Raw genomic sequence first — 144,179 nt, forward strand, 5'->3', positions numbered from 1 at the left:
GGGAATTACATGTGCCAACATGTATGAATCTCAGAGAAACAATGTTGAGTGAAAGAAGCAAATCACAGGAGCTTATATACAGACAAACAGTTAGATTCCATTTATTTAGAGGTTCAAAAACAGGAAAAACTAAACAATATGTTGTTTAGGAATGCATTTAGTTAGTAAAACTGTAGAGAAAAACAGGGCAATGATTACTCCAAATTTCAGGATAGTAGTTACATCTGATGGGGGAGAGACTGGGGAAGAAGGGAAATCGTGATCACAGAGAGACACACAGAGGACTTTAAGATACTGGAAGTAAATATTCAATTTTTTAAACCTGGGTACTGAATACATAGATATTCATTCCTTAAAATTATTTTTTAAATTACATATATATGTTTTATACATTCTTCTGTGTATATTTCATCATTTTAGAAAAGGAAAAATATCAGTGCCCAGAACTGAACACACAATTCTAGCTAACCCATCATACTAGAAGACAGTCACCTCTCTCGTTTGAAATACTTTGCCTCTGTTTTTTTTGAACCAAGATGTTCATTTGTACCTGCTAAATTTTCTTTTATTCTATGTGGCCATTCTTTTCACTTGTCCTTCCAACCAGTCAAGCGCTCTCCAGAGCCAGATCATCTTCCAGGAGAACTGGTAAACAAAGTTTCTGAGCTAGCCAGGCTGAGGTCCAAATTGCAGCAGGCAGCTACAGCAGCTCTTCTGAAAGCCCACCTTAAAGCAGCTTTCTTAACCTGCATGCGTTCTGCCCTGCTTTTCCTGAGATCATCTGTTTATAGCCTCAGCCTAAAATCTTCCTTATGAGAAACGTTAGCGAATGTCTTATCAAGGAAGACAATGCCTCACATTAAATCATGTTGATAAGTTGACGGGAGAGAACATTCTCACCCAAGAAGATTGTTATTTCCTGAAGGGATAAAACCCCACTAGGGAAAACACCTGTGCTACTTATAGGTAGGGCTGGTCTACCAAAGCTGATAACATAGTTCTGACCAGAGGAGGAAGGCAGAGTACATTTATTCATTCCTGAAAGCTTTGTGAGTAGGTGTGCATCTTTCACATCTTAAAGATTCACAGTCCCTGAGCTGGACAGAGGTGCCAACCCTGAAGAATCTCTCCAGAATCCAAGTTGCTGAATCTTCCCTGCTGCCTACAGAGGCTACAAACCACCATTTGACAATGGGAAACTGGGTGGATAACCATTGGTTCTCAGTTTTGTTACTGGTAAGTGGTTTCACTTTCTAATAATTACTCTTAGAGTAAGGAGACATTATGCTTGTTAATATTTGTGACGTTACTTGAAAGGGAAAGATCCCATGCCACTATTGAGCTCATCAAGGCCAGTTATCAGCTGAAAGGTCCAACTCTAGGATTACATATATATGTTTTATATACTTTTCTGTGTATGATATATTTCAGCATTTTAGAAAAGGAAAAAAGTCCAACTCCAGAAATTGATTGGTAAAGAGACAAAAATATAAACCACAAATATTTGGAATTTCAGTCTGTTTTCATTTTTTGTCTTCTCTTTTTCTCTTCCATTTCACTTCTAACTAGTGCCATGGAGCATTCATTTCTCTCCATTCTTCTTATATTGCTCACATCAAGAAATAATAAAATTGAATATTTGAGATAGAAGTGATCTTAGAGATTATGGTCCAGTGCTGTCCACTAGAAATATAATGTAACATCACATATGTAATTTTAAAATTGTCTAATACCTAGACAATTGAAAAAGGTAAGAAATAGGTGAAATTAATGTCCAGTAATATATCTTATTTAACCCAATATATCAAAAAGTTATCCTTTCAACCTGTAATCAATATGAAAATATTAATGAGATAATTTATATTCTTTTATTTTTACTAAGTCTTTGAAATCTGATGTGTATTTTATACTTACAGAACATCTCAATTAAAACTAGGTATATTTCATGTGCTTAGTAGCCACATGTGCTTAGTGGCTACAGCTTTGTGTAGTGCAGAACCAAACCAACTCTTTGATTTTATAAGAGAAAATAAGACCTAGACGTCACACAGTGAATTGATTGCAGAGCCATCACTCAAATCTAGCTCCCCAAGGTTCAAGCCAGAATGCCTTTACCACACCACATATGCACAATCCCCTTCTAATGCACTCTCTAACTGAACTCTAGTTTCAGTTATGCTATTAATTGAGTGACCTTGATCAAATTATTTATCCTCTCTAGCCTTCAGGTCACCTGTGTGTGTATGTGTGTGGGGAGGGGATTAATGAAAACTAGATTAGATATAAGTGTGTTTCTAGCTCTAAAATCCTCTGCATTTTTTATCCCTCTCTTAGGTTTTGCTTGGAGAGTTCATCACCCCTGGTGGTGATGATGATGTAACTAGCTTTGATTTTTCACCTTGCACCAATCCCACTGGCAGGCTCAGACTTCTTGTTATCTCTGACATACACTCCTTTGAACTATTTTTTTAATGAAAAATAAATTACCCCCAAAATATTTTTACTCTTCCTGCCAGGTCTTCTATTCTTTCTTTTCCATTCATAGTGGAGGAAATTATAGTCAAGGTGGGGAATGGAATTCCTTACTCTCAGATGTCACTGTATTTCATCATTCATCTTACCTAGAGTTGATGATGAGCTGACACAGAGGTCTTTGTCTATGTCCCTCTCAGATTCTGAAATATTTCTACTCTCTCTAAATAAGCTTCTCTCCTTTGTCTTCTGAACTCTTGAAGTATCTGTGGCTTTCACCTCTTTTTTTCCATTAAGGTCAAATGATCTCTGGAAAACACACAACTCTGGAAAGGGTGTGTGGACAAAGAATGCAGGAAGAAATTGATTGGTAAAGCCAGTCTGGTGATGACACAGGCAGAATTTATTGAGCTTCTACTATGCACCAAGAACTGTATTAATCACTTCACATACATTATTTCATGTAAGCCTCACAGCATTTCTGTGGGGTAGATATAGTTATTGTCCTCATTTTATAGGTGAAGAAATTAAGGTTCAGAAAAGTTAAATCACAGATCTAAGATTACAGAGCTAGAAAGTGTTGGAGCTAGAATTTGAGCCCAAGGAGTTTGACTCCAATATCACACTTCGAATCACTATGTTATGATGCCAGGGTTGTGTGAGTGGTCCAGATCTAGGGAATCTGAATGGGCCATGTTCTAGGCTAAAGGCCCTCTACCTGTGGGGCTGAGATGGTTCTGGACCATCCTGGGGCCATGGATATATATCAGAGGCATCCCAGTGCCCTAGAGTCCTGATCAATTACAGACTAGCAACTTCAAGCTTGGGCTAAAGCCCACCTGGTTGTTCTCCAAGGCAATGAATGGTAGGTTCCAAATTTCCCTCTTTGCCAATGTAGAGACAGATCTTGGGACAGACAAAAGAAGTCTTAAGAGCTCAAATGAGTCCAAAGCAATGATAGGTTAGTTTGAAAAAAGAATCACAATCTAAAAACAGGGAAGTGTATGTCAGGAAAGTGTATTAAAGAGGCAGGCCCATCTGGAATGGTTTAGTCCCTTCAGATGGGTATTGTCACAGATGTTAAATTTATTTTCTATTTCTTTAGAAATCCATTTATTCACGTATTGCCACCTTTTAGGTGCAATAGTTTGAACACTCCAATCCAGAAGTTGGCAAATGTTTTCTGTAAAGAGCTAGGTAGTACATATTTTGGGCTTTGCAGTCCATATGTTCTATGTCACAACTACTCAACACTTCCATTGAATCACAAAAGCATTTATAAACAATACAGAAATAAGTAGGTGTGGCTAAGTTCCAATACCACTGTATTTATAGATACTGAAATTTGAATTTCATATAATTTTCACGTGTCATGAAATATATTCTTCTTTTGATTTTTTCCAGCCATTTAAAAATGTGAAAACAACAAAATATAAAAACCATTCTTAGCTTGTAGGCTGTACAAAACGGGTGGTGAGATAGATTTGGTCTATGAGCCTTGATTTGCTGACCCTGGTCATTAGCATCTAATGCATGTCTTGAAGTCCTAACTGACTCTGAGAGTAAGTTGACTCATTTAAAATGAAAACAGATATGGGAATTCCCTGGTGGTCCAGTGATTAGGACTCTGCCCTTCCACTGCAGGGGACAAGGGTTCTATCCCTGATCGGGGAACTAAGATCCCACATGCTGCGTGGCACACCCACCACCCCCAAAATGAAAACAGATAAACACAAAATAACCAAATGGTAACACTATTTTCTACCCCTTATCTACTCTTTCCCTTACCCCAATTTCACTTTATCCCTTGCTTAATTTTTCTTCCTCTAGGCTGCTTGGTTGGGGCTGAATGTTTTCCTGTTTGTGCATGCCTTCCTGTCATTTGAGAAGGCAACAAGTACTACTACACAAGACAAATCCTGGGGGTGAGTATCACAGTTGTGATGTGGGGAATCTCTGTTTTTTCTTATCTCTGACGCTGGCTTCTTTGAGACCCAATGCCCTCATTTCTCCTAGAGTTAGAGTTGCCAGAAAAAAAGTACAGGATGCCCAGGTAAATTTGAATTCCAGAAAAATAACAAATATTTTGGGGGGTATAAGTTATTCTACATATTGCATGAGACAGGGGCATATTAGAAAATTATTCATTTTTTAAAAATCTGAAGTTCAAATTTGGCTGGGCATCTGTATTTTTGTTCATTAAATCTGACAGCCCTATCCAGGGCACACTCCCCAGACCCAATAATGAAAATACACAGTAAAGAAATATTGAGCAATTTTCAAACTGGTTTCCACAGAAATTCAGGTATCCCTACAGGGTGTGAGGGGAAGGCTAACTGGGCAGTGTCTCTACTTCAACCAAAGCAGCCTTTATCTGTCTTATGGATTCCTGCTTATGATTTTAAGAAAGAGTTTGGTTGAAAACAAATAAACGAACAAGTTAAAAACCACCGCTGTGGACTGATCTCACAGAAAAATACCTATCAAGCAAGAAGGATACTTGGGGTGGGGGGTTTTGTGAAGTGGGTGGTGTTGCCCAATTCAAGGCCTGTATAAAAGGTGGGGTCAGGTCAGAGTAACAGGTTGGAGAAGGCTGGGGAAGGAGCAGATCAAGGACAGAAGAAGAAGGGTGGGGGTGGGTATGGCACGTTGGTGTATGGAGATTCCTTAAAAGCTAAAAATAGAGCTACCATACGACCCAGCAATCCCACTACTGGGCATATACCCTGAGAAAACCATAATTCAAAAAGACATGTACCACAATGTTCATTGCAGCTCTGTTTACAATAGCCAGGACATGGAAGCAACCTAGGTGTCCATCAACAGATGAATGGATAAAGAAGATGTGGCACATATACAATGGAATATTACTCAGCCATAAAAAAGAATGAAATAATGCCATTTGCAGCAACATGGATGGACCTACAGATTATCATACTAAGTGAAGTAAGTCAGAAAAAGAAAGGCAAATACTGCATGCTAACACATATATATGGAATCTAAAAAAAAGGGTTCTGAAGAACCTAGGGGCAGGATAGGAATAAAGACACAGATGTAGAGAATTGACTTGAGGACATGGGGAGGGGGAAGGGTAAGCTGGAACAAAGTGAGAGAGTGGCATGGACATATATACACTACCAAATGTAAAATAGATAGCTAGTGGGAAGCAGCCGCATAGCACAGGGAGATCAGCTGGGTGCTTTGTGACCACCTAGAGGGGTGGGTTAGGGAATGTGGGAGGGAGATGCAAGAGGGAGTAGATATGGGGTATATATATACGTATAGCTGATTCACTTTGTTATAAAGCAGAAACTAACACAATATTGTAAAGCAATTATACTCCAATAAAGATGTGTTATAAAAAAAAGAATTCATCCCATACAGATAGCCTCCACAGAATATGGAGCTGTGAAATTGTAGTCCTATGTTCTTCAATTCACTTGTCAATTTTAGCTTTAAGGAACCTCTGTGACTCAAATAAGCAAGCAGTGGGAACCAATGTGGAAATGCAGGATCTTTGAGATGAGCAGAGAAAAGTTACTCAGAAATAGAACAGGCCGTCTCTACCAAAACAGTTGGAGTGTGACTCAGCAGAGGGAGAAAACACAGGTCACGTGGAAGAGTCAGAAATGGAAAACAGTAGGGCAGCTCATGTTCACTGCACTGCCTGACATTGTAAGCCATTATGGATGGTAGGCACATCTTGACCTGGCTTATTAAACCAATGTCACGTTGTCCCGGGTTTAGGTTGTATGGAAAAATAATTTTTGTGCCGAAAAGATAATTAGAAAAAGGCCAAGAAATTTTTAACTCTATCTCATATTCTTTTAGCAAGTCACTGACAGGCACATATGTAAGGCTGACCAGTCAGCTGAAGTGAACAAAAATTGCCTGGCTGCTGCCACCACCTTCACTGTTGCTGTGAAATTGTCACACTCCATTGTCTGCAATCCCAAGGAGCTGACTCAGAGACCAGTTGTACAGCTGAGGAGAGAAGTCGGAATTAGCTACCACAGAGTTGAACATATACTGTCTAGCCTATACCTAATCAAGCCTATTTCTGGGCTCAATACTTCTCTGAAGCACTGATTCCTTGTCTCCTTTTCTAGCAGCTTCTACTGTTGGATCAGATTGATTTTGATGTATGCTGCCTGGCCACCCAAGGAAATCAGTTTGAAATTTTGTTCTTAGAAGTTCTCCCTTCTCAAATCTCTACCTAAGTTTAAAAGTTTTGCTCTGAGGGGTTCATTCGTTTTGCCTGTTTTATTTAATTATTAAAGAGATCTTAAATATAAATGGTTAATTTTTTATTGTTTTTATTACATGATTATTATTTTATTACATGATTATTACATGCTTATAATTGCAACATTAGAAAATATACAAAAGAAGAAAAATAGTTACCGTCTGTAATTATAACTCAAAATATCTAAGCTTTATTTAAAGTGCAAATAAAATATATATGATCTTCAAGATTGTTTTACGAGTGACAAACTAAAATCATAATTGAGTGTATTAAGCAAAAACCCTTGTAAAGTATTACATTCATAGAATTTATTTGTTAACATTAAGTCTTGTTCTCTTTCATATTGATAAATATATAGTCAAACATTTCCAAACCACTGTCATGAGGATTTCTCAATTCAATGTTAAGTTCAGCAAATTTTCTGTCATTTGTGAACAGAGATTTTGGACTGATTGTCCAGGTCTCGGGCTGGGCCCATGCTCACCTGCAAGATGAGGAGATGAAGCAGCTAATGGTTTCTTCTCTCCTCTGTTCTAGTCCGCATTGGCCTGGGCCCAAGCCTCTGCTTGCAGCTAGCATTTTAACAGCATGCTGATCCTGCTTCCTGTGTGTCGAAATTTGCTGTCCTTCCTGAGAGGCACCTGCTCACTGAGTCCCAGCCAGTTGTAGGTCAACTTTCACATTAAAGACAAGAGACTCTTGACATCTCAGTAGGACAGCTCAACACCAAGCCCCTAGGAATGGAAGCCAGAGGTCTCCTTTGGTAACCAAGGGGGTGAGCAAGAGTGGGTGTGTATTGGCACACTCTATGTAAGACATGTTGGTTATGGGTTAGCGAATTTCATAAAGCTGCCTGGATACACCCGATCTTGATTATTTTACATTTGTCGCTTTGTAGGTGCACCCTGGGAAAGCAACTGGATCACAACCTCACCTTCCACAAGCTGGTGGCATATATAATCTGCCTACACACAGGTAACTGGGGCAAACGATGAAACTGCAGGCTCCTGGACATTCAGAATCTAGTTTCATACATCCACGCATATAAACATTCAAAATATATTTATTGAACACTTGGTACTATTTGCCAGGCACTATTCTAAACCTGCTTTCAATGGAATTTACATTCTATTCCTTTGGGGACAGAGTGAGTATAAAAAAGATCTTGATTCTCTCTGTAATCATTATTGGGCACCTTCTGTGGACTCACCATTCTGCTTGGCACTATATATAGGATCCTCCTCTTCTAGTGGGGCATGCCTGCCATGATGTTTCTGAGACAACTCTCACATTCCTTTCCATCTTTTCATTTAGCTATTCACATCACCACACATCTGTTTAACTTTGAACGATATAGCAGAAGCCGACAGGCCACAGATGGATCCCTTGCTTCCATTCTCTCCAACCTATCTCATCAGGAGAAAGATTCTTGGCTAAATCCCATCGAGTCCTCAAACACGGTGAGTTGACTCAAGGGCAAAGCATCTGGAATCTGGTCATGAGCAGGAAAGGCATGGTGTCCCTGGTGGACATTGTGTCAGGCTGAAATTTCTACTTTCATAGACAATGGAGTATGTGACATTCACCCACATTGCTGGTGTCACTGGAGTGATTATCACAATAGTTCTGGTTCTCATGGTGACTTTAGCTATGGAATTTATCTGGAGGAGTTATTCTGAGGTCTTCTGGTATACACACCATATTTTTATCATGTACTTCATTGGCTTAGGGATTCATGGCCTTGGGTAAGGTCCTCAAACTCCCATTTTCATGCCCCAGTTCCTGACCTTGTGTAATTCTTTGCCACATATTGTCTTTTTGTCTGTCTCAGTGGACTTGTCCAGGATCAAACAGAAAAGAACATGGATGAGAATCATCCTCACAAGTGTGCAGAGTTTTCTGAGAAGTGGAATGATCCTGACTCCCACTGCAAGCCTCCCCAATTTGAAGGGCTCCCCGCTGAGGTAAGACCAGGACAAGGATAGTAGATTCTTGTTAGGAGCTGTTATTGGTATTATTCTTATTATTACTCTTCTTATGATAACCATTATTAGCTCAGCCTGGTGCTGGCTTCTATGGAGGACATATGCTATACGTTATTCATCTTCTGACTGAAGGCTTGTACCCTTTGACCAGCATCTCCCCATTTCCCCCACCTTCCAGCCCCTTACTACTTTCTGTTTCTGAGTTCAACTTTTTTTCTTTTTTTAAAAATTGAAGTATAATTGACTTACAATATTATATTGGTTTCAAGTGTACAACAGAGTGATTTGGTATTTTTATATATTACAAAATGATCACCATAATACATTACCATCTGTCACCATACAAATTTATTAAAATATTATTGACTATATTCCCCATGCTGTACATTACAACCCTTTGACTTATTTTATAACTGAAAGTTTGTACCTTTTAATCTCTCTCACCTATTTCACTCATTGCCCCCCTCCATCTCCCCTCTGACACCACCAGTCTCTTCTCTGTATCTACGAGTCTCTTTCTGTTTTGTTATGTTTATTCATTGTTTTGTTTTTTAGATTCCACATGTAAGTGAAATCGTAAGGTATTTGTCTTTTTCTGACTTATTGCACTTCGCATAATACCCTCAGGATCTGTCCATGTTGTTGCAAATGGCAAGATTTCATTCTATTTTATGGCTGAGTAATATTCTATTATGTATGTACATATATAATATTCCATTATATATATATATGTCACATTTTCTTTATCCATTCATCTATCAATGGACACTTGGTTGCTTCCATATCTTGGTTATTGTAAATAATGATGCAATGGACATAGGGATGCATATATCTTTTCAAATTAGTGTTTTTGTTTACTTTGGAAAAATACAGTTGACACTTGAACAACTCAGGGGTTAGGAGTGACAATCCTGGGAAGACAAACATCTGTGTATAACTTTACAGCTGGCCTTTGTATCCACGTTTTGGCATCAGCAGACTCAACGAACCACAGATCTTGTAGTATTATAGTATGTATTTATTGAAAAACTCTGCATATAAATGGACATGTGCAGTTCAAACTCGTGTTGTTCAAGGGTCAGCTGTACCCAGAAGTGGAATTGCTAGCTCCTATGATAGTTCTATTTTTAATTTTTTGAGGAACTGCCATACTGTTTTACATAATGGCTGCACCAATTTACACTCCCTCCAACAGTGCACAGGATTCCCTTTTCTCCACATTCTCACCAACACTTATTTGTTGTCTTTTTTATAATAGCCATTCTGAAAAGTGTAAGGTGATATCTCATTTTGGTTTTGATTTGCATTTCTCTGATGATTTAGTGATATTGTGCATCATTTCATGTGTCTGCTGGCCATCTGTATGTCTTTTTTTGAAAAATGTCTATTCAGGTCCTCTGTCCATTTTTTAATTGGGTTGTTTGTTTGATGTTGAGTTATATGAGTTCTTTGTATATTTTGGATATTAACCCTTTATTGGATATATCATTTGCAAATATCTTCTCCCATTCAGTAGGCTGTCTTTTCGTTTTGTTGATAGTTCCCTTCATTGTGCAAAAGCTTCTTATTTGATATAGTCCTATTAGTTTATTTTTGCTTTTGTTTCCCTTGCCTGAGGAGACATATCAAAAAAATATTGCTAAGACTGATGTCAAAGAGCATACTGCCTGTTTTCTACTAGGAATTTTATGGTTTCAGGTCTTACATTGAAGTCTTTAATTCATTTCGAGTTTATTTTTATTTATAGTGTAAGAGAGTAGTCCAATTTGATTCTTTTCCCTGTAGCTGTCTGGTTTTCCCAACACCATTTATTGGAGAGGCTATCTTTTCCCCATTGTATGATCTTGCCTCCTCTGTCATAGATTAATTGACCATCTAAGCGTGGGTATATTTCTGGGCTCTCTATTATGCTCCATTGACCTATGTGTCTGCTTTCATGCCAGTATCATACTTTTTTTTTTTTTTTTTTTTTTTTTGGGAGTGCCTGCCTGCGGCTGCCGGGCCTCCCCTTTCCCAGGCGGGTCAGGACGCAGGCAGAGCTCGCGCTTGCTGAGAGAAAAGGAAAGGCCAGCTTTTCATTAATATTATCTTCCCTGAAAATCTTTCTTTTCTTTTTTCTTTTTTGCTGGCCTCCTGGAGGCTGGAATTCCATTCGTGTAGTAAGGCTCTGTTGGCGGAAAGGCGCACTTGGACCTGAGACCGAGAAGGGTGTGCAGCGAGGCTGGGGGTGCGGGCGCGGGCGGGAGGCGTCACGTTAAATGCTAGGTTCCTGGGGGCGGCTGTGTCCGGACTCCTGGTGTCCCTTCCATGCACCTCCCGCGGGGAGGACGCGGCTCACTGGAAGCGGAATCCCGCGCTGCCCTCGCTTCCCGAACCTGGCTACACCAAGGGCTCTCCGCCTAGGCTTTCAAGTAACCGATGAACTTGGCCGAGAGCAGGAAGGATGAGGATCCCCTGCCTCCTCTCGCCGGATTCTAGATGGTCGGGGACGGGCAGGGACTGTCTCCCCTGGTGTAACATTTCCCATCTCCCCAAACAGTAGCTATACGTTTAAAATAAGTAAGTATCATACTTTTTTGATTACTGTAGCTTTATAGTGTAGTTTGAAACCTGGGAGCTCTAGCTTTGTTCTTCTTTCTCAAGACTGTTTTGGTTGTCCAGGGTCTTTTGTGTTTCCATACATATTTTAGAATTACTTTTTCTAGTTCTGCAAAAAATACCGTTAGTATTTTGGTAGGGATTTTGATTACTGTAGCTTTGTAGTGTAGTTTGAAACCTGGGAGCTCTAGCTTTGTTCTTCTTTTTCAAGACTGTTTTGGTTATCCAGGGTCTTTTGTGTTTCCATACATATTTTAGAACTATTTGTTCTAGTTCTGCAAAAAATGCCATTAGTATTTTGGTAGGGATTGCATTGAATCTGTAGATTGCCTTGGGTAGTATGGTCTTTTTAGCAATAATAATTCTTCCAATCCATAAGCACAGTATATCTTCCCATGTATCGTGTCCTCTTGAATTTCTTTCATCAATGTCTTATAGTTTTCTAAGTATAGGTTTTTATACCTCTTTGTTTAGATTTATTCCTAGGTGTTTTATTCTTTTTGATGCCATTGTAAATGGGATTGTTTCTTCATTTCTCTCTCTGATAGTTCATTTTTAGTGTATGGAAACACAACAGATTTCTGTATATTAATTTCATACCCTGAAACTTTACTCAATTAATTTATTAGCTCTAATAGTTTTTTGGTGGTGTCTTTAGAGTTTTCTATGTATATTATTATGTCATCTACAAACAGTGACAGCTTTACTTCTTTCTTTTCAATTTGGATACCTTTTATTTATTTCTCTTGTCTGCTGTGGCTAACAATTCCAATACTATGTTGAATAAAAGTGGCGAGAGTGGGCATCCTCATCTTGTTCCCGATCTTAGAGAAAATACTTTAAGGCTTTCACCAGTGAGTATGATGCTGGCTGTAGATTTGTCATATATGGCATTTATTTTGTTGAGGCATGTTCCCTCTATACACATTTTGTTAAGAGTTTTTATCATAAATGGATGTTGAATTTTATCAAAAGCTTTTTTGCATCTATTGAGATAATCATATAATTTTTATTCTTCAATTTGTTAATGTGGTGTATCACATTGATTGATTTGCAGATATTGAACCATTCTTGCATCCCTGGGATGAGTCCCACTTGACCATGGTGTATGATCCTTTTAATGTGTTGTTGGATTCTGTTTGCTAGTATTTTGTTGAAGATTTTTGCATCTATGTTTATCAGTGATATTGGCCTGTAGCTTTCTGTTTTTGTGGTGCCTTGTTTTGGTATTAGGGTGATGCTGGCCTTACAGAATGCATTCAGAATTGTTCCTTCTTCTGTGATTTTTTGGAATAATTTGAGAAGGGTAGGTGCTAACTCTTCTTCAGGTGTTTAGTAGAATTCACCTATGAAGCCATCTGGTCCTAGACTTTTGTTTGTTTTGAGGTTTCTTTTTTATTACTGATTCAATTTCATTACTGGTAATCAGTCTGTTCATATTTTCTATTTCTTCCTCATTCAGTCCTGGGAGATTGTATGTTTCTAGGAATTTATCCATTTCTTCTAGATTGTCCATTTTATTAGCATATAATAATTTTTTGTAGTAATCTCTTATGATCTTTTATATTTCTATGGTGTCAGTTGTAACTTTTCTTCTTTCATTTCTGATTTCATTTACTTAGGCCCACTCTTTTTTTCTTGATGGGTGTGGTTAAAGGTTTATCAGTTTTGTTTATCTGTTCAAAGAACCAGCTCTCAGTTTCATTGATTTTTCTTCAGTCTCTATTTCATTTGTTTCCACTCTGATCTTTACTGGTGCTAAGCTCGTTTAGCTTTTGCATGACTGTAAAACTCTTTATCTCTTCTTCAAATCTGAATGATAGCCTTGTCAGGTAGAGTATTCTTGGTTGTAGGTTTTTTTCATTTCATCACTTTGAATATATAGTGCCACTTCCTTCTGGCCTGCAAAGTTTTTGCTGAAAAGTTAGCTGCTAGTTTTATGGAAGTTCCCTTGTACATAACTAGTTCCTTTCCTCTTTTAAGATTCTCTCTTTATCTTTAATTTTGTCATGTTAATTATAATGTGTCTTGGTGTGGACGTCTTTGAGTTCATGTTGTTTGGGACTCTCTGTGCCTCCTGGACCTGGATGTCTGCTTCCTTCCCCAGGTTAGGGAAGTTTTCAGCTATTATTTCTTCAGATAACTTCTCTGCCCCTTTCTCTCTCTCTCCTTCTCTGAGACCCCTATATTGCAAATGTTAGCATGCTTGATGTGGCCCCAGAAGTCTCTTAAGCTCTCCTCATTTTTTTATTCTTATAGGCTTTTTAATATACATACATATTCAGACATATGTATCTAGTTTTTTGTTGTTTTTAATAATGGAACAATTCTGTAGTACTTGTTTGATTCCTGATTTTCAAGAAAACCATATATCTTGAGCATCTTTTCAGGTCAATATAGACTTATATCATTTTTTTCTCCTCATTTTTTAAAATTCTTTTTTCTGTTTAGCTTCAGTGATTTCCATTACTCTGTCTTCCAGTGTGCTGATCTGTTCCTCTGTATCATCTAATCTACTGTTGATTCCTTCTGGTGTATTTTTTATTTCAATTATTTTATTTCAGCTCTCTTTGGTTCTACTTTATATTTTCTAACTCTTTGTTAAAACTTCTCAGTGTTCATTTTTTATTTTCCTGAGTGTGTTGAGCATCTTTGTGATCATTACCTTGAACTCTTTATCAGGTAGATTACTTATCTCCACTTTGCCTAGTTCTTCTGGGGTTTTGTCTTGTTCATTTGTCTGGAAGATATTCCTCTGTCTCCCCATTTTGCCTAATTGTCTGTTTATTTCTATGTATTAGATAGGTCAGTTACATTTCCCGATCTTGGAGAAGTGGCCTTATGTAGGAGACATCCTATGGGGCCCAGTAGCACACTCCCCTCTGATCACCAGAGCTATATGCTGTATGGGTGCCACCAATGTGAGCTGCATGGGCTCTTCTGTTGTGATGAGGCTGACTACTATGGGCATACTGGTAAGCATGACTGGCCTCTGGCCACATTGGCTGCCAGGCCCTGCCTCTTGTAGTGGCTGCCAACCTGCTGGGTGGCTGGGTCCCTGTGTGGCTGCCTTCATAGTCTGGGGGTCCTAGGGCTGGTGCCAGCTTGCTGTTGGGTGGGACCATGTCCCAGTGTGACTGTCTTTGCAGCTGGGGGGACTCCAATGCCAGCCCACTGGTGGGTGGGTAAGCTCCCAGCACTAATAGGCTAGAGGGAGGACTCCAAAATGGCACTTGCCGACACCAGTGTTCTAGTGGTAGAACGAGCTCCCCCAAATGGTTGCCACCCGTATCTATATCCCACAGGTTGGGCTCCAATGACCTCCTGCCTCTCCAGGAGGCTCTCCAAGATCAGCAGGTGGTCTGACCCAGGCTCCTTTCAAACGACTGTTTCTGCCCTGGGTCCTAGAGCATGTGAGATTTTGTATACACCCTTTAAGAGTGGAGACTCTATTTCTCACAGCCCTCTGGGCCTCCCAAAAGTAAGCCCCAGTGGCCTTCAAAGTCAAAATTTCAGGGGCTCGTGCAAAACCCCAGGCTGGGGAGCCCAATGTGGGCCTCAGATCCCTCCCTTCTTGAGGAGAACCTCTGCAATTGTAATCATCCTCCCGTTTGTGGGTCACCCACCTGGGCGTATGGGTCTTGACTATAACACAACTCCACCCCTCTTAGCCATCTCGTTTTGGTTCTTTATATTTTTAGTTGTGGAAAATGTTTTCTGCTGGTCTTCAGGTCATTCTCATAGATAGTTGCTCTGTAAATATTTGTAATGTTTGTGTGCATGTGGGAGGAGGCAAGCTCAGGGTTTTCCTACTCCACCATCTTGGCCACAGCCTGCTGCCTTGTGATTTCATAAAATACCAACAAGAAGCCTCTGAAGGAAGGTCCTCTCCTCAGCTCCTGGATGGGGAACCTGAGGCTTGGGGAGCTTAGTACCCTATTTTGCCATGTCATTGGCAGAGGCCACACGGGAAGCCCCCTCAATATATTTTTTAAACCATTCTTGAAGTTGGCTTTCTTTGGTATTGTAAGAACATGCCTGGAAATTATTGTTAGATAGTGGATGATCAATAAACTGGATTCCAGGGAACTTAAGGTGTGCCTCAAGGTAAGTACCATGGATATTACGCTTTACCTTTGCTTGTTCATAAAATATGTTAGATTGAGGAAGAAATGGAAGGGAAAGGTTGATTTGTGGTGTCTTAAAGTGCTCTGAGGATGATTAAAGTCTTTAAATCATATGCAGAATTAAGAGCAATAGCTCTGTCCTCATGTTGAAAGAGAAAAATATTTTTTGAAAACCCCCTGTGACTTCCTTGGTGGTGCAGTGGTTAAGAATCCACTTGCCAATGCAGGGGACACGGGTTCAAGCCCTGGTCCGGGAAGATCCCACATGCCACAGAGCAACTAAGCCCATGCACCACAACTACTGAGCCCACGTGCCACAACTACTGATGCCCGCGTGCCTAGAGCCCGTGTTCTGCAACAAGAGGAGCCACCACAATGAAAAGCCCACACACCACAACTAAGAGTAGCCCCCGCTTGCTGCAACTAGAGAAAGCCCACGCACAGCAATGAAGACCCAACACAGCCAAAGATTAATTAATTTTTAAAAAAATAAAGAAAGAAAGAAAGAAGGAAAGAAAGAAAGAAGGAAAGAAAAAGAAAGAAAGAAAAAGAAAGAAAGAAAGAAAGAAAAAGAAAGAAAGAAAGAAAGAAAGAAAGAAAGAAAGAAAGAAAGAAAGAAAGAAAATCCCCTAAAGTTGACATTTCAAATCAGTTGGGGAAAAAAGATACATTATTCAATACTTTTCTTTACAATAATAGGATAGACATCTAGGAAAAAAAGCTGTCTCTTTATTCCACACTTTACAGTAAAATATGGTCAAGGATGCATGTATCAAGGATTTAAATGTTGAAAAAAATGAAAGAAATCATAAAAGCACCCTAAGACCACATGGGAATTTTTTTTCTAATACTAGAGTGTTAGTAAAAATATTCTAAATAATATTTTTAAAAAGCTCAAAGCCTCGGGCTTCCCTGGTGGCGCAGTGGTTAAGAGTCCGCCTGCCGATGCAGGGGACACGGGTTCGTGCCCCAGTCCGGGAAGATCCCACATGCCGCAGAGCAGCTGGGCCCATGAGCCGTGGCCGCTGAGCATGCGCGTCCGGAGCCTGTGCTCCGCAATGGGAGAGGCCACGTCAGTGAGAGGCCCGCATACCCGAAAAAAAAAAAAAAAAAGCTCGAAGCCAGAAAAGGAAAGAAAATACATATTTTTATTCAAATTTATTTATTCTCTCCCTCTCTCTCTCCATTCATCCATACATATATATTTTTTTATGGCAAAAAAATCCATCATAAATAAAGACAGGTAACAAATTACTGAGTAGGAAAAGTATTTACAGTTCACAGACCATGAATTAATTTCCTAATATACAAATATAGAAATCAATAAGAAAAAGCCTAACAACCTGATTTAAAAAAAATATGTAGAAGATATGAACACAGTGATCACTGTAATAAACCTAACAGATTAGCAAAGATCAAAGAGTTTGCTCATGTGCTGTGTTGGTAATGCTCTCAAGCATTGCTGGTGAGCATCTAAAATATGCTTGCAAATGTGTTAAATTACATGTATTAGGTTATTCATTGTAGCATTGCTTGGTAGAACAAAAGATTGGAAATAAGTGCCCATCAATAGGGGACTAGTTAAATTACGGGACTTTCCTACAATGGCATACTCTGTAACCATTGAAAATAAAAAGGTAGCTTTCTAGATATGCATATGGGCCAGTCTCTAAGATGTTAAATGAAAAAAAGTCAGGGCAGTATGTATGCTCTGCTACCATTTGTACTTACTGTAATATTATCATTTAAATGCATATTCTCCAAAAGGATTCACAAAATAATAATATTGACTGCCTTGGAGAGCTGAGGGGAGCCGTGGAAGGGAGATTTACTTTTTATTGTATACCCTTTTGTACTTTTGAATTTTGTGACATATACGTGTATTACCTATTTTAAAAATAATTTTTAAAGGACATACCTGATATATGTTAATAGCGCATTTCATTTCTAAAGTCAGTGGAACTTGTAGGCTATGACCGGACACCTTTTATATTATTTGACCAGTAAGAGGTCCTTAAAGACAAGAAGTTATAACGCTTGACTAGTCCCTTACTAGCTAAGGCAGTTAATCCCCTGTCTTACCTTGCACATCAGCTTCTATCCCTTTCCCATCTATTACCTGAGATAAAGGTATAGTTGGCCTATTCAGAGGTATACCTAGAACTCAGGGGTTGCTTTGAATAGTCATGTAATACCACAAGGGAGAGAATACCGGTTTTGCCATTTGTTTGAATGTATTGGTTTGTTTCTTCCAGAAACACACACAAAAATACTCTCTCCACATTCTCCCCATTTAAAAATTATAAAAATAATACATGCTTATTGTAGAAAGTTTGGAAAACACAGAAAAATATTTAGAAGAAAATTAAAATTTCGCAGAATTTTATCACCTAGAAGTAATAACTTTTTTCCTTTAGTCTATATCATGGATCCTTTCCTATATTGTCAAGTATTCTACTGAAACTTTTTTTTTTTTTTTGCTGCACCACACAGCATGAGGGATCTTCAATCCCGACCAGTGACTGAATCCATGGCCCCTGCATTGGGCATGTGGAGTCCTAACCACTGGACAACCATGGAAGTCCCTGAAGAATTTGTTTTAAAAATGCCATATGTTATACCATTTTGTCATTTTTTTCTACATGATCATTTTTAATGACCTTGAAGGTATTATGCTAAGTGAAATACGTCAGACAGAAAAAGACAAATACTGTATGATCTCACTTATATATGGACTCTAAAAAAAAAAAAAAAGCTCATAGATACAGAGAACAGATTGGTGGTTACCAGAAGTAGGGGTTGGGGTGTAGGTGAAATGGGTGAAGGTAGTGAAAAGGTACAAACTTCCAGTTATAAAATGTCCTGAGGATCTAATGTACAGCATGGGGACTATAATTAATAATACTCTACTGCATATTTGAAAGGTGCCAACAAAGTAGATCTTAAAATTTCTCATCACAAGAAAAAAAATTTTTTTGTAACCATGCATGGCGAGAAAGGTTAACTAGAATTATTGTGGTGATCATTTTGCAATATATACAAATACTGAATCATTATGTTGTACACCTGAAAATAATATGTTATATGTCAATTATATCTCAATACAAAAAAATTTATAAAAATTAGAAAAGACAGTTTGGTATTAGCCAAAAAAAAGTCTGTATGATATGCCACTTTTTTTCTTTTTTAATAAAATTATTTATTTATGGCTGCGTTGGGTCTTTGTTGCTGCACGTGGGCTTTCTCTAGTGGCGTCGAGTAGCAGCTACTTTTCGTTGCGGTGCACAGGCTTCTCACTGCTGTGGCTTCTCTTGCTGCAGAGCACAGGCTCTAGGCGCGTGGGCTTCCGTAGTTGTGGCACACGGGGTCAGTAGTTGTGGCTCGCGGGCTCTAGAGCGCAGGCTGAGTAGTTGTGGTGCATGGGCTTAGTTGCTCCATGGCATGTGGGATGGTCCCAGATCAGGGCTCGAACCCGTGTCCCCTGCACTGGCAGGTGGATTCTTAGCCACTGTGCCACCAGAGGAGTCCGATATGCCATTTTTGTAATTTTCTTCTTAGTAAATAAGGGGTCATGACCATACTCATATACTTTGTGCACACCTTAATTATTATTTTATGCTCCATTTCCTAGAAGTAAAATTCCTGTGTCAAAGAGAAGGAATGCTTTCAAGGCTGTTGAGATGTTTTGCCAAGTTGCTCTCTGGGAAGATGCTACTTATTTGTACTTCTCCCAGGTGCACATGTGAATGTGTCTATTTCCCTGCATCCCACTTAATGGTGGGCATTATTGTTTGAAACTGCTTTCCAATTTGAGATGCTAAAATGCTATTTTGTTTTAATATTCATTTTCTCTGATTACTTTCAAAGCTAACATTTTTTTCCCACGTTGGTGATTAGCCACTTTATTTTTTTTTAGTTTATTTTTGGCCACACCCCACAGCATGCGGAACTTCCCCGACAGGGATCAAACCCGTGCCCCCTGCACTGGAAGCATGGAGTCCAAACCACTGGACCACCAGGGAAGTCCTAGCCACTTCTTAAATATATTTTTTTCATGTCTTCTGAATTCAGCTGGGGATTTTTTTCCAAATAAGAAGTAGCATCAAATTGTATTATACCCACTCTCTGATTTACTGGCCCCGTCTCTGCCCCTTTCCTCCCCAGAGATACCCAAGAAAGTATCTTGCCTGAAACAGCATAAGAAACCTCATTCCACACAGTTCCAATGTATTGTGATTGAGCAGTTGGGCAAAAAAGAACATGACTTAGCACTGCTAGGAAATACATTTTTAGTAGCTCCCGTGCATATAGAAGCAAACTGCTGCCTTTGAGAAGATCTCAGGGATAGAGAGACTGCTTTAAAAAAAAGTAGACAAGATAAAAAGTGTTTTACTATGTTAGATGTTTTGAGCACCTGAAAAAAGAGGTGATGGATAAATACCAAGTTTTATATATTACTGTTACCAATAGTGTCAGCCACACACTTTCCCTTTTTTTGTTTTGTTTTTAATCATCTGCTGCTATTTCACATCTACTTTCTCTGTTGGTTTTTCAGATTGGACAAGTTGTCCTGGAAGATAGTCTTAGATTCTTAAAATTAAACTTTAAATATAATTTAAGAATATATATAATTACCATGTATTTTATTTCTGTGCTTTTCTCTTGCTTCCTGGTGAGACCTGTAAAATTTCAGGAAATGATCTGTTTTATGAGTAACAGATTAGCAAACAAAACCATTGTGGATTACTCCTTTCCATTTCCGTCTTCAAGCTTTGGTGAAATTAGCGGCTTAATAATGATACACGTCAGAGAACTCAGTAAATATTTATTGAAGGAATGAACTGCTACACAAACAAATCGTAAAGAGATTAATGTGTAACCTCACCTTTTATTGTCTCTGTGTGCAGTCTTGGAAGTGGATCCTTACACCAGTCATTATTTACATCTTTGAAAGGATCCTCTGATTTTATCACTCCCAGCAGAAGGTTGTGATGACCAAGGTAAAGAATATGCACTTTCTTCTTGCTCTGCTAAGAGTTGTGTTCTTCCTGATTATAGAAATAGATTGCCACATTGTCACCTTGACAGGAATAAAAGAGAATTTGAGGGCAATATATTTGAGTTCCTCCAGAGCTGGACAGAGCTGGAAAGAGAGGTTTGGCAGAAATCATCAGCATGGGTCTATGTCAGAAGCTGCAAACAGGCAGTCTGCGCCGTATCTAGCCCACGGACATATTTTGTTTGTCACACACCCTGATTGTTCAGAAAGTCAAATTGGTTGCTAACATTTAGAAATCTGGATGGAGGCTTTCACATTTAAAAACATGGCATTTCTTGTTGCTTTTCCAGCCTACCCAGTTACAGCACAGGGAATTTATATTCAATATCTTGCAATAACCTATAATGGAATATAATCTGAAAGTAATAACTGAATCACTATGCTGTACACCTGAAACTAACACAATATTGTAAATCAACCATGCTTCAATTTTTAAAAGTGGCATTTCTGGCTTCTCTTGAAGAATCAGGCAACCTGATAATGCTGAGTCTGGGCTACGTAGTGCGACCATTGTCTGGACTTGGTAACTGCTGCCCCCTTTAGAAAAGACTTGTGTTCGCAATTTACGGCCATCACCAGCTCTCCAGCTTTACTTATTTACCTTATCTGCCTGCTCCTGTCGCCATTTGAATTTGCCTCCTTTGGCCTCTGTGCTTTATTCATAGGATGGGTCATGTACCCATCCAAAGTTTTGGAATTGCAGATGCACAAGCATGGCTTCAGCATGGAAGTGGGACAGTATATTTTTGTTAATTGCCCCTGAATCTCTTACCTGGAGTGGCATCCCTTTACCCTGACCTCTGCTCCAGAGGAAGACTTCTTTTCCATTCATATCTGAGCAGTGGGGGACTGGACAGAAAATCTCATAAGGGCTTTTGAACAACAGAATTCACCAGTTCCCAGCTAGGTCCTTAAGAGCAGCAAAGACCCAGACCAGAAAGCAGACAAGCAGAAAAGAGAAAGCAATTCCTCACCGAAACTTAAGTCTGGTACAATGGAGTATGATTAAAATAAACAGGTAGCAATCAGCTGTGGAACAGCTCTGCCTCTGGGGGTATTTTTGAGGTTGTGGGTGGAGGTGAGACTTCACTTGCCCTTTGTTTTTTGCCTTCTGCCAGGATCAAGGTGGATGGTCCCTTTGGCACTGTCAGTGAGGATGTCTTCCAGTATGAAGTGGCTGTGTTGGTCGGAGCAGGAATTGGGGTCACCCCCTTTGCTTCCATCTTGAAATCCATCTCGTACAAATTCTGGAATGCAGATGACAACCTCAAAACACAAACGGTATGCTCCCGAATACCACTTTTCATCTGGTCTGGGCCTGATAGGTCCATTGCTTTCATGGGCTAAGCTCTTTAAAACTGGTAAGAGAGTAACCCCTCCCTGGAGTTATGAGAGTGAGTGATCACTTCTCCCTGCCAAGGCATCCGCTTCTACAGACTTACCATAAGAACTGGGTCTTCATTTTCAATTGGAGTTTACAATCACTTTGAACTAAAGCTGACGTTGGAGTTCTCTTTCCATAATGGAAGTTGTTAGGACTCTGGACATTAATGCCACCTGAGGTCTGCTGTACTGTAGAGGTGATTTTTTCAGGTCACTCTTAGACTGGATCAACAAATATAGTGCATACGTACATAATCATGTCACCATAGTGCACATTGTAAAGGGCACTTAATAAGGCTATATTCTCTTTTGCTGATTCCAGATCTATTTCTACTGGATCTACAGGGAGACAGGTGTGTTTGCTTGGTTCAATGACCTATTGGTTTCCCTGGAACAGGAGATGGAGGAATTAGACAAAGTGGGTTTCCTAAACTACGGTCTCTTCCTCACCGGATGTGACTGCAACTTTGTGAGTTCAAACAACAGACTAATTCCCAAGATGCAAGATGAATGTCAGACAAAATATAATGCATGCTGATTAGAACTAATCATTTCTTATGATTTCCTACCTGTTCTCACCTTCACAGCCAAGTTTAAAAGTGGCTGAAGGAAGAGGCAGCTATCAGGACCTGCTTTTTCTAACTTCCTATTTCTCTGACTCCAGGCTGGTCATGCGGCATTAAGCTTTGACAAGGCCACTGATAACCTGACAGGTCTGAAACAGAAAACCTCCTTTGGGACAATGAGTTTTCTACAATAGCTACCACCCACCCCAAGTAAGTGTATTCTCCTCTAGTTACAGAATTGATTTTGCAGAACTGATTGATTTTGCAGATTTAGGTTTAGGAAAAGTATTACAGCATGTTGAACACCCTTGGGAAAGATCTCTGGGGCCAAAACTATTTGCACCAATCTTAGATTCTTGCTTAAAAGTGAGGAAATTTCCTGTGGCGTTTCAGCGAAATAAGGGTCTTGATCTTGTAATTGATGAGAAGACATTGTTGTCCCCGCATGCATTCAAATAGTGAGGCAAAGAGACTCAGTTCTGGTTGTATTACCAAACAAAATAGAGAACAGGAACAATTCAAATGCACTGTTTTGGGCTAAAGCAATTCTAAGAAAAAAGAACAAAGCTGGAGGCATAACCCTCCCAGACTTTAGATAATACTACAAAGCTGCGGTAATCAAAACAGCTTGGTACTGGCACAAAAGCAGATATATAGATCAATTGAACAGAATAGAGAGCCCAGAAATAAACCCACACACTTACAGCCAATTAATCTTCAATAAAGTAAGCAAGAATATACAATGGAGATAAGACAGTCTTTTCAGCAAGTGGTGTTGGGAAAGCTGGACAGCCTCATGTAAATCAATAAAGTCAGAACACTCCCTCACACTATACACAAAAATAAACTCAAAATGGCTTAAAGACTTAAATATAAGACATGACACCATAAAACTAGAAGAGAACCTAGGCAAAACATTCTCAGACATAAACTGTAGTAATATTTTCTTAGATCAGTCTCCCAAGGCAAAAGAAATAAAAGCAAAAATAAACAAATGGGACCTAATCAAACTTAAAAGCTTTTGCACAGTAAAGGAAACCATAAACAAAATGAAAAGACAACCTACAGACTGGGAGAAAATATTTGCAAGCAATGCAGCTGACGAGGGCTTACTTTTCAAAATATACAGAGAGCTCATACCACTCAATATAAAAAAAAAACCCTATCAAAAAATGGGCAGAAGACCTAAACAGACATTTCTCCAGAGAAGACATACAGATGGCCACCAGGCACATGAAAAGATGTTCAACATCACTAATTGTTAGAGACATGCATATCAAAACTACAATGAAGTTTCACCTCACACCAGTCAGAATGGCCATCATCAAAAAGTCTACAAGTAGTACATGCTGGAGAGGGTGTGGAGAAAAGGGACCCCTCCTACAGTGTTGGTGGGAATGTCAATTGGTGCAGCCACTATGGAAAACAGTATGGAGGTTTCTTTAAAAAACTAAAAATAGAGTTACCATATGATCCAGCAATCCCACTCCTGGGCACATATCCAGAGAAAACTCTAATTCGAAAATATACATGCACCCTAACGTTCATAGCAGCATTATTTACATGGAAGCAACCTAAATGTCCATTGACAGATGAATAGATAAAGAGGATGTCACACACACACACACACACACACACACACACACACACACACACACACACAAATGGAATACTACTCAGGGACTTCCCTGGTGGTCCAGTGGTTAGGAATCCACCTTCCAATGCAGGGGACGTGGGTTCAATCCCTGGTTGCGGAACTGGGATCCCACATGCCGCGGGGCAACTAAGCCCGCGTGCTGAAACTACTGAGCACGTGGGCCACAACCTGAGCATGGCAATGAGGAGCCCCCACGCGCCGCAGTGGAGGATCCCGCAAGCCACAACGAAGATCCCGCATGCCGCAACCAAGACCTGACACAGCCAAAAAATAAATAATAAAATAAATAAGTAAAAAATAATAAATTTCTTTCAAAAAAAAAGGAATACCACTCAGATAATGTCATTTGCAGCAACATGGATGGACCTAGAGATTATCGTACTAAGTGAAGTAAGTCAGACAAAGACAAATATTATATAATATCACTTATATGTGGAATCTAAAAAAATGGTACAAATGAACTTATTTACAAAACAGAAACGGAGTCACAGACATAGAAAACAAACTTATGGTTACCAAAGGGGGAAGGGGAGGGGGAGGGATAAATTGGGAGTATTGAATTAACAGATACACACCACTATATATAAAACAGATAACAAGGATTGTACCATATACCACAGGGAAGTAATAACCTATAATGGAAAAGAATCTGAAGCTGTACACCTGAAACTAACACAATATTATAAAAGTCAACTACAATTACATTTTAAAAAATGCATTGTTTTGGGCCTTAATGACCTCTACTTAAAGTAACAAGGGTTTGGAGTGTATTAACTAGTTAACTGATGACCTGACCTCAGTTTTCTGAGGGGTTCTGAGACATGCTAGAGCATGAAAATCAGCCATAAAATCAGCCATTCCAATGGGAAGATTAAGCTGATCATATTAGATAAATCCTGGGAACAAGTTGGCAGGTGAAGATCAGTTCAATTCCACAAACATTATTGGTTACCTTCTATAGGGTACAGCACACACTATTCTAAAAGATTTGGAGGTTGAAAGAAAAACAGGATATGGTTCTTGCCTTCAAGGAGCACACATTTTAACAAGAGATGCATATAATCAACTCAAGCAGAATGATGCACTCCATGAAGCAGGTACATACATGGACATGGAGGAAAAGTCTATGCCCATATGGGGTGATCAGGAAAGGCTTCAGAAAGGCAGTGGAGAGAACACTTAGTGACTCAGATTCAGATGATCCTGGGTCCTACTGCTAGTTCTGACACTTTCTAGTTCTGGGACCTTGAGCTACAAAGCCCTCTGATCTTCAGATTCCTCATATGTAACATGTGTGTTTATATTAGTAAGCACCTGCTCTACTCACTTGCAGGACTGTCGTGAATAATAAGCAAGACAATATATAAAAAATGTTCTGTAAACTGTAAAACAGCATATAAACAAAAGAGATTATGTTAATTATTGTGTCGGGTTGATCATAGTTGAAGTTGTATTAAGGAATGCATACAATATGTGGGAAGGGAGAAAGATGAGCCAGGGAAGAAGTAGGAGAATGTGTAGAAGCAGTATCACAGAAGCCAAGGGAGGAAACATTAGAGGAGTATTGTCAACAGGGTTGGAGGAGTGGCAGGGTCCAGGAAATGCTTATTTAGTTTAAGGATGATCTAAGCATATTTATAGACAGATCAGGAGCCAGTAGATAGGAATAAAATAAACATACAAAAGGGGAGACAGGGCTAGGATGCCCATAATAAAAGGGCAATAACAAGGGTTGGTGAGGAAATGGGGAAATTGTAGGCAAGTTCCTCCCACGTTGCTTATGGGAATGTGAAAAAGTGCAGCACTTTAGGAAAACTCTGGCATTTCCTCAAAATGTTAAACATAGAGTCACCACATGACCCAGCAATTTCACTCCTAAGTACATACCCAAGAGAAATGAAAACATGTCCACACAAAAACTTGTATGTATGTAAAATAGCCAAAAAGTGGTAACAACCCAAGTGTCCATCAACAGATGAATGGATAAACAAAACGTGGTATATTCACACAAAGGAATATTATTCAGCCGTAAAAAGGAATGAAGTATATTACATGCTACAACATGGAGGAACCTTGAAAACAGTATGCTAAGTGCAAGAAACCAGACACAAAAGGCCACATATTGTATGATTCCATTTATATGAAATGTTCAGAATAGGCAAATCTAGAGACAGAAAGTATACTTGATTGTCTAGGCCAGGGAGTGGGGGCAGTTGGGAGGAAATGGGGAGTGGCTGCTAATGTGTATGGGCTTCCTTTTTGGGAAGATGGAAATGTTCTCGGATTAGATAGTGGTGATGGTTGTACAACTTTGCGGTTATACTAAAAAGCACTACCTGCACACTCTAAAAATGTGAATGTTAAGTCATGTGAATTATGTCTCAAGTAAAAAAGAGGGGAGAGGAAGGTATGAGGAAGGAAGGACAGGGTGAGACCCAGAGAGCCTAGTTAGAAAGATTATCCTTGGCAATAAGAATCACCACCTCTTCAGTGTGAGAAAACACTGGATGGATTTAATGGCAGCTAACATATGCACTTGCTATGTGCCAGGCATTTTTCTAATTGCTTTACATATGTTATTTTTGTTTAAACCTTCAAACAACCCTGTGAGGTGGATACTATTTTTATCCCATTTTACAGGGAGGAATATTGAAACACAGAGAAGTTAAGAAACTTGCCTAAAGTCACACAGCTGGGACAAAGGTCAGAACAGGGATTGGAACCTAGACAGCCTGGCTCGAGTCTAGTACTTCATCAGTGCACTGCACTCCATCTCCTGAGTGTCTGTGCTCAATAGAATTGGCAAGGCTGAGTGCTGAGAGGGTTAAGGGTTGGGAGCATATTTGGGGCTTGCAAGCAGAAAAGGTGAGAAGACGAACATGAAGAACATGAAAAAGTCAATAACTGAATTTTTATGTAAGGTTGTTGGGAGTAGTAGAGGCCTAGCAGAGGCAGAAACCATTCCCACAAACACTGTCAGCAGCCTTTGCTGCATTCTAACTCTGGCTACCATTCTATTCTTGCAGGTCGGCGGTGGGAGTCTTCCTATGTGGTCCTCAGACTTTGGCAAAGAGCCCGCGCAAATGCTGTCATCAGTACTCCAGCCTGGATCCTAGGAAGGTTCAATTCTACTTCAACAATGAAAATTTCTGAAATATAAGAATAAGGATGGTAATCTGCATTTAGCTTCTGTATCTTCAACAATTTACTTGGTCTGGTCAGGTTTGGGCAGCCACTTAAGGACAATAACATGTTTCTTTCAAGCCTTGACTCCCTAGTATTCTTTTTTGATTGGACTCAACTTCGTCATCACTGAGCTTCATGGACCTAAGAACTTCAGGAGTCACAATAATTGCAAAGCCCGTGGATCCTTTCTTGGAAAAACAACTGTAAATCCTTCTGGAATGCCATGATTGAAGCAAGCCTTGATAGGAGACGTGGTTGACAGTTACACAATTTAACCCCAGGTGATTTTGTTGATTCCAAGTGTTACTGTCTCCTGGACTGTGGGCCACATTTTCCTCTCCCTCCCACCTGCAAAGAAGATTTCTAAGTAGGGTGATTTTTTAAAATAAAAATTTATTGAAGAATGACAAAACATAATAATAAGCATAAATAGTAAAACAACGAACATAGAATTACCAAGAACCCAATCCCTATATAACACTATGTACATTCTTACTGTTAAACATGGTCTTATCCAGTGTGAACAGCAATTTATGCTTTACTTATTTTTGCTTGTCAAAAAATGAAGGATTTTCTTCTTTGCTTAATGAATAAATCTTTTGTTACTTTACCTAGGCTCTCCATTTGGGAAAGAAAATCTGGGAAGTATGCTAATCATAATTGAAATTGTATTATAATTCAAAGTCAGTTATGTTGTCATTAGCTTGCATTGTTCTGTTGGAAATAATTGTGAAAACTTGAACTCCATCTTAGGATGATTATTTAGTCAACAAGGACTCTTTATTGCCATTTTTATCAAGGGGGTTTATTAATGTCTAGTCTTAAAGATAATTTAAAATTTTGACAACACATTTTTTGGCTCGTACGTACCTATTCATTAAGGAATCATTCACCTAATGACATCAGCAAAATGCCTTTTCTTTCTCCTATAGAAATGCTTTTTATTTCTTCCATCCTCCTGGCTCTGGGATGTCAGCAGTCACACTGAAACAGTAGAAGGAAAGAAGATCGGGGCCCTTAAAAGAGGAAAAGTAATCCACATTTCGTTGTGCCCAAAGACAATTCAAAATCACTGGATTTACAAGGATGTTTTTACTGAATCAACATTATAGCACCTATTTCTCTACCATTAAGTGAGCAAAAATGAATAAATGATTGTTTCTAATTATCCAGAAACCTACATGACTTGAAAGATTAGTAAAACCAATTTTTTCAGTCACTAGCTTGAACAAAATAAACATAGGTCATGAACTCATGGTAGCTAATTGTGTTTCATTTATTAACTGGACATTAGGAAAAAATACTAATGGATGTTTCCATGGGAATAGATTGGGATACCCCTGCTGTTACCAATTTCCCGGATTTCAGCTAATTTAAATTTAATAAGGCTTTAGGAACATGCACAGTGGAACCTTGATGATATGGTTCCTACTAGACAACTGCTGACCAAATTATAATTTGATCTTCAGTGAGGTTGATTTGGAATCTTAGTGTTCTTGAAACTTATAATGAGTTCCTAAGGAGAAAGGCTGTACTATTGGTCTTAATGTCTAAATGTACTGACACTTCAAGATATGACTGCTGCTAAAATCAACATATCAAGGCCTAGAATGTTCATGGAAGTAGGCAGAAAAGGTAATGATAATAAGTCCTACACATAATCAACATCTAAGCCTGAACTGGGGATGAGCAAGATACCCAGAAAGCTCCTCAGCTGTTTTGAGCAAGTTTTTCTCCCTAGGTTGTAATATCAAGTATCTTATTCAGCAAATTTTTGTTGCAGTAAATGTTTACATATCAGAGTAGAAAATCCCTCAATTTTAATGTCTCTCATAAAGTTGATTATCTTTGCATTCTTTTGCTTCACAGGTAAGCAATATGCTATTACATTCTCTAAGCCTATGGCAGGCTTTTAATTCACTTGACCATAATCCTAACCCAGAGGCTAGGACTCTGAGAACATAAATAGGCTCAGGAGTAGTTCCAGTGGAACTTTACTAATTATTAAGGCACCTCTTAACCTCTTGAGGTTGGCCTGATGGAGAGAAATCATGTTTCTCCTTAATGCCACTATGAGAGAGAGAATACTAGGCTGGAAGAGCAATAGGTTAGAGCCAGTGGCACTGATTATGTTCACACCTATTTGAAAGGAAGCAGGCAGGCGCAGGCCTAATGGGCAATCTGACAGCTTATGCTCTACATTTGGTCCTCTTAAAATAAATGAGAAAAATGTAAAAGTTTTAGAGTTTCTGTGTTTTAGTTTCCCAGAATAAATTTGGTTACTGGGTAGGGCTGTAGGTTAGTAATTATTTAGAAGGCAGGATGAAATGTATTTTGTTTGTTTGATTTCTGTTCAGTGTTTATTTCACCTTGAACATGTGAAAAATTAGTGGCTTTCTTAACTTTTAAGGTTGACTACCCAGACTGAAGAGTTTTAAAACAGACAAGAAAATGTCAACAGTCTCTTGTGTTGTTGACACACTCAAACCAGTGATCATACATCATTTTTGTCTTAACTCTAAACTATGCATGTGAAGAGACTTGGTACTGACCAAAAAATACATTTTGATATTTGGATTTTTCTAAACTAAATACACTGCTCTCCTAGGTAGGCTCTTTGCATCGTTGGCCTTCTGACCATTTTACAGCTCTAAGCACATGCTATTGTCTCCCAGTAGACTCAGAAGTTCTAGCAAGCTCTCAAAGGGCAAATATTATTCCTGTTGGAAGCAAACTAAGCAAAAACTAAGTTCCAGAAAACACTGTTTCTGAGAAATTCTCAAATATCATTAAGAAGAATAAATGGTTAACTTAAAAGGAAAAACAGAGCTATGGCAACATAATATTAAAGTACAATACTGCAGTAAGGGTAGAAAACACATGTAAGGTTTCACCCTTGGTGTTCAGCCTTTTAAAAGCAAAAAGGTCATGTATATCGATTTGCAGTATACTAAAATTGTGTTCAAAGTTTATTTCAAGTCACAGAAAACATACAAACTAAGACAACAGAATGAACTGATTTTGTTCTGAGAGAAGGTGATGGGAGTCCTCCACCTGGCACCAATCTGAGTCATTCAAGGGTTAGGATGCAGTATCCATCTTTTTGCAACATTTCAACAAAGTCATGGAATTAACTTCCAGATTTGTTGCCAGGTAGTTTTGAAAACCTGTAAGGAAAAGTAGGGAGAAAGCCATCAGAAGTGGAGACAAAGTTCTCTTCCCCAAACATCAGGAAAAAAAAATTTAAAGGTGGGGGAGGGAGGCTACACATATGAGCAAATCACCAGGGACAGATCCCTAAGGTGTCTGCCTCTTGCTTCCCCAAAGTAATCATCCCTTACAGTAGAGTTTCTCAACCTCAACACTACTGACATTTAGGGCCAGAGAACTCTTTGTTATTGGGGGATATCCTGTGCATTACAGGATGTTTAGCAGTATCTCGGGTCTCCACCCACTGAAAGCCAGTAGCACACCATACCCCCTAAAGCTGTGATAACCAGAAATGTCTCCAGACATTTCCAAATGTCGTGTAGGGGGCAAAACTGCCTCTGGTTGAGAACCACTGACCTGATGGTAATGGTACATAAGCCTGTCAGTGACAGCAGAGCTGGATCACAATGAGCAAGGTATAGGATGGAGGGAGAGCCAACATCTCAGCTACAGTATGCACAAATACCAGCAAATACACATTAAAACCTTCCCTGCATAGAACTACATACACAGAACTGCACAGAACTACGTGTGCGTACACACACACACACACACACACACATATTAATGCAGGTTTAGTAAAAATGGTAAAAGGTGAATAAGGTCTGTAGTCTAGTTAACGGTAAGGTACCAAAGTCAATTTCTTCCTTTTGCACTATAAACCAAAAAGGTATGTGTACAACAGCTTCCCAAGATGTTATCATTGCGGGAAGCTAGGGGAAGGGTACACGAGGCTCTTTGTCGTACTTTCCCAACTTCCTGTGAATTTTTAATTATTTCAAAATAAAAGATAAAACAAAAAACCTTGCCCTGTGGTTTATGTGCAAGGCTTTAAAATGAGATATCTTACAAGCAAGAATACACAATGAAAGAACTTTCAGAAACATTTTTACCTCTACTATCCCAAAACATAATTTCCTCACATTGTAGGGGATGCCTTCTCTGGCATAAATAAATTAGAAAAAGTAAAAGAGAGGAATAATTTTTTTTATATATCTATTCCTCTGAATATAACAGGTCTATACTTTTATAGGTCTATAATAGTCTATACTTTTACTGAAGAAAATAGAATGCCTTGGGTATCTGGACTAAAAGTGCTGGTCATACTGAAAGTCTACTCCATCCATCTACGACAGCTTCCCATTAAAGTTCAGTCATTTAAAGTCTAGATACAGATATAATGCGTATTTCCAGTTTGGATGTTTTAACAACATTACAAATATGGATTAAAATATAATATATTTAGTAAAGACTGCTAGTTAGTGTAAATGAGTTCACTGTCATATGATAATACATGGATGGGAATTATAATAAAGATGGAATAAAAAGCAGAAATTCAAAATGTGATATTCCAACTGATATTGGGACAATGTACATTTTAAACTGTTCTTAGAAAGCAGAATTGTTTATGAAATACAAGATGTTGGGGAAAAATTCTTTAAAAAGAAACACCAATACATGTAATCAAGTTAGGTCACATAACTATGTTCCTTTTTACCTGACTGATGAGCAAGAAAAATAAGGGCAGCAGTGTACAGCAACCTCTAAAATGTACAGGGACTGATGGCGATGGTGGACATTCACTACCTTAAATTATGTGCTGTAATAGTTTAGCCTCAAAGTATTCAATGTAAAATAAATACTGGAAACTGAATGCTTATACGTTTTATTGAAATGGTTTGTATTTTCTTCATTTTGATGGGGAAATATTTTATTTTATTTATGCTATTTTATTTTGGAATAAAATAACAACTGATTCTGGAGGAATATACGATCAAACTATATTTAGGGGTTATATCTAGGGAATGAGATTGAGAGGGCAGAGATTTTACCCTGAACTTTCTACATTTCTGTATTTGATTAATTTGGTTAAATTGATCATATGTCACTTTTGTCATTAGGAAAGAAAGGTTAAGTTAGATTACAATCCATTCAATAACTGAACAAATGCCTATTGCCTTCCCCTGTCATGATAGGGACTGAGCTACTGAAGCGTGAAGGGTCTAGCCAAGAGGAGTGAAGGCCTTGGAGAGTCTTGTTGGTTAAGCTTGAAAGTATATATCCCAAATGCACGAGAAGCTTGTCTGACTCAGGCAGGGTAAGTCTGCTCACCTTTTAAGGTGCTCCAGTAGATTTCTGTATTTGTTCCTTTAAGATCAGGATACTCTGCCTCTGCTCAGGAGGCAGCATGGCGATCTGGTCTGCAGTTAGTTGAAGAACCTGCATGATCAAAGCAGCCTGTGCAGAGGAAACAAAGGTAGTGAGTTTTAATGATGGCAGCTAAAAAAACACCACCAGCTTCTGTGCAAAAAGGAAGGATAGAGGAAGGATAGTTCACACACAAAAAACAGCAGGCCAAGAAAAATAAAAACCAAATCAAACCAAAGAAAAAACCAAAACCACCTGGTGAGAAAAGGCACAATGAAAAACACAAGCACAGGGGCTTCCCTGGTGGCGCAGTGGCTGGGAGTCTGCCTGCCGATGCAGGGGACGTGGGTTGGTGGCCCGGTCCGGGGGCATCCTGCACGCCGTGGAGCGGCTGGGCCCGTGAGCCGTGGCCGCTGGGCCTGCGCGTCCGGGGCCTGTGTGCTCCGTGACGGGAGAGGCCGCGGCAGTGGGAGGCCCGCGTATCGCAAAAAAAAAAAAAAAGAAAGAAAGAAAAACACAAGTACAATGCCTAAGATCAGAAGACTCAAAACAGACACCTTCATGAACCCCAAATTCTTACAGACTAAGGTGACACCTGTGAGCCCTGGGAAGTCTACAGTTTTTAATCCTGCTTTAAAAGCTTCTCCTGGGACTTCCCTGGTGGCACAGTGGTTAAGAATCCGCCTGCCAATGCAGGGACCATGGGTTTGAGCCCTGGTCCAGGAAGATCCCACATGCTGCAGAGCAACTAAGCCCATGCGCCACAACTACTGAGTCTGTGCTCTAGAGCCCGTGAGCCACAACTACTGAGCCTGCGTGCCACAACTACTGAAGCCCACGCACCTAGAGCCCGTGCTCCGCAACAAGAGAAGCCACTGCTAATGAGAAGCCCGCACACTGCAATGAAGAGTAGCCCTCGCTCGCGCAACTAGAGAAAGCCCGCGCACAGCAACGAAGTCCCAATGCAGCCAAAAATAAAATAAATTTTAAAAAAAGTTCCTCCTTTTCACAAGTTTTAGCCTTTCCATCAGATATGAGTTCCCTACAATGGTCAAATATAGAAACAGAAAGATATGCTCATGGGGAATCTGCTATTGTTTTTAGGGATAAGGTAAAAAAGGGAGGAAGAAAGGGATTTGGATTTCTAGGTCAATCAGGGCTGCACACAAAAAATCTACTGGCAGATGAGTTGAAATGTAAGATAAGCTGCCATTCACATACATCCATTTAAGAATTTTAGGACCAAGCCCACAGATTTTCAGGTGACAAGATCATGAAGAGTTCTAAGAGTAAAAACACCACTTCTAAAGGGACTCTGAAGACCCAGGACCTCCACATGGTGACTGTGATAAGAGGACTCCAAAAGACTCGTGCATATGGAGGCAGCTGGACAGCATTACTTACCTTCTCATGGTCCTGCGGAGTGACTTGGTTCTGGCCAGGACTAAAGCCACCAGGCTGGCCTCCACCCTGAATGCTCGCTCCTTGCATGCCCGCTCCCTGCATGACTGGGACCTATGTGCACAGAGAGAGATGAGGAGAGATTTTCGGTACTTCTCATTTAGGTAACCAGAAGCCAGTAATAACAGCAATGGGAAAAAATATCTGATTGTGGATATGAGTTAAAAAAGCAAATTAGGGCTTCCGTGGTGGCGCAGTGGTTGAGAGTCCGCCTGCCGATGCAGGGGACACGGGTTCGTGCCCCGGTCCGGGAAGATCCCACATGCCGTGGAGCGGCTGGGCCCGTGAGCCATGGCCGCTGTGCCTGCACGTCTGGAGCCTGTGCTCCGCAACGGGAGAGGCCACAACAGTGAGAGGCCCACGTACCACCAAAAAAAAAAAAAAAAAAAAAGCAAATTAATGACTCTGAAGATCATTTCCTACTCTTAACATCAGCAGAAGGCAGGGTTTAGCCAGAGATAACTAGCAAGTTGACAAATTTCTTACAATAGCTCCAGCATCATCAACAAGTATCACACGGCACAAGTGGATACCATCGAATCAAGCAAAATTCAGCCACATAAGCACAGGGGAAACTGGGAGCATTCTAGAAACTAGCACTCAGTGGAAACAGAAACGAAAGCCGACAGATTCTAGAATAACGTATATTGGTCCACTGGGGAAGCTACATTCACAGGGATACCGCCTACCTCTAGTTCAATCAGACACAGGCCCTATCCCACAAGTAAGGCAGAGATGATCATAATGGCAGAGGCAGAAAGGAGATGGGAAGGCCTCCAGGGAAAGGACTACTATTAGCCCAACATTTGCTTTTTATAACTTTCCTCAGAGAATATGCAGCAGTTGCTTTCTGTTAAATACAGACCAAGAAACACGACTGACCTGAGTTAACAAAGTGCAGTTATATCATGCTTACTGGTACTTAAGATCTTTGATGGGTTCAATGTTTTGGAAGACAACCAGAACACAAGGAAAAGGCCTCAGAGCACCTAGAATAACTGTTAAAAGGTCCCTATGCTGGATTTATGTTCACACTCAGGCATTCACCCAGAGCTTAGGTGGTACTCTTATTAAATACAAATTGTTAACAAACATGTTACCTGCTTCCCCAGCAGATGAGAAGCAGCAAAGCATGAAAGAAATGTGGATAAACCATTAGGAGCAGATATCATGACAGCAATGTGAAGAGCCAGGTGACAACCTGACAGTGAAGGATACCAGAAACCAAAACAGAAGATGCTATGCTTTCTATTATAGCCTATACAATAATGGGTACATTTAATGATGACCTTGAGTAATCAAAAATGATCAAAATAATTTTTTGTATCCTGTTTAAGAAGAGAAGGAAGCATAGTATACTTTATAAATGATTTTTCATTAAAATAGTTTAAAAACTTGGTTGAATAATTCTATTATCTGGAACATTCATTTGGATGCATTAACTAATTTCCCAAAGACACCAGAGCCATGAAGCATTAGTACAGCTTTGTACAGATTGCTAGAATATTATCACTTTCTGTTCTTTATCAATACTGAATCCGGAGACCAGTCTGAACCTTAATGAGCTGTTACAGACCTGAAAACTCTATGAGAACAAACTTTTTGAAGCTTCAGTAAATACTAATTTGAGGTACTATAATGTGATCTAACCATTTAATAATGGCCATTTAAAGTTTCCAGAAGAGCCTGTTCTAGGCTCTCAAGTAATAATACAGCTGACCACATAACCAGGTTTGCTAAGACAGTCCCGGTTTAAGCTTCTGCCCCACAGTAATTACTAACAGCACTCTCAAATGTGTCCCTGTTTGGATAGTAAGTTATATAATCACCCTAGTAATAAGCCTTTTACCAACAAGTTTCCAACTAGGTGGACTGAAGTTAATTTTAAAATTTGTTTTAAAATTATGAGTTAAGGACATATTGTTAGGTTAAAAAACAAGGTGCAGAACAGTGAAAGGAGGAAAAAGTAAGAAAACATGTATATTCATATTTTCAAAAATAAGAATATATATTCTTATTTGCTAGAAAGATACATTATAATAAAAGTGATTATCTATAGGAGATGGGGGTCACAAGGGAGACAGGTACGAGGAGGAAGTGAGGTTCTTACTGTATATCTTTTGTACGAGTGAATGTATTTTAGATATTTATTTATACGTAAACATATTAAACAATTTTTTAAAAGTTTGAATATAAAGTTTTTATTTTCTCTACCTCAGATCTAATTGGCTTTATAGAATCTACTAATGAAAACTATAATAAACGTAATATTAGAGTAATGAGTTCGAGTACTAGCAGATAAAGGAACAAGAAATTACTGATAAATGGTCTTCCAACCATTATTTTCGACATCTTTCTCCAAAGAATTATTGACAGAACTATATAAGGACATCACGTAGTTATTTATCTCCCCACTAGAATATAAGCTCCATGGAGGCAGGACTTCGTTTTGTTCACACTGCTATATCCCCAGTACCTATAGCTCTGTCTGGTACATAGTAGGTGCTCAATAAATATTTGTTGAATGACTGACTGAAAGCATAAAACCCATTTTTATTATGAGGCTACTGACCATAGAGGGTATGATAAAAATCAAAGCCCACAAACACATTTTTTAAAAGTGAAACTTGAAAAACAATAGAAAACAGTTTTTTTCTACACATATCAGAAAGCAACATATTCATATTTCATATTAGAGAGGAGGGATAGACATACATATACAACGTGCAGATAACAAGACAGAGTAGCATAGCGGAAAAAATAGTGGGTTCTATTCCTTGCTCTGCCACTTTTTAGTTGTGTGAATTTGGATAAGTCACCTGAATTCTTGGGTCTCAGTTTCCAAACCTATAAAATGAGAGAACTGGGTGACTGACATGTTCCATTCCAGCTCTGACAATACAGTTCTCTCTCTTGTGCATACACACACACACAAGGGGAAGTAAGGCACAGAAGCATATGGAAGAGAGAAGAGATAAAGAAGTACATAGAGGAAGGAGGAAGTCACATTGAGGAAAAATGAGGGTGGAAGGGCTAGAGTGAAACGAAGGTGTTAGCGGAAAAACAAAACAAAACAGACCAAACTCAGAGGAAAGATACACATGTACTACCTCCCCACAACCAACTGGAGGGTAAAAAGGATGGAGATAAGAACACATAGACAATCATAGACCACCATTACACATAGCTGGAGAAAGCCAAATAAAGAGAAAGAAAAGATAAGAATTTAGTTGCACAGCTTTTAAGACAAGCATTAGTAAATCGCCTTTCAACTCCACTGTTCACTTTAGGCTATGTGATGAAAGTAAATTAAAATAGATTTCTGCAAACCTAAGATCAGCTAAATGACCACTAATAGCTCTTCATATGCTCTAATGCAATGGTTCTTAGGGTTATACATTAGAATCATTTGGGGGAGATTTTTCAAATTATCCATGCCTAGATTCTAATCAGGGATTCTGCTCTGAATGGAATTTGAAATTGTGGGACAAGGTTACACTTTTGGACTATAATCCTGGTAGTCAGAAAACCACCACACTAAGGAACACAGAAACTAAAGGAAGGGAGATTCTAATCTTCCCCAAAAAGCTGAGAAAACAACCCAAATCAGAAAGCAGTAATAATCAGCCTCAATAATCAATTCCTGAATAGATCAAGATTTCACATACAAGTGAGAAGTGAGTGTTACATATACCTGTCTGGATCCCTGGGGGCCAACTGTCCCCATGTTAATTGGACTGGGACCCTGGATTCCACTAGGTATAGGGCCTCTAGGGCCTGGGACTGGGCCCCTTGTATCCATGCTTCTGGCATCCATTCCTCTGACTTCCATTGCACGGGCCTCCATTGCACGGGCCTCCATCGCACGAGCCTCCATTGCACGGGCCTCCATTGCACGGGCTTCCAATCCTCTAGCATCTAATCCTCTTGCCTCCATGGCTCGTGCCTCCATCCCTCGTGCATCTATGCCTCGGGGATCTCTTCCACCTATAAAAAGTTGCAAGAAAACCATTGGGTAGCTACCCACCTTTACTGCAATAATAACCAACAATCAAATAAACATTCTGTATCCCAGATTGGAGCCTAAGACAGCACGTTCAACATGAGCCCACAACTACCAGTCAGCCTTGTGACGTGGTTTCCCCTCACCTCTGCCATCCAGTGGTGGACCCCTCTGATCTAGCATGGGTCCTCTTGGCTCTGCCATTAGAGGTCTGGGCTCAGCTAATGGCCCTCCTCGTATCTCATGTGGGGGTGGGCCACGGCTGTCATGGCCAGGGACATGGTGCATGGGCGGACCCTGATGGGGTGGTCCCAGGTAACCTCTAGAGATGGAGAAAAAAATGTTATATTTTAAAACAGAACAAAACAATAAGAAAAAAGTGTCAACCAGAAGATCAGTAAAATTAGATAAAGAGCTGATGTAAACATCAGTCTACAAATGCTAAGAGAATAACACAAAACAGGTCAAATGAAAGCTATCGAGATGTAAATCCATGTATTCTAGAATTTTGTATTTGGTCAGGGCACTCAAACTAAGGAGGAATGAATGGATATCCATTATATATAATGAATATGCAGTAGGGTGCTTAAGAACATGGGTTACTGTATTGGTTCAAATCTAGGCTCTATCATTTATTAGCTGTGTGATCTTGGGCACATTTGCTTAACTTTTATAAGCCTCAGTTTCTTCATCTGTAACATGGGACTGATATTAGTATCAATCTCACAGGGCTGTTGTGTGGATTTAGTGAGATGATCTCTGTAAAGTACTCAGAGCAGATTGAGAGGCATAATCCCCACTAATACCAATTATTATTATTACTGCTATTATTAGTATTACTACTAACAATAAGCAATATAAGTTTTTCCTGTTTAGATATGTGTGCTAGAATTTCCAATTTCTGAGGATGGAGTAGCAATGGTTAGTTCAAAATGACATACTCAACTACATAGTTCTGCCCAGGAAGTACTTCATCTTGGACAGTGGCCATGAATATTTAATTATCTTTTGAAGTAAGCAAACAGGCGCAACTGGTATGAAAAGACTTTGTTCTCAAAGCAAGGGGAAATTCTGATTCCTTCAATCTTTTCCTTCTGTGTCAGTGCTTACCTAGGCTCTACCTCTCCAGTTACAGAAAGTAAAGTGCCTCCGCGTGGGTCATTTGGAGCGTCTCCCAACAGACCTCGAGGAGTTGGGACATTGGCAGGCAAGGGCCCACGCTGCATAGCTGCTCTGGGGTCTTGCATTGGCACTGACAAGGAAACAAACGGGGAGATACTGCTGTGAAGGACATGTAAGGCAAGAAGAAATGACTCTATATACCACTGACAACATAGTTCAGACCCCTTAGAGTGGGTGAAACCTCACCACAACAGACTTCTCTTGCAGCTCAAGAACAGAAGCAGGGTGTAGGCAGAATCTGTTCCATGTCAGAGGTATGGATGGAATTATGTAAAGAACAAACTGGAGAGCAACCTGCCAAGGCCTAGCACTGCAACCTGAAGAAACTTAGGCTCCTGGTTTTGCTTATAATCAGTCTTAGTTCAAGGACCAGAGTCACAAAAGAGAGGAAGGGCCTTGGCATGTGTGAACACTGCCATGGCTCTGCAAGAACCTGCTGTTTCCTTACAGACTGCTATTCCATCCAAGCCTCCTGACACCAGTAGGGAAGGAGTACAACCTCAGACAGATGCCCATATCATCCATGTTCTCTGCCCTGTGTGAAGAGGTCAATCTTAGGCTTGTGGCCCCAAAAGGAAAAAATGAAAAAACAAAAACCCAAAACACTACCCTTTTGGGTTCCGAACGTGAGGATGACTGCCAAGCAGCCCTTGACCTCTCAACGTCCCACCCTGAACACCACAAGCAAAAGGAAACCCGCAGATACAATGGGTACCTTGAACTCGCTCAATTGATGCAGGCCCGGTGGGTCCCACGGGCGAGTGCTGTAGGGTTCCTAGGTGAGCAGTAAGTTCAAAAGGAGAAAGAACAGACACTTAAAATAGCTTGCACACACACGCAGAGGCACACAGACACTGGAGGTTTACACATATAAGTTAAAGAGCCAAGAGTTCATTAGCTTGCCCTGGGCTACAAAATCTTCCTAAACTATGAGCTTCTTTGGGATCTGAAACTGTTCTGCTTTGATGAGATTGCTTCCTAAGGTAAAACCTGTGGGCCACTGATTTTATTTGGGCAGGAATAACCAGCCACTTTCAATTTACACCTCTCCTACTGGGATTCCCCTTAAATCTTATAATAGTATGAAAAAGAGAAACAAAATATAAAAAGGATGCTTCTGAAACTCCAGTTAGGCAAAGAAGGTAAACATATTTTCATAAGCAAAAAATGAAAGAAATTGTACTGAATCTGGAAGGCAAGATTTATTCTGGAAAAGCCCATTAACAGAAGTGGCACAGTATTATTTTTGTCATAATTTAAAGCACAAAAATTTCTGCTATCGAATGGGGAAATGCAGTGAATGAACTTTAGACAAAGAAAGAGAATATTACTCCTCAAGAAGTACTCTGCCACTGTAAGTTTTTGATCAACAAACATCATGACATCAGCAAATAAAGACTAATAAGATGACAAGGGTGCCAACACTAAACAAAGGTGGCAGAAGGCAAGAAGAAGTCTCTTCTTAAACATCTCATTGTCTCTTTTCAACACTACAAATGTGTAAAAGAAGCATGGATTGCAGGAAAAGAATGACAAACTGGGTACAAATGAAAGATTCTTGCTTCCTCTGCTGGGTACTAAAGGAAAAGTATAAAAGAAAGGTCGCATTTTGTCTCTTCATGAAGACATCCTTGAAATACCTTCAAAACTCAAGTCATTTCCCTTTGTTAACTTTTGACCAGAAAGGTGAAGATAACTGTATCAAGGAAGATGTCTTGTGGAAGTGTGTATTAAACAAAGTTTGATTTATTGATGGCTGGGGGAGAGGTAGAGGTATGACTGAAACTTCTAATTCCTTCACACTACTGCAAAAATACTTTGGGGCACATACAAGATCTACTGATAGCAGCCGAGGGGGGTGGGGCACAACAGCATAACAGCATGGTCTGCTCAGATGAGGTATCTGGACAAAGAGCTTGTTCCACTGTTAATTGCCTGACAATATTATTAGCTCAGTCACTTTAGCAGCCAATATCAGTATACAAACCATAGACAAGGAGTACAGTGCATAGGCCTATATCTTAGTATTTTGCTTTAAAAAAAAAATGGGTTTTGGGGAATTCCCTGGTGGTCCAGTGGTTAGGACTCAGCACTTTCACTGCCGTGGCCCAGGTTCAATCCCTGGTTGGGGAACTAAGATCCTGCAAGCCACATGGTGTGGCCCAAAAAAATAAATTAAAAAAAATTTTAATGGGTTTTACTTATAGATCATATGCTAATAAGAAGTAACTTAAGCTTCCCTACACTTGTCCAAAGCAGTTCTTTCTCATCACAAGGACACAATGAATAAGAACAGAAGACATTGGAAGGAAACAGAAGCAGTGTGATTGACAGAAAGAGGATAGATTTCAGAGTCAGAGACTTTGGAATCTTAGCTCTGCCACTTATTAGCTGGAAAAGAAGACGGATGCACCAAGCCTAGGCCACATTACTCAGATACCAGCATTTACTTACCATGTCCCCTTGAGGAAGTAACTCAGAACTCTGAGCTTCCAGCTCTTCACCTGAAAACTGAGGTGCTGCCACCTAACTCACAAGGTTGTTTATGACAATTAAAGTGCATGGCCTATAGGATGCGCTCAGTTTTATCGTTAGTTCCTTCAGTTTTCTCACTCTCTCTCTTCCTGATGTTGGTTTCAACCGAATCACTGCATTTTCTTTTCTTCAAACTCCAGTAACATAGAGAAATAACGTGGACATTTTGGAGCGGCTGCCGCTGTGGTATCCAGTGTTACTGCTACAGTATAACATACACTTACCAAGCAGGCTTCACAGACCTGTGACCCCCTCCCAGTTTTCTCTGGGGTTTAAATTTAGTCTTCCACATACCCAGTCACGTATTACATGGTCATAATTACAATTCCTTACTCAGATCCCCATAGAGGGAGTGAGAACATGTAAGTAGAGGCATTAAACTATCAGGAAAAGGCAACATAAATTAAATAGAAACAAAGGATCCATTTGCTTCATCATCAATTCCTGTAGAGCTGGGCTCTGAATCACTAGATAGAAGTCGAGACAGTGCTACCCAACAGAATTTTCTGCAATGATGGAAGTGTTCTATATCTGCAATATCCAGTATGGTATCCACTAGCCACATGCGGCTACTGAGCACTCAGAATGTGGCTACTGTGAATAAGGAACTGAGTTTTACATTTTACCTAATTTCAATTTAATTAATTTAATATTTGAATAGCCACATGTGGTTAGTGGCTGCCATATCAGATAGTGCAGATATAGAACATTTCCATGTCTAGTCCACATTAATCGGACATTAATATTTATTTACCTTGTCCCCGCTCCATAGACACTGGTCCACTTCCTGGCATTCCAACCTGGGCCTGCATTCCTCCTAGAAGATAAAGGGCAGAAAAAAAAAAAAACAGAATAGGACAGTAGGGAAAAATCTGGACAGTGGCTGAGTTAACAAATTTCCTTTCTGCCCCACAAGCAGAAACCTATAAAGGAAGACCATAACTACCACTAAACAATGCAGTTATATAGAAGATGGAGTTTGTTACTGTACTTTAGCCTTTGGTGACAGAAAAGTGAGTTAAAGAAGAATTCATAACCTCACTGGTTACCAAAACCTTGGCAGGGAGTTCTGTAATACAGAACAACGGCACTTACCCACGTACCTCCTCCCACAGGAGGCACTACTGTTCCCAGCGTACTTTGTAAATGGGTGGGTATACTGTTGCAGTTGTGACAAAGATTTGTGGGGGCACGCCTGTCATTTTATGAGAAGCCAACAGGATACTAGATGTCCTGCAACGTATGAGACAGTTCCGCAAAATCAAGGATCACCCTGTCTTGCAAAACTTTCAAACGTCTTGCTAAACATTCACACAAATGAAAACCTTTTTATAGTCATCTGAACTTAAATCTTGTCTGTTTTATTTGTAAACAAAGCACTTCTTTGCCCAGTTTTTTTTTTTTTTCTTTCTTTCTTTTTGCGGTATGCGGGCCTCTCACTGTCGTGGCCTCTCCCGTTGCGGAGCACAGGCTCCGGATGCGCAGGCCCAGCGGCCATGGCTCACGGGCCCAGCCGCTCCGCGGCATATGGGATCCTCCCAGACCGGGGCACGAACCCGTATCCCCTGCATCGGCAGGCGGACTCTCAACCACTGCGCCACCAGGGAGGCCCCTTTGCCCAGTTTTTACACACACAAACACACACACATATTGAATTTTCCAAGAATGCAATTACTGAGTAAATTATGTGTATTGTATCTTGTTTTGTGTTGTAGTTGTTCAGGCAGGGACGAAAATGAGTCCAACACACGAGATGTATGCATTAAAGCACAGTGGTAGAGGGCTGCTGCTCGCTCAGGCAAAACAGCAAAGCCCTCAGTCCACTATAGCGTATTTATTTAAGTTTTATCCAAAACAAAAAGGTTCTTTTTAGCACAGGCTGTGTCGTCCTTGAACATCTAAGCAATGCATCTCCTTACTTTCTTATGTTCCCGATTATACCAAGGACATGTGTGGTCAGTGCCCAGAGCAATCAGTACTGCTTGCAGTCCTGAAACATTCTCATGCACCCAGCTTGTTAGGTGAGCCGACTCTTGGGTCACGTCTTTTCCCATGTCCTCAGTTACCCTGCTACAGTTTTGTTAAGAACTTTACCAAGAGTTTTCATTTTCACCATTCAGAAAATCACATCATCAATGTCAACAGTCCTTGTGGTATCTGAATTGCCAAAACAACATACCTGGGTCTGTCTTTTACTTTTATAGTATTGGTGCAAGCATCTAACTGCTATTTATTGTTTTCTAGTGTAGTTGTGCTTGAATACTTGCGTATTTATAATATTATTTTACTATAAATTAATTTCCTTTTACTTCTCCTTTATATTACAGTTAGGGTAACTATACTGATTTTTTTTGGAAGCCATGTTAAGTATGCTATGTCACCTGTGCATTTCATTTCGGTATAGTAAAGGGTCACTGCAAGATATGTTACAAAAAGGAGCCACTGGGTCTAATAGTGTTGAGAATGACAGGTCTACTCTAACCAGCAGGGCTATGATTGCTATACAAAGACTAAACATGTACCATATGTCCTTGTCTGGTCCTTCCCACGTAGCAATAATTCTGTTTTCCTCAAAGGAACAATACATGCTGCGAGTAGGGAGAAAAGACAAACTGAACTGTTTGCAGTTCATTAATACTCACCTAAAATATCCAAGTACAATACATGTCACATTCTCATATCCCATTTAACATGCCAGGCACCAAAGAGCCATGAATTAAGAACCTGAGTCTGTGCTAGCCCTACCAATGCTACTAGGTAATTGTCATTTTGAACAACTGATTTGATAAAATTAACATACCCTCAGGCTTCCTCATCTGTAAAGTGAACGAGTTTATCTGAACATTGTTTTCTCAGAATGTGGTTCTCCAGACCAGCAGCGTCAGCATCACCACAGACTTGTCAGAACTGCAAAGCTCAGAGCCCTACCTCAGACCTGCTGAAATGGAAAGTCTGGGCGTGGAGACCAGCAATTTGTGTTTTAATAAGCCCTTCAGGTGATGTTAATGCACACTAACATTTGAGGTCTAAATGATTTCAAAGCTCTCTTCTAGCCATAACATTCTATGATTTATTCAGACCACTCATCAAAACAATACAAAAATTTAGAATCTGAGGAAAGCAATGGCAGAAGGCAATATGGGTAATTTATCATACTACACTATCATATAATGGCACTTTTATCTATATTGACTAGCTTCCCAGAAGTGGAACTGGTGGATCAAAGTGTATATGAATTTTTAATGTGAGACTACTTTCTTAAAAGGCTTAAAAAGTTCAGATTTCCACCAGCAATGTATACTACCACTCTCCCCACCAAAATTAAGTGTCATCTCTGAAACTTTTGCTAGTATGATGGGTTTAAGTAAAGTGAAATCTCGTTATTTAATTTGAAATCCCCTGAATATAAATGAATGTTTTTGTTGCCACTTGGATTTGCTCTTCTATGATGTGCTCTTCTATGAAGTGCCTACTCATTTTCTTTGCCTACTTTTATACTAGTTTGTTCCCCCTTCTCATCAACTGCCAAAGAGCTTCATACAGGGTATCTCAAAAATTGTAGTGAAGTTTTAAGTTTCAATAACTTCAGAACTATAAATGCTATAAATGCATAAAAAATATCACTTGAAAATTCAATTATTTAAATTCCTTTTACACTTACTTTCAACTTTTATATTTATTAATTCCCTCTTCTTGGTACCTCGGTTTTTTTAAAAATTATTTTTCTAATACTTTAGAACTAGCAGAGTTCCTTTATTCTTTAATAAGGCACTTAAGGGTATTCATTTTCATTTAAGTACTGCTTTCACTATTTCCTGCACTTTTTTGTATGAAGTGTACTACTTTTTGTTGTCTTTTAGATAATTTATAAATTTCTTTTTATTTCCTCTTTAATTCAGGGATTACCAAGAATATGTTCCTTAACTTTACAAGTAAAGGTTTTTTCCAGTCACCTTTTAATTATTTATTTCTAACTTTATTGGCTTATAATCAGAGAATGCAGCCTGTAAAATCTCTTTTTTTTTTTTTTTTTCTGTACGCGGGCCTCTCACTGTTGTGGCCTCTCCCATTGCGGAGCGCAGGCTCTGGACGCGCAGGCTCAGCGGCCATGGCTCACAGGCCTAGCCGCTCCGCGGCATGTGGGGTCTTCCCAGACTGGAGCACGAACCTGTGTCCCCTGCATTGGCAGGCAGACTCTTAACCACTGCGCCACCAGGGAAGCCCAAAATCTCTACATTTTAAAATTTGTTTTTATTTTATGGCTAAGCACATGGTCATTTTTTAATGGGGGGGGGAGTATATTCTCCAATCAAAAGATATAAGACTCCCTTTCCATATTAAATCAAACTTATTGATTCCATTATTTTATTTCTCAACATCCTTACTTATTTTTTGTCTACAGATGACAGTGATCCACACTGTATGTTAACAGTTCATGACTGTTAACTACAGAAATGGAGAGTAGACACTTTTATAGCAACTTGACATTGCTGTGACATCCAAGTGCATGACGTGTACTTGTCTCACTGAACAGGGTATAGACCAGTTTGGGTGTTTTTCAACTCATGTAATGAGCTGCATATGTCATGGGTTGCACACTTGTCATGTGTAGTAGGACCACATTACAACTTGTGGTATTTTAAGGTAAGCTAGGTACCTATAACACAAAAAAATGTATAAAACACAGAATCTATTTCTTTCAATGAAAGATAATTGAAGTTTAATGGTAACTCTATAGGATAAGTGAAAATCGTGAGTTTGTTGAAATTTATTTGAAAATCCCTTCTCCCATTCCCTGTCAACTTAGCTCTTTAAACCTATTTCTCTATAAACCAGAACAATTTAAGGCCAAATTATTGCCTATCAGTTGTGTTGTAGTCAATCTAACCCAGATTAGATAAATTAACAAGAAGTGAGTTTGTTGTGTAAAAAACTTTAAATACTGATACACATCATATGTTCATACTGGTGTTTTATATGGGGAATCACCTATTTCACCCATAACTTTTAAAGTTATGATTGTTAAATGACGAAAAGCTACAAGCGTAATATTAATTCCTATATACACAATTTTAGTGAACATACTAGTTTTTAGAATTCTTTTTTCCTTTTGTTGTTTGGTCTAATTATATTTCATGAAATCCAATGTTATGTTTGTTACATATAATAACAAATGTAACCAGGCATTTTGCTTCTGGTTTTTTTTCTGCATGTACTTTTTAACCTAATCTGACAGTCTGGCTTTTAGTGGGAGAATTCAGTCCATTCACATTTAGCAGAATAATGACTATATGAGATTTTATTCCTTCTATCTTAACTCTATGTTTATTATTACTTACTTCACAATGTCATTTCCTTTTCTCTATATTTGCTGGCTTGGTCTAGTTTCCATTCATTCTATTTTTCCCCTTGTTAACTTGGAATTTTACTGTACTTTTTCAATTTACTGTTCTTTCCTCTGCTCTCATAATCAGACATATAGGATGTGTATATAAGAAATCAACTACTTCTTCCACCTAGGATATATACTGCCTAGCTATACATTAGTTTAATATCAAGATCTCGTTGCCACATAATAATTTGGTTACACTATGCCATTTGCTATAACAAAACTCTAGCAAAATACCAAAATGGTGAAAATTCTAAACAAAAACTTACCTCCAGGAGCTAAGGAACCAGGCCCAGGTCCTGTTACAGTGGCTGGTATCTGCCCTGGTGCTGCAACTCCAGCCTGCAGAGAAGCTTGCATCAGAGGAGGTGCGCCATTGACATGCATTCCACTCTGACCAAGAGAAAAACCAGAGTATGTATATGCCCCTGTGAAGACTCAACACACAAAGTCTATGACCTAAAAGAACTCTTCAAATTGACACCCCCAAATGTTCTACCAAATACCCTTTTCTGACAGCACGTCTCATGCAGCATTAGATTTATAACACACTTTGAACAGAAGCTGCAATACATGCAATGAGCCTGGTTACACAGAACACGATTACGACAGACCATATTATAAAAGCAGAGATTGACAAGTCTTATCTGTGTGGTGAGGCCATATATAGCACCTATTTGTTGACTTAGAGACGAGGGCCTGGCAGTAAAAGTTTTTTTAAAAAGTGTCTTGAACGCAAGAAGAAATGAGGACTCTAAAAAAAAAAAAAAAAAAAAAGAAACCAGAACTGCTGGTAGTCTACATTTTTTCTTTGACCAATCTTTTCTCATCACTGTCCTCAGAAATAATTCTAGTTGGGAGGGGGATGTAAAATTTTTCTAATGCTACATTAAAGCTCCTGGAGGAAAAGGGAATGTTATGTTTTCATTTGTGTATTCCCAAAAGAACTGAGCAGTCCCTTGGAATAGAAAAATAAAAACTAAGATATATATAAATATTTTAAAAATCACATATCTTCTCAGAGAACACAAACAAAACTCTAGAATAGAAAATAGGAAACTGTATAGCGAAGTGGTTAAGAGAAAACAGGTTATGATGTCAGACAGAACCAGGTTCAGATCCTGGATTTGCCACTTAGATTGTTATTTTTGGAGCAGTTAACCTCTCTGGACCTTTATTTATTTCCTTTCTATTTCTGAAAAAGTATTTATTGAATCAGAGCAGGGGATGGTAAACTATGACCCATGGGCCAAATCTGGCTCACTGCTTGGTTTCATAAATAGTTTCACTGGAACACAATCATGCACATTGGTTTATGTACTGTCTGTGGTTCATTTCACACTCCAATGGCAGAGTTGAGTAGTTAAGACAAATTCCACGGCCTGCAAAGCCAAAAAATATTTACTATTTGGCCATTTAGAAGATGTTTGCTGACCCTCACCATAACTTTTTTATGAGCCGTCCAAATTGCTTACCTCTGCCCATCTAACGGGTGAAAAATGATAGCTTATTGTACTTCATTCACATTTATCTTATTTTGAGGTTGAATACTTTTCATACATTTAATATATATTTGTATTTCCATTCTTATGAACTGTTCATGTCCATTGCATAGTTTTCTACTGGGTTATTGGTAATTTTCTTACTAATTTATAGGAGGTGTTTTTTAATATAAAAAATTTCAGACATATAAGTTGTATAGAGAATAAAATAACCACACAGCTTAGGAAACAAATCACATATATAATTGAAATCTCCTGTATGGTCTTCCCCATTGCATCCTGTATCCCCTTCTTAGACAACCACTTAAGAATTCTTATAGATGTTTCGAAATTTTATGTAAACCATTACATACTAAACGTATTCTTTGCAACTCACTCAACATGTTCTTGGGATATATACAGACACATACATCCTGTATTTTGGAAATATTTCCACATTCACTTATTTTCACTTCTGTATGGCATTATGCTTTTGAGTTACCTGTGTTGACACCATGTATCCTAGTTCATCTTAACTGCTATATGAAACTACATTTTTGAAAGTCATTCACGGTGACACATGTAGTTCAACTGTTGTAGAGTATTTCATTGGATAAATATACCACATTTTCACCATTCTTCCATTGCTGTACATTTAGGATGTTTCCAATTTTTCACTATTAAAATGTGGCAATAAACATTCTTGAATATGACTAACGGCCCTTAGGTAATCAGCCTGCTGTCCATCACGTGTGTGGCAAATACTTTTTCCCAACTTGTCATTTGTCTTTGGTGTTTATTTCTTTTTCTCTGTTCAGAAATTTTTCAGTTTTCAAATATACCAATTTTTCATGGCTTCAGGGTTTTGTGTCACACTTGGAAAATAAGCTTTACTTTTTTATCAGTAAGAATGGAGATAAGAAGAGCACTGACCTCATACAACCGCTCTAAGTATTAAACGAGATAATGCATATGGAATAACAAAGTGCCAACCACAGTGCCACACATGCACATACACACAAAATCAGCTTTAAAAAAAGGGCATAAAGGAAGGATCTCTGTTTTACAAACTTGGCACTAAATCTGTATTCATTCAGATGTCATGTACTCTGCAACCCTGTTAACTGCTTTTATGCCTGGAAACTGAAATTATCATCTCTGGCTGCTCACCATTCTTCTTCCACTATATCCTCCTAAACTGAAAATGACATTTTCAAGGCAGTTAAAAAATGTTAAGGGATAAAGTCTTACCAAAGACTGGGCCTGAGGGGCCTGAGGATTCTGCTGGTTCATCGACACATTGGATCCTGAGCCAGGTCCGGCGCTGTGGACTGCCTGAGGGTTGCCCGCAATCAGTGTTGGGATATTTGTCTGGCGATGCAGAATTTTCTAAAAAGTGAAAAGACAAGTCTATGAGCTGTCTGTTTCTACCCCACTCAAGGTTTACCCTAGCATTTCCATGAAAGAACCAGAAGCACTCACCAAGGCAATTTCTGGATCCACAATTCTCATCACTACTTGGGCTTGTAGCAAAGCATAAGCCAGTTGAGGGTTCTGAAGCAACATGTTCCGTGCTTCCTGAGGACTATTCTGGACACACAGCTGTGAAGATAAACAGATTCATCAACAGGTTCAAAACTTATTACTCAGAAATTGACAGTGATTTAGAGCTATTCCCATCTGAGAAATGTAATATTCAAGAGGCTTTTAAAGCTATTATCAGTTTTTACATAGCACACAAAATCTTGGTCATGGCAGGCAAGAGAAGGAAGAGGCATTTCAAATACCATAATACCACCATTTAGGAAAAAAGCCACATTTTAACATCTACATTTGATATCTATGGGCCACAAAAACCCTGCCAGATTGTGTAGGTGTGTTTGTGTACAAAAAATGGAAAGCTCTTTGTACGAAATATAGAATACACTGTGCACATATGGAATACTGAAGGTGCAAGAAATGTTGGTCAACAGGCACACTTTCTATTGGAGCTCAGGAAATCATTTCCATTAACTCAATGTTAATTTCCATTAACATCAATGACTCCTTGAAGAGTTGATATGCTATGATTTTCCATAACCTAATGCCTCCTCTTACTTTCATTTGTTTCATCAGCTCAAACATCTGCTCTGGTGGAAGACTGGCAACTGCTTTGCTAATGGACTCAGGGGCATCCTCAGGACTGATCGTCTCTCCATAAGGTGACTCAATGACAGGGGCACCAGTGCCAAGGCCTGATTGGGAAGAAAGTACAAAAACATTAAGGAGGCAAATTAAAGAGCTAAATCATTTCAAGTATCTACTTTCCAGGGTTGCTGTAAGGACCTGTTGATAACTTTAAATTTTCTGGAGCTTAGAAATAAGTGACTTGCAGGACTTCCCTGGTGGCGCAGTGGTTAAGAATCCGCCTGCCAATGCAGGAGACATGGGTTCAATCCCTGGTCTGGGAAGATCCCACATGCCACAGAGCAGCTAAGCCCGTGTGCCACAACTACTGAGCCCACGTGCCACAACTACTGAAGCCCATGTGCCTAGAGCCTGTGCTCCACAACAAGAGAAGCCACCACAATGAGGAGCCTGTGCACTGCAACAAAGAGTAGCCCCCGCTCAATGCAACTGGAGAAAGCCCATGCGCAGCAATGAAGACCCAAAGCAACTAAAGATAAATAAATATTTAAAAAAAGAAAAGAAATAAGTGACTTGCAAGTCTTTTATTTCTGTGGAGGAAAGTGACAAAGTATATTTTCTACTCTCAAAGGAAAGCTGAGACCAGGACTGTATAGGTAAACAATGTTAACATAAATTAGGGACTAGGGATATCCATTTCCTTTCACAAGTCATTTCAGAAGCAAAAGTTTCAAATAGAAAAAAAATTCTAATTTCAAAATGGAATTTCTGGATTTATTACCTCATGAAAAAAGCCATGAGAATGCCTCGGTATCCCCATCAGTTACACATCTGGCAACATAATTACAGGAGTGGCAAACACTAACATAGTTAACATAACTAATGGCGTGGTAAACCTGTAATTCATCTTCAACTGTAAATCAACTCCTTGGCAATCGAAGGACTTAAGTCAACTTTACCTTATTTCTCAAAGATACACACTTCCCTAATACAGGCACCTCAGGTGGGTCAGGTAAAGAAGCTGTGTGGCTGATAACCATTTCAGCAGGTGCTAAAACATATCATTAAGTGGAAAATCTTCATTGTTACATCTTTACTAACTCACGCTGCACACAGCTTGGGTTTATACTCACTCTTCAGCTCTTCTTTGTTCTTTTCGCTGGCAGCATTGTCCACTCGAAGTGCTCTCCCACTGAATTCGCGCCCATTTAGGTTTCGCATGGCACTAAGTGCTGTCTCCTGGTCTTGGTATTCACAGAAGCCATAACCTTTTGGCTTTCCTGTCTCCCTATCATATACCAACCTGAAGAGCAGAACCAAGTGTCAGGCACAAATGTTACATACACACAGGGTTCCCACTAACATTGCCAAGTTCTAATTTGATCTACCGTAAGACAAATAACCTTACCACTCTGTCTCACTGAAATACTTTTTACACATCTTTTTAAGTGAAAAAATGTATCTTTTAGTAAAAATGAATGTGAATTGTATGGTATGTGAATTACATCTCAATAAAGCTGTTACAAACAAACAAGAAGAATGCATGTGAAAACTCACCTGTAAAAGGCTTGTCATTATTACTAAGGGCCAAATTTGTGGTGATTTTAAAGAAACTTCCACCAAGTGGTAAAAGGGGATCTCACCTGAAACTAACAACAGGTCCAACCTCAGAAAAGATGTCCTTTAATTGCTCTTCAGTAGCCTCATATGGAATGTTCCCCACTAAGGAAGAAAATAGATAACATATCAAAATTCTGAGTTTGTAACCTAGATCTTTAGTGAGAAAGTATCTACATATATCACTGAAAATGTAACAACTTAGCACAGGGAGATCAGCTAGGTGGTTTGTGACCGCCTAGAGGGGTGGGATAGGGAGGATGGGAGGGAGGGAGACATGAGAGGGAAGAGATATGGGAACATATGTATATGTATAACTGATTCACTTTGTTATAAAGCAGAAACTAACACGCCATTGTAAAGCAATAAAGATGTTTAAAAAAAATAAAATGTAACAACTGGTTCAAATACACTGTTTCTCCAATCCTGGTTCCACCGTACTCCCTTAGACAAGATTTCAATCCTGTCTGCTGACTTTATTTACAAGAGAAATAAACCACTTAGACTAAACACAAAAGGTGTAGGCACTCCTAAGTATCAGTTTTCAGACTTAACTGACATGTGTTAGATTTTCCTTAACTATGGTGAAAATAAATACTTAGGCATTAGTATTTACCTGAAGGTGTTTAAGTCTTATCAATAACTACTAAAAATGTCAATATTATAATTTTTAAAGCCGGCTCATATGTCCGTATTTCTACATATACACGCACTCAAAGGAGAATGACCATGAATGTACTGGAGGATGTTTAAAGATTGTTGTCAATCAACTATACTTCCGTAAAAAAAAATTTATTCTGAACTGTTTTGTCATGTTCCTTCCAAAAGATGCTTTAAAATCACCACACATACTTTAAAATAAACAACTTATTTTGGCTTTAAAGATTACTCAGAATAGACTCCACCCTCTTTAAAATTTCTTCGATGAGGTCTTAGTCGTTCATTCATTCATTTATTTACAATCCACCTTAAGACGCCGGGTAGTCGCTACCACTAACGACGAACTAAAATGTAACGGGTAAAAAGCAGAGGATGAAAGCCCTTATGAGAGGGCGGGAAGTGGACACAAGGATCTATACCCTCAGCACACAACCTGTATTCTGGGACAGGGGGTGAGAAGTAGTACGGGACAGTTGTCATGAGCCCTCGCTTCTGGATAATAATTGAAGCTCATGAAACGAGAAACGCATATAAGCTGAACGCTGGTTTAACTTCATCAGCCACATCGTGAAAAGGCTGCGAAACCTCGGGGGAAGGGGAGCATCACTTTGCCCACGAGTCCACCAGGCTGGCCGCCCTATGGGATAGGCAGGTCGAGCTGCAAGCCCGACCCATAACCAGCTCCCGCGGCGATCTGTGAGGTGCAGGGGGGCATTCCTCGCCGATCCCTGTCTTTTTCTGTCCCTCCCCGATGCTTGGCTCCACCGAATTCCTCTCACCGAACACCGAACGTAGAGAACGATCCACCGCAGGGTCTCTCACAGTCAAACCCGCCATCGCTCTCTTCCAGCGGCTTCCGGTGCGCCAGAGCACACTTCCGTACGGCGCGTGAGCCCAGCGCCGAACAAGCTTCCGTACGGCGCGTGAGCCGGAAACTCCTGGGCCAGAGGGACGCAGGGTCCCTCCCCCGGCGTTATTCCGTCACAGCCGGCACTTGTTACATCCACGAGAGTGCTGCTCCCTCCGCTTCCTCCGCGCTGGGCTCCCGCCTGAGAATAACTTGGTTCTGAGCTGGAGCTCGGCTGATTTGAAGGCTTTTAGTATGCAGAATTCCGTATTACTCATTTTATTCTTAGGCTAACGCAAGTAATTGTCGACCACAATAATGAGGCGGCGGCGGCTTTACCATGGTAACAGGGAAGTCATATGATAAACAACCGTGGCATTTTCATTTTAGTTCCGCCCTGTTGCGGGAGGGAAACGCTTGGCCCCGCCCCAGCGGCGTGCGTTTTATTTTTTTTGCAAAAGCTGTGAACTTTCGGGGCGACATGAGGAAAGACAGTCGCGGCAGCCTAGAGAATGGGGGCGCTCAACGTCAAGGCGCCTACATAGCTGAGGAGATGGGGAGGTAAACGCAGAAGAGACCCCTACCTGCTCTCGTGCAGCCTATGGGCTCCAAGTGTTTCATGTTGGTGAGGGGGCGGGGCGGGGCGGGGCGGCGGAGGATGTTGGCAGGCAGGCTATCAGAAAACTTCGGAACGGAAAATATCTTTGACTGGTTGTACGCAGGAAGCAGCTAAGACATGATTTTAACTTGGGTTGCTTTGGCTCTAGAGGCTGCATGTTTAAGTGCTGTATCTATTGCCTACCAGTATAACTCAGAATTTTTAATGGCGTAACTTTTTTTTTTTAAACCGTTTTTGGAAAAGAACTTAGAGCGTAGGGCCTGGTGATGGTGGATCACTGTCTCATAATAATGAACCACCGGAGAATAGGTTGAGGCGCTTAGCCAGGGCTTGTTCTGCCATCAGCCATTTGTGGAGAATGGACTGTTGGTTCTATCACTTCATCAGCCACCCCTACTGGTTATAAAAGAAGACACGTGTACAAGGGGTATTTCCTAAGCTTTTGTTTTTATATTTGTGTTTCAGTTATAGACCATGTGCCTGTGACCCCATGCCTCATTGCTGTTGTCCATGAGGGTCTTTTCCCTTCATTGCTACGCTCCCAGAGTGACACATTTCTTTTGCCTCCAGGTTGTAGCAAAATGAAGACAGAAGGTGTTGTCTGATGTTGTTGTAGGTATTATGACTGAACCTCAGTTAACACAAGGAAATAGGTACTGTATGAAGAGGTAGGGGAAAAACTAGGAAAGATGCATTTCTACACAAATGGGACTAAGTGTTATCTGGGGGCTTTGAGCAGAAGAGAAAGGGTATGTAGTGGAGAATCAAAGAATTTGGGAAACCACAGGCAAGATTTGTGGGGCACTGGCAGAAAGTTTTGTGGTAAAGTCCTGAGTTCTTATCCAGTTTTGTTAATGGCACTAAGAATATTGGATAAGGTACCAGTGAAGCAAGCAAAGGCATTCAAGATTGTGAGGGCACAGAGACTTGGGTTATTTCTCCTGGCCATGAAAGGTCATACGTCCAAGGCTGGAGTAAGTGCTGCTTATGTTTGGTCCACAGTTAAATTTCCTCAGACAGTCATGGAATGAAATCTCCCTTTGGAAGGCAGAAACCTATGGATAGACCACATTTCACAAAAAAGATTCCAAATAGAACTGTAGCATTACCCAAGTTAGGAGGAATCCTCAGTGGTGCCTGCAAGACATAAGGTAATTTGGGGCCCTCAGAGAGCACGTGAATGTTGACACAGATCCTGGTCAGTATCTGGCTATAGGTACCAATTGGCTAGCTTTCCAGAAAGAAACATCATTCCTACGTTTTGCACTACTGCATTATCACACTGGTTCTGCACCAATGTTTATACTTTCTGAGAATGTTTGAGGGTTCAGCTTTGAGGCTACTCTACAGATAATTGTCTAACCCATCAAAGCTGGTTATTCTGGTCTTTCAGCTTTAGCATTTTCATTTTTTATTTCTTATGTAACTACTTCTGTTCTCAATTCATGCTCAGTGAATATATTTTCTGTATTCCTTTCCCAGAATCCTGTTGCTTCAAAGGAGGTTCAGGATTGTTCAGCTGCTCAAAGGCTGCCTCATTAAATATGTTGCTTGGTAGCAGGCCGGGGAGTTGGGTGGTCAGTTGAATTGGAGGATTTCCTTTGTTCTTGGCAGTGGCATGCTGACCTCTTGTTGCTGCATGAGGACTGTTTCCAAACCAAGCATTGGGGAAAACTGAGTAAGAGGGGAAGAAGTCTTTTGAGCTTTTTCTCTAGGAACCACCAGGCTTGTCTGAAACTTTTGTCTGTTTGGGGGCTTGTTCTGTTCCAGAACCAGAACTCTGGGAGACCATTGCCTTGGCATGTGGAATTCAGGGCCTAGCAAGATGAAGGTGGATATCACTGGGTAGCACTTAAACTCCAACAGTATGCTGCTAGGTGAGCATGGCTCGGTTGAGCATGTGGATAATGGCATCAGGCTGGGGTAAACAGGGTGGTGATTAAAAAGAGCTAATATTTGTGAAGGGCCATATAGATTACAAAGCTTTTTTACATAGATCTCACTTGATTCTCACAAAACCTGGGAGATGGTTTTAGTATGCTATCTTTTTTATTGTGGTAAAATAAACATAACAAAATTTACAGTTTTAACCATATTTAAGTGCATAGTTCGGTGGCATTAAGAATATTCACATTGTGCAACTATCATCACTCTCCATCTCCAGAACTTTCGTATTTTCACAAACTGAAACTCCATACCCATCAAACACTAATTCCCCATTCTCTCCTCCCCCCCAGCCCCTGGCAACCACCATTCTACTTTGTCTCTATGAATTTGACTATGCTGTATACCTCATATAAGTGGAATCGTAACACTGTTTTTCTTTTTGTGATTTGTTTATTTCACTTAGCATAATGTCTTCAAGGTTCATTTATGTTGTGGCATGTATCAGAATTTCCTTCCTTTTTAAGGCTGAATAATATTCCATTGTGTGTACATACCACTTTTGTTTATCCATTCATGCACTGATGAACACTTGGGTTGCTTCCACCTTTTGACTGTTGTGAATAATGCTGCTATGAACATGGGTGTACAAATATCTGTTTGAGTCCCTGCTTTTAATTCTTTTGGATATATACTCAAGTGGAATTGCTAGATCGTGTGGTAATTCTATGTTTAATTTTTTGAGAAGCCATCATACTGTTTTCCACAGTGGCTGCACCATTTTACATTCCCACCAGGAATGCACAGGGGTTCCCATTTCATCCTCACCAACATTTGTTATTTTCTGGTTTGTTTGTTTTTTTAATAATAACCACCCTAAAAAGTATGAAGTGGTATTACATTGTGGTTTTGATTTGCATTTCTGTACTATATTGGAAAAACCTACTGTTCTCCTCTCCTGTGTGTCTCCTTTACTTTCACATAGAACACTTGACTTTTGACACTTCTGGTCACCAAATGTGTGGTGAGGGATTTTCCCCACAACAAGCAATTCTCTGCGACACCAGCTGGGTGTCGTACAGTTTAACTCAATTCTGACACTATCTACCTGGAGATAGCATCAAATTCACAGGTTAAGGGCTCAGTCCCACAAGACTGCTCTCCACCCCCACTTATGCCAGTCGCAAGCCCAGATTATCACCTGTGTTTTTGACCAATTGGCTATAAATCAGAGGTTCCAACGACTCCCTCCTCGAGTTCAGTTAATTTGCTAGAGTGGCTCATAGAACTCGGGAGAACAGTTACTTTTATCAGTTTACTAAGGATATGACAAAGGATACAGTTGAACAGCCATTTGAAGAGATATATAGGGGGAGTTCTTCAAGGGTCCCAAGTGCAGGAGCTTCTGTCTCTGAAGAGTTGGGGGTGCATCATTCTCCTGGTATGTGGATGTGTTCATCCACCTGGAAGCTCTTTGAACCCCCTACTTTGGGGATTTTTATGAAGGCTTTGTCACATAGGCATGATCAATTATTACTCCATTTCCAGCTTCTCTCCCCTCTCTGGAGGAGGGGGAGGGGCAGAGCCAAAAATTCCAAGCTTCTGATCATGGCTTGGTTATTCTGGTGACCAGCCCCCATCCAGGAGCTCACCCAGAGTTGCCTCATTAGAACAAAAGATGCTGCTAGTGCTCTTATCATTTAGGAATTTATGAGGCTTTTAGGAGTCCTGTGTAAGATCAAATATTGGAACAAGAGATGCTCCTAGTGCTCTTAGGAAAAGGTTTTAGGAGCTCTGTGCCAGGAACCGGGGACAGAACCAAATATATATATTTTCTGTTACCTAACACCTAAGGATTAATGAGGTTGAATGTCTTTTCATGTGCTTATTGGCCATTTGTAGATCTTCTTTGGAGAAATATCTATTTAAGTCCTTTTCCCATTTTTTAATCTGGTTGTTTGGTTTTTTTGTTGTTGTTGAGTTGTAGGAGTTTTTAAAAATATATTCTGGATCCTAATCCCATATCAGATATATGATTTCCAAATATTTTTCCCATTCTGTGGATTGTCTTTTTACTCTGTTGGTAGTGTCCTTTGGATACACAAAGGTTTTAAATTTTGATGGAGTTCAACTTATCTATTTTTTTATTTGTTGCCTGTGCATTTGGTATCATTTCCAAGAAATCTTTGCAAAACCAGTGTCATGAAACTTTTCTCCTATGTTTTCTTCTGAGAGTTTTATAGGTTTAACTCTTACATTTAGATCTTTGGTCCAGTTTGAGTTAATTTTTGTATATGGTTTAAGGTAAAGGTCCAACTTCATCCTTGAGCATGTGGATATCCAGTATTCCCAGCGCCATTTGTTCAAAAGACTGTCCTTTCCCCATTGAATGGTCTTGACACCCTTGTTGAAAATCATTTGACCATTGACCATATATGTGAGCGTTTATTTCTGGAGTCCCTATTCTATTCCATTGATCTATATGTCTGTCTTATGCCAGTGCCACACTGTTTTGATTATCGTACAATAGATTTGTAGTAAGTTTTGAAATCAGGAAGTGTGAGACCTCCAACTTTGTTCTTTTTCAAGATTGTTGTAACTTCACAATCCCTTGGGATTCCATGTGAATTCTAGGATAGATTTTAAAAAAATTTCTTCCAAAATGTCATTGGGATTTTAATAGGGATTGCTTTGAGTTTGTAGATTCCTTTTGGTGGTATTGACATCATAACAATATTGAATCTTCCAACTCATGAACATGGATGTCTTTCTATTTATTTGTGTATTCCTTAATTTCTTTCAGTAACCTTTTGTAATTTTCAGCATAAAAGTCTTTCACCTTCTTGGTTAAGTTTAATCCTGAGTATTTTATTGTTTGATATATACATATATGTATATATATTTGACATATAACATATTATTTTCAGGTGTACAACATAATGATTCAATATTTGTATATATTGCAAAATGATCACCACAGTAAGTCTAGTTAACAGTCATCACCACACATAATTACAACTTTCTTGTCTTGTGATGAGAACTTTTAATATCTACTCTCTTAACAACTTTCAGGTACACAATGCAGTATTACTAACTATACTCACCATGCTTTACATTACATCTCAGGTCATATTTATTTTATAACTGGAAGTTTGTATCTTTTGACCACCTTCACCCTCTGGCAACCACCAGTCTGTTCTAACTATGAGGTGCTTTTTTTTTTAATTTTCTTTTAGGACTCCACATGTAAGAGAGCTCATATGGTATTTCTCATGTCACTTAGCGTAGTGCCCTCAAGGTCCATCCATGTTGTCACAGATGGCAAGATTTACTTCTTTTTATGGCTGAATAATGTTCCATTGTATATGTATACTACATTTTCTTTATCCATTCATCCATCCATGGACACTTAGGTTGCTTCCATTTCTTGGCTATTGCAAATAATGCTGCAGTGAATATTGGGGTGCATATATTTTTTCAAGTTAGTGTTTTTGTTTCCTTCAGATAAATACCCAAAAGTGGAATTGCTAGATCATGTAGTAGATCTATTTTTAATTTTTTGAGGAAACTGCATACTGTTTTCCATAGTGGCTGTACCAATTTGCATTTCCTTCAACAGTGCACAACAGTTCCCTTTTCTCCACACCCTCACCGGCACTTGTTATAAAGCAGAAACTAAAAAAAAAAATGTTATCTCTTGTCTTTTTGATAATAGCCATTCCGACAGATGTGAGGTGATATCTCATTGTGGTTTTTGATTTGCATTTCCCAGAAGACTAGTTGTGTTGAGCACCTTTTCATGTATGTTGACCATGTGTATGTCTTCTTTGGAAAAAAGTCCGTTCAGATCCTCTGCCCATTTTTAATCAGATTGTTTGCTTTTTTCCCTTTTGAGTGTTATGAGTTCTTTATATATTTTGGATATTAACCCCTTATCAGGTATATGATCTGCAAATGTTTTCTCCCATGCAGTAGGTTACCTTTTCATTTTGTTGACGATTTCCTTTGCTGTACAGAAGCTTTTTGGTTTGATGTAGTCCCACTTGTTTATTTTTGGTTTTGTTCCTTTACTTACTCTTTTTTTTTTTTTTTTTTTGCGGTATGCGGGCCTCTCACTGTTGTGGCCTCTCCCGTTGCGGAGCACAGGCTCCGGACGCGCAGGCCCAGTGGCCACGGCTCACGGGCCCAGCCGCTCCGCGGCATATGGGATCCTCCCAGACCGGGGCACGAACCCGTATCCCCTGCATCGGCAGGCGGACTCTCAACCACTGCGCCACCAGGGAGGCCCTACTTACTCTTTTTGATGCTATTATAAATGGAATTGTTTTCTTAATTTCCTATACAGATTGTTCATTCTTAGTGTATAGAAATGCAACTGGCTTTTGTATGTTATTTTTTACACCTTAAATATATATATATTTTTTTAATTAAAAATATGTAAAAACATTACTACAGAAACATTACCTAAGTTCAGAAATGAACTGAGTTATTATTTGTAAGTGGGTCCTTCAATATGATTTTAATATTTGGGAAAATATAAATATATTTTAGTGATTCTGATGAAATTTAGAATTCCAGTATTTTGGGTTTTTTTTGGGTTTTTTTGTTTTTGTTTTTAATTTTTATTGGGGTATAATTGATTTACAATGTTGTGTCAGTTTCAGGTGTATAGCAAAATGAATCTGTTATACAAATACATATTTCCACGCTTTTTAAGATTCTTTTCCCATACAGGCCATTACAGAGTGTTGAGTAGAGATCCCCGTGCTGTACAGTAGATGCTCATTAGTTACCTTATATATATATATATATATAGTGTGTATGTGTCAATCCCAATCTTACAATCTATCTCTTCTCCCCCCATACCCCCCGGTAACCATAAGTTTATTTTCTACATCTGTAACTCTATTTTGGTTTTGTATATAAGTTCATTTGTAGGCTTTTTAAATTTTAATTTTAATTAATTTATTTTTTAACGTTTTTATTGGAGTATAATTGTGTAGCCTTTTTTTAGATTCCACATATAAGCAATATCATATGATATTTGTCTCTCTCTGTCTGAGTTACTTCACTCAGTATGAGAATCCCTAGGTCCATCCATGTTGCTGCAAGTGGCATTATTTTGTTCTTTTTTATGGCTGAGTAATATTCTACTGTATATATATATACCATATCTTCTTTACCCATTTCTCTTTTGATGGACATTTAGGTTGCTTCCATGTCCTGGCTATTGTGAGTAGTGCTGCGATGAATATTGTGGTGCAAGTAACTTTTCATATTATGGTTTTCTCTGGATATATGCCCAGGAGTGGGATTGCTGGATCAAATGATAGCTCTGTTTTTAGTTTCTTAAGGAACGTATACCGTTCTCCATAGTGGATGTACCAGTTTGCATTCCCACCAACAGTGTAGGAGGGTTCCCTTTTCTCCACACCCTCTCCAGCATTTATTGTTTGTAGGTTTTTTGATGATGGCCATTCTGACCGGTGTGAAGTAATACCTCATTGTAGTTTTGATTTGCATTTCTCTAATAATTAGTGAAGTTGAGCATCTTTTCATGTGCTTTTTAACCATCTGTATGTCTTCTTTGGGGAAATGTCTGTTTAGATCCTCTGCCCATTTTTTGATTGGATTGTCTGTTTTTTTGATATTGAGCTTCATGAGTTGTTTGTATATTTTGGAGACAATACCTTGTCGGTTGCTTCATTTGCAAATATTTTCTCCCATTCTGAGGGTTTTCTTTTTGTTTTGTTTATGGTTTCATTTGTGTGCAAAAACTTTTAAGTTTAATTAGGTCCCATTTGTTTACTTTTGTTATTTTGTACTCTGCAAGTTTGCTGAGTTCATTTATTAGTTCTAATGAGTTTTTTCAGGGGGAGGAATATTTAGGCTCTTCTCCATATGAGATCATGTCATCTGCAAACAGGTAATTTTAGATCTTCCTTTCCAATTGGGATGCCTTTTATTTAATTTTCTTGCCTAATTTCTATGGCTAAAACTTCCTTTTCGATGTTGAATATTATTCATCTGAGAGTGTCTTAATTTCCCTCTCATTTCTGAAGGACAGTTTTGCCAGATACAGAATTCTCAGTTGACATTTATTCTTTCAGCCCTATAAATATATTATTTCACTTCTTCTGGTCTCTGAGGTTTCCACTGAGAAATTTGCTGATCATCTTATTGAGGATCCCTTGCACGTAAGAGTAGCTTTTTCATGCTCCTTTCAAGATTCTCACTATAGCTGTTGACAGTTTGATTATAATGTATCTTGGCATAGGCCTCTTTCAGTTTATCTTACTTAGAGTTCACTGAGATTCTTGGACTTGTGAATCCATGTTTTTCCTCAAATTTGAGAAGTTTTCAGCCATTATTTCTTCAAATAACCTCTCTGCTCTTCTTTTCTTTCTTTCAACCTCTGGGACTCTGATAATGCATATGTTGCTTGATTATGTCCCATTAGTCTTTTAATCTCTGTCCACTTCATTCTTTTTTGCTCCTCAGACTTGATAATTTCAAATGATAACTTCAGCTTCACTGATTGTTTCTTCTTGTTTCAGTCTATTGTTGAACCCCTCTAGTGAATATTTTAGTTGAGGTACTACATTTTCAGCTCTAGAATTTCTTTTTTGTTCCTTTTTATAATTTTTGTTTCTTTTTTGGTATTCTCATTTAAAAAATATATTCCTTTCCTCATTCCTTTGGTTCTTTGTGTTTTCCTTTAGTTCTCTGAGCATATTTAAGATAATTGTTTTAGTCGTTGTCTGGTACTTCTGGTGCCTGTGCTTTTTCAGGGACAGTTTCTGCCACTTTATTTTCTTCCTTTGAATGTGGCATATTTTCCTATTTCTTTGTATGCTTTGTGATTTTTTAGATTGAAAATTGGGTATTTGAAAAAAACAGCCTTGCAGGTAGGCTGTGTGCTGGGGAAGACATTTACTAATTAGCAAGGCTTGCTCTGGGCCTTGGAATCGGCCTCATGTGAAGGCTTAAAGTCTTCTTGGACCTTTTCTAGGTGTACATCTTGCCTGGGCCACTGTGTGTGCTTTTTCAATTCCCTTAAACACACATCTGTTTTTAAGTGTCTTAATTTCCAAAAGACTCTCACCACTGCTTCTTCTGGGGGCCATTGATGTTCTGTTGTGCTCCTCTACCTCTAATCTCTTGCCCCAGATGTTGTGAGACTATAGTCCCTCTGCAGCTTTCTCGAGCGGTGTCCACCATTTCCTGTCTTTTCCTAGCCTGAGATCCGAGCTATACCGCTTTTCTCTTTCTGAGCTCTAAGAGACCAGTACCTCAGGCAGTCCCTAGACAGATTAGAACATTGCAGAAAAAGGTCCGCCTTCCTCTTCTTTCCAGTTAGAGGGAGGGAATTGAAAGCCAGGCCACTGCATCTCCCAGACTGTGCTTCCGTGCACTACAGGGGGAGGAGAGGTGGGGTACAAGTAAGTAAAAATACCATGGAATTTCCTTCCATTTAATATGTGGCTTTTTCCTTCCATTTCCTATGTGGCTTTTTTTTTTTTTTTTTTTTTTTGCGGTACGCGGGCCTCTCACTGCTGTGGCCTCTCCCGTTGTGGAGCACAGGCTCCAGATGCGCAGGTTCAGCAGCCATGGCTCACGGGCCTAGCCGCTCTGCGGCATGTGGGACCTTCCCGGACCGGGGCACGAACCCGTGTCCCCTGCATCGGCAGGCGGACTCTCAACCACTCTGCCACCAGGGAAGCCCATATGTGGCTTTTTCTTGATTAAGCTTTTGCTTGGTTGCTATAGACTGTTTTCCAGATCTCCTGTAAAGTTATTTTTGCTAATTTCTAGTTGGTTTTTTAAAAAATGTTAATGTGGGTGGGGGAAGGAGAGCCTGGAGTTTCCTAGTTTACCAACTTACAGATATCACTGAAATAAACAGTATTCTGTCTGTTTTATAAACAGAGATACCAGTGTTTAGATAGTGACTTATACAGGGTTCACAATTAATGAGGACAAAAGCTGGGCTTTGATTCTATTTCTTTTTCCAAGTTTTGTGATTTTTTTAAAAATAAACTTTGAGTCTGTCATACAGAGTGAAGTAAGTCAGAAAGAGAAAGACAAATACCGTATGCTAACACATATATATGGAATCTAAGAAAAAAAAATGTCATGAAGAACCTAGGGGAAAGACAGGAATAAAGACACAGACCTACTAGAGAATGGACTTGAGGATATGGGGATGGGGAAGGGTAAGCTGTGACAAAGTGAGAGAGTGGCATGGACATATATACACTACCAAATGTAAAATAGATAGCTAGTGGGAAGCAGCCGCATAGCACAGGGAGATCAGCTCGGTGCTTTGTGACTGCCTGGTGGGGTGGGATAGGGAGGGTGGGAAGGAGGGAAACACAAGAGGAAAGAGATATGGGAACATATGTATATGTATAACTGATTCACTTTGTTATAAAGCAGAAACTAACACACCATTGTAAAGCAATTATACTCCAATAAAGATTAAAAATAAATAAATAAATAAACTGTATTTTAGGATAGTTTTAGATTTACCAGAAAGTTGCAAAAATAGTACAGAGAGTTCCCATATCCACCCACTCCCTGCCCTGCACACAGTTACCCCTTTTATCAACATGTTACATTAGTATGGTACATTTGCTATGATCGGTGAACCCATACTGATGAACTAAAGTCCATACTTTTTTTGGATCTCCTTAGTTTTTACTTAATGTCTTTTTCTGTTCTAGGATCCAATCCAGGACACCACATTAGATTGTTCTCATGTCTCCTTTGGTTCCTGTTGATTGTGACAGTTTCTCAGTATTTCTTTGTTTTGATGACCTTGACAGTATTGAGGAGTACTATTCTGGTGTTTTGTAGATTGTGCCTCAATTGGGATTTGTCTGATTGTTTTCCTCATGTTGAGAATGGGGTTATGGGTGTTTGGGAGGAAGACCACAAAGGTAAAATACCATTCTCATCATATATCAAGGCTTTGATGAGCTGAACAGCCTTTGCCAGCTGTTTCCTCCATAAAGTTATTTTCCCCACTTTCTATACTCTATTCTTTGGAAGTTAGTCACTAAGTCCAGCCCACTTTCAAGAAGGGTTGGGGAAGATTAAGCTCCACTTCCTGGAGGGTGAGAATCTACATAAATTATTTAACATTCTTCTATAAGGAAGAATTATTTATTTTGTTTCTCAAATTGTTCCAGCTTTGTTCATTAGAAACTCTTTCACATTGGACCCTATATCCCTTTGGCATGTCCCCTTTGTTTTATTCTTTGAGCACTTCCTTACTTTCTGGCACTACAGGTTGCTCATTTTGTATATTCCCTGCCACAGCCATGGGAGAACCACCCATTTCTCCAAGGAGACCTGGTTCCTTCTAGTAAATCAGAATGTCTTCCAGAATATGAAAGATCTAGATGACTGTAATAGAACCAGGGGAAACCCATTTGGAAGGGTATATGTGTGTAGGAGGTGGTTAACAGGAGCAGAAGAAAAAGGGAAATCTGGGAAGGGGCATAATCCAATTCTCTTGAATGATAGTTTACTATCCATTTGGAGGCAATTTAAGAGCACAAACTAAGAGATACCTTGGGTTCAGATGCCAGCTCTGTCACCTTCTAGCTGTGTGTCTGTGAACCTCAGTTTCCTCATCTGTAATGTGGATATAATAACCTCATGAGGTTGTTGGGATGATGATGAAGTGATTTATTTATTTATGTATTTATGTACTTACCACAGTCTGCGGCATGTGGGATTTTAGTTCCCCGACCAGGGATCGAACCTGTGCCCCCTGCAGTGGAAGCACAGAATCTTAACCACTGGACCGCCAGGGAAGTCCTGATGATTAAGTGATTTAGAACACAAGCTTTTGCACAGTGCCTTGCACATGGTAAGCATTCACATCTTAGCTATTATTCTTAGTTTCAGTTCTTGTCTGAACTAGCTACTGTAATGTCACGAACAACTGTGAGCTCTCACTTTTTAAATTTGATGTCTTTGTTATTCAACTTCCTTCTTGTTATATTTCTTTCCCTAGGAATGATTTTGGTGGGACCCAGTACATCTTCTCATTTGAGATATCACCGAGAAGCTGTGAGTGATGTCATTGCCCTGTACTGGAGAAGCACTGGTGTGGGGGGGTCTCTATGCAGGTGGTGATTCTAGGGACCATGGGCTTGAAGTAGCAGCCTATTCTCCAGGCCCCTATTCAGGTCCAGTCCACTCTTGAAACTCTTGAATCAGTATTTTTCTTCAAGGCCATGAGAAAATTGTATTGTTCAAATATGGTATATTCATATTAAAGTGCAGTGAACTCCAAATCTGTTTTTGTTAATAGAATAAAATTTCTTTTTCACCTTCCCGGCAAATTTAATGTCCCCTTGTCAGGTGAGCTCTTTAAAATGTAAGAAGAAATTATCTTCCTTTTGATCATGCGATTCTCCTCCTAAAGGCTCTTCCTGTTTCACTGTGGATGAAGTCTAAAGTCCTCCTCCTGGATGTCAGCACCCCCTATTAGATTGGCACATTTTTTATACCTGTGAACCTTCTCCCATGACTCCCATGCCTGACATGTTTTCTCATAATTTCCTTCACTAGACTGTCATTCAAATAACTTTTTAAACTCTGCCCAGAGTAATGTAAAGAGTGCTAATACCTCCGTATCTACTGTCTTTTGAACACTACTGTTCAGTTATTACCTAGAATGCACTGGCCTTTGGTATGTGTATGGCATAAATACTCAAAGTATTCACCGTTTGGTTGTGTTTCTGTGTATCTTCTAAATATTTGTATTGATGTTGTCTTCTCCCTAAAGAACATGTATGTAAGTACCCCAGTCAATATAGTACTAAGTATCTGCTTATTGATAATGAGGAGGAAGATAAAGATAGGTCTAGAGTATAGTCATCGACAAATTTGAAGAAGGGGACTTCTTACATCTGAGGTAGTCAGTGTCTCTGCCTTCTTAAGTCCCTTGGCTGTGATTATAGGAAATTAACTCCCAGCTCAGTCCACAGCTGGGAGTTCCTTCAAGGAGATTGCTATTTCTGAGTCTTAGAGCTTGGAACCTATATTTATGGTTGGCCACTTGGGACCCATAATCTCAACCAGTGTCTAATCTTCCTGTAGTGATTGACTATTTTACATTACCATTCCTAGTTTATGCTGATGCTGCCTTCATCCATGCCTGTGATTGGAATCCTCATGCTGTACCTGCTCTGAGAAAAAAATCTAGAGATAAATGGAGTAGCATATCGGTGCCAAATATACTTTGAGGATAACGGGAAGGTGAGTGCAGGGGAAATATATCTTTTGAGTGACTTTCCACATATACTACCAGGCAGTGACTTTCAGAAAATATCCAAAGTAAGACCAACTGTGTTGTTTACCTTCATCATCTCACTATACCAAGTACTGTTCCTATATTGAATGATTTCACTCATAGAATTTGAGTGATACATGTAGATAGTTAGTTGCATGTAATTGGGTAAAGGAGGAGATTGGTAAGCAGCCAGGGTCTGGAACTAGTACAGAAAGATAATAAAATGGTTGAAGTAAAACTATGGGACTTTAGATTTTTAATGCTGTTTAAAAGATGTGGATTGCCTGCTCTAAAAGAAATTGGAGAGGAAAACGATGGGAGAAATGTTAAGTTGGAGTGAAAACTCATGAAAAATGAGTCTTCCTTATTTCCTACAAAATAAAGTGGAGAAGCATTTGTTTCTTTGTTTTTCGTCTTTTCAAAATACACAAGTGGAAAAGAGAATTTGGAAAATCTTCATAGTCATTTTCCCTCTTGCTGTGCTATGGCTATGTCCTATTTGAAAGTACTGCTGTTCCTCATTTCATTTTCTTTACACCTCTTGTAGCTGAAGCGGTTGCACGTTGCTGACAGAGTAGTTCTTGGGCTGGTCCTTAGCTCTGAATAAGGCTGGTTCATTGCCTGACAAATGTTACACCAGGACACTGGAGGCATTTTGCCTGTCCACCGAAATGTGGAACCTTTCCTGCAGAAGAATCTAGATTCCTGGAAGCAGGGACATAGAAGAGAAGCAGCACTGTTAGTATCCTCAGCAAATTATCAATGACAAGTGGAAATATAAAGCTACTAGGGTGTCTGTGAGGGAAATGCTGGTGGTAGTCACTGAACCACAGTGGCAAAGGTGGGCTCAACCTGTAGAAACTCACGTTGCCATTCTCTACCAACAAGAGCACAGTAAACTGTGGAAGACACAGATCTTGCATATTCAGCTAGTAAAATCCTGTAGTGCCCATGTGGATCACAGAGTTCTGGATATGAACTGCCACCCCTGTCCTCTAATTGACTAGAGGAGGTGAATCCAGGGGCACAAGGGTTCCATCTGTGAGTAAGCTTTCATAGTTGATTCCCTTAATTTATTAGTTCAACTCAAGTTGTAATCCCCTTGTCTCGTAGTGATATGTTTTAATTTTTTTAAGAAAAAGCTTTATTGAACTATAATTCACACTTAAAGTATACAATTCAGTGGTTTTTAGTATACTCACCGAGTTCTGGAACCATTACCACAGTCAATTTTAGAATATTTTTGTCACCTCAAAAGAAACCATATAACCTTTAGCTATAAGCACACCAATCCCCTATTCCCTCAAGCCCTGGGCAACCACTAATGTATATTTTGTCTCTCTTTGCCTATTCTGGACATTTCATATAAATAGAATCATATAATATGTGCTCCTCTGTGACTGGCTCCTTTTACTTAGCATAATGTTTTAAGGTTCGTTCATGTAGTAGCACATATTTGTACTTCATTCCATATGTATGTGAGAGAGTGTGTGTGTGTGCACGTGCATGCATGCACATAACAGCTATATTGAGACATTATTCATATAACATACAATTCACACATTTAAAGTGAACAATTCAGTGGTATTTAGTATAATCACAGAGGTATGCAAATATTAGTCATTTTAGATAAATTTAGAACACCTGTTTTCAGTTCTTTTGGGGCATGTACCTAGGAGTGGAATTGCTAAGTCATATGGTAATGCTGTGTTTAACTTTTTGAGAAAGTGCCAAGCTTTCCAGAGTGGCTGTACCATTTTATAGTCCCACAAGCAATGTACAAAGTTTCCATTTCTTCCACATCCTTATCAACACTTGTTACTTTTTTTTTTTTTTTTGCTTATGACCAGCCTAGTGGGTGTGAAGTGGTATCTCCTTGTGGTTTTGTTTTGCATTTCTCTAATAATGCTGTTGAACATTTTTTCATTTGCTTGCTGGCCATTTGTATAACTTCCTTGGAAAATGTCTATTCAAGTCTTTTGTCCACTTTTTAATTGGGCTGTCAATATGTTGTTGAATTGTAAGAGCTCTTTATATATTCAAGATATTAGAACCTTATTAGATGCCTGATTTGCATATATTTCCCTCCATTCTGTGGGGGTGTTTTTAAGACTTAATATTTTTGTGTGTGTGGAGCAGTTTATAGGTTCATAGAAAATTCAAGAGAAAGGTACAGAGATTTCCCATATACCTCCTGCCTCTATACATACATAGCCTCCCCCATTTTCAACATACCCCACCAGAGTGGTACTTTTATTACAACTGATGAATCTGTATCAACACATCATAATTACCCAAAGTTCATAGTTTATCTTAGTGTTCACTCTTGATGCTGTACATTCTGTGGGTTTGGGCAAATGTATAATGACTTATGTCAGTCATTGTAATGTACAGAATATTTCCACTGCCTTAAAAAATCCTGTGTACTCAGTACCACCACTCGCCCCACAACCCCTGGATACCACTGATCTTTTTTACTGTTTCTACAGTTTTGCCTTTTCCAGAATGTTATATAGTTGGAATGATACAGTATGTAGCCTTTTCAGTTTGTGTTCTTTGAGTAATAAGCATTTAAGGTTCCTCTGTGTCTTTTCACGGCTTGATAGCTCATTTCTTTTTAGCACTGACTAGATATACCACAGTTTATTTATCCATTTACCTACTGAAGGACATCTTGTTTGCTTTCAGAAGTTTTGGCAATTGTGAATAAAGCTACTATACATACTTGCATGCACATTTTCATGTGGACATAAGTTTTCACTTCCTGTAGGTAAATATCAAGGAATGTGATTGCTGGATTATATTGGAAGAATATGTTTAGTTTTGTAAGAAACCACCAAGCTGTCTTTGAAAGTGGCTGTACGAGTTTATATTTCTATTAGCAATGAATGAGAGTTCTGCTCTTCAACATCTTTGCCACTATTTAGTGTTGTCAGTGTTCTGGATTTAGGGCATTTTAGTAGGTGTATAGTGATATCTCCTTGTTATTTAATTTTCAATTCCCTGATGACATATGGTGTGGAGCTTCTTTTCATATGCTTATTTGCCATCTGTATATCTTCTTCAGTGAGGTGTCTGTTAAGGTGTAAGGCCCTTTTTTTTTTTTTTTTTTTGCGGTACGCGGGCCTCTCACTATTGTGGCCTCTCCCATTGCGGAGCATAGGCTCCGGCCGCGCAGGCTCAGCGGCCATGGCTCACGGGCCCAGCTGCTGCGCAGCACGTGGGATCTTCCTGGACCGGGGCATGAACCCGTGTCCCCTGCATCAGCAGGTGGACTCTCAACCACTGCGCCACCAGGGAAGCCCAGGCCCATTTTTAAATCGAGGTACTTATTCTCTTACTGTTTTTATTTTAATCCTTCATTCTTTAATAATTAGATAGAGCTCAGTTACAAAAGCATTGGCTCTTTTAACATGATTTTTTATTAAGGTATTGTTGATTTACAGTATATATAAGTTTCAGGTGTATAACAGTGATTCACAACTTTTAAAGGTTATACTTCATTTATAGTTATTATAAAATATTGACTATATTCCCTGTGCTGTGCAATATATCCTTGTAGCTTATTTATTTTATACATAGTAGTTTGTAACTTTTAATCCCCTACCCCTATATTTCCCCTTCCCACTTTCCTCTCCCCACTGGTAACCACTAGTTTGTTCTCTATATCTGTGAGTCTGCTCCTTTTTTTTGTTATATTCACTAGTTTGTTTTATGTTTTAGATTCCACATATAAATGATATCATACAGTATTTGTCTTTGTCTGATTTATTTCACTTAGAATAATGTATTCCAAGTCCATCCATTTTGTTGTAATTGGCAAAATTTCATTCTTTTTTATAGCTGAGTTGTATTCCATGGTATATATATACCACATCTTCATTTTCCATTCGTCTGTTGAAAGACATTTAGGTTGCTTTCACATCTTGGCTATTGTAAATAATGCTGCTATGAATATTGGGGTGCATGTATCTTTTCGAATTAATGTTTTTGTTTTTGTTGGATATATGCCCAGGAGTGGAATTGCTGGATCATATGGTATTCTATTTTTAGTTTTTTGAGGAACCTCCCTACTGTTTTCCACAGTGGCTGCATCAGTATACATTCTCACCAACAGTATACCAAAAGGGTTCCCTTTTCTCCACATCTTCTCCAACATTTCTTATTTGTGGGTTTTTTTTTATGATAGCCACTTGACAGGCATGAGGTGATATCTAATGGTTTTGATTTGCCTTTCTCTGATGATTAACAACGTTGAGCATCTTTACATGTGCCTGTTGGCCATCTATATGTCTTCTTTGGAAAAATGTCTATTCAGGTGTTCTGCCCACTTTTTTTTTTTTCTTTTGCGGTACGTGGGCCTCTCACTGTTGTGGCCTCTCCCATTGTGGAGCACAGGCTCCGGACACGCCGGCTCAGTGGCCATGGCTCACGGGCCCAGCCGCTCCGTGGCACGTGGGATCTTCCCGGACCGGGGCACGAACCCGTGTCCCCTGCATTGGCAGGCGGACTCTCAACCACTGTGCCACCAGGGAAGCCCTCTGCCCACTTTTTAATTGAGTGTGTTTGTTTTTTTGATGTTGAGTTGTATGAGCTGTTCATACATTTTGGATATTAATCCCTTATCGGTCATATCATTTGCAAATATTTTGTCTAATTCAGTAGGTTGTCTTTTTGTTTTGCTGATGGTTTCCTTTGCTGTGCAAAAGCTTTTAAATTTAATTAGGTCCCATTTATTTATTTTTGCTTTTGTTTCCTTTACTTTAAGAGATAGATCCAAAAAAATATTGCTGTAGTTTATGTCACAGTGTTCTGCCTATGTTTTCTTTTAGGAGTTTTATGGTTTCTGGTCTTACATTTAGGTCTTTAATCTATTTTGAGTTTATTTTTGTATATGGTATAAGAAAATATTCTAATTTCCTTCTTTTACATGTAGCTGTCCAGTTTTCCCAACACTACTTATTGAAGAGACTGTCTTTTCTCCATTGTATATTCTTGCCTCCTTTGTCGTAGATTAATTGACCATAGATGTGTGCGTTTATTTCTGGGCTTTCTATCCTGTTCCATTGATCTATATGTGTTTTTGTGACAATACCATGCTGTTTTGATTACTTTATCTTTGTACTATAGTCTGAAGCCAGAGAGCATGGTACCTCCAGCTCTGTTTTTGTTTCTCAAGATTGTTTTGGCTATTCGAGGTCTTTTGTGTATCCATACACATTTTAGAATTATTTGTTCTAGTTCTGTGAAAAATGCTATTGGCATTTTGATAGGGATTGCATTGAATCTGTAGATTGCCTTGGGTAACATGGTCATTTTAACAATACTGATTCTTCAAATCCATGAACACGGTGTAGCTTTCCATCTCTTTGTGTTGTCTTCAATTTCTTTCATCAGTGTCTTACAGTTTTCTGGGTACAGGTCTTTTACCTCCTTAGGTAGGTTTATTACTAGGTATTTTATTCTTTTTGATGCAATAGTAAATGGGATTGTTTCCTTAATTTCTCTTTCTGATACTTCATTGTTAGTGTACAGAAATGCAACAGATTTCTGTATGTTAATTTTGTATCCTGCACCTTTACTGAATTCATTGATGAGCTCTAGTAGTTTTTTGGTGATGTCTTCAGGATTTTTTTCTATATAGTATTGTGCCATCTGCAAACAGTGACAGTTTTACTTCTTTTCCAATTTGGATTCCTTTTTTTCATCTGATTGTTGTGGCTAGGACTTCAATACTCTGCCCATTTTTCAATTGGATTTTTTTGGCTGTTGAGTTGTATGAGATCTTTATACATTTTGGATATTAGCCCCTTATCAGATATATGATTTGTAAATATTTTCTCCCATTTGGTAGGTTGCCTTTTAATTTTGGTGATGGTTTCCTTTACTGTGCAGAAGCTTTTTGGTTTGTTGTAGTCCCACTTGTTATTTTTGCTTTTGTTGCTTTTGCTTTTGGTGTCAAATCCAAAAAATTCTTACCAGTATCAATATCAAGGAGATTACTGCCTGTGTTTTCTTCTAGGAGTTCTTTTTAATGATTTCAGGTTTACGTTCACGTTTTTAAGTCATTTTGAGTTAATTTTTGTGTATGGTGTAAGGTAGTTGTCAAGTTTCATTCTTTTGCATGTGACTGTCCAGTTTTCCCAGTACCATTTACTGAAGAGACTGCCCTTTCCGAATTGTATATCTTAGCTCCTTTGTCATAAATTGACCATATATGCATGGATTTGTTTCTGGGCTCTCTACTGTGTTCCGTTGATCTATGTGTCTGTTTTTATGCCAATACCATACTGTTTTGATTACTATGACTTAGTAATATAGTTTGAAATCAGGAAGTGCGATGCCTCCAGCTTTGTTCTTCTTTCTCAAGATTGCTTTGACTACTTGGGGTATTTTGTGGTTCCAAAGAAATTTTAAGATTATTTGTTGTATTTCTTTGGAAAGTACCATTGTAATTTTGATAGGGATTGCACTGAATCTGTAGATTGCTTTGGGTGGTTTGGACGTTTTAACAACATTAATTCTTCTAGTCCATGAATAAGGAATGTCTTTCCATTTAGTTGTTCTTCTTTCATAAATGTCTTCTAATTTTCAGTGTACAGGTCTTTCACCTTCTTGGTTAAATTTATTCTTAAGAATTTTTTTTGATGCAGTCATAAAAGGGATTGTTTTCTTATTTTCTCTTTATGATAGTTCATTATTAATGTATAGAAATGCAACATTTTCTGATTTTGTATCCTGCAACTTTACTGAATTTGTTTATTAGTTCTAAGAATTTATTGATGGAGTCTTTAGGGTTTTCCATATATAATATGTCATCTGCAAATAGCAACAGTTTTACTATTTCATTTCTGATTGGAATGCCTTTTATTTCTTTTTCTTGCCTAATTGCTGTGGCTAGGACTTCCAAATACTATGTTGAATAAAAGTGATGAGAGTGGGCATCCTTGTCTTGTTCCTAGTCTTAGAGGAAGGTTTCAGTTTTTCTCCATTGAATGTGGTGTTAGCTTGGGCTTTTCATATATGGCCTCTATTATGTTAAGGTATGTTCCCTCTATGTACACTTTGTTGAGATTTTTTAAAATCATAAATGGATGTTGAATTTTGTTATATGCTTTTTCTGCATCTGTTGAGATGTTCATATGATTTTTATCCTTCATTTTGTTAATGTGGTTTATCACATTGATTAATTTGCAGATGTTGAACCATCCTTGTTTCCCTGGAATAAATTCCACTTGATCATGGTCTGTGATTCTTTTATAGGGTTGATTTCATTTTGCTAATATTTTGTTGAGGATTTTTGCATCTGTGTTCATCAGGGATATTGACCTGTCATTTTCTTTTAGTGGTGTCCTTGCCTGGTTTTGTTATGAGGATAATACTGGCCTCGTAAAATGAGTTTGAAAGTGTTTCCTTCTTTTCTGTTTTTCTTTGGAAGAGTTTGGAAGGATTGGTGTTAATTTTACTTTAAATGTTTGGTACCATTCACCAGTGCAGCCATCTGGTCCTGGACTTTTGTTTGTTGGAAGGTTTTTGAATCTGATTTAATCTCCTTACCTTGTAATCAGTCTATTCACATTTTCTGTTTCTTCATGGTTCAGTTGTTGTAGGTTGTATCTAGGAATTTATCCATTTCTTCTGGGTTGTCCAATTTATTGGCATAGTTGTTCATAGTTGTCTTTTATGATCCTTTTTATTTCATAAATTTTAAATTGAATGATGAAATCTCACACCATTCCACTCTGTCCCACCTGGAATCCCCAATCATTGACATAGTCTGTTCCTGACACAAAACCACAGACCTCTCTTCATCTCATCATGTGGGTATTATATTACTTCACATCGTCACAAGAAGAAGGGTGAGCACAGTACAATAAGATATTTTGAGAGAGAGAGAAAGCACATTCATATAATTTTTATTACAGTATATTGTTAGAATTGTTCCATTTTATTATGAGTTATTGTTGTTAATGTCTTATTATGTCTAATTTATGAATTAAATTTTATCACAGGTATGTATACATAGGAAAAAGCATAGTGTATATATATATATATATATATATATATATATATATATATATATATATATATATATGCTTCTATACTGTGCAGTTTCAGACATCCACTGGGGATCTTGGAACATATCCTCCATGGGTAAGGGGGGACTACTGTATAGCTATCTTTGCTTGCTTTTGGTTTCCATTTGAATGGAATATCTTATTCCAGGCCCTCTCTTTAATCGATATATGTCCTTAAAGTTGAAGTCAGTCTCTTGCAGGCATCATATAGTTGGGTCTTGGTTTGTTTGTTTTTTAAATTTGTGCAGCCACTCATGGTCTTCTGATTGGAGAGTTTAGTTTACATTTAGAGTAATTATTGATATGTATGGTCTTATCACATTGTTAATTGGTTTCTGGCTATTTGTAGTTCATTTATTCCTTTCTTGCTCTCTTTATCTTTTCTTTTGTGGTTTGATGACTTTCTATTTTTAATTTTTTTTATTGAGTTGTATTTGACATTTAATAACACTGTGTAACTTTAAGGTGTACATTATATTGATTTGATACATTTATTTTGCAGTATGATTGCCATTGTACCATTAACACCTCCATTGCATCACATAGTTATCATTTCTTCTAATATTGGGAACAATTAAGATTAGTTCCTTAGCAAATTTAATGTTTAATACAGTTTTGTTGTCTATAATCACTGTACTGTGTATAGGTCTCTAGGAATTATTTATCTATTTGAAAGTATTTACTCTTAAATGACATCTGTCCCATTCTCCCATCCCCCAACACCTGGTAAAGACCATTTTATTTTCTGCTACTATGAGTTTGGGTTTTTTAGATTCCACATATAAGAGATATCATAGATTATTTGTCTTTCTCTGTTTGACTTATCTCACTTAGCATGATGTCCTTAAGGTCCATCCATGTTGTTGCAAAGAGCAGAATTTCCTTTTTTCATGGCTGAGTAGTATTCCATTACATCTATACATATCACATCTTCTTTAGCCTTTCATCCATTAATGGACAGTCAGTTTGTTTCCATATCTTGGCTGTTGTAAATAATGATGCAGTAAACATAGGAGTTCATATATTTCTTGTTAACCTGCTTTCATTCATTTGGATATATACTGAGAAGTGGAATTGCTGGATAATATGTTAGTTCTATTTTTAATTTTCTGAGGAATCTCCATACTTTTCTCCATAGTGGCTGAACCAGCTTACACATCCCACCAGCATTGCACAAGGGTTCCCGTTTCTCCACATCCTTGCCAACACTTGTTATATCTTGTCTTCTTGATGACTTCTAGTCTTACAGGTGTGAGGTGATATCTCATTGTAGCTTTGACTTACTTTTCTCTGATGCTTAGTGATGTTGAGCACCTTTTCATGTGCCTGTTGGCCATTTGGGTTTCTTTTTTGAAAAAATGTCTATTTAGTTCTCATGCCCATTTATGGATTTTTTTAATCATTGAGTTGTATGTATTGTATAAGTTCTTTATATTTTTTTGATATTACTCCCTTATCTGATACATGGTTTGCAAATATTTTTTCCCATTCTGTAAGTTGCCTTTTCATTTTGTTGATCGTTTCTTTTGCTGTGCAGAAGCTTTTTAGTTTAACGTAGTCCCACTTGTTGATTTTCACTTTTGTTGCTTGTGCTTTTGGTGCCACATCAAAAAAAACATTGCCAAGACCAATGTCAGGGAGCTTCTTCCCTGTGTTTTCTTCTAGGACGCTTATGGTTTTAGGTCTTACGTTTAAGTCTTTGATCCATTTCAAGTTAATTTATGTAAGTGGCGTAAGATAGGGGTCCAATTTCATTTTCCTTCATGTGGTTATCCAGTTTTCCTGACAGCATTTGTTGAAGGGACTATCCTTTCCCTACTGGATGTTTCTGGCTTCCTTATCAAATATTAATTGACTGTATATGCAAGGGTTTAATTATGAGCTCTCTATTCTGTTCCATTGGTCTATGTGTCTATTTTTATGCCAGTACCATGCAGTTTAACAAAAGAGCAAAGACAGCACAAATGGACCAAAAATAGTTTTTTCAACAAATGGTGTTGAAATCACTGAGCATCCATATGCAAAAAAAAAAAAAAAAAAAGAATCTAGATGCAGACTTTATAAAAACACAAAAACAACTCAAAATAGGTTAGAGACCTAAATGTAAAAAAGTGTAAAACTTTGAGAATATAACATCGGAGAAAATCTAGATGACTTTGGGTTTGGCAGTGGTTTTTTAGATGCAACACCAAAGGCACAGTCTATGAAAAAATGGATTGATAAACTGAACTTAATTAAACTTAAAATTTTCTGCTCTACAAAAGACTGTCAAGAAAATGAAAAGACAAACCACTGCCTGGGAGATAATATTTGTAGAAGACATGCCTAATAAAGGGACTGTTATCAAAATATGCAAAGAACTCTTAAAACTCAACAATAAGAAAATAACACAATTAAAACATGGCCAAGAGGCCTTAGCAGACCCCTACCAAAGAAGATATATAGGTAGAAATTAAGCGTATAAAAAAGTATTCCACATCGTATATCATAAGGGAAATGAAAACTGAAACAAAAATGAGATACCACTATACACCTATTAGAATGACCAAAATCCAGGACACTGACAACACCAAATGCTAGCAGGGATGTGGAGGAACAAAAACTCTCATTCATTGCTGGTGGGAATGCAAAGTGGTACAGCCACTTTAGAAGACAATTTGGCAGTTTCTTATGAAAGTAAACATACTCTTACCATATGATCCAGCAATCATGCTCCTTGGTATTTATCTAAAGGAGTTGAAAGCTTATGTCCACACAAAAACTTGCACTTGGATGATTATATCAGCTTTATTCTTTTTTTTCAAAACAAAAACTTTTTATTGAAGGGTAGTTGATTTAAAATGTAGTATTAGGTGTTCAGCAAAGTGATTCATATATATATATATATATACACATACATATGTATTCTTTTCAGTTTCCTTTCCATTATAGGTTATTAAAAGATACTCATTTTAGCTCCCTGTGCCATACAGTAGATCCTTGTTGTTTATCTGTTTTATGTATAGTAGTTTTAATCTGTTAATCCCAAACTCCTAATTTGTCCCTCCCCCATCCTTTCCCCCTTGGTAACCATAAGTTGGTTTCTATGTCCAAGAGTCTATTTCTGTTTTGTAAATAAGTTCATTTGTATATTTTTTTAAGGTTCCACATATAAGTGATATCATATGATATTTGCCTTTCTCTGTCTGACTTCACTTAAAATGTTAATCTCTAGGTCCATCTATATTGCTGCAAATGGCATTATTTTATTCTCTTTTATGGCTGAGTAATATACTATCGTGTGTGTGTGTGTGTGTGTCTGTGTGTGTGTGTCTGTGTGTGTGTGTATATATATATATATATATATATACACACACACACAGACATACACACCATATCTTCTTTATCCATTCATCTGTCGATGGACATTTAGGTCACTTCCATGTCTTGGCTGTATATCAGGTTTATTCTTTTTTTTTTTTTTTTTTTTTTTGCGGTATGCGGGCGTCTCACTGTTGTGGCCTCCCCCGTTGCGGAGCACAGGCTCCGGACGCGCAGGCTCCGGACGCGCAGGCTCAGCGGCCATGGCTCACGGGCCCAGCCGCTCCGCGGCATATGGGATCCTCCCAGACCGGGGCACGAACCCGTATCCCCTGCATCGGCAGGCGGACTCTCAACCACTTGCGCCACCAGGGAGGCCCCAGGTTTATTCTTAATTGCCCAAACTTGGAAACAACAAAGATGTCCTTCTGTAGGAGAATGGATAAATAAAATGTGGTACCTCCAGACAATGGAATATCACTAAATATTCCTAAAATGTGCTAAAAAAAGAAGAGCTATCAAGCCATGAAAAGTCATGGAGGAAACTTAAATGTGTATTACTATGTGAATGAAGTCCATCTGAAAAGTTTACATACTTTATGATTCCAACTTTGTGACATTCTGGAAAAGGCAAAACTATGAAAACAGTAAAAAGATCAGTTGTTGTCAGGGATTAGGGAGGAAGAGGGCTGAATGGGCAGAGTACAGAGGATTTTTAGTGCATTGAAACAACTCTGTATGATTCCATAATGGTAGGTACATGACATTATACATTTGTCTAAACCCATGGAACGTACATCAAAATTGAACTCTAATGTAAACTATGGACTCTGGTTGATAATAATTTGTCCATGTAGGTTCATCAGTTGTAACAGATGTACCACTCTCATGGAGGATGTTTTTATTTGGGAAGGCTATTCATGCATGGGGCCAAGGGGTATATAGGAAGTCTCTGTATCTTCTACTCAATTTTACTTGAACCTAAAACTGCTTTGAAAAATAAAGTCTATTAAAAAGTATAAGACATACTTGAAAGAAGTTAGGTAATATCTACATCAATGAATGACATCCCATGTACATAGATTGGAATATTTAAGATTTTTAAATGGCTGTGCTCCCCAAATTCATCTATAGATTCAATGGAATTCCTATAAAAATCCCATCTGTTTTATGGCATAAACTGGAAAGCAAATGTTAAAATTCATATGGAAATACAAAGAACCCAGAATAACCAACAATCTTGAAGAAGAACAAAGTTGGAGAATTCACACTTTCCAATTTCAAAATTTACTGTAAAACTACGGTAATCAAGAGAGTGTGGTACTGCAGTATTTATATAAGGATAGACATACACATCAGTGGAATTCAATGAGAGTCCAGAAAAATAACCCTTAACATTTATGATCTATTGAAATTCATCAATAGTGCCAAGACAATTCAGTGGGGAAGGAGCAGTCTTTCCAACTAATGGTGCTGGAGTTACTGTATATCCACATACAAAAGAATGAATTGGGATCCTTACATCAGATAATGCACAAATGTTAACTCAGAATGGATCATAGACCTTAATATAAGGGATGAAAAGTATAAAGAAGTCTTCATGACTGGATGAGGCAATGGTTTCCTACACATGACACCAAAAGCATAAATGACAAAAGAATAGAATACATAAATTGGACTTCTCAAAATTAAAAACTTTTGGGATTCAAAGGACACTATGAATAAGGTGAAAAGACAACCCACAAAATAGGAGAAAATATATTTAAATCATATATCTGATGAGGGCTTTATATCAAAAATAAAATTCTTGGGCTTCCCTGGTGGCGCAGTGGTTGAGAGTCTGCCTGCCGATGCAGGGGACACGGGTTCGTGCCCCGGTCCGGGAAGATCCCACATGCCATGGAGCGGCTGGGCCTGTGAGCCATGGCCGCTGAGCCTGCGCATCCAGAGCCTGTGCTCCTCAATGGGAGAGGCCACAGCAGTGAGAGGCCCGCGTACCACGAAAAAATAAAATAAAAAATAAATAAGATTCTTGCAACTCAATAATTAAAAGACAGTCCATTTGAAAATGGGCAAAGATTGAATATTCACCAAAGGAGATTTGCAAATGACCAATAAGGATATGGAAAGATGGTCAATATAAACAGTCCCTAAAGAAATGCAAATCAAAACCACATTGAGGGCCTCCCTGGTGGCGCAAGTGGTTGAGAGTCCGCCTGCCGATGCAGGGGACACGGGTTCGTGCCCCGGTCTGGGAGGATCCCATATGCCGCGGAGCGGCTGGGCCCGCGAGCCATGGCCGCGGAGCCTGCGCGTCCGGAGCCTGTGCTCCGCAACGGGGGAGGCCACAACAGTGAGAGGCCCGCATACCGCAAAAAAAAAAAAAAAAAAAAAATTAAAAACCACATTGAGAGGGCTTCCCTGGTGGCACAGTGGTTGGGAGTCCGCCTGTCAACAAAGGGGACTCAGGTTCAAGCCCTGGTCTGGGAAGATCCCACATGCTGCGGAACAACTGGGCCCGGTCACCACAACTACTGAAGCCCGCGTGCCTAGAGCCCGTGCTCCACAACAAGAGAAGCCACCACAATGTGAAGCCTGCGCACCGCAAGGAAGAGTAGCCCCTGCTCGCCACAACTAAAGAAAGCCTGTGTGCAGCAACAAAGACCCAACACAGCCAAAAGTAAATAAATAAAATTTAAATAAAAAACATTGAGGGATTGATCAATATGACAGAGCAGGAGAACATGGAGCTCGCCTCCCCACACAAACACATCAAAAATACATTTACATGTGGAACAATTCTCACTGAAAACTAGAAACTGCTAGAAAGACTCATGTACAACCAGGGCTGTAAGAAAGATCCACACATAATCAGGTAGGAAGGGAAGAGAAGTGGTCAGGTCAGGACCAGTGTCCCTGGGAGGGGACTCAGAGGAAAAGGGAGACTCCATGGGTGGAGATTCACCCTGGGAAGTGAGTGGGTCAAGTCACAGATTGGATGCCCCAGTCCTGGGGTCCTACGCAGGGGAGATGATCACCCTTGACTGATTGGGACCATTGGAACTAACCGGAGGGCTAGGGAAGCCTGGACTCCACTCCTGAGGCATGCATATGTGCTGGCTTGCCCCTGAGGCAGGGCGGAGAGGCCAGAGTAAGGACTCTTCAAGTGGCTGCCAGTTTCCTGCGACTGCCTCAACAAGTGCCCCAGCCTGAGCCATGTGAATGCTCCAGACCCCCTTACTCCACATTGCAGAATGGGACTGGATTTAGGACTGCCATGGTCTGGGAGAAAGCTCAGAAGGATGCAGAAGTGACTCAGTCCCAGGGCAATGTTTGGGTGGGACGGCAGTGGCCATTGTTGGCGCTTACTCAAGCAGCACGTCAGAAGCAGCCCAGAACTCTGACAGTGACCAGTCCACCACAGCTCACCCCCAGATGCATGCTGAAAGTCCAAATGGGACCCCCTACCCTGTGGTGTGGCTCCACAATAGGGCAGGGGTGGCAAAGGCTAGGGAGAGTGATTGGCTGTGAGGGACAAAGGGGACTTGGACCCAATACACCATGTGAGCAGAGTGAGGGAAACAATGTGGATACCTGCACAGGTGATGCATCAGAGACAGCTTGGACCATTGTTTGTGGATGATGTGCGCTGAAAGCACTAGGGGGCCCCCCTTGCTTCAGCACTCCTCCTCCTCTGGGTCAAGGGTCCCAATGCTGGGAGAGGGGAAAGCACACACTTAGGGGAACAGAGCCAGCTTGGGCCTGACCCTCAGGACTTCTGCTCCAGCAACTTGGGAGCAGACCCTGTCCCTGATAGGACAGTGATGGCCACTGAGCAGAGGGGAAACCCTACCTCACACCTGGCTCCAGCACTAGCACCTCCATCTCCAGCCCCACCTCCTACCAAGGCGATAGCTGCCAGCACACCCTGAGGAAAGACGTGACTTGCATCCATGTCAAATCCAGCTCTCCCACCAAAGGCATTGGGCACACGTAGCCTGCATAAGGATGCTCCCACGTAAGGACACCCCTTTAAGATCACAATAGGTAACTGTTTCACCTAAACTCATAGAGGCAGAGAAAGTTAAGCAAAAGGAAAAGGCAGAGGAACTCGTTTCAACTGAAAAAGCAAGAGAAAACTCTGAAAAAGCGAATAATGAAAAACAATTTACCAGATAAAGAATTTATAGCAATTGTAGTAAGAATGTTAATTGAATTAAGAGAAAGATGAACACAGAATTTTAACAAGGAACTAGAATATATAAAAAAGACACAATCCGAAATGAGGAATTCAATAACAAAAAACACCCTAGAAGGAACGAATAGCAGACTAAATGAAGCAGAAGAGCACATAAGTGATCTGGACGTTAGAATAATGGAAATCATCCCAGAAGAACGTCAAACAGAAAAACAAGTTAAAAGAGAACAGTTTAAGAGATCTTTTGAGATAACATTAAGCATACAAACACATTATTGGGGTCCCGGAAGGAGAAGAGAGAGGAAGAAGGGGATCGAAAATATATTTGAGGAAATTCAAACTTCCCAAACCTGAAGACAGAAATAGATATTGAGGTATAGCAAGCACAGAGGGTCCCAAACAAGATGAACCCAAACAAATCCCACACCAAGACATACCACAATTAAAATGGCAAGAGAGGGGCTTCCCTGGTGGCACAGGGGTTGAGAGTCTGCCTGCCAATGCAGGGGACACGGGTTTGAGCCCTGGTCTGGGAAGATCCCACATGCTGTGGAGCAACTAGGCCCATGAGCCACAACTACTGAGCCTGCGCGTCTGGAGCTTGTGCTTCGCAACAAGAGAGGCCGCGACAGTGAGAGGCCTATGCACCGCGATGAAGAGTGGCCCCCACTTGCTGCAACTAGAGAAAGCCCTCGCACAGAAATGAAGAACCAATGCAGCCAAAAATAAATAAATAAATAAAATGGCAAAAGAATTTTAAAGGCAGCAAGAGAAAAAGAGTCATATACAAGGGAATCCCCATAAAGCTATCAGTTAATATATCTGCAGAAACTTTGCAGGCCAGAAGGAGGTGGCATGATATATTCAAAGTGCTGAGGGAAAAAACCTGCAACCTAGGATACTCTACTCAGCAAGCTCATTGTTTAGAATAGAAGAACTTCTCAAACAAGCAAAAGCTAAAAGAATTCAGCAATACTAAGCATACCCTAAAAGAAATGTTGAAGGGTCTTCTCTAAATGGAAAAGAAGAATCTATAGGAAAAGGAAAATCCCACTAGGGAAAGCAAATATATAGTAAGAATTGAAGATCATTTAAAGAAGGCAGCATGTAGATTAAAAGACAAAAAGCTGTAAAAGCAACTATAACTACAATAAACAGTAAAGGGATAAGCATGAAGATATAAAATATGACATCAAAAATAAAATGGGGAGGAGAGTAAAGAATGTAGATCTTTTAGAATGTGTTTAAACTTAAATGACTACCAGTTTAAAAGAAGTATATGTAGTAGTATTCAATATATATGAACCCCATGGTAACCACAAATTAAAAACCTACAATAGATACACAAAAACTAAAAAGAAAGGAACACATACCACTGAAGAGAATTATCAAAATAATGAATGTAGACACAGAACTTACACCCTTCACAAAAATTAACTCAAAATGGGTAATAGACCTAAATAATTTGGTTCTGTTGTTTCTGGAATTGGCTTTCTAATGTGATCAGATTTAAAGACACTGATGACTCTATTTCCAGTAGTAAAGAGAACATTAATAGTCCATGATGGGAACTGTTTATAGAGATACACAAAATATATACTCCTAACCAACCACTTATAAGAAGCAAGAGGCTAAGTGACTCAGTGAATAATACTTTTCAATGTTTTTTGAAGATTAATGAATTAAATGATGTGGTTGGTTGTTTCTAATGTTGCTGGACAAAGTGGTGTAAGAAAAGGATAAGCTCAGGGATTTGAATACCTAGCTCGAGTGTCATAAATGACCTAAGAGCTTCTCTGTGTGCCTTGAAGAAGAGTCTTATCTCCTGTAGAAGCAGAGCTAAAATTGCTGAAAATCAAACACAGCACTTCACCTTGTAATTGGCTGAGTTACAACACAAATTTAACTCAGCCTTGCAGAGTGCCTACTGTTAAAGTGAAGGCATTGATTAGGAAATAATGGGATCCTGCAAATTGGGATGGAAATGTGTGGGAAGACACTGATGAAGCCGGAGACATTGAGCCCTTAAATACTGATAAATCTTCTTTGCCAGTGGAAGAGGTCTCCCCACCCCCAGTGGAAGTGGCCTCCCCATCTTCAGTGGAATTGACCTCCTTACCCCTAGCTGAGCTGATATCCTCAGGCCCAGGAAAAGTGTCTTTCCCAACTATAGAAAAAATGACCTCCTTACCCCTACCAGCAGCAGCACCTCCACTCCCAGTTTCCCCTCCCACAGTGGTATGGTCCTCTCCACCTGTCTATGGGGATTAACATAGCGTTGCTTGAGGAAATGGTAATTGCCTCCCTTTAGGCAGTTGCCATACAACATCATGGTGAGACCCCTCAGGGTCCACTCCCATCACCATTCTCTGCTTCTAGACCTATAACTATACTCAGGTCCCAGCAGGCCTCTAAAGATGCGGTACAAATTGTAATCCATGAGGGAGTGCACTGCACTCCAAATGAACTAATTGAGTTTTCTAATTTATATAAGCAGAAATATGGGGAAATTGTACGAATGTATACTAAGAATGTAGGATAATGGTGGAAGGAACATTAAGTTGGATCAGGCCAAATTTACTGATATGGGCTCATGTTGGTTTGCAACCTTGGGAGTCCCTGGGTGAAATTTGGAACTGGCCCCCATACTTGGAGTACAAGGAGAGACCCAAGAAAGAGACCACTCCAGATTGGTAGGTGGCAGTTTTAATAAGCAAGGGAACTTACATATGAGGTTTATCTTGGGTAGTCATAAGACAAGTGGATCTCTGCACCCACCAGCCAGCATCTTGAAAGTTTAGTCACGTGCACAGTCCAGATTGTCTTAACGATACATTACTCTCTCAAGGCTGCATCCTTGAAACAGCTCGTAGTGTGGGAATGGTGGGCAGAATGTACATTCCAAGGACGGGAATGGGTAAGCAGCCATCGATAGCCCAGGTCCAGCTTGCAGGTCAACTGGAGGTCAAGTCCTCTCAATAACCTCCTCTAATACTCCATCCCTGGTGACCAGCTCTTACAATCTTGTACATCCCCCTCTTCTGCAGTATCTCTAAGTAATCAGCAAAGAGTTTTAATACCATTGATGTGGCTCAATTGGTAGCTCTCTGGCTACATTGGAAGTAGACGCCTCAGCAACAGTATAAGCACATGCAAGAGAAAACACAGATAAAGATAATGATTCTCAATATAAGTAACAATTTTTTTCCCACCAAGAACCCCATTATCCAAAACATTGATTTACTAAATCCCCTAGTGAGATCACTCAGGGCATTCACTTGTGTCCTCATGTGATTTAATAAAGATGATACATTAGTAGACTCATCAGGTATGAACATAGAACATTCTGTTTGGGTAATGGCATAGGTGCCTCCTTGTGAGGCAGTAATACTGTCCAAGGCCATCCTATTTTAGAGGATGGTTTTTCTCTTTAGATACTTGTCAGTGTTCAGTAAAGAAGGGCTTTGCTGGCTATCGTTTAAGTCTTGTTTGGTGAATCTAGTAAGGGATTCTATGTGTGCTATAATGTCCTCTAGGCTAATGTTAGGAATAAAGACAATGGCCAAATGACCCTGTCAGTAGAAACTGTGCCCATCCAGTGACTGGACACCACAGGACAGGGACAGCAGAAGTCTAAGGTTGGAAAGACAGATATTTAGCAGGAACTTGTATGGGGAAGTCTTCTCATATAAGAATAACAGCTATTGTCTGATATGTAGATGTTAACATGACTGCAGCTTTAGGAATCTGACCTGGTTGTGCATACCATACTTGTTGCCAGGGGAGGCAGCACTGTCAGGCATGAGGAGATAGACAGGGGGTGGGATATGCTGACCAGGACTTCTACCTTCTCCTCTCTTTCAGTGGTGCATGTTCCATTCCAGGTATGTTGTGCTTCAGTAGGTCTGACTTGCAGTAGGGCAGTGGGATCCCAGTGGAGATTGAGTAGTTCTCCTTCATCCAGAGGTGCAAAGTAACTCACCCATCCTGGTGGGATGACTGGGATTTGCAACGTTGCAAATTTCAGTAGATAACACTTTCCCTAGGCGTGATGGGGCTTGGTGTTCTCAGCAGCATAGCATGTTGATCCATGATGAGATTCGAACAATAGTTGTCTTCCATGACTTCCATACCTTTTTGTACCTTCACGGTGTTCGATGTATCAGCCAGTCTGGCATATGGGGAAACAGGTCCTACTGTTTGATCTTTCAAATGTAAAAAAGCCTGGGGCCATATTTTAGTCCATTCAGCCAAGGTCATTTTACCTGTTAGTAATTTAATCTGCTGTTTAATATTCCATTTTTCCTTTCTACCAACACTGCTACTTGTGGGCTATAGGGAATTTGGAACCTCCACTGAATGTCATGTACTTTTCCCAGTCTTGCATACCATGACATTTGAAATGTGAACCCCCAGTTACTGTCTATTCTATGAAGGTATCTACATGGTACTCAGCTTCTCTAGTCTCCTAATGGTGGCAGCCTAGTTTGCATGGCAACAATGGAAAGCTTGGGTTAGGCCAGCTGCAGTGTCCACACAAACCATAGTGTATTTAGCACCTTAAATGAGATAGAGGAGGCTAATATAATCAATGTGCCAATGCTTCACCGATTGGGAACTCTTGTGGATGGCCCCAGACTCCTTTGGCAGTTGCCCTGGCTGTTTAGAACAAACAGGACATGTTGTTGCTGCATTAGCCAAGTCACTGTATTCCAAGGGCAATCTGGCATTCTTGGTAATATGCCATCACACCTGAGTGCTACAGTGGCCACTCTTTCTAGGCACCCTGTCTGCTGTGGAAGACAGTGAGGACTGCTTTAGTCTCTTGCAGATGAACTTAAATGTCTTTCTACATATCCTGACTCCATGAGGGCTTATTTTTGATTATTCATCCCTTGGTTTCCCATTGTCCAAGACATAAGGTTAAACCCTTTGGAACAGCCCAACTGAGAGTACAAAGGGCTAATAGCCAGGGCTCATGAGTGATCACCAGCCACATTGTTGAGTTCAGCACATAGGCTGCTATGGTTCATTCTTGTTTCCATCCAGATGGTGTCAGTTTGGGCTGAATAGCCACTGAAATGCATGTGGCAGGTTGCCCTGACTAGATCCATCTGTACACCAGGCATTAGTGGGAATTTCTTCTATTACCTCTCTACAGGACCCAGGGGCCGCCAAAGGAATAAGGGGCAGAGGCATTTGAAGGATCTACATGTTCCACAGGCCTAGTAGCACCTGCATTTCCAGAGACAGTGGGCTGCTGGACAGGGTGCTCCTCTGCTGCATACAGGCGTGCAACTTAGTCAAAATAGGAGTTTGAGCAATAACAGAGGTGAGTCGATAGAACATATTCTCAACCCAACTCTTCATGGGAAGGGAAGTTCTTACCATAATATGCTGTTCATTAAAGCTGTCTGGTCATATCTGATTCTATGCACATTTTAAAATATGACATTCCAATCAAAGCCTTGGTAATATAACCAAGTTTCCAATTGTGTCCTGTTTCATTGAAAACAGATTCTTATTGAATTTATGCAAATAAGTATGTTGCCATAAAATAATATTACTCACTAAGAGTTTCTGAATCCTGGAGGGATCAGGTAGGGAGAAAAAGATAAACGTTTCATCTTTGTTTACAAAGGTATATGTTAGCAAATTGCTAATAACTTGAGAAAAGAGATAAAGATTATCTTAAATACGGAAAAACAAAGCATAAAATAACGAACAATGTTTCAAACAAAAACGCGTAAAAATTATAATCATCCTCATCAGTTCATTTAGTCCAATATAATTAATTCTTGTTGATCTTGATCTTTGGTTAGCAGTTTTATAAATTCATCCTTTTTTTTCCTTAGAGTTCTGTGAATTCTTATTCAGTTCAGTGGTATAATCTTCTTTATCAGAAGCCTGTATATGTCAGTCTTTTCCATGAATCTCCTTGAATATGAAGCACTTTTGCAGGAATACTTTTGCAAAAACATCAGAGTAAAAAAATAACTGTCTGTAAATGACTAAAGACTTTAAAATGGCCATGGTTAAAGATCTGATGAGAGTTCCTTGTAGTGCAATTGACAAGGGAATTTGGTTATTTCTGTAACATCATTTTTAAAATAACTAGAATTATTGTTGATGGAGGTCATTGAGAAGACGTGACCACTGGTTGACCCATGGCTGGACCTGGGCAATCAGAGGCTACTCACCTCTTCCCCTGTCCTTGGAATGTACATTCTATTCACTGTTCCAACACTAGGAGCCATTTTCAAGGATGCAGTCTTGAAAGAGCAATGTGTTGTTGAGGCCATCTGGACTGTGTATGTGACTGAACCTAGTTAATGCCTCTATATAAATTTTTAAGATTCTGGTGGACTGGTGCAGAGATTTACTCATCTTGCAGCTGCCCAAGACAAGCCTTGTATATAAGTTTTGTTGCTTATTAGAACTGCTACCTACCAATTTGGAGCGTTCTATCTCTTTCTTCAGTGTCTCCTTGCCCTCTGTGTATAGGGGCCAGTTTTTGAACCAACAGTTGGCGATCCGGCCAGGAGACCTGAGAAATGGGTCTTGGTAAAGAGGCGTCTGTGGGGGAAAAGAGGTATCTTGAGGTGGTCACGACTTCTGTGTGGCCAGGGGTGGACCATATGTTAGATGCTTGTAGATCACTGCTTGAGTACAGGGACCTCCTGAAAATGCTGGCTGGTTTGACACGCTTGTTTGGAAACTACACATAGTGCACTGTGGCAAACAAAGAAAACAAATGGCTTCTGCAGTGGGCTGGTCTCTACTGTGGTCAGTAGAGTAATTTAACATATCAAATTTAACACATCAAATAAGTCTAATTAGCTTAATCTCTCTCTCTCTCTCTCTCTCTCTCTCTCTCTCTTTATTTTTGGCTGCACTGGGTCTTTGTTGCTGCACGCAGGCTTCCTCTAGTTGTGGTGATCAGGGGCTGCTCTTTGTTGCAGTGCACAGGCTTCTCATTGCGGTGGCTTCTCTTGTTACAGAACACAGGTTCTAGGCACGTGGGCTTCAGTAGTTGCGGCACGTGGGCTCAGTAGTTGTGGCTCATGGGCTCTAGAGTGCAGGCTCAGTAGTTGTGGCGCACGGGATTAGTTGCTCTGCAGCATGTGGGATCTTCCCAGACCAGGGATTGAACCCTCGTCCCCTGCATTGGTGGGCATATTCTTAACCGCTGCACCACCAGGGAAGTCCCTAATATCTCTCTTTTATCAGGAGAGAGGACAAATCTTTCAGATGTTCCAGGGACCCTCTGGAAAATCCCAAAGTTAGTTTGAAGTCAAAAAGACTTCATTTAGAATTTGATTTTGGGGAAGTTTGCCAAAAATATCAAAAAAGGTTTTAAAAGACTTGCTTAAATAGGATTATAGGTCACTGTGAAATAATATTTGGTTATCTGTTTAGCCAAAGTGGCAATTAAGGACTTTGAAGGCAAAATCAGAAAGTTACATAGTCATAAAAAATCTTAGCTCTTTTAACAGAGAAGACTCAGTTTTCTTAAGTAATGAAAGAACTGATAAAGGCAACATGAAGCACAGAAAATTATTTTGATAAAACACAGAATCTTTGTTTTCTAGGTAGGTTACTTAAAAGGTAAAGAAAAACTTTTCATAATCTTATCAAGAACAAACCAATAGTTCAAGGAAACTTTGTTCTTCTCAAAGATGAAAGAAAATTAAATTTTAGTTTTACCTAAGTACACTATTGATATTAAAGCTTTTTTCTTTACCAATTAAATAGAGCTCTTTTATAAATTAATTTTGACAGTACCATTCGGATGTAGAAATATTTCATATATAACAGGTAAAAATAGACATACAAAAGCATACAGACAGATACAAACAGAGACCATATAGCTTTCATTTCAAAATTTTAGCCATGAATCAGGTACAGCAATACAAAACTCACTAGTTTATAAATAAGAGTTGAATCCAAATGTGACTGGCAGACAGAACAAGTTAAGATTAGCCACTCAAATGGATAAAGCTTTTTACTAATATTTGTGGAGAAGACTTTTAAGAGTTGTATTTGCCCTTGACCAATAATCATATAGAGGCTGTGGACTGATTTGGGGCAAGGGAGCTTCTATAGCAGTATGTGTTTTAAAAAGCCTCTTCTTTCATGTGTTTGTTGACAGTCTGTATATCTTCTTTGGAGAAATGTCTATTTAGGTCTTCTGCCCATTTTTGGATTGGGTTGTTTGTTTTTTTGCTATTGAGCTGCATGAGCTGCTTATAAATTTTGGAGATTAATCCTTTGTCAGTTGCTTCATTTGCAAATATTTTCTCCCATTCTGAGGGTTGTCTTTTGGTCTCGTTTATGGTTTCCGTTGCTGTGCAAAAGCTTTGAAGTTTCATTGGGTCCCATTTGTTTATTTTTGTTTTTATTTCCATTTCTCTAGGAGGTGGGTCAAAAAGGATCTTGCTGTGATTTATGTCATAGAGTGTTCTGCCTATGTTTTCCTCTAAGAGTTTGATAGTTTCTGGCCTTACATTTAGGTCTTTAATCCATTTTGAGCTTATTTTTGTGTATGGTGTTAGGGAGTGATCTAATCTCATATTTTTACATGTACCTGTCCAGTTTTCCAAGCACCACTTATTGAAGAGGCTGTCCTTTCTCCACTGTACATTCCTGCCTCATTTATCAAAGATAAGTTGACCATATGTGCGTGGGTTTATCCTGTTTCATTGATTTATCTTTCTGTTTTTGTGCCAGTACCATACTGTCTTGATTACTGTAGCCTTGTAGTATAGTCTGAAGTCAGGGAGCCTGATTCCTCCAGCTCCGTTTTTCGTTCTCAAGATTGCTTTGGCTATTCGGGGTCTTTTGTGTTTCCATACAAATTGTGAATTTTTTTGTTCTAGTTCTGTGAAAAATGCCAGTGGTAGTTTGATAGGGATTGCATTGAATCTGTAGATTGCTTTGGGTAGTAGAGTCGTTTTCACAATGTTGATTCTTCCAATGCAAGAACATGGTATATCTCTCCATCTATTTGTATCATCTTTAATTTCTTTCATCAGTATCATTAATCATTAGAGAAGTGCAAATCAAAACTACAATGAGATATCATCTCACACCAGTCAGAATGGCCATCATCAAAACATCTACAAACAATAAATGCTGGAGAGGGTGTGGAGAAAAGGGAACACTCTTGCACTGCTGGTGGGAATGTGAATTGATACAGCCACTATGGAGAACAGCATGGAGGTTCCTTAAAAAACTACAAATAGAACTACCATTTGACCCAGCAATCCCACTACTGGGCATACCTGAGAAAACCATAATTCACAAAGAGTCATGTACCAAAATGTTCATTGCAGCTCTATTTACAATAGCCCTGAGATGGAAACAACCTAAGTGTCCATCATCAGATGAATGGATAAAGAAGATGTGGCACATATATACAATGGAATATTACTCAGCCATAAAAAGAAATGAAATTGAGCTATTTGTAACGAGGTGGATGGACCTAGAGTCTGCCATACAGAGTGAAGTAAGTCAGAAAGAGAAAGACAAATACCATATGCTAACACATATATATGGAATTTAAGGAAAAAAATGTCATGAAGAACCTAGGGGTAAGACAGGAATAAAGACACAGACCTACTAGAGAATGGACTTGAGGATATGGGGAGGGGGAAGGGTAAGCTGGGACAAAGTGAGAGAGTGACATGGACATATATACACTACCAAACGTAAAATAGATAGCTAGTGGGAAGCAGCCGCATAGCACAGGGAGATCAGCTCGGTGCTTTGGGACCACCTAGAGGGGTGGGATAGGGAGGGTGGGAAGGAGGGAGACGCAAGAGGGAAGAGATATGGGAACATATGTATATGTATAACTGATTCACTTTGTTATAAAGCAGAAATTAAGACACCATTGGAAAGCAATTACACTCCAATAAAGATGTAAAAAAATAAAATTAAAAAAAAAGCCTCTTCTGCCACCTTTTTCCCCCCTCCAGTCTCAGAGCAATCCTGGGCAGTGTTTTTGTTAGCTCCTGGGGTATTTACATTTCAAAGACATTATAAGACTTACAACTTCAATGGGCAGAGAAAGAATGCAAGTTTTTCTCGTAGGAGTTTTGGGGTATATTTCTCTATTATCAGAAATCTTGGGTAATTACTATTTAAAATTTTCATTTGTATTAGGGCTCAGATGGTGTACGGCGCTACATCTGTTTCATTGTCAATAACCACAACACTCTTCCCTTTGTTCTCCTCACTTTCCCAGGGATTCCACGTCTTAGTGTCTCAGGCTTTGTCTCACACCTTAATCTGCAGCAGCTTGTGCCCTTCTAGCTTTTCGAAACGGGCACGCTATTGTCTTCAACTTATTATCCTGCTCTGCCCCAAAGCTAGCAGAGCAGTGGACAATCACACATCCTTCTCTACCCTCAGCTCTTCTTCCAGCTGTCTTACTTGAGCTTCAGCTTCTAGTTGGGCATCAGTGGCCAGATGAAGTGCCAACAGTAGAGACCAACCCACTGTTGCAGCCATTTGTTTCCCTTCTTTGCTGCAGTGCACTGTGTGTGGTTCCTCAAACAAACACATTAAACCAGCCAGCATTTTTGGGATGTCCCTGTAGTCATGCACCAGTCCACAGACATCTAACTATGTACCACCCCTGCCCACAAAGAGGTCAATGGCCAACTCAGGATTTCCCCTATCGATGCCTCTTTCCCAAGACCCATTTCTTCCGTCTTCTGGCTGGCTTGCCAATTGTTGGTTTGCAATTCTTGGGAGTTCCCTGGGTTATATTCAAAACTAGCCCCCATTTAACAGAGGGCAAGGAGAGACCAAAGAAAGAGGCAGAGCACTCCAGATTGATAGATAAACAAAGGAACCTATATATGAGGCTTGTCTTGGGTGGTCGCAAGATGAGTAGTTCTCCGCATCAACCTTCCTTAATTGGGGTCAGTCACATACACAGTCCAGATAGTCTCAGCAACACATGAACAGAACGTACATCCCAAGGTCAGCAGAGGGGGGTAAGGAGCCTCTGATTTCCTGGGCCAGGTCATGGGTCAACCAGTGCTCACATCTTCTCAGTTACCTCCTCTAACAGCTCCCTAAGCAGAGATTCTGCATTTAATGTAGCTAAGGAAGTTAGAAAGGCCTCTGATTGTTTGGTTGGTTATCTGACTGAAACATGGACAAAAAATTTCCCACGGTATGTGAATTGGAAATGCCTGACCTCCTTTGGTTTAATATAGAGGAAGGGGTTCAGAGATTTAGAAAGATTGGGATGTTAGAGTGGATTTGTCATTTAAGACTTACTCATCCATACTGGGAGTGTCTAGAACAGGGGTCCCCAACCCCTGGGCCTTGGACCAGTATCAGTCCGCAGCCCATTAGGAACCAGGCCACACAGCAGGAGGTGAGCGGCAGGCGGGCAAGCAGAGCTTTATCTGTGGCTCTCCATCGCTCACATAACTGCCTGAACCATCCCCCCGCCCAACCCCATCCATGGAAAAATTGTCTTCCACAAAACCGGTCCCTGGTGCCAAAAAGGTTGGGGACCACTGGTCTAGAAGACATGCCTTTCACCAATACTTTGAGAAATAATTTGGTGAGTGGAGTCCTAGCATCCTTTAAGATCTCCATGATTGCTCATCTCTGTAAGTGAGACGTTACCGTGGGAACTGCAGCCACTCAATGGAAAAACCTAAATGCAGTAGGAGTAATTTGATCCTGGCGTGGCAGGGTCCAAGTGGCAGCATTCAATCACCAAAAGGAAGGTGGGTGTGGTTACCATAATGGACAGCAGAGACAAAGCAGCAGTCAGAATAGTCTGATTCATGCAGACTTATGCTGATGACTAGTTAATTATAGTGTTCTAAAAAGTGAAATAAATAGGAAGCCTACTAGATTTTCACTTGATCTGTATAAGCAGAAAAGTTCTAGATCAAGTGAACAAAAATCTAACTCAAATCATAAAAACAGAGAGTCACAGCCCCTTGATCAATTCCAAGACTTAAGACAGTTTGTAGACTTAGAACCCCTTGAATGAAGGGGAGGTTGGGTCCCCTTGAAGAAGGATCCCGGTACACTAGTGAAAATTTATACTGTTAATATTTCTCCCAAAGGGACCTGCAACCTTTTACCAGAGTGACTGTACATTGAGAAAAAGGAAATAATCAGGCCTTTCAGGGACTACTGGCCACTGGATCTGAACTAGCACTGATTCTAGGAGACTTGAAGCACCACTGTGGCCCTCCAGTCAGTAGGGGCTTATTAAGGTCAGGTAATCAATGGAGTTTTAGCTCAGGTGTACCTCACAGTGAGTGTAGTAGCTCCCCAAATCCATCCTGTGGTTATTTCCTTCATTCCAGAATGCATAATTGGAATAGATATATATAGCAGCTGGAAGAATCCCCACATTGGTTCCCTGATCTGTTGCATGTGGGCTGTTATGGTGGGAAAGGCCAAATGGAAGCCATTGGAACTTCCTCTACCTACAAAAGTAATAATAAAAAATAATACCACATTCCTGGAGGGATTGCAGAGATTAGTGCTACCATCAAGGACTTGGAAGATGCAGGGGTGGTGATTTCCACCACATCCCCCTTCAACTCTATTTGACCAATGTAGAAGACAGATGGATCTTGGACAATGACAGTGGATTATCACAAGCTTAACCAGGTAGTAATTCCAATTGCAGGTGCTGTACCAAATGTGGTTTCATTGCTTGAGCAAATTAACACATCATCTGGTAGCTGGTATGCAGCTGTTGATCTGGCAAATGATGATTTTCTCCATACCTGTCCATAAGGCCCACCAGAAGCAATTTTCAGCTGGAAAGGCCAGCAATATACCTTCACTGTCCTACATTGGAAGTATATCAACTGTCCAGTTCCGTGTCTTAATTTAGTTCACAGAAATCTTGATTGCCTTTCCCTTTCACGAGGTATCACAATGATCCATTACATTGATGACATTATTCTGATTGGACCTAGTGAGTGAGAAGTAGCAACTAATCTAGACTTATTGGTGAAACAGTTGCATGTCAGAGGGTGGGAAATAAACCCAACGAAAATTCAGAGGCCTTCTGCCTCAGTGAAATTTCTAGAGATCCAGTGGTATGGGGCATGTTGAGACATCTCTTCTAAGGTGAAGGAGAGGTTGTTGTATTTGGCCCCTCCTACAACCAAGAAAGAAGCACGATGCTTAACTGGTCTCTTTGGATTTGGTGGCAATATATTCTTCATTTGAGTGTGTTATTCTAGCCCATTTACTGAGTGACCTGAAAAGTTGATAGTTTTGAGTGAGATCCAGAACAAGAGAAGGCTCTGAAACATGTTTGGGCTTTTGTGCAAACTGTTATGCCACTTGGGCTACATGATCCAGCAGATCCAGTGGTGCTGGAAGTGGCAGTGTCAGATCGAGTTAGTGTTTGGAGCCTTTGGCAAGCCCCTGTGGGATGAATTACAGCATAAACCCTTAAGATTTTGGAGCAATGCCCTGTCCTCATCTGTAGATAACTACTCTCCTTTTACGAATCAGTTCTTGGCTTCCAACTGGGCCTTAGAGACTAAACACTTGACCATGGGCAACAAAGTTACCATCAAACCTGAGCCACCCCTCATGAACTGGGTGTTACCTGACCCACCAAGCCATAAAGTTGGGCATGCACAGCAACACTCCATCATCAAATGAAAGTAGTATATATATATGATCAGGCCTGGGTAGGCCCTAAATGCACAGGTAAATTACCTGAAGAAGTGGCCCAAATGCCTATGGTCCCCACTCCTGCTACACTGCCTTCTCTCCCAGCCTGTACTTGTGGCCTCCTTGGGAGTTCCTACAATCAGTTGACAGAGAAAGAAAAGACTTGGGCCTGGTTTACACCTGGTTTTACAAGATATGCAGGCACCATATGGAAGTGGACAGCTGCAGTATTACAGCGCCTCTCTGGGACATCCCTGAAGGACAGTGGTGAAGGGGAGTCCTCTTGGTGGGCAGAACTTCAGGCAGTGCACCTGGTTGTTCACTTTACTTGGAAGGAAAAATGACCAGATATGTGATTATATACCAATTCATGGGCTGTGGCCAACCCATGGTTGGCTGGATGTGGTTTGGATGGATGGTCTGGGACTTGGAAGGAACAAGATTTAAAAATTGGTGACAAATTTAGGGAAGAGGTATGTAGATAGACTTCTCTTAATTGGAAAAAGACATGAAAATATTAATGTCCCATGTGAATGCTCACCAAAAGGTGACCTCAGAAGAGGAAGATGTTAATAATCAAGTGGATAGGATGACCCATTCTGTCGGTACCATTCAGCCTCTTTTGCTAGCCACCCCTGTCATTGCCCAATGGGTTCATGAACAAAGTGGCCATGGTGGCAGGGATGGTGGTTATACCTGGGCTTAGCAACATGGACTTCCATTCACCAAGGCTGACCTGGCTACAGCCACTGCTGAGTCCCCAATCTGCCAGCTGAGTGCCCAATCTGCCAGCAGTGGAAACCAACACTGAGCCCCTGATATGGCACCATTCCCTAGCATGATCAGCTAGCTAGCTGGTGGCAGGTTGATTGCATTGGACTGCTCCCATTATGGAAGGGGCAGTGTTTGTCCTTATTGGAATAGACACTTACTCTGGATATGGATTTGCCTTCCCTGCATGCAATGCTTTTTCCAAAACTATCATCTGTGGACTTAATAGAATGTCTTATCCCCTGTCACGATATTTCACAGAGCATTGCTTCTGATCAAGAACAACCCTTTACAATAAAAGAAGTGTGACAGTGGGCCCAAGCTCATGGAATTCACTGGTCTTACCATGTCTCCCACCATCCTAAAGCAGCTTGCTTAATAGAACAGTGGTATGACCTTTTGAAGATTTAGTTACAGCACCAGCTAGGTGGCAATACCTTGCAGGGCTGGGGCAAGTTTCTCCAGAAAGCTGTATATGCACTTAATTAGTATCCACTATATGGTGCTGTTTCTCAAGTAGCCAGGATTTACAGGTCCAGAAATCAAGCAGGTGGAAATGAAAGTGCACCAGTCACTATTATCCGTAGTGACCTACTAGCTTCCTGTTTTCATGACTTTATTTTCTGCTGGCCTAGAGGTCTTAGTGTCAGAGGGAGGAAAGCTTCTATCAGGAGACATAACAATGATTCCACTGAACTAGAAATTAAGACTGCCACCCTGCCACTTTGGGCTCTTCATGCCTTTGAATCAACAGGCAAAAAAAAGAGTTATGGTGTTATCTGGGGTGATTGATCCTGACTATCAAGGAGAAATTGGACTACTACATGGTGGAAGTGAGGAAGAGTGTGTCTGGAATACAGGAGATGCCTTAGGGCATCTCTTAGTATTACCATGCCTTGTGGTCAAAGTCAATGGAAAACTACAACAAACCAATCCAAGCAAGACTACTAATGGGCCAGACCCTTCAGGAATGAAAGTTAGGGTTACTATGCCAACTAAAGAACAATGACCAGCTGAGGTGCTTGCTGAAGGCAAAGGGAATACAGGATGTGTAGTAGAAGAAGGTAATTATAAATACCAGCTACAACCACATCACCAGTTACAGAAATGAGGACTATAATTGTTATGAGTATTTCCTCCTTATTTTGTTATACATATGTTTGTGTGTGTATATATACATAAACTAAGCAAATATCTTTGTTTTATTTCCTTTCTTATTGTTTTATCATATAAGATAAGCTGTATTGACTTTACATCAGTAATTGAGTATTGCTAATTTTACATCATAGTATTTAAGTTATGGGATATCAGGAGAAGAGTAAGCATCACTCAAGTGCCCTTCCTCCTCTTCTGGGGAAAGCATTATGCTTTCAGTTGTTTGTAGGATAGCTGTATCATGTCAGTTGGAACTATGACCTTGTCATTGTCTTTATTTGGAGATCCAGTATGGTTTAAGGAGATATGTATGGGTACCAAGCTGACAAGGGGTGGAGTTATGATGGTTAATTTTATGTGTCAACATGATTGGGCTAAGGGCTGTCCGGAAAGCTGGTAAAACATTATTTCTGGGTATGTCTGTGAGGGTTGTTAAAAAATAAAATTCAACTGAGTAAATCTGAAGATCTAATTGTACTTTTTCAAAGATTCATGAATCAAGCAGCATCTCATCTAGCAAACAGAAAGGAGCTCTGAGGAGCTGCACAAAATGGAAGGCTTTTATAGACAGAAGGGGACAGGAAAAGGAAGTTTCTAGCCAAGAGTGGACTGTCTCAGGCAAAATCACCTTCTTATGGGGGACAAAAATGGTCTATCGAATACATTACCTCACTAGTGCTGACCAGGTAATTCCAGATTGACTTGTTACAGGTCACATTCTTGGGCGAGGCTGAAATTGCAATTAGATTAGGTATTAAGTCTTGGTTTGCTGATGTGGGGCTTAGCATAAGTGACTCCATTTGAGGCCTATTGTTTCTTTTTTAACAGGGTGTTCCCAGAAGAGATTAACATTTGAATTGGTAGATTGAGTAAAGAGGATCACCCTCACTAATGTGGGTGGACATCATCCAATCCATTGAAAGCCTGAATAGAACAACCAGGCAGGAGAAGGGCAAATTTACTCTCTTTACTTGACCTTGGACATCCATCTTCTCCTACCCTTGTACACAGGCATTCCTAGTTCTTGGGCCTTTATAGACTCAGACTGGAACTTACACCATCAGTCCCCCAAATGTCAGGCCTTCGGACTCAGACTGAATTACACCATGACCTTTCCTGGTTCTCCAGCTAGCAGTGGCAGATCTTGGGATTTCTTGGCCTCCTTAATCACGTTGGCCAATTCCTATAAGTCTCCTCTTATTTATATCTATGTCTGTATCCATGTTATTGATTCTGTTTCTCTGAAGAACCCTGTCTAATGCAATATGGAATCTAAAATAGTCAGGGGCTTCCCTGGTGGTGCAATGGTTGAGAGTCCGCCTGCCGATGCAGGGGACACGAGTTCGTGCCCTGGTCCGGGAAGATCCCACATACCGTGGAGTGGCTGGGCCCATGAACCATGGCCACTGAGCCTGTGCGTCCGGAGCCTGTGCGTCCGGAGCCTGTGCTCTGCAAGGGGAGAGGCCACAACAGTGAGAGGCCCACGTAACACACAAAAAATAAAATAAAATAAAATAAATAAATAAAATAAAATAGTCAAAGTCATAGAAGCAGAGAATAGTATGGTGGTTGCCAGGGGCAACCTTAAGGGGGAAATAGGGAGATGGGAAAAGGGTACAAAGTTTCAGTTATGCAAGATAAATAAGTCTTAGAGAACTAATGTACGGCATGAAGACTATAGTTAGCAATACTGTATTGTAAACTTGAAATTTGCTAAGAGGTGTTCTCACCACACATATAAAAAAGTAATTATATTAGATGATGGATATGTTAATTAGCTTGATTGTGGTGATAATTTCACAATGTGTGTGTGTATATATATATAAACATCAAATTGTATGCCTTAAATATATATAATTTTTATTTGTGAATTATACCTCATTAAAGCTGAAACAAACAAACAGAAATAAAAATGTCCAGATTGGATGGAAAGAAGTAGAAATATATATATATATATATATATATATATATATATTTATATATTGTATTTCTTATATACACCCCCACACACAATTAGAACTAATAAATGAATTCAGAAACATTTCAGGAAACATCAGTGTAAAATATCAGTTATATTTCTATACACTAGCAATTAACAATCCAAAAATAAATTAATAACTTTACTTAGAATAACATCAAAAAGAATAAAATACTTAGCAATAAATTTAACCAAAGAAATGCATGTCTTATATACTGAAAATTACAGAATATCATTGAATGAAATTAAATAAATGGAAAGACATTCCATGTTTATGGATTAGAGGGCTTAATATTGTTAAAATGATAATACTTTCCAGAATAATCTACAAATTCAATTCAATCCCAATCCAAATTCCAGCTGCTTTTTTTCTCCAACATTAATAATCGAAACTTAAAATTCATATGAAAATTCAAGGGACCCAGAATAGCCAAAAGAATCTTGGAAAAAGAGCAACAGAGTTGAAGGACTCACATTTCCCTATTTCATGACTTACTACAAAGCTACAGTAATTAGAGCAGTGTGATACTGGCATGAAGATAGGTATATAGATTAATGAAATAAAATTGAGAGTCCAGAAATAAATCAGTACACCTATGGTCATTTGACTTTCAATAAGTGTACTAAGACAATTCAATGGAAAAAAAAAACAGTTTTGTCAACAAATCTTGCTGGAACAACTGGACCCCTCTCTCATACCATATGTAAAAATTAACTCAAAGTGTATCAGAGACCTATATGTAAGAGCTAGAACTATAAAATTATGACAAGAAAGCATAGGTGTACATCTTCCTGTACTCAGATTAGGCCATTTAAAAAAATATGTGATACTTAAAAGCAACAAAAGGAAATAGAGATAAAGTATACTTCATAAAAAATTTTAAAAAGTTGCTTCAAATGACACTATCAATAAAGTGAAAAATAAATTCACAAAAGGGAGAAAATATTTGCATCATATATTTGATGAGTCTAGTATCCAGAATATATGAACTCTTACATGAGTGTAAGAGTTCTTACAACTCAAAGTAAAAAGACATATGCACCAATTTAAAAATGGACAACGGATTTGAGTAGACATTTCTCCAAAGAAGATAGATAAATGGCCAATAAGCACTTGAAAATTGCTCAACATCCTCAGTCATTAGAGAAATATAAATCAAAACAACAGTGAGGTTCCACTTCACACACATCAGTATGGCTATAATAAAAAAGACAGTGGGAAATGTTGATGAGGATATGAAGAAATTAGAATCCTCATACATTGCTGGTAGGGATGGAAAATGGTGTAGCCTCTGTATAAAACAAAACCTCAAAAGGTTAAGCATAGAGTTAACATAGAGGAATTCCACTTGTAGGTATATACCCAAGAGAATTGAAAACATGTGTTCACACAAAAACTTGTACATGAATGTTCGTAGCAGCATTACTGATAGTAGCCCAAAAGTGGTAACAACCTAATGTCCATCAACTGATGAATATATAAACAAAATGTGACATATCCATATAATGGAATATTATTCAAATGTTAAAAGCAGTGAAGTATATCAGCACATGACACAACATGGATGAACCTTAACAACATTATGCTATGTGAAAGAAGCCAGTCACAAAGGACCAAATATTTTATGATTCCATTTATATGAAATGTCCATAATTGGCAAAAACATAGAGCTACAAAGTAGAATACTGATTGCATAGGGATGAGGGGATGGGGTGGGCAGGAGAATACCAATTGGCATGGACTTTCTTTTAAGGGAGATGAATATGTTCTAAAATTAATTGTGGTGATGGTTACACAACTCTGTAAACATACTAATTCACAGTTGTACGCTTTATAAGGTTGGATTTTATGGTATGTGAATTATATCTCAATAAAATTTATCCCCATAATGAGAAGCCCAGGATCACATCACTTAACTGGTGAATTCTACCAGTCATTTAAAGAAGAGTTAATATCAATTCTATATAAATTCTTCAAAAAATAGGAGGGAGCAGTTCCAACTTTATTTTATGGTACCAGTATTAACTGGATGCCAAACGTTTCCAAGCACATCACACACAAAAAATAAAACTAGAGAAAAGCATTCCTTATGAATATAGACGGGGAAATCCTTAACAAAATAATAGTCACCTTTTTTCTTAATTTACTAAGACTTTAAAAAAATGGCTTTATTGAAATTTGCATATGGGTGTTGAATTTTCTCAAGTGCTTTTTCAGCATGAATTGATATGTGAGTTGTTTTCTTTAGCCTGTTAATATAATGGATTACATTGATATTCAAATACTGAATAAACCTTACGTATTTGGAAGAAACTGCTCCTGGTATATAATTATTTTTATATATTCCTGGGTTCAATTTGTTATTTTGTTGAATACTTTAATTAAATGAGAAATATTTGTATGTAGATTTCATTTCTTTGTGTATGTAGTATAACCACACAATGGAATATTATTCAGTCATAAAAAGTTATGATGTACTGATACAACATGGATGAAGCTTGAAAACATTATGGTAAGTGAAACAAGCAAGTCTTAAAAAACCACATATTATATGAGTCTATTCATATGAAATGTCCAGAATAAGGAAAGCTGTAAAGACCAAGTAAATTGGTATTTACTTAGGGATTGGAAAGATGGCAGTAAGGGGGTGCAGTACTAGCTAAATTGTACCGGGTTTCTTTTTGAGGTGATGAAAATGTTCTAAAATTGATAGTGATGGTGACTGTACATATCTATGAGTATATTAAAAACCATTGAGTTGTACACTTCATATGGGTAAATTGTATGTAAATTATAATCCAATAAAGCTATTTAAAAAAGAGAATGACTAGAATCATGGGGAATGTCATCAGCAAGATGTCAGAATAGAAAGCCCCAGAACTTGCTTCCTCCACAGAAACACCAATTTAACAACAATACACAGACCAATTGCCTTTGTAAGAAATGAAGAAATCAGTTAGAAGGTTCCTGCAGCTCGGCAAGCATGAAGCCAACGTCAAAGACTGGTAGAGAAATTCATGGCGCACACTCACTAGAGCTCCTCCTCCCAGCACAGTAGGCATTATTCGGAGAAAACTCCCAACTCCCTACATCTCCCTGGGGAGAGAAAGAGAAGAGTAGAACATATTCAATGTTCTGACTTTTGAGGGGGCTACCAAGAAACTGGTTTTTATCTTGCCTGACTCTAAGCTCTGACAAGAAAAGGATACCAGGTTGGGAGACTCTGAGAACAAGAGATCAACGTGCAGTACCAAAAACAGACGCTAGATGTCGCACCAGCACAGTGGCTTAGTATACTACCAAAGAGGCTGCAGTACCATATATTGACACCAGGTGGTGCTTGTGAGTAAAACCCGTCAAATTTCAATGAAGAGATTACACACACAAGCCCAGAGAAAATGTATCCCCAGAAAAGTTTTAGAAGGTCTCCTGAATCTCTACCTGGGTGATTGAGGAAAGTCTTCCATGTACAAAACCAGATCACAAAGACTGGGAGAGGTGGCTGATTTTTCAAATGCCGAAGTCCTGACGGGACATAACAAGGTATACAAAGAAACAGGGAAACATGGTCCAATCAAAAGAACAAATTAAACATCCTGAAACTAACCCTAAAGAAACAGAGATATATGAATTTCCAGACAAATATATATTTTTTAAAAAACTGCCATAATGGGCTTCCCTGGTGGCACAGTTGTAAAGAATCCACCTACCAATGCAGGGGAGATGGGTTCGAGCTCTGGCCAGGGAAGATCCCACATGCGACGGAACAACTAAGCCCATGCACCACAACTACTGAGCCTGCGCTCTAGAGCCCACGAACCACAACTACTGAGCCCACGTGCTACAACTACTGAAGCCCACATGCCTAGATCCTGTGCTCTTCAACAAGAGAAGCCACCGCAGTGAGAAGCCCACGCACCACAACGAAGAGTAGCCCCCGCTCGCCACAACTAGAGAAAGCCCGTGCACAGCAATGAAGACCCAATGCAGCCAAAAATAAATAAATGAAATAAATAAATTTATTTTAAAAATACTGCCATAAGGATGCTCAACAAATTAAATGAGAGCATGGATAGATAGCTAAAACGAAATCAGGAAAAATGCATGAAGTAACTAGAATAACAACAAAGAGTTAGAAATTATGAAGAAAAAACAAATAAAATTGGGGAACTAAACAATACAATTACTTAACTGAAAACTTCACCAGAGGTATTAAGCAGTAGATTTGACCAGTCAGGAGAAAGAATCAGTGAAATTAAAGAAAGACTTCAAAATTACCCAGGCAAAGGAGGGGGAAGAAAAAGAAGAACGTGAACAGAGTCTGAGACACCATTATGTAGAACAACATATGCATTATGGGAGTCACAGAAAGAGAAGAAAAAGAAAAAGGGACAGAGAGCCTATTTGAAGAGCTAATGGCTGAAAGCTTCCCCAGTCTGAGGAGAAATGGACATACAAATTCAAGAAGCTCAGAAGAACAACAGCTAGGATAAATATAAAGAGAACTACACCATGACATACCTAATTGAACTGTCAAAAATCACAAAGAGAGAATCTTGAAAGAAGAAAGAGAAGAGCAGCTTATGACATACAGGCCTACCTTGTTTTATTGCACTTTGCTTTATTGTGCGTCACAGATAATTGCATTTTTTACAAACTGAAGGTTTGTGGCAACCCTGCATTGAGCAAGTCTATTGCCACCATTTTCCCAACAGCATCTGCTTACTTTGTGTCCCTGTGTCACATTTTGGTAATTCTCGCAATATTTCAAACTTTTTCGTTATTATTTTATTTATTATGGTGATCTGTGATCAGTGGTCTTTGATGTTCCTATCGTAATTGTTTTCAGGCACCATATACCATGCCCATATAAGATGGCAAACTTAATTGATAAATGTTGTGTGTGTTCTGATTGTTCCATTGCCCAGCTGTTCCCCAGTCTCTCTCCCTCTGCTCAGGCCTCCCTAGCCCCTGAAACACAACAATATTTAAATTAAGCCTAATAACCCTACAATAAGTGTTCAAGTGAAAGGAAGAGTTGCATGTCTCTCACATTAAATCAAAAGCTAGAAATGGTTAAGCTTAATGAGGAAAGCATGTTGAAAGCCAAGAGGGGCCAAAAGCTAGACCTCTTGTGCCAAACAGTTAACCAAGTTATGAATGCAAAGGAAAAGTTCTTGAAGGAAATTAAAGGTGCTACTCCAGTGAAGGCAAAACAGACTTATTGCTGACATAGAGAAAGTTTTAGTGATCTGGACAGAAGATCAAACCAGCCACAAAATTCCCTTAAGCCAAAATCTAATCCAGAGCAAGGCCCTAACTCTCTTTAATTCTATGAACCTGAGAGAGGTGAGGAAACTGCAGAATAAAAGTTTGAAGCTGGCAGAGGTTGGTTCATGAGGTTTAGGAAAAGAAGCTGTCTCCATAATTTAAAAATGCAAGGCAAAGCAGCAAGTGCTGGCATAGAAGCTGCAGCAAGTTACCCAGAAGATCGAGCTAAGATCATTAATGAAGGTAACTACAATAAACAACATATTTTAAATGTAGACTAAACAGACTTCTATTGGAAGAATATACCATCTAGGACTTTCATAGCTAGAGAGGAGAAGCCAATGCCTGGCTTCAGAACTTCAAAGGACAGGCTGACTCTCTTGTTAGGGACTAATGCAGCTGGTGACTTTCGGTTGAAGCCAATGCTCATTACCATTCTGAAAATCCTAGGGCCCTTAAGAATTATGTTAAATCGACTCTGACTATGCTCTATAAATGAAACAACAAAGCCTAGATGATAGCACATCTGTTTACAGCATGATTTACAGAATATTTTAAGCCCATTGTTGAGACCTACTGTTCAGAACAAAAGATTCCTTTCAAAATATACTGCTCATTTGACTCTACACCTGGTCACCCAAGAGCTCAGGTGGAGATGTACAACAAGATTCATATTTTCATGCCTGCTAATATAGCATCCATTCTACAGCCCATGGATCAAGAAGTAATTTTGGCTTTCAGATTTTATTATTTAAGAAATACATTTTGTAAGGTTATAGCTGCCATAGATGGTGATTCCTCTGATGGGCAAATCAAATTGAAAACCTTCTGGAAAGGATTTGCCATTCTAGACGCCATTACGAACATTTATGATTCATGGGAAGAGGTCAAAATATCAACATTAGCAGTCTGGAAGAAGTTGATTCCAACACTCATGGATAACTTGGAGAAGTTCAAGACTTCAGTGGAGGAAGTTCTTGTGGATGTGGTGGAAATAGCAAGAGAACTAGAATTAGAAATGGAGCCTGGGGACTTCCCTGCTGGCTCAGTGGTTAAGAATCCATCTTCCAGGGCTTCCCTGGTGGCGCAGTGGTTGAGAGTCCGCCTGCTGATGCAGGGGACATGGGTTCGTGGCCCGGTCTGGGAAGATCCCACATGCCGCAGAGCGGCTGGGCCCGTGAGCCATGGCTGCTGAGCCTGCACGTCCGGAGCCTGTGCTCCGCAAAGGGAGAGGCCACAACAGTGAGAGGCCCGCATACCGCAAAAAAAAAAAAAAAAAAAAAGAATCCATCTTCCAATGCAGGGGGTGCATTTTCGATCCCTGGTCAGGGAACTAGATCCCACATGCATGCCACAACCAAGAGTTCACGTGCCACAACTAAGGAGCCAACCTGCCACAACTAAGACCTGGCACAACCAAAATTAAAAAAAAAAAGAAATGGAGCCTGAAGATGTGACTGAATTGCTACAATCTCATGATAAAACTTGAACAGATGAGGAGTTGCTTCTTATGGATGAGCAAAGAAAGCAGTTTCTTGAGATGGAATCTACTCCTGGTGCAGATGCTATGAGGATCATTGAATTGACAACAGTGGATTTAGAATATTACATAAAACTTAGTTGATAAAGCTGCAGCAGGGTTTGAGAGGGTTGACTCCAATTTTGAAAGAAATTCCACTGTGGGTAAAATGCTGTCTAACAGCATTGCATGTTACAGAGAAATCGTTCATGAAAGGAAGAGTCCATCGATGTTGCACACTTCATTGTCGTCTTATTTTCAGAAATTGCCACAGCCACCCCAACCTTCAGCAAGCACCACCCTGATCAGTCAGCAGCCATCAACATCAAGGCAAGATCTTCCACTGGCAAAATGATTGAGTTGCTGAGGGCTCAGATGATGGTTAGAAATTTTTAGCTATAAAGTATTTTAAAATTAAGGTATGTACATTGTTTTCTTAGACATGATGCTATTGCACACTTAATAGACTACGGTATGGTGTAAACATAACTTTTATATGCATTGGGAAACAAAAAAATTTGTGTGAATTGCTCTCTTGTGATATTCACTTTCATGTGGTGGCCTGGAACCAAATCTGCAATATCTCCAATGTATGCCTGTAAAAGTGAGCTGTTATTAAATTATCAGTGGATTTCTTAGCAGAGAACTTGCATGCTAGAAGGAAGTGGGATGATATATTCAGTGTGCTAGGAAAAAAAAACACCCTTCCATCTAAGAACACTATATCCAGCAAACAGTCCTTCAAAAATGAAGGAGAGGGCTTCCCTGGTGGCGCAGTGGTTGAGAGTCCGCCTGCCGATGCGGGGGACACGGGTTCGTGCCCCGATCCCGGAGGATCCCGCGTGCCGTGGAGCGGCTGGGCCCGCGAGCCATGGCCGCGGAGCCTGTGTGTCCGGAGCCTGTGCTCCGCAACGGGAGAGGCCACAGCAGTGAGAGGCCCACGTACAGCAAAAAAAAAAAAAAAAATGAAGGAGAAATTAAGACTTTCCCAGATAAAAGCTGAGGAAGTTTATCACCACTACACCTGCCCTACAGGAAATGCTGAAGACAGAGAATTCCCTGGCTGTCCAGTGATTAGGACTTGGCGCCGGGTCCCGGGTTCAGTCCCTCATCAGGGAATTGAGATCCCTCAAGCCGCGTGGTGCGGCCAAAAAAAAAAAAATGCTGAAGGCAGTCCCCTCAGGTTGAGGTGAAAAAATGATAAACAATAACACAAACCCATATAAAAATATAAAACTCGCAGGTAAAGGTAAATATATAGATATAGAATCTTATAGTAATGTAAATGCATAAATCATTTTTAAAACTAATATGCAGTTTAAAAAACAAAAGCATAAAAAGTAATTATAAATCTATGTTAATTGATATGCAGTATAAAAAGAGATCATTTGTGTCATCAATAATGTGAAGTTGGGGGAGACAGAGATTTAAGATTTAGAGTTTCTATGTATGATTGGCAATTAAGTTGTTATCAGTTTAAAATACTTTGTTATAATTTTATGATTTATGTAAATGCAATGGTAATCACAAACAAAATGTATCTATAGAATATACACAAACGGCTCATCTCATGAATCCATTGAAATAGAGTGAAATAATATTTATAGAGAGCTTTTCTCTCCTAGAAAAGAAAAAAAGGTTGCCAGTTGTTGCTTCACAGAATCAAAATAATAGGAATTCAAGTAATTTTCTTCTGCTCTTTTAAAATATCTTTCTGTCCTGCAGATGGAATGGCCTCTGATGATGAAAAGAGAAACCATATCTCTAAAATGGTTTTGAAAATTAGCTGAAGATAAAATTGATGAAATATTCAAACTCTTGAAAACTATGAAAAACCCCACAGAGAAATCAGTTGAGAGGCAAATTTTTGAAAATAATTTAAGTGTTTTGAAATGAAAAGATGAGAAATAGCAAAATTAAACTATTTTACAATCATTATATAGAAATTTTATTTTTAAAATGTATATTATATGTATATATTCCAAAGGATAATATTAAAATCTGAATCTTTTGTAATAAATCATACTCTGTGTGAAAAAAAAAGAATATACACAAACGGAAGTAAGAAGGGAATCAAAACATGTTAGTACAAAAAAAATCAACAAACACAAAAGAAGGAAGCAAGGGACGAAAGAATGACAAAAACTATAAGACATACAGAAAACAATGAACAAAATGGCCGTAGTCAGTTTTTCACTATCAGTAATTACTTTAAATGTAAATAAACACACCAATTAAAAGACATGGATCGGCAGAATGGAGTGAAAAACAAGATCTAACAAGATGTTGTTTACAAGACACTCATGTTAGGTCTAAGGACACACATAGACTAAAAATGAAAGGATGGAAAGGATATTCCATGCAAACAGGAACATAAAGAGAATGCAGGTGGCCATACTTAGACAAAATATTTTAAGACAAAAATTGTTAAAAGAGACAAAAAAGGACATTATATAATGATAAAAGAGTCAATTCATTAGGAGGATGTAATGATTATAAATATATATGTACCTACATTTGAGCTCCCCAATATATGAAGGAAACACTGAGAGCTGAAGAGAGAAATAGACAGTAATACAATAATAATGGAAGACTTCAATACTTCAATTTCAGTTATGGATAGAAGAACCAGAGAGAAGATCAAGGAAACAGAGGACTTGAACACCACCATAGAACAAGTGGACCTAACAGACTGTTGGGCTGCACCCCAAATGCCTACAAAGTCTTGTAGTTGCCCAGCCTCAAGACTGAAGAAACAGCCCAGAGACTGCGACAGAGACATCAACAGTTTATTGGACAAGGGGATCTTACACAAAGGGTCCTGGAGTGACAACCCACTGTGTGCAGCAGACTGCAGGCAGAACGTGGTAGCAGTCTTCACTACTCAGGGGAGAAGGAGGCTACCATTTATAGGGGGAATTGACATCAGGTTGGCTCATCGGTTACCGGGGCTAATTAAGCCTTAGAATTAAGAGGATTGGATAGTCATGTGAGTGAAGCAAGGACTGGTCAAGCAGGAGATGTACAGAGAACAAGAGAGCAGCCATCTTGAATGGCCTAACCATACACAGACATATACAGAACATTCCATCTAACAGCAGCATAATACACATTCTTCTCAAGCACACAGGAACATTCTCATGTCAGGTCACAAAACAAATTTAAGAAGGCTGAAATCATACAAAGTATCTTCTCTGACCACAGTGGAGTGAAACCAGAAATCAATAGCAGAATGAAAACAGGAAAGTCCACAAATATGTGGAAATTAAACTACTCACTCTTAAACAATCAAATAATCAAAAGAAATCACAAAAGAATTTAGACACAGAGAATGGACTTGAGGATATGGGGAGGGGGAAGGGTAAGCTGGGACAAAGCGAGAGAGTGGCGTGGACATATATACACTACCAAACGTAAAATAGATAGCTAGTGGGAAGCAGCCGCATAGCACAGGTAGATCAGCTCATGCTTTGGGACCACCTAGAGGGGTGGGATAGGGAGGGTGCGAGGGAGGGAGACGCAAGAGGGAAGAGATATGGGAACATACGTATATGTATAACTGATTCACTTTGTTATAAAGCAGAAACTAACACACCACTGTAAAGCAATTATACTCCAATAAAGATGTAAAAAAAAAGAATTTAGAAAGTATCTGAGACAAATGAAAACAAACCCACAAAAGAACAGAACTTATGGGATTCAGAATGACATCAGCAAAATGATAGACTGGGCATTTTATACCATCTTCCCCCCAACCCCAAACACCAATTTTTCCAATCATCCACAGATGAAAGTGCCTTTGTGGAAGTCCAGGAGTCCAGCGAGAAGTTCCAGCACACCACTGGAGCAAAAATAATCTAGATTGGACACATTGAAAAGGGTAAAAGGAAAAGCTTCACTTCACTTGCATAACCCTTTCCCTAAGGTGGAACAGCTTAGTACCAAGACCCTCTCCACCTGTGATTTCTCCCATGGGGAAAGTAAGAGTGAGTGAAAGACAAGATTCCTCAGCTGTGTGGAATGCTGCCAAAGAAGCCCACCTTCTTCTTACCCCATCCAGAATACTGAAGTGTGCTGCATGTTTGGACAGTGGGGAAGGGCTGGCAGAACAGCAGCCAGGGTTCTTGGAGGGCATCAAAAGGACACAGATCCTACTAACACTTCCACTGATTCCATCTCGAAGCCCACCCACAAGCTGCTTGGGATGCCTCACTTGTGGATCTCCTCAACTGGTCCACAGTCAACCTCAATGTTCCATGCTCCTCATGCACACACACCCTCACTGTGTGGCTGGCTCCCTGCATGTGCCCCCAAGAGAAACACATATGAGTTTTGCAAATGGTTAATGAACACACACACAAATCTGTCCTGTCTCTGTGGGACTGTGAGAAAGCACACAAAATTGAGCATTTGGCATTGCCATAGGGAAAGCAGATGGGAAGTTGTCGCACCCAGCCTGGCTTTGTAGGATTGAGGGAAGGCATACAATCTTAATAATTACCCCTCCTCCCCCACACCAGGGAATAAGAAGTGTGGAGTAGGCATATTTACAGAAAAGGTCTGAGAAAGTCTCAGAATCACTAGCACAGATGACAGATAGTATTTGTCACCTGAAGCCAGTCAGTAAAGACTGGAGGATGTGACTGCTTCTTCAAATAGGAAGACAGCAACATAAACCTTCAAGGAACATGAAAAATCAAGGAAATAATGACACCACCAAAGGGACACAATAATTTTCCAGTAACTGCCCCCCCACAAAAATGGAGATCTGTGATTTGCCCAATAAGGAATTCAAAATAGTTGTTTTAAGGAAGCTCAATAACCCATAAGAAAACACAGAAAGACAAAAGAAACCAGGAAAAAAATATAGGAGGTAAATGATAAGTTTCACACAGAGAGAAATAGAAAAGAGCCAAACAGAAATTATGGAGCTGAAGAATACCGAGAATGAAATGAAAAATGCAATACAGAGCATTAAAAGCAGATTTGATCAAAAACAAGAATCTGTGAAGTCAAAGGCAAGTTATATGAAATTATCCACTCAGAAGAGAATGAAGAAAAAAGAATGGGAAAACATAGGTGGAACACTCTTTCCAAAGAGAACACTCTTTCCAAAGAGATGTAAATTGTAGCAATATTTTTTGGATCTGTCTCTTAAAGCAAAGGAAATAAAAGCAAAAATAAACAATTGGGACCTAATTAAATTTAAAAGCTTTTGCACAGCAAAGGAAACCATCAACAAAATGAAAAGACAACCTACTGAATGGGAGAAAATATTTGCAAATAATATGACCAACAAGGGGTTAATATCCAAAATGTATAAACAGCTCATACAACGCAACATCAAAAAATCAAACAACCTGATTAAAAAATGGGCAGAAGATCTGAATAGACATTTTTCCAAAAAAGACATACAGAAGGCCAACAGGCACATGAAAAGATGCCCAATATCATTAATCATGAGAGAAATGCTTCACAAAGACCACCAACATTTTTATTCAGTGGGCTACCCACACACCGGGAATCAAATTGCTGGACTTGTCATACGGTCTTCAGTTGCTGTACCCCACCTTAAATGCTTACTCTGCTGATACATTCAATTTCAGCCAACTCCAGGTAACAACAACATCTTTGCCCCAGGGCTTCCCTTCAGTTGGATGCCCTGCCCACATTTCTGCCCTAATTGCTCCTCAAGGAGTGATTTTGGAGTAGCCTTCAAGGCCACCTTGGTTATTCTGTGCCCAGGGACAAACAGCTCTTGGCTCACAGATGCCTTTAACCACACCACTAGGACTCATATAGCAGAGATAGCCCATGAATGGGTACAAATGCCTGGGTTTCTCGCGGGAGGTTCTGATGAATACTTTACACTGAGAACTTCTGCCTTTGGATTTTATTACGGGGCCCATATCACAAGGCTCTCACCTAGTACATTATTCTCTCTCCCAGCTACGGGGTGTGGGGTGGTGGTGGTGCACAGAGTGCTGGGGGCATGTGTCACCTAGTGGGGTGTTCTGCAGGTGACACACCCCATGGGGCTTGTGGATGGGGCTCCTGGTGGAGTCCATGAGCTGGCTAGTAGGATCTGTCAGTTGTTGAGTTCTCTGCACTGGCTGCTGACAGCCCTCACTTTTTCTTGCTCCTAGCTGCCCCCAGATGCTTCAGCTGTGCTGATCCCCCTCAGTGTTATTGGTGGGAAGAGAAAAAGTGGGCCTCCTGGGCATAGTGCCACAGGCTGTGGAAACTGGGCACACATTTTCCCCTTACTTTCCCTTGAGGGAAAAATCGAGGGCCAAGGAGATCTCTCTTGGCACTGAGCTGTGCCACACTGAGGGAAGGGTGATGTGAATAAAGTGAAACTGTTCTTCTTACCCTCTTCAGTGCAGCTGTTCTGATTTTTTGCTTCACCATGGTGCTGAAACTTCTCCACTGGCCTCCTAGACTCCTATAAAGGTGTTTTCATCTGTAGTTCGTTGCTAAAATTAATGTTTCTGTGGGGGGTTGATGGCTGGAACCTCCTATTCTGCTGTCTTGCTGACATTCTTTTCTAAGCTATTTTTTTTTAATGACTGTATTGTTTGTCCTGTGTGGCCAATGAAGTCTTTGTTTTGTTAGGTGGTAAGCTAGTGTTTTGACAGGGTTTCACTAAATGTCTGGAGCCTAGAAAAGAAAAAAAAAGAAAAAGAAAAAAATACTCTCCCAGTCTTTGCAAATTGGTATTGTTTTGGGGCACTCCTTCAATGCTTAGCTGGACCATTAACAACTCTTTCTTAGCCTACATGTCTTGCTTCTGTGGAAACTGAAGGTCACCCTGAGGTGAAATCTTGGAGTCTTCTTAGGCCCTTTTCTGAACTTGTGTCTACACTTGGTCATCCTTGTGGACTTCTCAATTCCACAGTATGCACAGCAGTTTTAAAAGCCTCATCTACCTAGCCCACCGTATATCTCCTCCACATTCTTTGCTAGTCTTTTTGAAGTGTCTATTGCTTGTCCTGACTCTTCTTCCTTGCCCCAGGCTGCTGTGTTCAATACTTTTGCCATTAAATGCTTTCTATGAAAGCCACCCTATAAGCCACACAAGGCCTGGGAATGTTCTGAGTCAAGAGAAACAAAGGCAAGTCTTTGCACCAGTCCTTGAGGAAGCCATCAGATGGACTGAAATACCCAACCATAATTCTTTGTGAATAATGTTCATACTGCTCTCTCTGGCACTAGCAACCTGCACCAGGAGTGTGGGCTGCTGCCTTCACAGCCACCAAACTGAGGAGTGGGGAGATGGTAGGTAGGCAAAAAAAAGCTGCAGTGCTCTCTGACTGCAATGCAAAAGCTCCTTTCTTCATTAAGTACTCTCCTGGTTCTTGTAAGTTTTACACTAGATTCCAGAATTTTACAAAATTGATTCTGACAGTTTTTGCCTGCTTATTAATTGTTTTTGTGGAAGGGATGGAGCCCTGGAGTTTCCTATACCACATTTTCAATAACATTGCTCAATTTATTCTTCATTCCTTTTTTTTGTTTTTTTGGTTTTTTTTGCTGAGTAATATTCCTTTGTATGACTATACAAAACTTTATCCATTCAACAGTTCATAAAGGTTTGTGTTTTTTCCACTTTTTAGTTATTATGAATAATGGTGCTATGAACATTCATGTATGAGTTTTTGTGTGAACGTATGTTTCCAAATCTCTTATGTATATACCTAGGAGTGCAATTGCTGGGTCATTTGGTAACTCTATGTTTAACTTTTTGAGAAACTGTTGAACTGTTTTCCAAAGTGGCTGCACCATTTTATATAAACGCCAGCAATGTATGAGGGTTCCAATTTCTCTATATCCTCACTGGCACTTGTTATTATCTGTCTTTTTTATTGTAGATACTTCAGTGGGTATGAAGTAGTATCTCTTTGTGGTTTTGGTTGGAATTTCCCTAATGACTAATGATATTGAGCATTTATTTGTGTTTGTTGACCATTTGTATACCTTTTTGAAGAAATGCCTATTCAGATCTTTCGCCTATTATTTCTTAGTTATTTGTCTTTGTAAAAATTTTTTTTTTTATTTTTGGCTATGTTGGGTCTTCGTTTATGTGTGAGGGCTTTCTCTAGTTGCAGCAAGTGGGAGCCACTCTTCATCATGGTGCGCAGGCCACTGTTGCAGCCTCTCTTGTTGTGGAGCACAGACTCCAGACGCGCAGGCCCAGTAGTTGTGGCTCATGGGCCCAGTTGCTCCGCGGCATGTGGGATCTTCCCAGACCAGGGCTCGAACCTGTGTCCTGTGCATTGGCAGGAAGATTCTCAACCACTGCGTCACCAGGGAAGCCTGGTTATTTGTCTTTTTGTTGTTGAGTTGTAATAGCTCTTCATATATTCTAGATGCAAGTCTTTTATCAGAGGTATGATTTGCAAATATTTTCTCCCGTTCTGTATATTTTCATTTCACTTGCTTGATATTGTCCTTTGAACCACAAATTTTTAATTTTTGATGAATTCTTATTTATCTATTGTTTTTTGTTGCTTTTTGGTGTCATATCCAAGAGACCATGACATGATCCAAGGCCATGAAGATGTATGACTATGACTTCTAAGAGCTTAAAAGTTTTGGTTCTTACATTTAGATATTTGACCCATTTTGAATTAATTTGTATAAATGGTGTGAGTTAGGGGGGTCTGACTTCATTGTTTTGCATGTGGATATCCAATTGTACCAGCACCATTTGTTAAAAAGACTATTCTTTTTTCATTACATTTTCTTGACATCCATTGGTCTATATGTCTGTCTTTATGCTAGTACAATACCGTCTTGATTCTGTAGGCTTGTAATGAGTTTTAAAATCAGGAAATATGAGTCATTCAGTTTTGTTCTTCTTTTCCAAGATTATTTTGGCTATTCTGAGTCCTTTGAATTTCCATATGAATTGTAGAGTCAGCTTGTCAATTTCCTCAAAGAAGGCAGCTTAGATTTTGACAGGAATTTTATTGAATTTGTAGATCAGTTTGGGAAGTGTTGCCATGTTAACAATGTTAAGTCTTCTGATCCATGAACATGGGTTGTTGCATTGGTTTCCTATTGCTGGTATAACACATTTCCACAAATTTAGTAACATAAAACAACACAAATTAATTTTCTTACAGTTCTGCAGGTCAGAAATTTGAAATGGGTTTCAAGATGTTAGATGGAGGGGGGGATACATTTTCTTGCATTTTCTAGCTTCTAGAAGCTACTTCCATTGCTCATGGCTTATGGCCCTTACGCCATCTTGAAAGCCAGCAATGTAGCATGTTTTAATCCCTCTCTGTAACTCTTACACTCTTGCCCTTATCTTATAAAGAAAGCTTTCAATCACATTGGACCCAACCAGATATCCAGGATAACCTTTCCATCTCAAAATCCTTAAGCTAATCACATCTGCAGAGCCCCTTTATTCATGTAAGGTAACATATTCACAGGTTTTGAGGATTAAGATGTGGCCATCCTTGGGGGCCATTATTCTGCCTACTACAGATATCTTTCCATTTATTTAGATCTTCTTTAATTTCTTTTCACAATGTTTTACAGTTTTTAGAGACTAGGTTTTGTACTTTTGTTAAAATTATCCCCAAATAGTTTATTCTTCTGGTTGTTTTTTTAAACAGAATTGTTTTCTTAGTTTCATCTTCAAACCATTCATTGCAGAAATATAATTGATTTTTGGATTTACAGAAATACAATTATATTTACAGAAATACAATTGATTTTGTATACTGCTCTTGTATCCTGAAACCTTGTTGAACTCATTTATTAGTTCTAATAGGTTTCTTTCAGTCTGTGGATTCCTTACAGTTTTTTATAAACAAGATCATGCCATCTACAAATAGAGTGTTTTAGTTCTTCATTTCAAATTGTATGCCATTTTTTTTTCATCTAGCCTAATTGACCCAGCTAGAACCTCTAGTACAATGTTGAGTAGAAATGGCAAGAGCAACATCCTTGTCTTGTTCCTGATTTTAGAGGGAAAGCATGCAGTCTCTCATCATTAAGTATGATGTTAGCTGTGGGGCTTAAATTGCTCTATAGTTCAATCCGAATAAACTTGGGCTCTTTTGTAGGCATAGTTTTGAGGTACATGTTTGAGGTCTGCTCTGATCCCTGGAAGGTTAGTCTTAGCCTTCTTTTTTCCTGCTTTCTGGCAAATTTATTGGCCTACAGTTTACCTTGTTCTCATGGAGTTATCAGTCTCTTCTTAATTGCTTGCTACCAAAATGGCCATTGTTTCTAGGAGGACCCTTAGTCTTTCCACATACTTTTTCAAATTAAATCAGTTTCTTTAAGGAGTACTTTGGAACTCTCAGTTATTATGGATGGTCTCTTCCCTTGGGAAAATTTTCTAAGTCATTCTTTGGGCACTGTGTGGGTGTAGTACCCTCTGGTCTTCTCAGCTTGCTTTTCCTGACATGGAACCCTTACTTTTAGAGTGAGCTAGAGCAAGGGTGATTGGGGCCCCAGTGTTCTGGCATGCCATGCTTGATGTAGAATGTCTGCCCTGTGAGTGGAAGCTGGGTAAGAAAGGGTATCCCAACTTCTTGGCCATATTCACCAGGAATTTGGCTTCTTCAACTTGGAGTGGTAGGGAATGAGAAGTGCTGGTGGCTTGCCTCTCCCAATGAGATACGATAACCCTTGGTTTGGAGCTGAGGGGTAAGAGAGACCTGTCTTCTTGGCCACATCCTCCTGGAGGGAAGCTTCCATTAAACCCAGGCCGGTGATGGGGAAGGAGGGAATGGGTCTTGGCTAAACTGTCACATATCCTTGTTATTCTTAATGAATTTTAGTAGATTTTCTTGAAGAAATGTTTCTGCATTTGCTCTTTGCCCTAGGACAATATCAAGGGACTTTAAACCATTGGCTCTTTAAATGATTTTCATCAGTTATGCTTGTTTCACTCTGGAGTGTATCTATAGTGCTCCTCACATGTCATTATGGATGTGGAAGTCCTTCATTTCTATCTTCAATAAAATGCTGCTTTGTGTGGGAAATTTTATGGTTTGGTAGATCAGGTAGCACTCAGTTCATGAAGACAGGTTTGGTTTGTATAATCCCTTTGTGTCCTATAGTCAGATGTTCAGTCTCTGTCAGGGCCCAGTAATAAACCAGTAGTGATTTTTCCAATGAAGAATAGTTGTCAACAGAGGAGGGCATGGCCTTCCTCATGAGCCATAGTGATCTTCACGGTGATTTCTTATTGGGGCTTTGCCAGAGGTTTCATACTACTTCTCTGCCTGCCACAGACATATTTTGAATACCATTGGATCTGTTGGGTCCTAAGACCCAAGTGGCAGATCAGCTTTCATTGCAACCAGCACCTGTTGCAAAGTCATTACTTTCTCTGAGATTCACTCAAGAAAGTGGAGCCTTGCAGATTCCTGATAAATGAGTCAGAGGGGCATAATCAAATATGGTAAATATTACCTTCAAAATCCAAAGAGGCTCACCACACTCTGTGCCTCTGTATTCATGGTAAATAGTACAAGTGCAGGAGCTTATATCCTATTTTATAAGGAATATTCAGAAATTCCCCATACCACTGGACCCTTAGAAACTTCACCAATGTGGCACACCCTTGAACTTCTCCAAGGTTCATCCCCTATACTCTGGCATGCATATGTCTTGCTAAGGTATTTATTTATTTGCTATTTCCTATTCACTGTGTTTGCTTAGCATAATATCATCAATATAATAGACCACTGTTATGTTCTCTGGGATATCAAGATGATCAAGCATCCTCTGGTCTATGACAGTGAGTAGAAGAGTTGACATAGCCCTGGGGCAACAGTAAAGGTATACAGCTAATCTATTGTCCTTGCCCTGTAAATGTAATCTGTTTCTGATTTTGCTTGTTGACTGAAATGAAAAAGTATACATTTTCCAGGTCAATAACTGCATACCAGTAGAGATGGCTCATATGGAACCTCAGCTGCAATTGGTATCACTTGATTAAATTTGTGATAATTTACTCTAATTTTCCACAAATCATCTGACTTACAGTAGCCACGCAGGTAAGTCAAATGGGAATTTGGTAGAAAGTGCCTTTATAGCATCTCTCAATTTTTGATATAGGTTATCTCTGCAGTTCCCCCAGGGAAACGATATTCCTTTAGGTTTAACTATCATGGTAGGGGTAAGAGTTGTTCCAGGGGCTTCCACTTGGATTTTCCTCCCATAATAGTTCTCACTCCATAGGTCAGAAGATCAATTTGGGAATTCTGTCAGTTAATATCTATTCTCATTATATATTCTGAGTCTTGGGAAATAACCATAGGATGCGTCCTTAGTCCCAATGTAAGACATGTTCAAGCCAAGACTCTATCTATCACCTAAACTCCATAGGTTCCCTATTATCAGAGGATGATAGTGGTTATTCCAGTTGTTTAGGGATCAGCATACCTTTGGAGCCAGTATCTAATGATCCCCAGAAGGTCTGAGTATTTCCTTTCCCTGAGTGCAGTTACCCTAATAAATTGCCACAAAACCTTTGGGGGAAGATTCATGATACATATCTGTGGCTGCATTGCAGGATCCCTCCTCCGTCAGGGGGCTCTGTGCCTGTGAACTGGCTTATGACTGGAAACTGGGTAAGGCGCCATGAATTTTCTTTATGATGACCAAAGGAAGTTAGGTTTCTGCCCAGAAGACCTATAATTTTTCCTCCTATGTATGTAAAGCATCACTTTAGTAGGCTAACCATATATTTCATTTTCAGGGACTCTATGAAAAATTAGCCATTGCCACAGATCTCTGTGGGTCAAAACATGGGTCAAAACACTGAGATTACCATTCTGTCCTTGTGTGTTATTGTGGTAAATGTTCTTATTTTGTGGTTAGGCTGCCACCTGACTTTTATCACTTTGGGATCCCATTAGGTCCCATCTGAGATCAGGGAACCCAATTCCATCGTGGAATCTCCCATCATCATCGTGGGCCTTCGGAGTATGGCCATTACTTAGCTTGTTAAGGATGCAGGTGCTCCCCTTACCCAATGCATATTTTTATAAATTTTTTGGGAGACAATCACAGGTGTACAGAAAATGTAAAGAAAAGTGGCAAATACAAGTAACTTTTCCTGGAACCTTTAGAGGGTTAGTTGGCAAATCATTGCCCTTCCACCTCAAAATACTAAAGTACAAATTTCTCCAGATACTTAAGTGTGTATTTCTGATAAACAAGGATGTTCTCCTATATAACCACACAACAAACATCAGTATCAGGAGATTAACACTGATACATTATTACCATCTAATCCTCAGACCCCATTCAAGTTGTGCCAATTGTCCTTCAGTGCAAAGGGATTCAGGAATTGTTCATTGCATTAAATTGTAATGTACCTTTAGTTTCCTTTAGTCTGAAATGATTCTTCAGTCTTTCCTTAACTTTTATGATCTTGAAACTTTTGAAGATTACAGTTATTTTGTAGACTGTCCCTCAATTTGGATTATTCTGACATTTCCTCATAACTAGGTTCATGTTATGTATCTCTTGTGGCTTTATAATGTGTCAACTGGTTAGGGTGAGCTGCATTTTCCAGAACCCCTTTTCTGTATGTTTCTTGCTGAGGTGCACCACGAAAGACATTCTCATGGGAAATTTGGAGGGTGGAAGTGAAACAATAGCCATTTTGTAGTTTACACACATTATTGCTTATCTGTTGGCTTAGCGTGTTGGTGTGGGGCACCAGCTGGGCCCGCAACTGCCCCACCTTACCCTAGATCTCCCTTCAGCTTCTTTGGGTCAGGGGTAGGTTTAGCTTCACAATGAAGGGCCCAGCTTCTGTGGGATACACATACCACTAAAGGCAGAGACAACAAGAACTGCCAGCTAATGCTTGTGGGTTCTAACTTGTCTTTGCTTTCCCCCTGCCTTCCATCTATCTTACCTTTCCAACTTCCTGACCTGTGGATTGCAAGCTCCAGCATTAGACACAAAGACAATAGCCTTGCATACACTTCTTAACTAGGTCCCACAATTGCATAAGGTCAAATTTCTGTGACAGATTCCTTGTGGTTCTGTTTCTCTCATTGAACCCTGACTGATAGAACATCTTTAGTAGGAATATCACGGAAGTGATGCTTCATTCTTCTTATCATGTCCTACTGGGTGGTGAATAATTTCTGTTTGTCCCATTACTAATGATGTTCATTTTGATCACTTGATTGAGGTGGTATCTTCCAGGCTTCTCAATTCTAAAGTTACTCTTTTTGTCTTTTGTAACTGGTAAGTATTTTGTGAGGAGGTACTTAGAAACTACATAAATAACCCATTCTTCAAGCACTTCCTTCCTTCCTTAGTTTCTGGCACAAAAAGGGGTTCCAGGCTCATCTTATCATTTCCTGGTCTAGCCCTTGTAGTAAGCTAATTCTCCAAGGAGCTCTGATTTCTTCTAGCAGAAAATGGTATTTAGAAAACAAGATCTGGGGTTTTCCTGGTGGCACAGTGGTTAAGAATCCGCCTGCCAATGCAGGGGACACAGGTTCGAGCCCTGGTCTGGGAAAATCCCACATGTCGCGGAGCAACTAAGCCTGTGAGCCACAACTACTGAGCCTGCACTCTAGAGCCCACGAGCCACAACTACTGAGCCCGTGTGCCACAACTACTGAAGCCCACGTGCCTAGAGCCTGTGCTTCGCAACAAGAGAAGCCACCACAATGAGAAGCCCGCACACCGCAATGAAGAGTAGACCCTGTTCGCTGCAACTAGAGAAAGCCCGCACGCAGCAACGAAGACCCAATGCAGCCAAAAATTAATGAATAAAAAATAAATAATTTTTTTAAAAATAGAAAACAAGATCTGGAGTACAGGTCTTTTGCCTCCTTAGGTAGGTTTAATCCTAGGTATTTTATTCTTTTTGATGTGGTTGTAAATGGGATAGTGTTTTTTTTTCCTCAAAAAGAATTTTTTAATTTGAAAAATTATTTGCTATACAAACTAGATAGTGGATCAATACCTCTAAAATAGAGAGCACTTATAAATTCATAAGAAAACAATATCTAAGTAGAATATCAGCAATTTATAAATGTAGAAATACAAATAGTCAAGATGCAAATGAAAGTACTTTTGAAAACAAAAACTATTATTCCTTGCCTGTACATTGGTAAAGAAAGGAAGATTAATAATTCCCAATATTAGTGAAGGCTTAGAGAAAGCAGCACTGCAGGGGAGTGGAAAGCAGTTTGACGGGATATATTTTTTTAATTTTAATTTTATTGGAGTATAGTTGATTTACAATGTTTTGTTAGTTTCAGATGTACAGCAAAGTGATTCAGTTATAATATACATATATTCATTCTTTTTAAGACTCTTTTCTCATATAGGTTATCACAGAATATTGAGTAGAGTTCCCTGTGCTATCCAGTACGTCCTTGTTGGTTATCTATCTTATATATAGTAGTGTGTGTATGTTCATCCCTGTTTCTTTAATTTCTCTTTCTGATCTTTCGTTGCTAGTGTATAGAAATGCAACAGATTTCTGTTATTTGTTTTGTATCCTGAAACTTTACTGAATTCATTGATGAGCTCTAGTAGTTTTCTGGTAGCATGTTTAGGATTTTCTATGTGTAGTATCATGTCATCTGCAAACAGTGACAGTTTTACTTCTTCTTTTCCAATTTGGATTCCTTTTGTTTCTTTTTCTTCTCTGATTGCTGTGGCTAAGACTTCCAAAACTATGTTGAATAAAAGTGGAGAGAGTTGGCATCCTTGTCTTGTTCCTGATCTTAGAGGAAGTGCTTTCAGCTTTTCACAGTTGAGTATGATGTTAGCTGTAGGTTTGTCATATATGATCTTTGTTATGTTGAGGTATGTTCCCTATATGCCCACTTTCTGGAGAGTTTTGATCATAAATGGGCATTGACTTTTGTCAAAAGATTTTTCTGCATCTATTGAGATGATCATATGCTTTTTATTCTTTAATATGTTGATGTGGTGTATCACACTGTTTGATTTGTGGATATTGAAAAATCCTTGCATCGCTGGGATAAATCCCACTTGATCATGGTGTATGATCCTTTTAATTGTTGGATTTGTTTTGCTAAAACTATAAGACACTGATGAAAGAAATCGAAGATGACACAAACAGATGGAAAGAAATACCAGGTTCTTGGACTGAAAGAATTAGTATTGTCAAAATGACTGTACTGCCCAAGGCAACCTACAGACTCAATGCAACCCCTATCAAATTACCAATGGCATTTTTCACAGAACTAGAACAAAAACCTTAAAATTTGTAAGGAGACACAAAAGACTTCAAATAGCCAAAGCAACCGTGAGAAAGAAAAATGGAGCTGGAGGAATCAGGCTCTCTGACTTCAGACTATACTACAAAGCTACAGTCATTAAAACAGTATGGTACTGGCACAAAAACAGAAATGTAGATCAATGGAACAGGATAGAAAGCCCAGAAATAAATCCACACACCTATGGTCAATTAATCTATGACAAAGGAGGCAAGACTGTACAATGGAGGAAAGACAGTCTCTCCAATAAATGGTGCTGGGTAAACTGGATAGCTACATATAAAAAATGAAATTAGGACATTCTTTAACACCGTACACAAAAATAAACTCAAAATAGATTAAAGACCTAAATGTAAGACTGGATACTATAAAACTCTTAGAGGAAAACATAGGCAGAGCACTCTTTGACATAAATCGCAGCAATAGCTTTTTCAATCTGTCTGCTAGAATAATGGAAATAAAAACTAAACAAATGGGACATAATTAAGCTCAAAAGCTTTTGCACAGCAAAGAAAGCCATAAACAAAACAAAAAAGGCAACCCACAGAATGGGAGAAAATATTTGTAAACAACACAACTGACAAGTATTTAATCTCCAAAATGTACAAACAGCTCATGTGCCTCAATATCAAAGAAACAAACAACCCAATCGAAAAATGGGTGGAAGACCTAAATAGACATTTCTCTAAAGAAGACATACAGATGGCCAAGAGGCACATGAAAAGATGCTCAACACCACTAATCATTAGAGAAATGCCGATCGAAACTACAATGAGATATCACCTCACACCAGTCAGAATGGTCCTCATCAAAAAGTCTACAAACAATAAATGCTGGAGAGGATGTGGAGAAACGGGAACCCTCCTACACTGTTGGTGGGAATGTAAATTGGTAGAGCCACTATGGAGAACAGTATGGAGGTACCTTAAGAATCTAAAAATAGAACTACCATATGACCCAGCAATCCCACTCCTAGTCATATATCTGGAGAAAAACATGGTTTGAAAGAGTACATGCACCCCCATGTTCATTGCTGCACTATTTACCATAGCCAAGGCATGAAAGCAACCTAAATGTCCATTGACAGGTATATGATAAAGAAGATGTGGCTCATATTAACAATGGAATATTGCTCAGCCACTAAAAAGAATGAAATAATGCCATTTGCAGCAACATTGATGGACTTGGAGATTATCATACTAAGTGAAAAAAGTCAGACAGAGAAAGACAAATATCATATGATATTGCTTATATGCAGAATCTAAACAAAATTGATACAAATGAACTTATTTTTTTATGTTGGGGGTAGGAGTTTATTAATTAATTTATTCTTTATTTTTGCTGTGTTGGGTCTTCATTTCTGTGCGAGGGCTTTCTCTAAGTGTGGCAAGCGGGGGACACTCTTCATTGCGGTGCACGGACCTCTCACTATCGTGGCCTCTCTTGTTGTGGAGCACAGGCTCCAGATGCGCAGGCTCAGTAGTTGTGGCTCACGGGCCCAGTTGCTCCGCGGCATGTGGGATCCTCTCAGACCAGGGCTCGAACCCGTGTCCCCTGCATTAGCAGGCAGACTCTCAACCACTGCGCCACCAGGGAAGCCCATGAACTTATTTTAAAAACAGAAACAGACTCACAGACTTAGAGAACAAACTTATGGTTACCAGGGAAAAGGATCAGGGGAGGGATACACTGGGAATTTGGGACTGACATGTACACACTGCTATATTTATAATAGATAACCAAGAAGGACCTACTGTGTAGCACAGGGAACTCTGCTCAATACTCCGTAGTAACCTAAATGGGAAAAGAATTGGAAAAGAATAGATACGTGTATATGTATAACTGAGTCACTTTGCTATACACCTGAAACTAACCCAACATTGTTAATCAACTATAATATAAAATAAAAAATTTAAAAATAGCCAAAAAAGAATAGAAAACAAGATCTGGGTACTACGTATGATCATTGCTACTGATGTGTCATTGCTCCTAGGTCCTCTCAGCAGACAGAGTTAGGAAATATATGTAGAAGTGCATGTATGTGTATGCATGTGTATATTTATCTCTCTAACTGTCTATCTAAATGTGTATAAATACACTTACACACATTTACATCCATATTTATCTTGTATTGAAAACCATGACTTCTCATTGATACCTCCAATTCCAGTCCCATACCACAAGGTTCATTATAGTTTTTTTTTCCCTTACCAAATTGGTAACTCTCTTCTCTGACAGTGCAAAAACCTGGCTTCAGTTATCCATAATAATTTGATTAGGCCCCTTGTATGTAATTAATCTGCATTTCCTCCACTACCACTTATCCTTTGGAGATGCCTTCCTAATCCTACTTTGGCTTCAACACCTGATATCAGGCCATCCCTCTGCATGGATGCTCTCCTCATCCTTCTTGGCTGCTGACACCCCATACCAGGCTATCTTTTTGTGGGGATACCCATTCCATCCCATTAAGTCTCTGATGTTGCACACTGCCCATCCCACTCCTATTCCACTGTGTGGATGTTCTGTTAACTCCACATGGGTTTTAACATTCCATGCAAGGCCATTCCTCTGCAGGGATGCCTTCATCACCCTGCCTTGCTCAGGCTCTGACCATTCAGTGCCAGGCTGCCCCTCTGCCCACATGGATACTTTTTTTACACTGCTTGGGTTCTGACAGCCCACATCAGGCAGCCTCTTTCTGGAGACATCATCTTCACTCTGTTTGGGCTCAAACGCCCCTCTCTAGGCTGCTTCCTCACCTGTATGGAAACCATCCTCCTCCAATGTGGACTCTTACATCCTGCAGCAGGAAGTCTCTTCCCTTCATGGACATGCTTTTCACTCTTCTTGGATCTGACACCCCATGCCAGGCCTTACCCCTGCATGTATGCCTTCCTCATCCTGCTCAGGCTCTGACACCTTGCTTTAGCCTGCCACTTTACTTCATGGATGCACTCTTCCCCTTGCTCAGGATCTGACGTCCTGTATGGGGCTCCCTGCCATTATGAACACCTTTCTTACTCCACTTGGGTTCTGATATTGCATGCCAAATTGCATCTCTGTGTGAATGCCTTCCTCACTGCTCAGCTCTGACTTTACATGCTGACTTGTGCTCCAGTGTGGACACCCCCCTCAGCCCACTTAGGCTGAGACATCCCATGCCAGGCCACTTCTCCCCACTGATGCCTTTCTCATTCCACTTGGGCCCTGACACCCAGTCATCAGGTCACCTCCTCTGCAAGGGGCTCTGATTCCCCATGCCACACAGCTCTCCTCACTCCGTGTGCATGCTTTCCTCACTGTCCTTGGACTCTGATAGTCCATGCCAGAACACCTCTCCTTGGGGATGCTCTTCTCACCCTGCCCTAGCTGTAACTCCCTATGTTGGGCTGCCCTCTAGAATGAACAGTCTCCTAACCCTATTTGGGTACCAGAACCCCATGCCAGGCCACCCCTCTGCATGAACTCCCTCCTTTCTTCAATTTGGCTTTGACATTCCATGCCAGACTGCCTCCATGTGTGATGCCCTCCATACCAGCATAGGTGCCCTCCACACCCTGCTTGGGCTTCATAACCCTATGCCATGCCTTCTGTCGACTGAAAAAATGCACAACCTAAAAGTTGAGAATTATGTTTTATTTGGCGGACTTTCTGAGGACTCAAGCCTGGGACGAAGAAGTTAGGGAGGAGGCAGGATACATAGGAGTTTTGCAACAAAGACCAGGTAGTCAGAACATCAAAAGGTTACTGTTAATTAAAGAAAACCAGACATCTCAAGTTAATTAATTTAGTGCTTTTTTGTGTATAGGAAAATGCAAGAGTCTGGGCTCAGTGAAATCATTCCTTTGATATGTACCTCAGCAATCTGGGGCCAGAATCCTCTTCTTTCCCATCCTCACTCCCCTCAGGGTGCACCATTGAGGGTGGCTCCAGTGGCTGAGGGCTTAATGGCCACAGCATCCTTTGTTTGCTGATATGGCAGGCAAGATTTTTTATTCACATTTCTTTACCCCACTCAGGCTCTAATGCCTTGCCCTCGAGGTGCCTGCTTTTCTCCGCCCCCACCTAATGGCTTTTAGACTGATACTCAGGAATGGGAGGGAAGAGAAAAGGCATCAATACATGTTTTAATGCCTTGGTGAAGGGCGTGTCCTCTGTGTCCTCGAGGAGGTGTGGTTAGGGGTAGCTAAGTAGTTTGCAAGTAAATCTATTCTGTTATATCCATTACCCAGAACCTCTGGACTCCTTCTTCTATAGGATGTCAGAGACGTTCAGGCATTTTGATTTCAATGACTGCAGGCTGTCACTGAGTCCAGGCTTTGATTGCCAATTTAATAGACCATTACAACACACCTCAATGCTTCAGCCAACACTTTAAATTTTCAATTCTGGGTGAGTACATCAGTGAATTCGACCCTATCACATCTTACACTTCTTCCCCCTTGGTCAATACCCTTAGAACTCACTTCCGTACATGCTTCCTATGCTCCTGCTGAGGTCTTATGAGTCTCAGGGAATAGGCTCTCTCTCTTGGATCAAGCCTTGTACTGAGACAGGAGATAGATGGGCCCCTGGGCTGGACAGCTGGTGTTTGTCAAGTGGACTAAAACTGAAGCTTTGTTTCCCCCAAGACACTCCAAGGACAAAGCTAGTGGCAGGAGCTGAGCTCTGCTGAAGAGATAAGGTAACCACTCCTGAGGTCAAGGAAAACTTCCCTGTCTGCACATATGCAGGAAGACTCCTTGGGGGTCAAAAAGAGAGGGAGTGCCACCCCATAATAAGTGTGGACATGCACCCACAGGCCTCTGGGGTGGGATCCATCTTAGCAAAAATTGAGCACTCATGTTGGGGAGGGTCCTGGGACCAGTCAGGTGTGAAAAAAGAAACAAGATAATTGGCCAAATGTAAACAAAGACCCGGAAGGACTGTCCTAGATAAGTGATTTAAACCACCTCTTCACTTCACGCCTCCTCATTAGGGGGGATACCCACACCCTTTCTTTCTGGGTGTGTATTTCTGCCTTGTTTCTGTCTTAAGTAAACAAACTGCTTCTCTGTGAGCTCTCCCATATGTTGTGCTGCATCTCTAATAATAAACTTTGTACCTGTTTTTACAGTTTTTGCCTACTTGAAACAGTCTTGCTTTTCAAACAGGGGAAAGAGCCAGGGCCACTTTTCTTCTAGCCTCTAGCCCCTGGTGGTCTAGTGGCTGGGATTCCTGGTTTTCATCCAGGCTGCCCAGGTTCAATTCCTGTGCAGGAAACTAAGATCTCTCTTCAGAACCGCTCACTGCTGTCTCTCTGAGATCAGTACTGCTCCAATTTGTGCTGTGTTGGCAATCTAACGCCATGTGGACTTGGAGCTGGTGAGAATGTGGATCCAGAGGAGGTCAAGCACTAGCTTGTCAGGCAACTTCCCCAAGGGCATTTGTTGAAAGGACTGTATGCAGAGGAGGCCTTGTTCCCTGGGGGGAGGGGGTGTTGGGGGGGGAATGAGGGAGTGTTGGCTTAGTTTCTCAGCAAGTGGGGACTCTAAGAACTATACATATTTTATGTTAATCAATTATCTTTTTCTCACTTCCCTTTCCTTGCTTTCTCGATGAAGGGTACGGGTGGTGACAACTCTTATAATTTAGGTTCCAGATAAGAATATAACTGAATCAATACCACCTCATGATGATATGGTGACTTATAGATTTTGTGTCTCCTCTGTGTTGGAAATGATAGTTCTTCTTTTGCATAAAGGACAGGAGTGGCTTCTGAGTGACAAAAGGGGTAGGCCATGCTGATTATTCTTTGCCCCCTACCCCCATCCCATTTCTATTCTTCATAGTCCTGCTCTGTTTTCTAGGTTTACCCCTGCATACTGTATATTCTTGGCTCCCTTGCCTGCTGGCTTGTAGTTGGGTTTGGTAGAGGGGTAGAAATGGTAAGAGATCAGTTAGTGGGAAGAAAGGGAGGTCAGAGTATTTCTCCCCAACTCCCTCCCTGTGCTGGCACTGCACTTCTGGCAGTAGCTGCATCCCTGCACAGCTGGAGTACCTACTGGGCTCCTCCTCCTCCATGGGTCCAGCACTCACTGGGCTCTGGCAACGCTATTACTTCCTTTGACCCTCCCACTCATACTTCACTCTTCCTTGTTTCTTCCTGTAACCCTGACCACTCACTGTAAACAGTCTTTTCACAGTCTATTCATCTGAACCATCTGGAGTGAATTATTTTCCTTCCAAGGCCCTGCTAATAGTCTGTTCATATATTCATCCTTTGCCTTATCTCCATGATTTTAAAGAATAATAATGCTGGTAGTGGAAAACTCCCCACTTGGGTGTTTTTCTGTACACTTTCTGGGCTGTTCTCCAGTGCTTGGAGATAGAGCACCAGGGAAATAAAAATGTATCATCTAGGGAGGTTACCTTTTTAAACAAGACATTTAAAAACATCTATGCAAGTAATACATGGTCATGATGGAAAATTTAGGAAACCACAAAGAGAAAAGAAACATCTCCAGTAATCCCACTCCAGAGAAATAACCACTATTAACATTTTGATGAATATCCTTTTAAACTAAATCGTACACTTGTTTAAAAAAATCCACAATTCCTAAAGCAGTGCCAGCTTGAAATTTTGGGCTTTCGGAATTTTCACAACTGCCCCATCTGTAGTAGGGTGTATAAAGCAGGAGCAATTGAAGCAAAGAGAAGCACGGTGGAGGAGGAAGCAGACCTGGGGTGGTTTCATAGTTCAACCCCTTTCTGGACTGTCATATTTGATGCACAGGATGAACCCCACCCACACTAAGTCCTGCTGTGCTGGGATGGGCTTGTGTGCTCTCTGGGAGGGGCTGCCTTCTCCAGTCTCACATTTAGAGGAATCTAAGCCAGAAGCATGTGTAAATAAGCCACAGTTGCCCAGCTGGCTGCTCTGCACAAAGCTCCTTTGCCATACATGGAACCCTTTAGAGCCTAAGGCAGCCCGGAGAGAGAAGTTAAGAACCAATTAATTCTCCAGCGGCCCTGAAAAGGTTAATCCCAAATTGACTGCAGAACACGAATGTGTTCCCACAGGGCAGAATCTAATCTTATTGTGGGTAATAACTTCAATCTTCGGAACTGGAGCTTATTTTCTAGATGCCAAGGTCATTTTGTTTTCCCTCAGAATCCAAAGAGCCAAAAATTCTTGCCATTTGATTCCTATGTCTCCTCAAAAGAAATGACACTATTATGTATGTATGGAACATCTTGTTCTCATCCCCTGTATTTGCTTTTCTACTGCCCAGTGTTATGCTGACCCCAAATAATCAACCCCTTTGTCATCAAGTTTATAAATTAGGCTGCTAAAATAGACCCCAGAGTGGTGGAATCTGCCCAGGCAGAGATGTATACAGAGTTGAGGCTACTCTGAGCTAGCTGATTGGTGCCGATGCACAGTTTTTTTTTAATTTTCCCCTGGGTATGTCCCATTTGATTATTTGTCTCACTGCTTCAGAGCAACAGAAGCATCAACTTTCTACCAGTTTCCTCCTCTGACAGCAGTAGCAATGGAAGGATGGAATTTTGACAGCATCCTTGCTTGTTATTTCTTTCCTGTTCTATTCTTCAAGGCCCAAGTTTCACTCTAAAAAGCTCCTGCTGTGATTTTTTGGGGACCGGAAGAAAGAGATACCGTGCAAAAAATTTGACACAGGCCAATCATAGGACTTAGAGCACAGAGGGAACCAGTCTTCTTATTTAAAAAAGACTGCTTTTCACTTTAACTCGCTAGTCATGTATCTTTCTTTTGGAAATCTTGTTGCAACTTTTCAGTTCATGTGGAGGTGAGATGTAAGTTTACTAAACTTCAAATAGAACGGTATCTGGGAGGGGTGGACTCTCAGAAAACTTGTTTGTTTACTCAAAATGGGTGCCAGGACTCAACAAATTTGCTGAAGCTTCCTAGTTACTGCCTGCACATGTAATTGCAGTTTATTTTCATCAGGTTTCATTCTCACATATCTTTGGCTACACATTGAAAACAGCCCCAAGATTATCAAGCAGGAGTGTAAGAAGAATCACAAAGAGAATTTTAAGAGAAAGAAGCAGGGATTAAACCCAGGTGAAGAGATGTGCAGTCCTTCCTTGTAAGTATGAAGAGAGAAATTTTGAATTGCACTATCAGAAAGGAATGGCAGCAGCAAGGTAAGTGGAGATGTGACCTCCAAATCTTTGAAGATGAAGCTTGTGATACTAGAGTAGGTATAAGCAGAGTGGGGGAGAGGCTAGTAATGCAGGTTGTGGTGTGAAATGGTTAGACTATATGCTACCACATCACCAAAAGCTGTCCTTTGCATTGAGGCATGTTCATGCTTGAGTAATTGAGGCATTATAAGGCAGGCGCAATCTTATTACAATGACCACCATTCCTATGAAGCATTATATATGATGCTAGAACAGTCTTCAATGGTGTTGTTATCAACAACAGAAAAATTGTCCGATCCATGCTTTCCTCTGATTCTTGCTCATGCAATAGTCACTTCCTTTGGAAGGATTAGTTTCATGATGATATAGCAGATTACATAAAAAGAACTCCTGTGATCGTCGTCTAGTGTATTGAGATTGTTTCCCCACTCTACAGAATGGTGGAGGGGGAATATTGATGAGAACCCCAAAGGGATAGAAAGGGCAGCAGTAGTTTTGCAAAGAGGGAAAAGCAGACTGAATCCTAGGGAATTGTGGCTAGGGAGTGGGTCTGGGCCTGAGAAGGGACCCTAAAGTTGCATATTAGAAAAGCCTGTATGTGGGATATATCACATTTATCATATCCTATCGTTATCATAATCAAACTTTATCATTTTGCAGGTGAGAAATCAAGGAATAGTGAGGTAAAATGCCAGTCAATTTTTTTGAGTACACGTGATTAATTGAATGGGTTTATATCTTTTGATTCACAGCCTAGGCCTGATCCTATTGGACTACAGTGCCCCTAATGGAAATGTACCAAAGGAAGATGGGTCCTACTCAGGTGTGAAGAATCAAACAAAGGGTTAACTGGACTTAGAGTGGATGCCAAACAACTTTTTCTTTTTTAAGTTTGACAGAGGCAAACCAAACGTTGAAAGAGTTAGAAGATATCTTCTGCCTTGAGAACTTGATTTATATGTGCCTTTAGTACTGAATCATTCTAGCATGGTGTAATAGAAAGGCATTGGATGTAAGTGCTTATTTCTTCATTTATCATTAATGTGTTACTTAGCTTCTCTGAGCCACAGTTTCCTCACCTGTAAAGTGGAGATAGTAACAGTGCCTAATTTATAGTGCTATTGTGAAGATTTTAAAAGCGATAATGTATTTAAAGTACTTTACCTAGTGTTTGGCATATAGAAATAGCTCAGTACTTTACATAGTGTTTGGCATATGGAAATAGCTCAGTACTTTACATAGTGTTTGGCATATGGAAATAGCTCAGTATACTTTACATAGTGTTTGGCATATGGAAATAGCTCAACAAATGTTCATTACTCTTTCCTTTTCCACTTGTACAGGAGTTTGTCTAGTGCACTTAGCTTAAGTAAAAAATAGTAGCTCTAAAGAGCTCTCTGAATATAGTTAAAGCCCTTTGGGCCATTTGTAGAATGGCTCATCTCTCTGTAAGTATTTTCCCAAATATGGGTTTTAGCATGCATTCAAATATGGTTTTGCTCATCCAGGAAAACCCCAGACCGCAAGAACTTTATCTTTATGACTTGTTTTTCCTCCTCATTATTATCTTAGACCTCAGAAGACAGGACTGGATTTCACAGGCAGCTAATTCAGCACAAGAGAAACAAGGCTAGAAAAGTCCACCAGAGCTGCGAGGCTTTGCTTGCCCTAGGCGTGGGGGTCGGGGTGGGGGTTTCTTAGCCTCCATACTATTGATGTTTTCGTCTGGATACTTCTTTGTTGGAGGGGCGTGCTGTACTGTGTACTACAGATTGTTTAGAAGCATCCCTGGCCTCTACCCACTAGATGCCAGTAGCACACTATCCCTTCTCCGAGTTGTGCCAACCACAAGTATCCCCAGACATTGCCAAATGTCCCCTGGGGAGGGGGACAACTTTGTTCCCAGTTGAGAAACAGCCCTAGGAGGAACAATCTGCTAGCTATGTAGCACACAAACATCCAGTAGGATAAGCTAATGAATTCCTAAGGAATGATTAGAAATTTAAAGGGCAAGGATGAGTAAGGAGGAGTTCAGGCAGAGGAACAGTCTGGATTTTGAAAGAGAACCTGTGTTATATGTCAGGTCTTACTGATACAAAGATTAATAAGACATAGATCCTGCTCTTGAGGAGCTCACATTTTAATGGGAAGGGCCACCACTTGAACAGTGAGAATACCATGGAGTGACTGCTATGTCAGAAATATATAGAAGGCGCTATGGGACAGGGGGAACACAGAGCATGGGTACCCATCTTAGTGGGGTGCAGGAAAGACTTTCCAGAAGACATCACATGTGAGCTGAAGAATGAGTAATGATTAGCATGGCAAAGATAAATGAGGATGGAAGAGACATAAGAGAATTTGGGGTTTCGAGGGAAGTGCAAATCATTTAGGTTGGCTGGGAGAGGAGCGCTCAAAAACGAGGAGTGGTGGAAGAGATAGCTTGTAAGACAGATAGGAAGCAGATCATAAAAGTCCCTATAAGCCACACGAAAGACTCAACTCTGAGAACTATCCAGAGGTATTGAGTTTCTCTATTATCCTGTTTGGATTTAGGGAAGATTACTTTAGCTGCAGTGTGGAAGATAGATTGGAAGTAGGGTGACCAGTCAGGAGGCTATTATTATTATTATTATTATTTTAATTTTTTTATTTTTGCTGTATTGGGTCTTGGTTTCTGTGTAAGGGCTTTTTCTAGTTGCGGCGAGCGGGGGCCACTCTTCATTGCGGTGCACAGGCCTCTCACTATTGCGGCCTCTCTTATTGTGGAGCACAGACTCCAGACGCGCAGGCTCAGTAGTTGTGGCTCACGGGCCTAGTTGCTCCGCGGCATGTGGGATCCTCCCAGACCAGGGCTCGAACCCGTGTCCCCTGCATTAGCAGGCAGATTCTCAACCACTGCGCCACCAGGGAAGCCCCCCAGGAGGCTATTATTGTAGTCCAGGTGAGAGATGATTATGACTTGAGTTAGGGTAGTGGAAGTGGGAGGGAATTCAAGATCTGTTTATGTGATGAGAACAATAGGATCTGGGACTGGTTAGATATGGGTACAGTTTCTGGCTTCTACTACTTGTGCTATTCACTAGGATGGAAAACACTGGGGACAGAAGAGGTTTGGAAGGAATGTGAAGTTTAAGTTTGGAGAAGTTGAATTTGAAGTAGTTGTGATCATTGAGGTATGGATATCTGGTAGACATTAAATATATGAGTCTGAAGATCAGGAGAAAATTTAGGGTAGAGATACAAGATTGAGAGTCATCAGGGGAATTTAAGCCATGGGAATGGATGAGATAGCCCAAGGAGAATGTGTATACTGAAAAGGGCTAAGGGCTAAGGATATTCCTATGGCCTGGTTCTTCACTTCATTTGTATCACATCTTCTGAGAAGCTTTCCTTGACTAACATATGTAAAATATCACCCCATCATTCTCTCTTCATTTACCCTGCTTTTATTTGGTAAAACATTACTTTCCCATACTATGATAGGTATATAACCCATTGGCTTTTTGGCTACTCTCAGATATTTACAATAGATTAATCAACAGGCATTAAAAAGTTCAACCATTCAAAACTAAAAATTCTATCTCACATTGAATTTAAAGCTTCTTTTTCAGCCTTCAACCTCCAGTGCAGCTTGACTAGAGATCCCACAGATCTCCAATGAAAAAAACTGACTTGGTCTGTTCTTTCACTCTCCTGGCTCTACTTCCTCCCCCACTTGCTCTGCAGCTTCTGGCTCCTCCAGTGTTGAGGTAGGTAGGAAGAGAGAGTGTTAAAGGGACAGTGAGGCTTAACTGACTGGGGCTGGTGTAATCTGGCTATCAATGCCCTTTGTAATGCCCAAATACTGCCTTTTCTTTTTTTTTTTTAACATCTTTATTGGAGTGTAATTGCTTTACAATGGTGTGTTAGTTTCTGCTTTATAACAAAGTGAATCAGTTATACATATACACATGTTCCCATATCTCTTCCCTCCTGCGTCTCCCTCCCTCCCACCCTTCCTATCCCACCCCTCTACTCTAGGCGGTCACAAACCACCTAGCAGATATCCCTGTGCTACGAAGCTGCTTCCCACTAGCTATCCACTTTACGCTTGGTAGTGTATATATGTCCAGGCCACTCTCTCACCTTGTCACAGCCTACCCCTCCCTGTCCCCATATCCTCAAGTCCATGCTCTGGTAAGTCTGTGTCTTTATTCCCGTCTTACCCCTAGGTTCTTCATGACCTTCTTTTTCCTTTTCTTAGATTCCATATATATGTGTTAGCATACGGTATTTGTTTTTCTCTTTCTGACTTACTTCGCTCTGTATGACAGACTCTAGGTCCATCCACCTCTCCACAAATAACTCAATTTCGTTTCTTTATATGGCTGAGTAATATTCCATTGTATATATGTGCCACGTCTTCTTTGTTCATTCATCTGTTGATGGATACTTAGGTTGCTTCCATGTCCTGAATATTGTACATAGAGCTGCAATGAACATTTTGGTACATGACTCTTTTTGAATTATGGTTTTCTCAAGGTATATGCCCAGTAGTGGGATTGCTGGGTCGTATGGTAGTTCTATTTGCAGTTTTTTAAGGAACCTCCATACTGTTCTCCATAGTGGCTGTACCAATTCACATTCCCACCAGAAGTGCAAGAGTGGTGCCTGTTCTCCACACCCTCTCCAGCATTTATTGTTTCTAGATTTTTTGATGATGGCCATTCTGACCGGTGTGAGATGATATCTCATTGTAGTTTTGATTTGCAATTATCTAATGATTAGTGATGTTGAACTCTCTTTCATGTGTTTGTTGGCAATCTGTATATCTTCTTTGGAGAAATGGCTGTTTAGGTCTTCTGCCCATTTTTGGATTGGGTTGTTTGTTTTTTTGATATTGAGCTGCATGAGCTGCTCGTAAATTTTGGAGGTTAATCCTTTGTCAGTTGCTTCATTTGCAAATATTTTCTCCCATTCTGAGGGTTGTCTTTCATCTTGTTTGTGGTTTCCTTTGCTGTGCAAAAGCTTTTAAGTTTCATTAGGTCTCATTTGTTTATTTTTGTTTTTATTTCCATTTCTTTAGGAGGTGGGTCAAAAAGGATCTTGCTGTGATTTATGTCATAGAGTGTTCTGCCTATGTCTTCTTCTAAGAGTTTGATAGTGTCTGGCCTTACATTTAGGTCTTTAAACCATGTTGAGTTTATTTGTGTGTATGGTGCTAGGGAGTGCTCTAATTTCATACTTTTACATGTACCTGTCCAGTTTTCCCAGCACCACTTATTGAAGAGGCTGTCTTTTCTCCACTGTATATTCTTGCCTCCTTTATCAAAGATAAGGTGACCATATGTGCGTGGGTTTATCTCTGGGCTTTCTATCCTGTTCCATTGATCTATCTTTCTGTTTTTGTGCCAGTACCATACTGTCTTGATTACTGTAGCTTTGTAGTATATTCTGAAGTCAGGGAGCCTGATTTCTCGAGCTCCATTTTTTGTTCTCAAGATGGCTTTGGCTATTCGGGGTCTTTTGTGTTTCCATACACATTGTGAAATTTTTTGTTCTAGTTCTGTGAAAAATGCCAGTGGTAGTTTGATAGGGATTGCATTGAATCTGTAGATTGCTTTGGGTAGTAGAGTCATTTTCACAATGTTGATTCTTCCAATCCAAGAACATGGTGTATCTCTCCATCTATTTGTATCATCTTTAATTTATTTCATCAGTGTCTCATAATTTTCTGCATACAGGTCTTTTGTCTCCTTAAGTGGGTTTATTCCTAAATATTTTATTCTTTTTGTTGCAGTGGTAAATGGGAGTGTTTTCTTCATTTCACTTTCAGATTTTTCATCGTTAGTTTATAAGAATACCAGAGATTCCTGTGCATTAATTTTGTATCCTGCTACTTTACCAAATTCATTGATTAGCTCTAGTAGTTTTCTGGTAGCATCTTTAGGATTCTCTATGTATAGTATCATGTCATCTGCAAACAGTGACAGCTTTACTTCTTCTTTTCTGATTTGGATTCCTTTTATTTCTTTTTCTTCTCTGATTGCTGTGGCTAGAACTTCCAAAAGTATGGTGAATAAGAGTGGTGAGAGTGGGCAACCTTGTCTTGTTCCTGATCTTAGCGGAAATGTTTTCAGTTTTTCACCATTGAGGGTGATGTTAGCTGTGGGTTTGTCATGTATGGCCTTTATTATGGTGAGGAAACTTCCCTCTACGCCTACTTTCTGCAGGGTTTTTATCATAAATGGGTGTTGAATTTTGTTGAAATCTTTCTCTACATCTACTGAGATGATCATATGGTTTTTCTCCTTCAATGTGTTAATATGGTATATCACGTTGATTGATTTGCATATATTGAAGAATCCCTGCATTCCTGGAGTAAACCCCACTGGATCATGGTGTATGATCCTTTTAATGTGCAGTTGGATTCTGTTGACTAGTATTTTGTTGAGGATTTTTGCATCTATGTTCATCAGTGATATTGGCCTGTAATTTTCTTTCTTTGTGACATCCTTGTCTGGTTTGGGTATCAAGGTGATGGTGGCCTCATAGAATGAGTTTGGGAGTGTTCCTCCCTCTGCTATATTTTGGAAGAGTTTGAGAAGGATAGGTGTTAATTTTTCTCTAAATGTTTGATAGACTTCGCCTCTGAAGCCATCTGGTCCTGGGCTTTTGTTTGTTGGAAGATTTTTAATCACAGTTTCAATTTCACTGCTTGTGATTGGTCTGTTCATATTTTCTATTTCTTCCTGGTTCAGTCTCGGCAGTTTGTGCATTTCTAAGAATTTGTCCATTTCTTCCATGTTGTCCATTTTATTGGCATAGAGTTGCTTGTAGTAATCTCTCATGATCTTTTGTATTTCTGCAGTGTCAGTTGTTACTTCTCCTTTTTCATTTCTAATTCTATTGATTTGAGTCTTCTCCCTTTTTTTCTTGATGACTCTGGCTAATGGTTTATCAATTTTGTTTATCTTCTCAAAGAAGCAGATTTTAGTTTTATTGATCTTTGCTATCGCTTCCTTCATTTCTTTTTCATTTATTTCTGATCTGATCTTTATGATTTCTTTCCTTCTGCTAACTTTGGGGATTTTTTGTTCTTCTTTCTCTAATTGCTTTAGGTGCAAGGTTAGGTTGTTTATTTGAGATGTTTCCTGTTTCTTAAGGCAGGATTGTATTGCTATAAACTTCCCTCTTAGAACTGCTTTTCCTGCATCCCATAGGTTTTGGGTCGTCGTGTACCCATTGTCATTTGTTTCTAGGTATTTTCTGATTTCCTCTTTGATTTCTTCAGTGATCACTTCATTATTAAGTAGTGTATTGTTTCGCCTCCATGTGTTTGTATTTTTTACAGATCTTTTCCTGTAATTGATAACTAGTCTCCTAGCGTTATGGTCGGAAAAGATACTTGATACGATTTAAATTTTCTTAAATTTACCAAGGCTTGTTTTGTGACCCAAGATATGATCTATCCTGGAGAATGTTCCATGAGCACTTGAGAGTAAAGTGTATTCTGTTGTTTTTGGATGGAATGTCCTATAAATAGCAATTAAGTCCATCTTGTTTAATGTATCATTTAAAGCTTGTGTTTCCTTATTTATTTTCATTTTGGATGATCTGTCCATTGGTGAAAGTGGGGTGTTAAAGTCCCCTACTATGATTGTGTTACTGTCGGTTTCCCCTTTTATGGCTGTTAGTATTTGCCTTATGTATTGAGGTGCTCCTATGTTGGGTACATCAATATTTACAATTGTTATATCTTCTTCTTGTATCGATCCCTTGATCATTATGTAGTGTCCTTCTTTGTCTCTTCTAATAGTATTTATTTTAAAGTCTATTTTGTCTGATATGAGAATTGCTACTCCAGCTTTCCTCTGATTTCCATTTGCATGGAATATCTTTTTCCATCCCCTCACTTTCAGTCTGTATGTGTCTCTAGAACTGAAGTGGACCTCTTGTAGACAGCATATATATGGGTCTTGTTTTTGTATTCATTCAGCCAGTCTGTGTCTTTTGGTGGGAGCATTTAATCCATTTACATTTAAGGTAACTATCGATATGTATGTTCCTATTCCCATTTCCTTAATTGTTTTGGGTTTGTTATTGTAGGTATTTTCCTTCTGTTGTGTTTCTTGCCTAGAGAAGTTCCTTTAGCATTTGTTGTAAAGCTGGTTTGGTGGTGCTGAACTCTCAGCTTTTGCTTGTCTGTAAAGCTTTTAATTTCTCCATCGAATCTGAATGAGATCCTTGCTGGGTAGAGTAATCTTGGTTGTAGGTTTTTCTCCTTCATCACTTTAAATATGTCCTGCCAGTCCCTTCTGGCTTGCAGAGTTTCTACTGAAAGTTCAGCTGTTAACCTTATGGGGATTCCCTTGTGTGTTATTTGTTGTTCTTCCCTTGCCGCTTTTAATATGTTTTCTTTGTATTTAATTTTTGATAGTTTGATTAATATGTGTCTTGGCGTGTTTCTCTTTGGATTTATCCTGTGTGGGTCTCTCTGTGCTTCCTGGACTACATTTACTATTTCCTTTCTCATATTAGGGAAGTTTTCAACTATAATCTCTTCAAATATTTTCTCAGTCCCTTTCTTTTTCTCTTCTTCTGGAACCCCTATAATTCGAATGTTAGTGCGTTTAATGTTGTCCCAGAGGTCTCTGTGACTCTCCTCAGTTCTTTTCATTCTTTTTTCTTTCTTCTGCTCTGCAGTCGTTATTTCCACTATTTTATATTACAAGTCACTTATCTGTTCTTCTGCCTCAGTTATTCTGCTATTGATCCCATCTAGAGTATTTTTCATTTCATTTATTGTGTTTCTAATCATTGCTTGATTCGTCTTTAGTTCTTCTAGGTCCTTGTTAACTCTTTCTTGCATTTTGTCTATTCTATTTCCAAGATTTTGGATCATCTTTACTATCATTATTCTGAATTCTTTTTCAGGTAGACTGCCTATTTTCTCTTCATTTGTTAGGTCTGGTGGGTTTTTATCTTGCTCCTTCTCCTGCTGTGTGTTTTTCTGTCTTCTCATTTTGCTTATTTTACTGTGTTTTGGGTCTCCTTTTTGCAGGCTGCAGGTTCGTACTTTCCGTTGTTTTTGGTGTCTGTCCCCAGTGGCTAATGTTGGTTCAGTGGGTTGTGTAGGTTTCCTGGTGGAGGGGGCTAGTGCCTTTGTTCTGGTGGATGAGGCTGGATCTTGTCTTTCTGGTGGACAGGTCCACGTCTTGTGGTGTGTTTTGCGGTGTCTGTGGCCTCATTATGTTTTTAGGCAGCCTCTCTGCTAATGGGTGGGGTTGTGTTCCTGTCTTGCTAGTTGTTTGGCATAGGGTGTGCAGCACTCTAGCTTGCTGATCGTTGAGTGAAGCTGGGTATTGGTGTTGAGATGGGGATCTCTGGGAGATTTTCGCCGTTTGATATTATGTGGAGCTGGGAGGTGTCTTGTGGACCAGTGTTCTGAAGTTGGCTTTCCCACCTCAGAGGCATAGCCCTGAAGTCTGGCTGGAGCACCAAGAGCCTTTTGCGAGATCCGAGGTCTTCTGCCAACGATCAGTCTGTGTTCTATAGGAGCAGTTCCATGTGTAGATGTACTCTGATGTATCTGTGGGGAGGAAGGTGATCTCCACCTCTTACTCTTCTGCCATCTTCTCCCTCCCCCTCTGCCTTTTCTTGTAATGTGCTTTTGTGGTTTCTTCAGAGACTCCTTCACTTCCCATTCCGCCAGTGGTCCTCCTCCCTGCACCGGTCCTGATGGGAACAATGTACACTCTGACTGTCTTCCCCCCATGTTTCTTGCCCGTACAACTTTATTCTCATAGGATCCTCATTCTTCTTCTGGAGTTGCCAGATACACTCTGAGGAAACTACCTGGCCCATAGATAACACGGTCCCTAGGAAGTCTAGACCTTTGTCTTTGTCCTGCTGCTGTGAACAACTTTAATCAGCCTTCTGCCTTCAGATTTCTTCAGGTAAAAGTCAAGGACAAGTTTCTATCTTATTCAGACACCACAGGACACATGTGATGTTCTCCCATGAACTCTTCCTGCTTCATTGTCTACACAGGCAGGCCTAAAAATTTCTGTAGTGCAGCAAGCCTTCAGCCTGGGATTAAGATACCAGTCTCCCCTCTTGAAAGGTTTAACTGAGGCCTTTTTGCTTGGCTTGAGCAGGGGAACGATAGTGCCTTCTACTCTCATGAATTCTCTGCAAAAATTCTCTTTCTCTTCCTCCAATTAATTTCTAGAATTCTCCTGTATGGAATGGAGGTGAATGGTGAGTAATGATAATTAAAATACCAGTTTAGCTACCTCTTAGTAAGTCTTATTTGATGTGCTTATTTATTACTGAGAAGCAATATAAAGTACTAGTTAAGAACATGGACGCTGGAGCCATACCGTCTGGCTTCAAATCCCGACTTAACCATTTGACCTCTCTGTGCCTCGGTTTCTTTATTTGTAAAATTGGAGTAGTAATGATATCTACATCATAGGATTTTTGTGAGGACTAGATGTGTGTGTATGTGTCTTAGATTAATATATTAGAACAGTAATTAGAATAATAGTAAGTGCTATGTGTGTTTGCTACTGTGCTACTGTTTATTTTTCTTTGACTTAGAATGTAAGCTCTATGTGTGCAAGATCTTTTTTGTTTGTTTGTTTAGCACTGCATTTCCATCTCCTAAAAACAGTACATTTAACAGGCACTAGTAAATGTTAGTGCCCTCAGACTTCTCCTGAATAAATTAATGTGATGGTTAAGTCTTAAATGTTAAGGTGTAGGCAGAGAAAGTGGGGTCTGAGAAGAGTAAGAAAGACAGTGAGAGATAGGAGAACCAGGAGGCTATGATATTCCAGAAACCATAGGAGACTTTAATAAGGAAGGAGCGAGCAATAGCATCAAACATTGCTAGAGTGGCAAAGGAAAATAGAACACATATGGTCATTACATTTTGTAACAAGGCGCCCCTATCTTTTGCTTTCATATCCTCTAAGTAATGTTTTTCCTTCCTTCAGAGATGCTTTTATTAGAATGAATGACCACTGAGAATAAATCTTTGAACAGGTCTTAAAAGTTATCAACCTCCAAGGAACAAACCAGTTCTGCACTTACTTATTTTGGCCATGACCACAAACGTCCCATCCTCAATACAATTCAGTATATTTTCCCCTGACCTGGACTCTCCTCTTGAATCAAACAGCAAAACCAGCTGTTAACTTCTGCATACAACTCCATGCCACTTCTTCTAACAATGTGCTTCTCCCTTCTCCGTTCCCCCAACCCGTTCTCTCTTTTCAAGAGTATTAAGTAGTGAATATAAAGAACACTTACAATTCAATAATAAAAGACAACCCAATGTAGAAATGGACAAAGGGTTTGAACAGGCATTTCTTCAAAGAAGATACACTAATGGCTAGTAAGTACATGAAAAGGTGGTCAACATCATTAGTTATTAGGGAAATGCAAATCAAAACTACAGTGAGATATCACTTTGCACCCACTGGGACATCTAATCAAAAAACCAATAATAATCACTGTTACCAAGGATGTGGATAAATTGGAACCCTCATACATTGCTGGTGGGGATGTAAAATAGTACAGCCACTTTGAAAAGAAATCTGGCTATTCCTTGAAAGGTTAAATATAGTTACTATGACCCAGTAACTCCACGCCTAGGTATGTACACAAGAGGTTTGAAAACATATGTTCAAAAAAACCTCATACATGAATGTTTATATCAGCATTATTCATAATAGCCAAAATGTTGAAATAACCCAAATATCCATCAACTGATGAATGGATAAGCAAAACCTGGCTTATCCATACAGTGGAATATTATTCAGCCATAAAAAGAATGAAAAATAATTTGAGTGACGTCACCAAAAATGATAGAGAACTCCAGGGCTCCTTGAATGGCCATAATCAGCTACTGAATAAAGTCCAAATTCCTTAACATGACTTACAAGGCCTCTGAAGTTCTAATCCCTACCCATCTGTTATGGGTTGAATTGTATCCCTCCCAACATTCATATGTTGAAGTCCTAAGCTCCAGTACCTTAGAATGT

General features: G+C 39.7%; 2 protein-coding genes and 2 pseudogenes across 6 annotated transcripts; 3 read left to right on the forward strand and 1 right to left on the reverse strand.

Moving 5' to 3' along the window:
* Positions 1 to 1,191: 1,191 nt before the first annotated feature.
* NOX1 (NADPH oxidase 1) lies at positions 1,192 to 27,305 on the forward strand. The gene is given in 15 exon segments (XM_060087173.1): positions 1,192 to 1,236; positions 4,303 to 4,363; positions 4,366 to 4,397; positions 7,256 to 7,363; positions 7,606 to 7,693; positions 8,033 to 8,178; positions 8,282 to 8,463; positions 8,550 to 8,682; positions 20,336 to 20,430; positions 21,157 to 21,386; positions 21,602 to 21,768; positions 22,193 to 22,339; positions 22,535 to 22,601; positions 22,604 to 22,646; positions 27,120 to 27,305. Coding segments are annotated over 15 exon segments (1,671 nt in total). The 3' UTR covers positions 27,247 to 27,305.
* A 347-nt stretch (positions 27,306 to 27,652) lies between these two features.
* CSTF2 (cleavage stimulation factor subunit 2) lies at positions 27,653 to 53,952 on the reverse strand. Of its 5 annotated transcripts, XM_060087375.1 has the most exons (16): positions 53,872 to 53,952; positions 52,459 to 52,537; positions 51,949 to 52,118; positions 50,786 to 50,922; positions 50,171 to 50,290; positions 49,940 to 50,077; positions 47,477 to 47,600; positions 44,341 to 44,406; positions 42,573 to 42,635; positions 39,999 to 40,058; positions 39,212 to 39,353; positions 38,248 to 38,423; positions 37,793 to 38,085; positions 34,042 to 34,152; positions 32,602 to 32,727; positions 27,653 to 30,446 (listed from the first exon to the last, which is right to left on the reverse strand). In XM_060087375.1, the coding sequence occupies exons 1-15, from the start codon at positions 53,927 to 53,929 to the stop codon at positions 32,605 to 32,607; spliced, it is 1,860 nt and encodes a 619-aa protein (XP_059943358.1). In that variant the 5' UTR covers positions 53,930 to 53,952; the 3' UTR covers positions 27,653 to 30,446; positions 32,602 to 32,604. The 5 variants fall into 5 exon arrangements, with proteins under 5 accessions (XP_059943358.1, XP_059943360.1, XP_059943359.1 ...); XM_060087377.1 differs by lacking the exon at positions 44,341 to 44,406; XM_060087376.1 differs by lacking the exon at positions 39,999 to 40,058.
* A 468-nt stretch (positions 53,953 to 54,420) lies between these two features.
* LOC132481590 (tRNA wybutosine-synthesizing protein 2 homolog) lies at positions 54,421 to 68,760 on the forward strand (annotated as a pseudogene).
* A 27,925-nt stretch (positions 68,761 to 96,685) lies between these two features.
* Positions 96,686 to 108,065, forward strand: LOC132481591 (tigger transposable element-derived protein 1-like; annotated as a pseudogene).
* Positions 108,066 to 144,179: the final 36,114 nt, after the last annotated feature.

Source organism: Mesoplodon densirostris, chromosome X (assembly GCF_025265405.1).
Source record: "Mesoplodon densirostris isolate mMesDen1 chromosome X, mMesDen1 primary haplotype, whole genome shotgun sequence".
NCBI classification, from domain to species: Eukaryota; Metazoa; Chordata; class Mammalia; order Artiodactyla; family Ziphiidae; genus Mesoplodon; species Mesoplodon densirostris.

Excerpts from the sequence above, each read along its gene's own strand:
- CSTF2 (XM_060087375.1), bottom strand. The coding sequence starts at position 53,929 with ATGGCGGGTTTGACTGTGAGAGACCCTGCGGTGGATCGTTCTCTACGT. Across the intron at positions 38,086-38,247 it reads TCCACCACTGGATGGCAGAG|GTGGAAGAGATCCCCGAGGC; the intron begins GTGAGGGGAAAC and ends AACTTTTTATAG. Across the intron at positions 34,153-37,792 it reads GCCCCCAGGGATCCAGACAG|GTCCCAGTCATGCAGGGAGC; the intron begins GTATATGTAACA and ends CTGTGCACATAG.